At 50.6% G+C, this 139,255-nt stretch overlaps 13 protein-coding genes and 1 long non-coding RNA gene across 15 annotated transcripts; 10 read left to right on the top strand and 4 right to left on the bottom strand.

Moving 5' to 3' along the window:
• Positions 1–3,466: 3,466 nt before the first annotated feature.
• On the bottom strand, positions 3,467–13,341 carry LOC107308605 (olfactory receptor 51E2-like). The gene is made up of 3 exons (XM_015852608.3): positions 13,317–13,341; positions 11,943–12,053; positions 3,467–4,885 (listed from the first exon to the last, which is right to left on the bottom strand). Exon 3 carries the CDS (start codon positions 4,835–4,837, stop codon positions 3,884–3,886), a length of 954 nt encoding a protein of 317 aa, XP_015708094.1. The 5' UTR covers positions 4,838–4,885; positions 11,943–12,053; positions 13,317–13,341; the 3' UTR covers positions 3,467–3,883.
• On the bottom strand, positions 8,009–12,053 carry LOC107308603 (olfactory receptor 51G2-like). Its single transcript, XM_015852607.3, has 2 exons — positions 11,943–12,053; positions 8,009–9,911 (listed from the first exon to the last, which is right to left on the bottom strand). Exon 2 carries the CDS (start codon positions 9,881–9,883, stop codon positions 8,909–8,911), a length of 975 nt encoding a protein of 324 aa, XP_015708093.1. The 5' UTR covers positions 9,884–9,911; positions 11,943–12,053; the 3' UTR covers positions 8,009–8,908.
• A 26,918-nt stretch (positions 13,342–40,259) lies between the features above and the next one.
• LOC146762922 (olfactory receptor 52I2-like) lies at positions 40,260–41,750 on the top strand. The gene has a single exon (XM_085510273.1). It carries the CDS (start codon positions 40,381–40,383, stop codon positions 41,338–41,340), a length of 960 nt encoding a protein of 319 aa, XP_085366399.1. The 5' UTR covers positions 40,260–40,380; the 3' UTR covers positions 41,341–41,750.
• A 4,993-nt stretch (positions 41,751–46,743) lies between these two features.
• Positions 46,744–47,956, top strand: LOC107308555 (olfactory receptor 52I1-like). The gene has a single exon (XM_015852523.3). The coding sequence runs from the start codon at positions 46,822–46,824 to the stop codon at positions 47,854–47,856; it is 1,035 nt and encodes a 344-aa protein (XP_015708009.2). The 5' UTR covers positions 46,744–46,821; the 3' UTR covers positions 47,857–47,956.
• A 10,324-nt stretch (positions 47,957–58,280) lies between these two features.
• On the top strand, positions 58,281–59,315 carry LOC146762921 (olfactory receptor 52I1-like). The gene has a single exon (XM_085510262.1). It carries the CDS (start codon positions 58,281–58,283, stop codon positions 59,313–59,315), a length of 1,035 nt encoding a protein of 344 aa, XP_085366388.1.
• Positions 59,316–67,429: 8,114 nt separating this feature from the next.
• LOC116653148 (olfactory receptor 52R1-like) lies at positions 67,430–68,781 on the top strand. Its single transcript, XM_085510256.1, has one exon. It carries the CDS (start codon positions 67,768–67,770, stop codon positions 68,752–68,754), a length of 987 nt encoding a protein of 328 aa, XP_085366382.1. The 5' UTR covers positions 67,430–67,767; the 3' UTR covers positions 68,755–68,781.
• Positions 68,782–73,624: 4,843 nt separating this feature from the next.
• On the top strand, positions 73,625–74,697 carry LOC107308608 (olfactory receptor 52R1-like). Its single transcript, XM_085541957.1, has one exon. It carries the CDS (start codon positions 73,711–73,713, stop codon positions 74,695–74,697), a length of 987 nt encoding a protein of 328 aa, XP_085398083.1. The 5' UTR covers positions 73,625–73,710.
• A 4,853-nt stretch (positions 74,698–79,550) lies between these two features.
• Positions 79,551–80,623, top strand: LOC146762920 (olfactory receptor 52R1-like). Its single transcript, XM_085541903.1, has one exon. The coding sequence runs from the start codon at positions 79,637–79,639 to the stop codon at positions 80,621–80,623; it is 987 nt and encodes a 328-aa protein (XP_085398029.1). The 5' UTR covers positions 79,551–79,636.
• Positions 80,624–85,571: 4,948 nt separating this feature from the next.
• LOC146762919 (olfactory receptor 52R1-like) lies at positions 85,572–86,859 on the top strand. Its single transcript, XM_085510318.1, has one exon. It carries the CDS (start codon positions 85,572–85,574, stop codon positions 86,517–86,519), a length of 948 nt encoding a protein of 315 aa, XP_085366444.1. The 3' UTR covers positions 86,520–86,859.
• A 7,881-nt stretch (positions 86,860–94,740) lies between these two features.
• Positions 94,741–97,019, top strand: LOC146762918 (olfactory receptor 52R1-like). Its single transcript, XM_085510296.1, has one exon. It carries the CDS (start codon positions 94,741–94,743, stop codon positions 95,725–95,727), a length of 987 nt encoding a protein of 328 aa, XP_085366422.1. The 3' UTR covers positions 95,728–97,019.
• Positions 97,020–98,553: 1,534 nt separating this feature from the next.
• On the top strand, positions 98,554–103,195 carry LOC146762917 (olfactory receptor 52R1-like). Its single transcript, XM_085510309.1, has one exon. The coding sequence runs from the start codon at positions 100,671–100,673 to the stop codon at positions 101,616–101,618; it is 948 nt and encodes a 315-aa protein (XP_085366435.1). The 5' UTR covers positions 98,554–100,670; the 3' UTR covers positions 101,619–103,195.
• Positions 103,196–106,498: 3,303 nt separating this feature from the next.
• Positions 106,499–110,735, top strand: LOC107308607 (olfactory receptor 52K2-like). 2 transcript variants are annotated; one of them, XM_085510303.1, is made up of 3 exons: positions 106,499–106,611; positions 108,163–108,584; positions 108,702–110,735. In XM_085510303.1, the coding sequence occupies exons 2-3, from the start codon at positions 108,187–108,189 to the stop codon at positions 109,150–109,152; spliced, it is 849 nt and encodes a 282-aa protein (XP_085366429.1). In that variant the 5' UTR covers positions 106,499–106,611; positions 108,163–108,186; the 3' UTR covers positions 109,153–110,735. The 2 variants fall into 2 exon arrangements, with proteins under 2 accessions (XP_085366429.1, XP_015708097.2); XM_015852611.3 differs by having other exon boundaries at positions 108,163–110,735.
• LOC146762916 (uncharacterized) lies at positions 109,296–111,727 on the bottom strand. Its single transcript, XR_014932327.1, has 2 exons — positions 110,643–111,727; positions 109,296–109,649 (listed from the first exon to the last, which is right to left on the bottom strand). It is a non-coding gene; the product is annotated as an uncharacterized LOC146762916 (long non-coding RNA).
• A 4,910-nt stretch (positions 111,728–116,637) lies between these two features.
• On the bottom strand, positions 116,638–136,870 carry RRM1 (ribonucleotide reductase catalytic subunit M1). Its single transcript, XM_015852569.3, has 19 exons — positions 136,796–136,870; positions 134,277–134,365; positions 132,145–132,322; positions 131,635–131,735; positions 130,986–131,045; positions 128,500–128,539; positions 127,538–127,700; positions 126,617–126,758; positions 125,958–126,041; positions 125,199–125,360; positions 124,676–124,755; positions 123,988–124,189; positions 122,973–123,122; positions 121,847–122,068; positions 120,871–120,947; positions 120,450–120,585; positions 119,475–119,570; positions 118,459–118,647; positions 116,638–117,850 (listed from the first exon to the last, which is right to left on the bottom strand). Exons 1-19 carry the CDS (start codon positions 136,812–136,814, stop codon positions 117,668–117,670), a joined length of 2,373 nt encoding a protein of 790 aa, XP_015708055.1. The 5' UTR covers positions 136,815–136,870; the 3' UTR covers positions 116,638–117,667.
• Positions 136,871–139,255: the final 2,385 nt, after the last annotated feature.

Here is a 139,255-nt window from a genome sequence, read left to right as displayed (position 1 = left end):
GCCAGCCCAGTCTATGGCTTCACAATCCTGCACGGGATTCTCCCTGAGACCTCCTGACCTGTGTGCCTGATTTTTTCTCTTGGTAACTGCCGCTGAACTCTACAGAATGCAATTCAACGCTATGGAGAACCCTGAAAAGTAGGAAAATGCCTCTGGATCTCATTTAGTTCCTGTGAGAAGCCCAGGGCAGTCACAGTACTCTTTCCATTCTCTGGTCTGACCAAAGTGTTGTCATAGTCCTTGGAGCCGTACCACACTCATCCTTTGTGGTACCTGGGGCTGAATTAAGGCTGAATTAAAGCCTGTCCTTTCCCACCTCTGTCACTTTGACATAGTCATGGTGGAGGGAAGAATTCAGCCCTGTGCTCTGACTGGGGTCCTCTATTACTTCCGGATATTGTTGACATTTTCACTCCTGAATGGACAAGTGTGTCAGGGATCCAAAAGGTCCCTGAGGAAAGAATTTATCATGCCTCCCTTCTCTGTGTCTCTTTTAATAGTCTTTCTTAGAAATCGATTGTTTGAAAAAAAACCTACAGCATTTTCAGTGTGGTTCATCCATTTTCCTTTATTAATTTTTCTCTCAATACAAAGGGAAACAAAATAAGGAACATATGGAGAATGAGCTGGAGCCATTTCTCAACATCACAGCCATCTGATAAGTGTTTGGATCCATAGAGCGCCTCTGAGAAATTTATTCACACTTCTCAAATCACATTTGGCAGGTATGGGTTGTTTCCATTTTTATGAAAATGCATTGCCTGTCAAGCTCTAATAAATCAGATTCTGGTAAAAGTGACAAGGGATGAAATTGCTTTTAAGTCCCATATAGAAATTACTTGTAACTTGCTTAAGTGGAAGTATTTATTTTGAAATAAGATGTGCTTCAGTTAAGGAGAAATACAGCAAAATGTGCTTCGTAGAGTCCAAAAGCTACAGAAATACAGACTACAAAAGGGACACTCCTTTTACTCCAGCGTTAGCTGGCAATCAGAAGAAACCTCACCAGACTCCTGTGTATTATCTGTCACCTGAAGGCCCTGGAGCAAAGCAGCATGTGTTCTGGGTGGGCATCCTCTTTCAGCTCAACTAGGTATTACGGACAGGATGCAGGACATCCTTGGTGCAACACAAGATCTGTGCCGAACAGGAGGACAGACAGCCATAAAGTTCTCTCTGGAATTTAATACCCCACAGATGCAATCCCATAAACATAACATGCATCACAGGAACAGGTGGTGGTGGTGGATGGACAAGGTGCCACAGTGATAAACCAATGTCACACGTCCCAGGCAACCTGATGATGAAAGTTTCAAGGAAGAGCAGGGCTCCCTAGTCGTCTGCTCTGGATAAGAACCACGGCTGCTTCTGCGTGCCCACTCCTGGCAGCAGTGAGGGAGGAGAGCTCTTGAACCTCTGCACTTCTGGGGTGTGTGTTTACTTTTCTTTGCTTCCATTCTCTCTGATGGAAATAGTACATTTTCCTTATGCTGTTCTGAAAAATGCTCATTTTTTTAATAGCTAAGCCTAGTTCTGTGGGCTTAGCAAGTATTCTGATCTATTTAACACTAAATGATAAAGCATGTATGTTGTGAGCCAGTGCAGATGCACCCCTCAGCATTTTTAGTTCAATCTTTTCTCCTTCTCTAGTAGTTCCTTCTAGTGGTCATTGTTTTGGGCTCTGGGCTGACCTTTCCAGACAGTGATAGTCCATGTCCTCGAGGGATTACCCAGCACTTCCTAAACCACATCTAGATAACAAATCTAGTTTTGGGATCCAGCACAAAAGAGGCATCAAAAAGGGGGAGCATATTCATCTGATAGCTAGCAGGGTGGCTGGGGCTGGATCAGTGCTACTTGAGGAAGAAAATAGGCTCCTTCAGCTTCAGAAGAGCAGCTTTGGCTCTTCCCAAGAGCAGAAAAGGAGCCTTTCTCTACCCACGAGGACATCATTGGGAAAATGAAGGCCAAGCTCTCACAGTGTGATGAGAGACACAAGTGTGAGTTGAAAGGAGAGGCTCAAGACAGATAAAAAGAGGGAAAAAAAAATCACAGTAAGGACAGTCAGGCACTGGAGTAAAGGCCCAAAGATGTTGTCCTACGTCGTTCCTTGGAGGCTTTCAGCACCTGAGTGGATGAACAGCTCCGCTACCTTGTCCGACCCTGAGGCTGCCCCTGCCCTGGTCAGGAGTTTGGAGTGGAGATGTTCGGAGCTCCCTTCCAACCCGAATTACCCCGTAGATTCTTTGATAATATTCTGCTGGTAACAGTGTTCAAGAGCTCCTGGACCTCCTAATGGAGTGCAGAACATGAAAGTACCTGGCACCTCTGTTATCTGTGAGATGTCCTGACATGAAGGGTTTTGCACCCAAATGACTTCCTCTCCGTTACTCACCTGTGTAGGGACAGCCAGCTAGAGATCACCCAGCCCTCTCACCATAGGAATTCCAGGGGATGCTCCAGAGTCGATCTGTTGGAACAGCAAACACATTCCTGCCCACAGCAATGCAGCTCAGATGGCTTCTGAAGGTCTCCAAGGAGGGAGACTCCACAGCTACCTCGGGGATGAAGAGCACAGTTTAAAATAGCCAACAAGCAACAAGGTAAGAGCTTTAACCAAGAGGGAAAATAAGGGATTGCTTTGATCTTTTTCAAGTTATGAAGAAGAAATCATTTTTATAAGGATTTCCAATGGATTAGGGAAAGAAAAGGTAATGAGCACATCTTTAAATCAGTATGCTTCATTGTGAAGGCTGATTATACAACATCCCTTCTCGAGATCTTCAGTCTTTTTCCAAATTATGAAACAGTGTCAAGAAAAATGTTTGTTTGTTTTTTTTTGTTTTGTTTTGTTTTGTTTTTTCTTTTCTGTTCCCCAGAAAAAACATTGTTGGTAAGCTACATTTCTAAGTATGTACCTGTGGACTGGTGAAAGCCAGTCAGAACACATGCACTTCAAACCACAAAATCATCTGTGTCATCTTTCACATCTTCATTGGCTTCGAAAGCTTCCATCACATTAAAAGGGTTTTATAGCTTTCCACTGATAGAAGAGTGTGAAAGGAAAGGCTATGAGGTATTCTGATTTAATGCAGAATATCTTGGAATTATAAGAACAATCTGAAAGGTGGAAGTCTTGAGCTCCTTTGGAAATCCAGACACATGTGAAGTCAAAGGTATAAAACACCTTTCACTTGAAAATAGTGATTCCTTCATCTGGGGAATATCCCCCACATTTACAACTTCATAATTTTTCTATTGAGAGACCACTTTTCTAGAATATAATTATTAATGAAAATTATTTTCACAGCCATGAGCTGTGAAGGGTTGGAGTTGTGTTAACTGGACACCCAATAGATCAGAACAAGACTACAGAGGTGGGACACTTTTAAAGTGCATTTCTGCACCTTTACTGTCACCTGTAATTATTTTACTGAGAAATAAATTTTAGCCAAAAACTTTGCTAAAATGTTTCTTGACAGTGGGCACATCACAGACACAAACCACAAATTATCTAAATAATTCAGAAACCACTGTGGCATTCACTCAGTTGTGCAAATGCTAGAGAGGAGATGGGAACGAAGACGTGCAGCGTCAAGACGTTGTTAGTTTGCCAAGACATTTTTCCTTCCCATATCTGCTGAATCAGGGTTGGACTTGTATCATCATAGTAGATTCACTCCAAGTCTGGTGGAATAAGCACTCTTGAAAGGAGTTTACAGCTTACATTACAGTTTACATTTCCTTTTTACCCTGTGATAGCACCTTAGAGTTTCTTATCGTGTGCTAAGTGCTGCACAGAGGACAGCCCCAGCTCCAAGCACTCTGAGTGTAAAACAAGTAGAGACATTAAGAGGAAACAGGACACAACATCCAAACAAAGTCACTGGGCAGTTCTGTTGTTGTGTATGTGAATGAAATTCAGGATCCTCCTCTGTATCTGTTTAGTCCTCACCCCATAGATGATGGGATTGAGCACAGCTGGCACAAGGATGTAGATATTCCCCATGATGATATGGACCAGTGGGGCCAGGTCCTTCCCAAAGCGGTGCACCACGGACAGCCCGATCAGTGGCACATAGAAGGCCAAGACCACACAGATGTGGGCAATGCATGTGCTGAACACCTTGAGCCTCTCCTTCCATGATGCCAGCCGCAAGACAGACTTGAGGATCAGGAGGTAGGAGATGCAGATGAGGAGGGCGTCCAGCCCCATGACCAGCAGGATGGCGGTGAGGCCATACACCACACTAGGGGTGGTGTTGGCGCAGGCCAGGTTCATCACATCCTGGTGCAGGCAGAAGGAGTGTGACAGCACCCGTGAGCTGCAGAAAGGAAGGGGCAGGAGGAGCAAAGGCAAGGGCAGGAAGAAGAGAACTCCCCTGACCATGGCTGCCAGCCCTATTTTTGCTGTTGTGGTATTGGTGAGGATGGCAGCATGTCTCAGTGGGTGGCAGATGGCCACATAGCGGTCCACAGCCATGGCCAGGAGGATGGTGGACTCGATGGCTGAGAGTGTGTGTATAAAGAACATCTGGACAAGGCAGGCGCTGAAGCTGATCTCCCTGGTGTTGAACCAGTAGAAGGAGAGGACACGTGGCACTGTGGAGGTGGACAAGGCCAGGTCGATGGCAGCCAGCATGCAGAGGAAGAAATACATGGGAACGTGCAGGCTGGGCTCCGTCTTGACGATGAACAGCACCGCGCAGTTGCCTGCTACAGCCATGATGTACATGGAGCACAAAGGGATCGCCATCCAGAAATGGGCAGCCTCCAGCCCTGGGATACTGGCCAAGATGAAGGACGGGCTGAGGTCAGAGCTGTTGGGGAAGGGCATGGCATGCAGCGTGAAGAGTGGTCATGCTATGCCGTGGCACGTCCTCCACTGCAAGGGCAAATTCAAATAAAGAAAACAGATTTTTATTGCTCCTGCACAACCCATTCTGCTTGAGCTTTTCCCATAGATACTATACTGCCCTGTCAGAAACATATGCTTTAAGCTGCCCTTCTGTTCACATGGATCAGATTTTTAAAAATACTGGGATTTAAGGTGTTGGGATGAAGCACCAATTGCTGAAACAACAACAGGGTCACCACCACAGAGCTGTACATCTCCAGCTGTCTGGGGCAGTCTGGAAGGGCTTGAACAGAGATGCAGACCCTTCCTGACTCCCATAGCAAGGCTGTTCGCAGCATTGCTGAGCTTTCTGACAACAAATTCCACACCCCACCCATGTAAAACAGGGATGGTGCACGTTTGTACTGCAGGTTATTAGTCCAAATTATTCTAAAAGTAGCATTTGGTCGTAAAAATATAACTGCTTTTATTGCACATCTGTGGTGAAGCACTCGTCCTAAAATAGCAACCATAGCTTATTTCCCTGATGGGAGGTTATTCCATCCTGACAATACGACAAATAAAACTCATATGCTAGCTTTTTATAGACAGTTTACAAACACGGTAGGCAGACTGTTGGTATCAAGTTGTTTGAAAGCTATTCTATCAAGGATGTTTGCAGAAAACCGCTTACACAAAAATGCAAGTGGAACGCACAAAATGCTTCTGTAACTGCCAGCCAGTGTCTGAGTCAACTTACCTGCAGCCCACTGAAGTGCAAGGGCAGTATGGTCCTCACTGCTAAAAATCTGCCATCCTATTCATTTCTTTTGAGAGAATGCAACTGGGAGAGACACAATAAGCCAATGTTCCCTGGACACTTCAGTTGGTTTTCAGTCATTCAGTGCTGAGGAATGCACCAACGTTTTCAGAAGTGACTAAAGACTTTGGACTGCTAGTGTGATGAACGCTGTCCATAGAAGGAGCTTGCTTTATGCAGAGCAGAGAACTGGGTCCATACATTTTATAAAAGACCAGGGAGTGCAGATTTGCTTTTCCTGGCTGATCCTTGCAGCAGCAAGCCCCAGTGGCTGCATTTGGCAAGAGGTGAGCACATGCAGACAGTGAAGCCATCCCAGCCAGAGGACCACTAACAGCAACCAGTGTGTGATCTCAGAAAATACTCATAAAGATTGACCAGGTTTGTCCCATGGAGTGAACTTCCCAGGATAAAGCGGGTGGTGGAATAGTCGTCACCACTGAGCAGTGCTCTCTGCTTCTCCCGTCCCCTGTGGCTGTGAGAAGGGAATGTGTTCCATTTCCTGGAGCTGTTCAGTGTCTCCCAAGGGTTTTGAAGTCTGGATGTGCAGATTTCAAAACCCGGGAACTTCTGAGGAATGGCTGATAATTTCATAGTGCTCACTGCTGTCTTTTCCTGTGACTGGAACTGATCAGAATTTTTCATCTAAATTTTTTTTTCCCCTTTAATTTCTGGAAATCCACACTGACTGTATGTTCCCCCCTCCCTTTCCACTCCTTCTCCCTTTCCATCCTGTTCTCCTGTTCCTCCTCCATCTCCTCTCCTTTCCTCGCTAAGCCATGCCTGTGATGTGTCTCATGCTGCTCTCTTGATTCATAGGAAATAAATCCATCGGTAAGTACTGTATGTGATCCTGTGGTACAAAGTGCAGAGCTCAGAGCATCACAGAATAGAAATTAGCCGGTTTAAATGGCTTGCCTTTTTTTCACTCGCACAGATGTCAAACCACAATTAACTTTCCCATTCCCAGAAGCAGACACTACGATCTGTGACTGTGTGTTCCTAATGGACAGTACCTTATACAGCTTCTCAGATCCTGAATGGCTGCCTGGTGCCCTCCAGATACTCCATTTGGGAAGGAAACGTGGAGGCAAATGAAGCTCTGCTGAACTGGGTGATGGAGGTACATCAAACGCACTGCATCCTCACTGCAGCATGCTTTCCAGCTGCACTAATACATACCCTGTGCATTTCCTCTGTCTCACCACCACCATCCAAATGCATGTGCCCTTGCTGGAGCAAAGGCACCTCTGGCTTCTGTTGCTTCTGAGAACAGCCTGCAAGTTTTCAGTCAAGGAACTGTGCTGTTTGAGGATCCTGCACTCTGAGCATCTCCAAACAAAGCTCTTTTTTTAAGACTTCCATGCCAAAAGATTTACTTGTTCTCCTACTCCTCTGATAGCAGCTGGCTACCAGCACCAGGCTGGACCATAGGCATTCTGAGCAAAGAGCTCCCACCAAGTGCTACTCAGTGTGAGCAGGAGCTGCTGTGCCTACTGGTTGGACAGAAGCTCTTGTGATGTTCTGCTGAACAGTATTTCACCCTCTGTGAGGGCCCACAGGGACAGTCAGCAAAACAACTAGCACAGCACAATGCAAAGAGCGCCTGGAGAGTCCTCCCCTTGGGAATCTTCCCTTCTCCCTTTCTGTTTTCTTATGGAAAAGTATTCTCATTATTCTTCTCTGTCCTTATTAGAAGTGCAGATGCAAATACACCAAAAAAGAAAAAGACACCAATACTGGGTTAGTCTGAAGCTTAGCAACAGCCCAGTTCTGATATGCAATGCTGCCCCAATACTCTGCTACTTCACCCTCACGAGGTAAATGGTAACCATTCCTTCTTTGCATGAAGGCCCAGTCTGCCCCAAATGTGGCTTAAAACCAATAAAATACAACACACAGGAGGTATGAAACACTTGGGGCAGTTTCACTCTTTCTGTGGGATGAAGCAAGCCAAGAGGGTGGTGAAACCCTTCTGCTTGCCTGGCTGAGATCCATCTTGGTGAAGAACAAGAAGATGCTTGGAGACACTGACACCTCAGTATGTGACCTGACCCTGGAGATCTCCATTTCCCATCCCTCTGAGGGGGGCTTCTGGTGCCTGGTGGATCCTAGCTGGAAGGATGTACTACAGTACATGGTCTGTAATGTAAGGAAGATTAACCACTCCTGATTTAGTTTTTAAGCTCTCTTCAGTAAGAGAGATATCCACACCCGACCCCCCAGCACCATCCTGACGCACACCTAAACTCATACAGTGCTGTACCCACGTACAGCCAATCCTGAAGACTTTAAACAACTCCAACCTATTATATCTACATTAGATAAGCAGAAAAAAAAGAGGCTTTGTCTTTTTTTTTTTCTTTTTTTTTCCTTTTCAATGATATGTGTATTTTATTAGAATATATGGTAGGCACACTTTACATTCAATGCAAAAAAACAATAGCTCAAACATTAGACTTGGTAGGATAGTAAGGCTCAATGAAAGCAAGAGGAGGCACAGAAGCAGCACTGTAAATGTCTATGGCAGTTTAGAAATACAGATGAATTATGTATTATGGTTGGACTAGATCTATGGTTGGACTAGATGATTTATGGTTGGACTAGATGATCTTCTAGGTCTTTTGCAACCTTGATAATTCTGTGATTCTGTGAAGGTTAAGGCTGAGCCATTTGTTAGGCAAACCGAGTGTTGTAGGTTCACTTGAAATGATGTGATCTCCCAAACAACAACACTGTGCTCAACCTCTGGAAATGATCTCCATCTTATGGGATGTTTCCAGTTGAACAAAATTACTCACTCTGATATGGAAAGTGAAATCAGACTCTTTTGGCCTCTGTCCTGTCCTGCAGAGCTTGTGGTCCTGATTACTTATGTGGCAACATGCAGTGTGGGAGCCTAGGTGAAGCCTACATATTATCTTGCTGCTGGATGCCATAAAATATATTCCATAGGTTCCTTGCTCCACTCCATTGTGTAACTCAAAAGGAGAAGCTCATTTTCCTGTAATTGCTCCCCCACAAGTGCAGCTTCCACGCCTGGGGTGTGCAGGCTGTTGGAAAGGGCCAAGCATCATGCTAGTATGAAACATGAAAGATCACAGCTCTGGGTTGAGGGATAATGTCTGAACAGATGTGCAGTTCCTTTGCCTGGCAGTGACACCCACAGGTGCAGCACTAAGAAACCAGTCCACCAGTTCTGACCAAGGAAAAAGTCCACCAGCATTTTCTGGCAGAGCTGGTGGAAGATCCTACCACTCAGATTCACACTTCCTCCTCAGTGCCCTGATCAAAGCCTCGCGGATGTGGCTGGATTTTATGCTGTAGATAATGGGGTTGAGAGCAGGGGGGATTATAAGGTAAGTGTAGGCCACCAAAGTGTTAACCAGAGGAGGAAAGCTCTTTCCAAAACGATGAATCATGGACAGTCCAATCATTGGGATGAAGAATATTAGGACAGCACAGATATGGGAGACGCATGTATTCAAAGCCTTGAGACACTCCTCTTTAGTTGCAAGGCTGATAACAGTTTTAATGATCAGGACGTAGGACAGCACAATGCAGATAAAGTCCATCCCTACTGTTGAAAACAAAGCAATCATACCATAGAAGACATTGACTTTTATATCTGCACATGCAAGGTTCATGATATCAGGATGGAAGCAAAAAGAATGAGAAAGCTCAGTCTTCCCACAGTAGGTTAACCTCTTGAGCAAGAAGGGTATTGGAAGAAGAGAGACCATAGCTCTCAGTATGATTGTCAGACCTATCTTTGTGACAGTCGTCTTGGTCAGTATGGATGGATATCTCAGTGGATGGGAGATGGCAATGAAGCGATCAAATGCCATTGCCAGGAGCACAGAGGATTCAATGAAGGACAGTATGTGGATGAAATACATCTGAGTGAGACAAGCATCAAAACCAATCCTTCGGATATTAAACCAAAAAATGCCCAGTGTAGTAGGCAGTGTACATAAAACCAGGCCCAGGTCAGTGACTGCTAGCATGGAGAGAAAGTAGTACATAGGTTCGTGAAGACTTTGGGTCTTCTTTATGATGAATAGGATCATGCAGTTTCCCAAGAGAGCAATAAGGTAGAGTACACAAAAAGGGATGGAGATCCAGTGATGAAAGGTTTCCAGGCCTGGGATGCCCATCATGAGGAAAGCTGAAGGCTGATAGAAGGAGCCATTGAATTCCCACGTGGTATGTGAGTCATGCTCCATTCCAGCTCAGATCTCACATGACCTCTACCTAAAACAAATCAACAACAGAAACTCCGCATAGTTGGACTCTCCACTGCATAGAGAACTGGGTAATGACGAGCCCCACATTATTCCACCTCCCCACTACTCGGAGGCCTCTGCATCACTTAGGACACTGCTCTGTTTACCTTAGTGTTGCACATAACTACACTCTCAGCTGACCATTAAACAATAACATTAAAAAAATTAAAATAAAAATTAAAACTTCACTTTTTTTTTCTTAAAAATAAAAAAAAAAAAAAAAGGACATTTTTACTGAATATTAAAGTTGCAGCATTCCTGGTGAGTGAAACTACCTTTTTTTTGTCCACAAATTCCACAGGCTGAGCTGCTCTTTTGAGCAAATGCACGAAGATGATACAGGGCTTGGAACATCTCCCATAGGAGGAAAGGCTGAGAGACCTGGGTCTGTTCAGCCTGGAGAAAAAACTGAGAGGGGATCTGGTCAGTGCTTATAAATATCTGTAGGGAGGTGGGAGGCAAATGGATGAGGCCAGGCTTCTTGGTGATGTGTAGCAATAGGAAAGGAGTGATGGCCTAAAACTGGGACATAGGAAGTTCTGTACTAACATCTGGAAGAACTTCACAGTAAAGGTAACGGAGCACTGGCACAGGTTGCCAAGAGAGTGGTAGAATCTCTTCTATGGAGATATTCCAGACCTATCTGGATGCACACCTGTGGGACGTTTTGTATGGAACTGCTTTAGCAATGGAGTTGGACTCAGCACTATCTATACTGCACGAGAGACAATGCACCCAAAGATGCTGGAGAGGATAACGGTGCTCCTGAATGACAGAATCACAGAACCACACAATTGCTCAGATTGGAAAAGACTTTCAAGATCATCAAGTCCAACAGCAACCCAACCGTCCTACCCTAACTAACAGCCCTCTGCTAAATCATGGCCCAAATGGTTTTTAAGCACGTCCAGGGATGGTGACTCAACCACACCCCTAGGCAGCCCATCCCACTGCTTAACAACCCTTTCTGTAAAGAAGTTTCTCTTGATATCCAGCCTAAACCTCCCCTGGTGCAACTTGAGACCATTTCCCCTTACCCTGTCAGCAGTGAGAAGAAACCAGCCCCACTCTGCTGCAGTCACCTTTCAGGTATTGGAAGAGAGCAATCAGGTCTCCCCTCAGCCTCCTCCAGACTAAGCAGCCCCAGTTCTTTCAGTCTCTCCTCATAGGCCGTATTCCCCAAGCCCTTCCCCAGCCTTGGACCTGCTCCTGCTCTGAGCTTTCTCTGTGCCTTATGTGACTGGCAGGGTCTTGGTGTGGATGAGGAAAAATAGTGGAGGGGGAAAACAAGAGCTAATTCATGACAATAAGTATTTGTGGCTACAGTCTTGATATACTTTCTGTAGGATGCAAAGCAAGCAGGTCAAAAAGTACCTGAATTATGAGCAAGAGGTTTTCCTGCAACACAGTTCATTTTTGAATAAACACACACATCCTCCATGATGTATCTATTAATGTTCCTAATATGATTTAGCTCCATTAAACTTTCAGCTTGCTTGCAACTGTGGCAATGAAACCCAAAGCTCAGTGAGGATAAACATCTCCAGGCTCCAGGGCCAAGGTGACATGTAACCAACGGCAAGTGAGGAAGAGCCCCAGGGTCATTTCCTTTCGACGTTGGAGCCCAACGTCATTTTCCATGACTTGCCTTTGCCAGCAGGCAGCCCCGTGTTCAGCTGCCAAGGGGAGGAAGAAGGCAGAGCCACACACAGCAGGGGGGATGGAGAGAGATTTGTCTTAAAGCCTCTTCCAACCTACACCACTCTGTGATTCAGGAGGACCCTGGCAGTGTAAGGGGCAGCTTTGATCACATCCAGCAAAGGGCAGCTGGTGCTTTCCCTGTGGCATGGATAGTGGCTGATGTTGGGAAAGGAAGAGGTGTGGAGGGACCTCGGGTCCCAGCTGGCAGCCTGGTGCTCCCTAAGGTGAGAGCCGTCCCTTTCTGCTGATGCCACAGCATTTGATACGTGAGAATTAATCTGCTGTCATCCAGACTCACCTGGAGAATGAGGGTAAGAAGCAACTGTGTGCAGGCGTTGGTGCCTGACTGCCTGTATCCCTTCCAGCAGCCTCTGGCAGATGTCCAGGACTCAGAGATATCGGGGTTCAACTGTTCTCCAGAAATATGGAGGTGGATAAAACAAAAGGCTGTTAGCATCCCCTGGGAAAGGACAGGGCGTGAGCAAACTGTGGTTTGTCACGGATTCTCCTTCTTCATAAAAGCCTTTGTACAAAACTGGCTTTGTCAGACACTGGAAACTCCTGCCATGCTGCACAAAGAAATGGGCTTTCCTGGCTCTGCTGAGCTGTTCTGATTTATGGTGTGCTCCTATGGGTTATGGAGAGGGATCTTCTTCCAGGACATTTTTTCCCTCCATGTTTTATGTGTGTATGTGTGTGTACAAAAGCAACATAAATACGTATATAGAAATGTACAAAATGCCTAGAGTATATCAAATACATAAGCACACATCTCTGTTTTTGTGCATTCATATATAATACTTAAATTATTATACTTACGTATACTTGTATATATGCTACATAACACAGAGGTATACATCCAGGTCCCAGCTGACAATGTAGGGACAGCACTTACACCTCACACTGTAGCTGAGCCCTGATGAGGAAATCAACACCCACTTACAGGGCATGAATTGAAAGAGTAATGGCAGCACCCGAGCAGAGCTCCTGGGCAGCCCATAAGGACGTGGTGCTGCAATAGAGGGCTGTGCTCCTGCTCAGCGCCCTGGGGTGCAGGGTAGGGGCTGGTGGGCATGGAAATGCCTCATGGAGGGCACACACCGGCTGTGCATCCCTCACAGGTCACCCCACTGCCTGTCTCTGACCTCAGTTTTTGCCAGTAGCTTCAGCAGAGTGCTGGTGCTTTAGGGGCACCTCAATATAGGCAAGTGCAGGGGCTGGGGAAGGGTGAGATCAACACATCTGTGGGTTTATTTTTCCCCAAGAGGAGACTTTGTTATTTCCACAACTGCATCCAACTTAAGCATCCAGGTGGAGGCTCAGCCCCTCTGTGGAGTGGTGCAGATTAACTAAGGGGACACAGCACCCATAAAGCCCAAGTCCTGCTGGCTTTCAAGGCAAGAACAGGAATGTGCCATTTCCACCACCCAAGCCAGGCCACAGACAGTGGGAGCACAGCCCGGCTCATGCACAAAGCCCACAGCACAGCAGCACCGCAGCACTGTTGGCCCCACACCCACCCATCCCACCCAGTGCTCCCAGCCCTGAGCAACCCTCACATCCCCAGCAGCACTGGGAAGTGCAACCCCATCCACCCCAAAATGCATCGCTGGGATGAGCAGGAGCACAATGTGTGCCTGGTGGAGAGGTTACTCATTGCTTGGGTACTCACCAGGAGCTGCAGTGCTGGCCTGGGCTCCTTATGAGCCTGGGTTCCTTATGAGCCTGGGCTCCTTATGAGCCTGGGTTCCTTATGAGCCTGGATGCGGAGGGGAACAGCCCAGGTCTCAGCGTGGGGAGGGCAGGGTTTATAAGGCGCCCTGAGGACTGGCCTGTCCTGGCCTTGCAGCCAATCAATCGGAGCTGCTGGAGCCCAGCTCCCCGTGCGTAAACAGCGCGAGGCTGACGAGTGAAAATACTGTGTGAAGTAAATGATCTTTCCCATTTATGATGCTCTCCCAGCAGGCACGGGTGTGGTTTTTTTTTCCTGATGGTCTGTTGGGCGACGTGTTTATAGCTCCCTGTGATTGATGCCTGGCAATGTTGCTGCACACTGGCAATACTCACCATTTTTATTGTGAGAATGGATCTGTAATGCAAATAATAATAAATTTTGCAAGAAGCGTGCTTGCAGCATCTCTCCAGGGGAATAACAGAGGTGAAATGGTGCTGGCTGTCCTCCTTCCATAACCAGCGAGACATGAAATGTTTAATTAAAATCATAATGCGTTGCACAATAAAAGCAAACTCAATATTACAAAGCTAAACACAGACAGATTAGCAGATATCCCCTCTGATGTCCCAGCAGCCTGTTATATCTAAACGTCTCGTGGTAATAAATTTATCTTTATCACCTCAGCTGTAAGGTGGAAATCACTCTTAACCCCTATTTCTGTGCCTGCCAGACCGAGGCTTGTCAGAGCTAATCTAATAGTCCTCCCCCCTGGGCTGCCCCACAGCTGCATGGCAGTGGGTTGGGAGCATGGAATAGATCCCAAAGAAGTGGGATTATTACACAATGGCTCTTCAGCCCTAATAAGTGACGACAAAGCAATACAGGATATATATATATATATATATATATACACAATACTCTGAGAGTGGTGAGGTGCTGGAACAGCTGCCCAGAGAGGCTGTGGATGCCCCGTCCATCCCTGGAAGTGTTCAAGGCCAGCTTGGATGGGGCCCTGGGTCCTTCAGTGTGGAGGTTGGTGGCCCTGCCTGCGGTGGAGGTTTGGAGCTCCATGATCCTGGAGGTCCCTTCCAACTATTCTATGACTCTATGGTTCTATGATTCAATGATGAAAAGGTCCATAAGAGAATGAAAAGGGAAGAAAAGATAAATACAGAATGTTTCTACTCTATAATGATGCAGTGGGAGATGGAAGTACATTTAGCTGTAATGTAGATGTGGTACATGTTAGGAAATTAATGCATGGTTTCTATTGGTTTCTACTGAACACAATGGCCAAGGTGTGGCTTCCTGTTTAGGAAACCTCTGTGTTCATTATTGGCCACAGGGATACACATAGTGGGAAGGACCACCTGTAAATAACCTTCCTGAAGGCCATTAATGGCCATTCTTCAGTACAAGACAGCAGGCTGCAGAGACCTTTACTTCCATCTAGGAGAGTGGTTCTTATGGTTGTCAGTGCCAACCAGCCTCACCCAGGGAACATCTTCACATCAGAAAGTGGAAGAGGAATGTCAGGTGGCCACGAGGAGCACAAAAGTCAGACATTGTGCGGTGGGTTGGGAGCAGCTGAGATGCTGCAGTGGCAGCAGGGAGAGGACAGAGAGTGTCCTGCAGCAGTGCAGAAAGACACTGCAAGGAGATGGGGATAACCACCTGTGGGGCTGGGACACAGCCTTGGGAAGGCAAGCCAAGGTTAGACAAGGGGTGGGTGTAGGAACAGGGGTAACAGTGCACGGACATGGAGTCACCACCACAGGTGGTGAGTATTTCTCAGTAATGGTTTCAGCTGAGACTGTTTTGGGGAAAAGGCACAGAAGAAATATTCCCCCATGGTCCTGCCAGACCTGTTTTTGCTCAGGTGTCTGGAAAAGGCATAAACTGGAGTCTAAAAGGCATAAGCTGGAATCTCTTTGGGCTAATCCAATCTGAAGGAACAATGCGGTTTCTCTTCTCTGCTTTCCTTATAGCCCAAGCTTCATGCACATCCTCTCATTTCATGCACCCTGACACCTCTAGTTGTTTTCCCTTGGGATTCTGACATCATTTACCCTACATTCCAGGCAGCTTCCAGCCTCCTGTGCTGGGAGGATGCAAACACTGCACTGATCTGGTCTGCAAACTTCAGCATCATCCCTGGGAATGGCCAAGGAGAACATTTCTCCTCCTTGCTCACCCTGTGTGCACTGAAACGATGACCCACTTCTGGCATGAAGGGGGAGGTTCCTTCATGGCCATGGGCATGCATGGCAGCATACATTGGCACATGGAAGGGGTTTGTTCTGGAGATGTCCTGGAGATGGAAATGACAGCTCAGGGTTACCCAGCACAACTGAATGAGGAACCAGACTCAGTCTTCCAGTATAGAACACTCAATGCTGAGTGTTTCAGAATCTAATTCACCAGAATGTAAGTAACTAAGTAAATCTAAGTAAATCTAAGTAATCTAAGTATATATATATAATACAGTGTCAGAATGATTTGTCTCATGCCAGATATGGTCAGAATCTTGTATTTCCCTCTGATTTGTGACTTGAGTCACTCATGCACATGGGGCTGCCAGCTGCAGTCTTTGCGTAGTGCATTCTCACAGAGCTGGGCTTTCTGGTTTCCTGCTTAAATCTTTTTCCCAGAAGCACAGAACATGTATATATATATAGGAAAGGATGTGAGGTGTCCATCTGTCTTCCCATTTGAAAAAAGAAACTTTCCCAGAACCACATATGAGGGGGAATGCAGCTGCCACTTGGCACAATATCAGTCTGTTTGCTGGAAATGTTTATGGCTTGAGCCTAAGCCAGTCCTAATCCTATTTACTGCATGGGGCAGAGGTCAGTGCTTGATATCTGATGCACTGTGAGAAAGGATGGTGAGAAGGGGAGGAAGAGGTGGAAGTTTGGTCCTCCCATGAAAAGCCTATAGATGCTGTTCAAAACAATGCTCATTTGAGATAGGCAAAGGAATAAGGAAAGGGCTTAGTAAGATCCAGGAGGGAAGGAACACCACGGCTACCTGAAATCACCCTATTGGCATCACTTTTGGCTTTATTCCTCTCTCCTGGTGAGAGACTCTTCAGAGGAGGGTGATGGACTGACAGTGAGCCAGCCCTGTCCAGTCACAGACCTGAGAGGTGAGGATGCGCTGCTCTGCAGTGTGGGCAGGGCAGGAGCCTGGGGCTGGGAGAGGGGTGGGATGGGGACAGGGATGGGGATGGGGAGGTCAGTGTTTCTGGCTGCTCCCTGCAGTACTGGGCACAGTGCAGCTGGGGAATGGCTCTCAAACCAAGAGCAAACTGTGCTGCTGCCAAGGTTTCATGTGTCTGCAACGCAGCACTGGGTTGAAGATTGCTCAGGACCATGGAGGTTCCCTTGCACAGGGGAAGGAAGGAAAGCAGTGCATGTTCCTCATCCTTCTCTGCTTCAGAAAGCTTCAAATATGCACAGGCAGTTTGATCATGTTTGTTTGATCATGTTTTCTTTGGCCACAGTGGCTGTGCTGAGCTGGAGGGGCTGCAGCACAGAAGGGATGTCCTCTCCTCCTTGGGAGGATCATAGAATGATAGAATGGCCTGGGTTGCAAAGGCCCACAGTGCTCATCCATCCCAACCCCCTGCTGTGTGCAGGGTCACCAACCAGCAGCCCAGGCTGCCCAGAGCCACATCCAGCCTGGCCTTGAATGCCTGCAGGGATGGGGCATCCACAGCCTCCTTGGGCAACCTGTTCCAGTGCGTCACCACCCTCTGGGGGAAAAACTTCCTCCTAAGATCCAACCTAAACCTCCCCTGTCTCAGTTTAAAACCATTCCCTCTTGTCCTATCACTGCCCCCCCCCCCCCTCCCCCTGTAAACAGTTGTTTACAAGGAGGATTTACAGCAGAGGATCTCTGCTTCCACCAGAGGGGCAGCTGACCACATTGGAACCAACAGCTCTGGGCTGTGTTGCACCATTTATCCACATTGTCCATCTGCTGAGGCCCAAAAGCAGCTCTGGGGATGAAAGCTTAGCAGGACTGGGGCTCAGAGCAGCTGCATTGATGTGGGATCCCCCAGAGGAGTGGGCAACCATCCTGCTTTGGGGTCCTCCTGCTTGGCTTGCAGTGCGTGGGGGCAGTACTCGGGTGAGGGGCAGCTGTTAGAGACGGAGTTATATGAGTTCTTGGATCAGGATGTGGAGAAAGGTTTTGCCACAGAAAATCATCTGCACAATGTTGTGTGAATGTCACCTTTTCACACCTGGGGATCATCAGCAAAGGGGGAAAGGAGGTCCCCTCTTCTGATAAGCACCTCATTGCTGTGCCTGGTGCTGACCCCTGAGCAGCACCACATCCCAGCTTCCCCTTCTCTTGTTCCCTTGGCAGTTCAGACCACAGAACTCCAGCCACCATTTGAGATATGCCAGGCATTTCAGTACGGGGCTTCTGGGCAATTTCCAAGCTGCAGAAGCCCTGCTGGCTCCAGCCCTGTGCTGTGTGCCCTGCAGGAAAGCACTGTGCAGTAGCTGTGATTATCCCCCCCCCGCCCCTCCTAGGCTCTGCTGTACAAACGCATTTCTCTGTTTAGTGTTTGTCTTCCTGTTGCTCGGACATTTTTCAGTTTCTGTAAGTTTGCACCCACAGGGACAGCTCAGTTCACTTGGAGTCAGTGGGCACGGTGGGATGAGCTGGGTCAGCTTGTTGAAAGAGGGGATAACAGCAGGACAAGGGAAATGGTTTGGAGTTGAAGGAGGGCAGATTGAGGTTGGATGTCAGGGGATGTTGTTTATAGAGAGTGGTGAGGTGCTGGAACAGCTGCCCAGAGGCTGTGGATGCCCCGTCCATCCCTGGAGGTGTTCAAGGCCAGCTTGGATGGGGCCCTGGGCAGCCTGGGCTGGTATCAATGTGGAGGTTGGTGGCCCTGCCTGTGGTGGGGGGTTGGAGCTTCATGATCCTGGGGGTCCCTTCCAACCCAGCCATTCTGTGATTCTGTGTGTGGCTGGGGTTGGATTTGGGCTTTTCCTACCGTAAGCATTCCACGATTCCATGATTCTGTGATTCTGGGACTCAGTGATGCCTGTGTCTGTGATATCCAGCAGTGTGTGCAAAGAAACTCTTCATTCAGTGCTACTGATAAAAGTCATCTCTCTGATGGAGCTCTGCAGTCTCCAACTCTATTCTCCATTCCAGCCCACCCCATTTTAACTTCCCTGCCTGTTGGACAAGGGGGTGACCTCAGCACAGAGCCTGGGGCACACAGTGCCTTGCAGCACCTTCTGCTGCAGGGAACAAAGAGTTAAAGCCCTACAAAGCTCTTTCAAGCTCGTGCTGCAGGGGGACGAACCATCTGGACTTTTCAGCAGAAAAAAATAGTGTCTCTAATTGAAACCACCACAAAAGCGCTGGGTGAAGCGGAGTTGTGTCAGCCAATTTCCTGTGCTGCCGCGAGTGGCACGGATGAGATCCTCAGCCACAGAGACAGAGCGCCTGCATGGGCAAACATTGACACATTTAATGCCTGGCTGACCACAGCAGGTAAATAATTCAATGAGGGGATTCGGAAAGTGCAGAAGGGACGGGGAGTTCTGTGCAAAGAAAGCAAACTCTCTGCTTTTAGTGTGTGGGGTGGAAAATCAAACAAGATGAGAGAAATCTGCAAACACTGCGAAGCCCTCCATCTTGTTTTCCTATTTAAGAGAAGCTGGTGGGCAGAGGTGACTCAGAGCAGCGGAGAGGTGAATGTGGGTCAGCACGACCTGCAGATGGTTTGGTGAAATGCAGGAGCAGCACCATGTACAGCACGTCCCAAACCTCCACCAGCAGAATGATGCACTCTGAGGGCTGCAAACAGGAGCTGGGATGGAGTGAGTTCACCCTGCTTGGGAACACTGAGGCAGAACTGAGGCACTCGCTGCTCTGGGCAGCACCTCATCACAGTGGGCATGGCCAGCAGCAGGAGGGGGCATTGCATGGGGACGTGGCTGGTGGGAATGGGGGGGATGGGCTGGGGCTGCATTTGGTCACCTTGGATGTCTTTTCCAACCATAACAGTTCTGAAAGCTGTAGAGACCATTCAATTGCCACAACAGCATGGAAAGCACCTACAGCCATTTAGGACAGCGAAACTCAATGAAATAAAGGAAAAATCAGTGTGGGAAGAAAGGATTGTTCCATGTACCAGCATCATCCTGACTAGGAAGGCAGTTTTTGCCTTCCTTTGTGTCTCCAGTAGAGAGGGAAATGTCTCCTGTCATGAGATGTGAGCTGCTTTTTTCTTGCTAGAGGTGACAGAGGGGGGCTCAGGCATCTGTGCTCCTATGGGAAACCTTCACTGAATTCCTAAAATGGGGTCCACTCCAGGTGCTTGTTGGATGCAGGAGCAGACATCACCTGCTCTGCTGGGGTGTTTCCTTCTTAGAAAGAAGTAGAGGTATGGTACAAATCCATTAACACATGCAGTCTCCAGTTCGTCTGGTCCCATCTCAGTCAAGGTGGATGAGAGCAATGGCCTTAAGCTGCACCAGCGCAGGGTCAGGTTGGATATTAGGGAAAATCCCTTTTCCAAAGGATGTCACCAGCTCCAAGGGTCGCCATCCATGGGGACGTTCCAGAGCTGTGGGGATGTGGCACTGGGGAATGTGGGCAGTGGGCTGCGGTTGGGCTGGGGATCCTGGGGGGCTCTTCCAGTCTCAACAACTCTGTGGTTCTCTGGTTCTATGAACCACGGTGCACGTCCGCCTCAGCAGCTTCACATTTGTCTTTGCCAGGTGTAGATAGATAAAAGATTCCAAAACGTCATTCTAAAAAAGTGGGAAAGGCTTTGGGTTTTCATGTCATCAAAGCTTTTCGTACTCTCAAGCTTGAAATCATTTCATTCTGATAAGGTCAAACGTGCTGATTCACATTGATCAGTCTGCTGGCCAGGCGGGTTGGCACGGCCCCTCAGAAAGCAGAGCAGCAGTCGGACTTATGCTGTGGTTTTAAGATATCACCACTGGGAGCAGAGCTATGAGGTGGGAAGTAACGACGTTACTCTGCCAAACTGTTATTGCTTTCCAAAATGAATTACCGTGACATCACCGGGCTGGTGGAAATTCAGGCTGGAGGGTGAGAGATGTTATCAGGAGGCTGCTGCTAAAAGGGAGCACGATAAGAGCTGAGCAGATCTGATAATTGAGATATGAGTTACTGCTGTCGAGTGAAGTCATAATCTCATTGCTGCTAACAGAATTGCTTCTTTTTTCTAGCTCATTAGGATGGACATCTCATGATTGAAGACACTTGTTGCTGGGCAATAGTTTCTGGCACTACAGCCCAGAGTTGTTAATGCAGTGCCCTGCAATGGAAGAAATGAATGCCCACCAGCTGCCCAAGATCATCAAAGCCACAATTCTACAATTCCGTGCTGCCCATCCCGTGCTAAGCACAGAAATCATGGGCAGTTTGGTCAGAAGAGATGTGAAGAGGTGAAGCTGCTCCACGTGGTGATGTGTGAACATGTGGATATGGAGGTGCAAACAGGATGCTGTGATTTAACACCAGGCCAGAAGGGGAATTCACGTCCAGTTCCAAAGGAAAACCAAACTGCGTGGTTTGCTCTTCCAGTAGCAAATCTGCACCGATTACAGTGTAAGATGGGAAAAAAACAGTATTCATAGAATCATAGAATCACAGAATCACCAAGTTTGGAAAAGACCAGAAAGATCATCCAGTCCAACCGTTCACCTATTACCAATAGCTCCCACTAAACCATGTCCCTCAACACAACATCCAGTCGTTCCTCGAACACCCCCAAGGTCGATGACTCCACCACCTCCCTGGGCAGTCCATTCCAGTGCCTGGCCACCCTTTCTGAGAAGTAATACCTTAATATTGATCAGAATAAGGGGCAAGTGAGGCACTGATTGGACGTGATTTATTTCCACATCCCTTCATAGCATCATCAGAGCCGCTGCGCTGGGGTGTAAAGCTGCCAATTAACACTTCTTGCTGGCAAGAGAGGATCTGGTGAACTTGCAAATGTAAAACAGAGGTGGAGGGCTGAGCAAGGGCGGAAAAGAAGAAGGGGTGGACAGCTGGAAAGCACAGAAAATTGCGAATGTGAGTTATTACTTTGGGCACCGCTGACGGAAAGTCAAACACTGGAAAGCAAACAGTGGGTGTCAGGAAGGCGCGTGGTCCTGCTGGTTATGGCAGGGAGGCTGCACAGGGCTGTGACTCAGAGGCAGGGGGGAGCTGCACTGATGCACACTGCAGGGCTGTGCTTCCATTGCAGATCTGCATCCACAGCAGCAAGGTGTGTGGAGACATTAGTCCAGGAAGGGGGGTGAGGTGGTCTTAAAGTAAATGCAGATGTAGAGCAGGAACAAATTAACATCACGGTAGCATCATGCAGAGTGTGAGTGAAGGGTTGGGGTCCTTTTGGAACTGCTGTATGGATGGCAATGGAGAGGTGTGGGCTGGGTGGTGGCTCAGAGCCCTGCTGTCACCCAGCACTGCTGTCTGCAATGAACAGAGCGCATCCCATGGGATCCTTTGTGGATTCTGCCTGTGGGGAAGTGGTTAAATCCGCCACCAGAGCCGCCAGCAGTTGGCTGCCATCAGTTGCATTGATCCCAAAGCAGCCCAGGGAATCGCTTTGCACTCACAGGCTGCAAACAGCAGCCTTCCTCTTCCCCCCAGCACCTGAAGTCTGAATCACTGCAATTAGCAGAACACTCAAACTCCTGTCAAATTGCCTGTCTGCAGTACTGCGTGGGATGCTTGCACAGCATCACACAGCTGGGAGCTCAGGACTCCATAGGAAGGTCAACCCAACCTTGTGCAGGTCAAAGCAGCTTGGGGACCTCATTAGGAGGATGGAAGCAATGGAGAGCACTGTGCAGATTCCCTGCATGAAAATCTCCCCGTCTTCATTATCAGGGACTCGTCAGGACAGACCATAGTGCAAAGAGTGGCAGATAGCAATGAAGCAGGCAGAGACCATGGGCACCAGGACTCTACGGTGGAGATGCAGATGAAGTGCATCCGAACAACACATGTCTCAAAACAGATGGGGGTGGACTTAGACCAGAAAATGGCCAACATGGTGGGCAGGGTGGAGAGAGGCAAGCCCAGGTTTGCCATGGTCAGCATGGAGAGGAAACAGTGCATGGGTGCACGAAGACTGGGGTCAGTCTTCATCACATAGAGTAAGATGCCGTTCCCCAGGAGCATGAGGAGGGACAGGCAGCAAAGAGGCAATGCCATCCAGTGGCTGCTCAGCAGCACACCAGGAATCCCAGTGAGGGTGATGGTCAGGGAACTGGTCTTGGTCCTGTTAGAAGCCAACATCTCATGTGCTGAGGGTCCAGGGGTTGGGAAATAACAGAGCATCAAAGAATGACAGCCCTGCTGTGAAACAACCCACACACCCCACTGCAGCAGTGTGGGGAGGACCAGCTCCTGAGAGCCAAGAGCTGTTGCCCTTAGGCGGCACATCATAGAATCATAATGGTTTGAGTTGGAAGGAACCTTTAAGGGTCGTCTCGTCTAACCCCCCTGTAATGAGCAGGGACACCCACAGCTCCAGCAGTGTTCAGTGCCCCATCCAATCTGACCTTGGGTGTCTCCATGGGGGGGACACCCACCACCTCTCTGGGCAACCCATGCCAGTGCATCACCACCTTTATTATAAAAAACTTTTTTCTTATACCCAATCTAAATCTCCTCTCTTTTAGTCTGCCCACTGACTGCGTCCCTCAGTGCCACATCCCCACAGTTCTGTACATCTCCAGGGACGGTGACCCCCCCCCCAGCTCCCTGTGCAGCTGTTCCACTGCTGAATGCTCTTTGGATAAGAAATACTCCCTAATATCCAGGGAGAGGAAGGCAGAGAAATATCACTGCGTGCCCTGACCCCGGTGCAGTCTGACCATGAGGGGTAACGCCTCACTCTGAGATGAGAAGGATTGTATCTGCACTGATTTCTTCTCTTTTTTGTTTAGGTGTGGCAAAATGTGTAATGTTTTAGGGACCTTTATCAGCAAACCTGCAGGACGTTTAACCAAAGTATGGAAGGAAAATGGAGTCATGCTTTACAGCTGATCAAAAGGGTTAAATGGAAAGGAAAAAATTCAGAGGCTCAGCTATGGCCGAGAGCCTGGAGTGGTGCTTCATCTGCCCGAGGCTGCAATAAAACCTGATGGCAAACACTGCTGTCATGGTTTAATAATTTTGTAATTTTTGCTATCAGTATTCCACATCATAACATCATATTAAGCATGAATAATTTTACTGAATCTGCAACTTACAGAAGAAGACTACATCTCCCAGGGAACAACACGATAGGTCACGGGACCTGGACTCTATATTAACTCTGTCGCAGAACAGACTGACGTCTTTCGAGTTCTGGCGTTCAGGGGAGTGTGTGGGAGCCTTCAGCCGTTCGCCTAGATTTACAGTAGGCCTCTCGGTTACGGGACTCATTCTCTCTCCTATTTTGCTTGATTCGTTAGCTCAATTCTCAATTATATTGTATTATATTGTGTTATCCTGTATTTCGATATAGTATTTAGTAAATAAGTGTGCCTCCTTAGATCGTTGCCGCTGTTTTCTTTTCCTAATTAACTTTTTCTTTTCGGCCTAGGGCCCCTCCGGGGCCCACGGCCCCCTGTCACGGACGCAGGTGGATTTTTAGTTCAAACCGTGACAGATTTTTGGTGGAGAATGCGGGCAAATTGAGTTGCTGTTTTTCTGTGTTTTCTTCTGTTGCTCTTTTAGCTTTTAACAGAGCTACGAGTTTTTTTTCCCTGTTAAGGAGCTATCTCGTGTTTGCGATTCTGCACCTGCGAGCTTGACCTTGAAAGTCCAGGCGGACTGCCAATACTCCGGTATATTTTATAAACACTGCTGAGCTTTGTTTTCTTTTACTTTTTCTCTCTATTGGAGGAAAAAAGATGTTTTCTCTACTAAATTTGTTTTACCAGGGACTGTGTGCCATTGGTTCCTTTTTTGAGACGCTCCGAACATATTGGGCCATGTTTAAGCTAGCCACTTTTTCTTATGGAGCTATACAATTGTATAATGAATTGAAAGCATGGTTAGCAATGCTCACTTCGTATCTGTATACAGCTCCAGAGGGAGCAACTAATGCAACTAATTATACAGAAATGGTGATTTTTAAGCGTGCTCCTCTTTCTTTCTATGAATCCTTTATGCAGTTCTTGAATGATCAGTGGGCCACACTCTTAATCTCCCTGATCTTACTGTTGATTATTGTAATAATCTCACTCAGTATCTGGATTTATAACATCCGGAGGAAGTCTTCCCTAGAACCAGAGAATACTGAGTGGCAGGGAATTGAAGAGATTCTCAAAGGACAGACATCTTCAGTGTTATGGAGCTTCACTCCTGAACACTTGAAGAATCCTGAGAGTTTGATTGCATATTTGAGGCAGGAATGTTGTGGCTCAGGCAGATCTCAGGAGGCACAAATGATTTTGGGCCTAGCTAATGCTTATTGGGCCTTAGTCAATACCATTCCTGAGAGAGAGAGTCTTAGAGCTGAGGCAGAAAAACTTTGGACTGAGAAGGTAGAGAGAGAAAAAGCTTTTGAAGCTGAGAGAAAAGATCTCCTGTACCAACGAGACTCAATCTGGTACGAGAAAGAGAGTCTTAGAGCTGAGGCAGAAAAACTTTGGACTGAGAAGGTAGAGAGAGAAAAAGCTTTTGAAGCTGAGAGAAAAGATCTCCTGTACCAACGAGACTCAATCTGGTACGAGAGAGAGAGTCTTAGAGCTGACGCAGTAAAACTTTGGGATGAGAAGGTAGAGAGAGAAAAAGTTTTTGAAGCTGAGAGAAAAGATCTCCTGTACCAACGAGACTCAATCTGGTACGAGAAAGAGAGTCTTAGAGCTGACGCAGAAAAACTTTGGGATGAGAAAAGCTCCCTGCAATCCCAACTCAACACTCTCCAGTCCGAGTACAGCGCCCTCCGGTCCGAGCACGACGCTCTCCAGTCCGAGCACGGCGCCCTCCGGTCCGAGCACGACGCTCTCCAGTCCGAGCACGGCGCCCTCCGGTCCGAGCATGACACTCTCCAGACTGAGCGCGATGCCCTCCGGTCCGAGCATGACACTCTCCAGACTGAGCATGATGCCTTCCAATCCAACTGCGACACCCTCCAGTCCGAGCACAACACTCTTCAGTCTGTGCATAATGCCCTCCAGTCCGAGCATAACGCTCTTCAGACTGAGCACAATGCCCTCCAGACCGAGCACAACACTCTTCAGTCCGAGCATAATGCCCTCCGGTCCGAGCATAACGCTCTTCAGACTGAGCACAATGCCCTTCGGACCGAGCACAACACTCTTCAGTCCGAGCATAACACTCTTCAGACCGAGCACAATGCCCTCCAGACCAAGCTCAACACTCTCCAGACTGAGCGCGATGCCCTCCGGTCCGAGCATGACACTCTCCAGACTGAGCGCGATGCCCTCCGGTCCGAGCACGACACTCTCCAGTCCGAGCACAGCGCCCTCCTGTGTAAGTGCGTCGATCTCCAGGTCAAACATGACTCTATTGACTCGTTGTACACTGACCTCAAGGCCGACTACAACGCCCTCAAAGCCAGTCGCAGCACCCTCCGGTCTGTGTACGACGAGCTCCTGTCTGACTACGACGCTCTCCAGTCTGAGCACGACGCCCTCCAGTCTAGTTATAACGTCCTCAGGGCGGAATGCGACACCCTCAAGTCTGAACCGTATGTACTCCAACTTAACCAACCACCGGGGGCACCAGATACAATGTTGGTTGCCCCTGTAAGAGGGCGAAAAACAAAACGAGTTTCAACTCAGATAGAGAAAATGCAGAAGGAGTTAGAAGAGCGGAGGGAGTTAGGAGAGCAGGACTCAGGAGAGCAGGGGGACTCAGGAGAGCAGGGGGACTCAGGAGGTCAGGGGGACTCAGGAGAGCAGGAGGAGTCAGAAGACCAGAGGAAGTCGGCGGAGCAGAGGTTGTTAGAGCAGTATAAGAAGATGTTAGAGGAGGAGAAGAAGTCAGAGGAGCAGAGGAAGTTAGGAGAGAGAAAGTTAAGAGAGAGGAAGAAGGAGGAAGGTCGCCTGGAGGAAATAACACAAGCGTCAGAGTCAGGGTCAGAGTCAGACGAGGAGCCAAAAGCTAAATTTTCTTTACGAGAATTTCTCGAGTCCAAACTTATAGATGGGGCAGCCTCATCAACACAGCTGCCAACATTAACACCTGGGACTCCTGATAGAGCAAAAGGTGAGCAAAGTATTACGACCATTATTGATCGATCTTTTAAACTGAGTGAAATTCGAGATCTGAGAAAGGATTTCACACGTCAGCCAAAAGAAAATATGGTCACTTGGTTACTTCGCTGCTGGGACAATGGTGCCAACAGTGCGTGGCTCGATGGCAGTGAAGCTCGCCAACTGGGTAGCATTTCCAGGGACTCACGTGTGGACAGAGGTATAGGCACATGCCAAAATCAGTCCTACACCCTCTGGAAGCGGATGTTGATAGCGGTAAGAGATAGATTCCCCTTTAAACGGGACTTGGAGCCTGAGAAAAAGAAATGGACTGATATGGAGAAAGGTATCCAATTTTTGAGAGAAAGGGCTCTGGTGGAAATGCTCTACAGCCCCCAGTTCAATCGTAACAATCCAAACCAATTACATGATCCTGAAGCAGTCCACGTTCCACGACAAATGTGGCGTGACTTTACAAAGGCAGCTCCAGAAAAGCATGCCAGTGCACTTGCATTGGTATATGGCAAAGGGGAAAGAAAGCCCCTTGTAAATGAGCTAATTAGCAGACTTCAGGAGCTTGAATTATTTATAAGTGCTACAGAAGTTAAGCTTTATACTTCAGCCATTGTCCAAATGGGAAAGAAAATAGTGGAAAGGTTAGACAAAGTGGAGGAAACACAAAGTGATATTATTGACAAATTGGCTAATGTGCCTGATGTAGATGAATCCACGGTGGTACCAGATGATGGAAACCAGGATTTCCACGATCGCCTATTGAGAGAGCTAAACAACATGAGTTCCTCTCGACCTGTATCATCGAAGATCTCAACCATAAAAAAGAGACGTCCTCGTATTCAAGCAAATGACAACGATAAGACACCTCGTATTCAAGCAAACGACAATGATAAGACCATACGTTTTGCTTTGTTGTATTTCTTGAGTAATCATGGGGAGGATATAAAGAAGTGGTATGACTCATCCACTTCTGCACTTCAGGCACGAGTGAAAGAATTACAATCCAAAACAACCACCAAGGTGAACTCTTCCAAACGGGGGAAAGTTCCAGTTGCTGCAAGCCGCCGAGGTAAACAATAGAGGGGCCCTGCCCCCAGCCAGGGGGGGGAAAGGGACAACAGAGTATACTGGACTGTGTGGATTAAGTGGCCTGGCACATCTCAACCACAGAAATATAAAGCCTTGGTGGACACTGGTGCACAATGCACCCTAATGCCCTCAAGTCACCAAGGGACACAACCAATTTATATCCATGGAGTGACTGGGGGCTCCCAAGAATTGACTATGTTGGAGGCCGAAATAAGCCTCACTGGTAAAAACTGGCGAATGCACCCTATTGTGACTGGTCCAGAGGCTCCATGTATACTGGGAATCGATTACCTTAGGATGGGATATTTCAAGGATCCCAAGGGGTATCGATGGGCCTTTGGGATAGCTGCTGTAAACACAAATGGTGTTAAGCAGCTGTCAACTTTACCTGGTCTGTCAGATGATCCTTCTGCTGTGGGGTTGCTCCAGGTAAAAGACCAAGAGGTACCAATTGCCACCAAAGTGGTTCACAGACGGCAGTACCGCACCAATAGGGACTCATTGCTCCCCATTCAAAAGCTAATTCGCCAATTAGAAAATCAGGGAGTGATTAGCAAAACGCACTCGCCTTTTAACAGCCCCATATGGCCAGTGCGTAAAACCAGTGGGGAATGGAGGCTGACGGTAGATTACCGTGGCCTGAATGAAGTTACACCTCCATTAAGTGCTGCTGTACCAGACATGCTAGAACTCCAGTATGAATTGGAGTCAAAAGAAGCTAGGTGGTATGCCACCATTGATATTGCTAATGCCTTCTTTTCCATCCCATTGGCTGCAAAATGTAGGCCACAGTTTGCTTTTACCTGGAGAGGTATTCAGTATACCTGGAACCGTTTACCCCAGGGGTGGAAGCACAGCCCAACAATTTGCCATGGATTGATCCAAGCTGTTTTGGAACAGGGTAATGCTCCTGAGCACTTGCAGTATATTGATGACATTGTGGTGTGGGGCCATACAGCAGCAGAGGTTTTCAAGAAAGGGAAACAGATAATCCAAATTCTTTTGAAAGCTGGTTTTGCCATTAAGAGCAGCAAGGTGAAGGGGCCTGCCCAGGAAATCCAGTTCTTAGGCATAAAATGGCAAGATGGACGTCGTCACATCCCAGCAGATGTGATTGACAAAATCACTGCTATGTCTCCGCCCACAAATAAAACAGAGACCCAATCTTTTCTGGGAGTAGTGGGCTTTTGGAGAATGCATGTCCCAAACTACAGCCACATAGTGAGCCCTCTCTATCAGGTAACACGGAAGAAGAATAATTTCTCATGGGGTCCTGAGCAGCAGCAGGCTTTTGAGCAGATAAAACAAGAAATAGCCCGTGCCGTGGCCTTGGGGCCAGTACGGACGGGACAGGATGTGAAGAACATCCTCTACACTGCTGCTGGAGAGAAAGGTCCCACCTGGAGTTTGTGGCAAAGAGCCTCAGGAGAGACCCGAGGCCGACCCCTAGGATTTTGGAGTCGAGCATATAAAGGGTCTGAGGAGCGCTACACTCCAACTGAGAAGGAGATCTTAGCCGTGTATGAGGGGGTTCGGGCTGCTTCTGAAGTAGTTGGGACAGAGGTTCAGCTTCTTCTAGCACCTCGCTTGCCAGTAATAAACTGGATGTTTAAAGGACAGGTTCCCTCCACCCATCATGCTACTGATGCCACTTGGAGTAAGTGGATTTCATTAATTACTCAACGAGCTCGAATGGGAAAACTCAGCCGTCCTGGAATTCTAGAAGTGATCATGGACTGGCCTGAGAGTAAAAAAATTGAAACACCACCTACAGAAGAGGTATCACGTGCTAAAGAGGCACCACCATACAATGAGCTACCAGAAAACGAAAAGAAATTTGCCCTGTTCACAGACGGATCATGTCGTATTGTAGGGAAGCATCGCAGATGGAAAGCTGCTGTATGGAGCCCCACACGACAAGTTGCAGAAGCCACCGAAGGTAAAGGAGAATCAAGTCAATTCGCAGAGGTAAAGGCTGTTCAGCTGGCTTTAGATGTGGCTGAACGGGAGAGGTGGCCAATGCTTCATCTTTATACTGATTCATGGATGGTGGCAAATGCCTTATGGGGGTGGTTGCAACAGTGGGAAAATGATGATTGGCAACGAAAGGGTAAACCTGTTTGGGCTGCTGAACTGTGGAAAGACATTGCTGCCCGAATAAGGAACATTGTTGTAAAGGTGCGCCATGTAGATGCTCATGTGCCTAAAAGTAAGGCTACTGAAGAACATAAAAATAACCATCAGGTTGATCGAGCTGCCAAAATTGAGGTGGCTCAAATAGACTTGGACTGGCAGAACAAGGGTGAATTATTCCTAGCTCGGTGGGCCCATGAGACTTCAGGTCATCAAGGAAGGGATGCAACATATAAGTGGGCCAGAGACCGAGGGGTGGACTTAACTATGGACGCTATTGCTCAAGTTATTCATGATTGTGAAACATGCGCCATAATTAAACAAGCCAAGAGGATGAAACCTATTTGGGGGGAAGGGCGATGGCAAAAGTATAAATATGGAGAGGCATGGCAGGTTGATTATATCACCTTGCCACGATCTCGCAATGGTAAGCGTTATGTACTCACCATGGTGGAGGCAACCACTGGGTGGCTCGAAACATACGCAGTACCCCATGCTACCGCCCGAAACACCATATTAGGGTTGGAAAAGCAAATCCTGTGGCGGCATGGCACTCCGGAAAGAATTGAATCAGATAATGGGACCCATTTTAAAAATTCCCTTGTAACCACTTGGGCCAAAAATCATGGCATTGAGTGGATTTACCATATTCCCTATCATGCACCAGCTTCTGGTAAGATTGAACGATTCAATGGGTTATTGAAAACTATGTTGAAAGCAATGGGTGGCGGAACGTATAAAAATTGGGAGAACCATTTAGCAGAAGCCACCTGGTTGGTCAACACTCGAGGATCTAGTAATCGTAATGGTCCTAACCAATCCAGCTCCCTACGTACCGTGGAGGGAGATAAGGTTCCTGTAGTACACATAAAGAGTGTGTTGGGAAAAACAGTTTGGGTCCTTCCAGCGTCTGGAAAGGGCAAACCTCTCCGGGGTACTGTCTTTGCCCAGGGACCTGGGTGCACATGGTGGGTGATGGACAAAAATGGGAATGTTCAATGTGTACCACAAGGGAATTTGATGTTGGGGGAGTGCAGCCAATGATTTTCCTGTAGATATATAGGTAGAGTCTCAGAAAATATTTCAATTAGGTACAGAATAGTTCAATTAGGTATAGGACTTAAGATAGAGTGGATTAATGTTAAGGAAACACTTTTTCTCTATATACCTTAATTAGGCATTCTGTAAGCAAGTTTTCCATCTGGACTCTATATCCTGCACTGGCCATGCATGTGTAGAGCACACATGGAAAGAAGTATAAGTCAAAAGGAAATCTGCTGTGGTGGCTGGGAAAGGATGAGTGCACCTTGATGTGGGGGACGCCCTACTAGCGCTGCCTTTCCCCTCTACCGCTGACATGTTTTCCTTTTTCTGGCAGTTTTGCCATTTTCTCAAAATTAATAAATAGTAAATTAGGTTATAGAGTTTTGTTCTCAACTTAGGGATTTGTATGGAATAAATATAGATTGTTGAGAAAAAAATAAGGTTGCTGATTATTCACAATTATACATATAAGTGTGTAAGTATGTATAAATATAATGTAATGATGTAGAATAAGGGGTGGAATGTCATGGTTTAATAATTTTGTAATTTTTGCTATCAGTATTCCACATCATAACATCATATTAAGCATGAATAATTTTACTGAATCTGCAACTTACAGAAGAAGACTACATCTCCCAGGGAACAACACGATAGGTCACGGGACCTGGACTCTATATTAACTCTGTCGCAGAACAGACTGACGTCTTTCGAGTTCTGGCGTTCAGGGGAGTGTGTGGGAGCCTTCAGCCGTTCGCCTAGATTTACAGTAGGCCTCTCGGTTACGGGACTCATTCTCTCTCCTATTTTGCTTGATTCGTTAGCTCAATTCTCAATTATATTGTATTATATTGTGTTATCCTGTATTTCGATATAGTATTTAGTAAATAAGTGTGCCTCCTTAGATCGTTGCCGCTGTTTTCTTTTCCTAATTAACTTTTTCTTTTCGGCCTAGGGCCCCTCCGGGGCCCACGGCCCCCTGTCACGGACGCAGGTGGATTTTTAGTTCAAACCGTGACAACTGCAAAAGCAGACTGTAAACACTGCATCTCCGTTCAGTGCTGTGGGCTGCCTGCGAGCAGCTTTATCCCTCCGTCAGCCACTCAGACACCCACTGTGGGGGGAAATGCAGGGATGAGCATCAGCTCTGACTGCCCATGGGAAGAGGGAGGACATCTCCTCAGAACCCAGCCAAGCAGTGGGGGGAGGGAGATTGGTACCACAAAGGGGCTGAGAGCATAAAGGACCTAAAGCTGAGGATGTTAAGACCCTTCTTGGGTCACTACTGCCCTGTAGGATCACCTCTGCTCTGCCCGCCTGCAGGCACCCACCCGCACTGCCCCAAGCACAGCAGAGGACATTGAGTGCTCCAGGAGCACTGCAGCTGCTGCATGCTCTGGTTGTTGTTCTCCCCATGGGTGCCCCAGCAGTCCCAGCTGGCTGCTGTGCAGGGTCTGTAAGCACCATGGCTCTATCCAGGCAATGCAATGGATGGATCTCCCCATTAAGAGGGAGGATGGATGCTGGGGCTCATAGAATCATACAATGATAGAATGGCCCGGGCTGAAAAGGCCCACAGTGCTCATCCAGCTCCAACCCCTTGCTATGTGCAGGGTCACCAACCAAAGCCCAGGCTGCCCAGAGCCACATCCAGCCTGGCTAAGGCTGCTGTGTGTGTGACTCTCAGGGACATCACCTGGTGGAAGCACTCCCTGCTCATCAGTGAGCACATTGGTCCCCAGGGCTTCATCATCCAGCAGCCTGCACGTCCCCTCCAGCCACCTCCTGGTGTTGTCACTTAGCTCTGGTAACTGATGGTTCCCTTCAGTCCCTAAGTGAAGTCCCCAAAGGGCTCCCAGAAAAGATAGATCAACCCCAAATCCCCAAACAATAGGATCACTGTCTTATTATATCATATTATAATCACAGGCTTCATCTTGAGAAACTTGCAGAGTGTGAATGGTGCAGGGCTACAAACCACCTGGGGACTGTGCAGGGTTGTGGCTTTGCCATGCCTTGTAACCAGAGGCCACCAAATGGAGCTGGTGGTGGGGAGGCTCATACCAAACAAAGCTTAGCAAGGTGGTTGATAGATGAGAGCAGCTCCTTCCTGAAAGCTGATGTAGGTCTGAATTATTTACATTGAGTTCTAAAGGAGAAAGCCTTCAAAAAGGGCTGCCTGAAACAGAGAACCCCCTCCTGAAATGAAAGCAGCAGGAGGCTGGGGGAGTGCTGAGAGCTTTAGAACCACCTCCCCAGTCCTGCAGCACCTGGAGTCCTTACTGCGGTGGTTAAGCAGCGTTACCCCCTGTGCTGACCCTTGGGGTTCTGCAGTGGTGTCACAGAGTGGAGTCTCTGCAACTTTAATTTACGGTCCTTCGTCCTTTCCTGAGATGTCTGTGTTGTGTAAGGTAATGTTTGCTCGCCATGGGACAAAGCCATTTGCTGCCACTTCTTTCATCCTCCAGCACCACTCCTCTGTGTCTGCCCTTTGGGAGTGCAGATGTTTGCAGTTCCTTCAGTGCTCACAGCCCCATCAGTCTGACCCTGGTGTCTCCAGGGATGGGGGCACCACCACCTCTGTGCAATCCGTGCCACTGCTTTACCACCCATATTAACTTCAAGGCTGCATTGATCCCCGACATCTTTCTCAGAGTGAGAACTTCTCACTTCTGCTCCACCTGTTTCACTGTGAACCACATCATCCCTTATGCAATGTGACAGGTTTGAAGCCCATGTGCTTTTTCTTGGCCATGTTGTCCACAACTCCTTGTCTTCAGGGCATATTGTGCTGGACGTATTCTTCTTGGAATAGGTTGCATCACTTGTTTCTCTCATCCCTTCTTCATCCATTTCTGATGGAGATACCTGCTGCTGGCCCTGGGTGGTGGCTTTGTGGCAAAGCAGAGCCTCCTGCAGCAGAACTCAGTTTTAACTGCTTAAATAATGACAGCAGGGTGACTGGTGTTTATGTCCCTCTCTCAGAAGAGAAAGGTGCTCCAAGTCCCAGGCTGGATGCTAACAGCACTGCAAAGAGGCTAAGCTGCAAAAAATGGGAGATTGTTATTTTTAAATCGATGTACAATGATGGACTGTAAAGGGCTGCACTGTGCTGGGTATGGTGCTGGGCACGATCCTGGACATGGTGCCAGATGTGGTGCTGGACACCATCCTCAATACCTCTCTGATCTCCCAGCCCTCAGGGCTGTCACTGTGGGAGGAGAGGCTCAAGGTGTTCAGCACCTGCATTGCCCCCATCTGCGTGGTCTTGGCCTTCTATGTGCCACTGATTGGGCTGTCTGTGCTGTGTTGGTTTGGGAAGGACATGGTCTCGCTGTGCCATAACACCATGGGGGACATTACATCCTGAAGGTTCATCATCCATGGGGTGAGGATAAATAAAGAGGAGGTTCATGGAGTCAAAGTGTTTGGAAGGAGCCTTTGGAGATCCTCAAGCCCAACCCCCTGCTAAAGCAGGATCCTGATCTTATGGACAGCTTCCAGTGACAGAACTGCCCATTGAACCTCACCCAGCTGCTGATTTTCCTTTGCTTGGATGGATACCTTTGGGGACAAGGAATGCAGTTCTCTCCCGTTGCTGTGCAGAACGCTGCCCTGCCCTGGGCTGGCTCTCAGTCACTCTCATAACACAAATAATAATTTATGGCTGGAAAATGTAGAGCAAATATACTTTGTGCAACCAGAGCCGGTGCTGTTAAAGGCTGCACAGCTCTGCAGGAGGAGGGCTGTGGGGCTGCAGTCCTTCAGCAGGTTCCTCTCCATGGAACCTGTTTCTTTCCTTGCAGTGACCTCAGCGCATCCCAGAAAAGCAGCAGCAGAAATGGACGTTACAAACTCCTCTTTGCATGGCCCAGATGTAGAAATATGCCAGACATGCAGCAAAACGCATTTCTTGTTCTGGATTTGGGGGAAACAAATGAAGGATCTACATTCATTCCGTATAAAAATGATGGATTCTGTGGGTTGACGGAAGGCTGTATTTCTGTGTGCAGTGTTTGAAGCTCTGACCTATGAATCAGATCCGTGGCAGCCTCGTGCATCAATAAATAACTCAGGCAACAGAAGTCACGCCTTTGTTTTTGGAGGGGAATCACGAGCAAAATGAGAGTGAAAGACCCCGAAGGTCACCCACTGCCCACCCAGCTGACACAGCCTGATGCTGCTGCCCCTCTTCCCCCTCCAGCAGCACCAGCAGCTCTTTGCAAGGGACCTGCAGACCCTCAGCTCGTTTTCTGAGCACACAGAAAGGAACGAAAAGCAGCCAAAGGAGCTCAAACAAGAACGTTATTTACATCCAGCTCACTATCAGCACCGTGACGTCAAAGCTGAGCGCTCCCAAACTTTTCCAGTCCTCTGGATTTAGCAGCAGGTTCAGTTTGCCAAACAGCTCCACTGCTCGGATGAGGAATTGCTGGATGGCTGCATTCAAGGACCCACAGTTCAGAGAACAGGTGGAGAATGGAGACGAGTGGCAGCGTTAGGAGGAAGTTTTTCACGCAGAGGGTGGTGACGCACTGGAACAGGTTGCCCAAGGAGGCTGTGGATGCCCCATCCCTGCAGGCATTCAAGGCCAGGCTGGATGTGGCTCTGGGCAGCCTGGGCTGCTGGTTGGTGACCCTGCACACAGCAGGGGGTTGGAGCTGGATGAGCACTGTGGGCCTTTGCAACCCAGGCCATTCTATCATTCTGTGATTCTTTAGTACTATGTGACATCCTTGACTGTAAATTGGAGGGAAGTGGATTTGTTAGAGGGACCACTCTGAGGGTGAGGAATTGGCTGATGGTTGCACTCAAAGGATCAAGGTCAGTGGTTCAATGTCCAGATGCAGACCAGTAGTGTCTTCCTCAAGGCTTCAGTGCCCTTGTCAGCAACATGGACAGTGGGGCTGAGTGCACCATCAGCAGGTCTGGGGGCAACATGAAGCCAAGTGAGGCATAGGCTGAAGAGAAGGGGTGCCATCCAGGTGGACCTGGACAGGATGGAGAAGCTGGCCTGTGCAAACAACAAGTGGTTCAGCAAGGTCAGCTGCACAGCCCTGCACCTGGGTAGGGGCAACCCCAAGGATGAATAGGGATCCCTCTCTGCTCTGCTCTGAGACCCCTCAGCAGTGCTGTGATCAGCTCTGGAGCCAGGATGTGGAGCTGCTGGAGTGGGGCCAAAGGGGGTCTTGGGGATGCTCAGGGGCTGCAGCACACAAACAGTCCTTGGAGATGACATGGGCAGAGCCAGCCCAAAGCCCTGCTGTGAGCTGGGTGGAAGGTTGCATTTAACCCAGGGCTATGCCAGTATTTTTAAGCATAGTGCCAAGCTCTGAGCCAGGTTCAACCCTCAGCCAGACTGAGCTGAGCATAAAGCAATCTGCCCTAAAAGCCATCAGATATGCCAATATATATGTGAACTTTGCCTCTTACTGGGTTAATGATCTACTTAATTACTTCCAGACATCATCAGTTAAGTGAATATTGGGGTGGAGAACTGTCAGCTATAGACCCATGACCTCAATTAGCCTTCCTGCGTGGATTCACTGCATCAGTGCTAATTATTTGGACGCAGGCTTTTCCAAGGTTAAACCACCTTCAAACAAGCTGTGGGCATGTAGGTTTAACATCTGGTGATCCACCCATCTAAGATCTGCCATTATCTGATCATAGCTCTGGTCTGCTCCTTTTCACTCGAAGAGAATGGCAAACATCATCATAAAGGTAATGGGTTGTTCTTGTTCCCTATGGACAGGACCAAAGCCATAAGCTTTGGTGAGGAATGGGCTTGGGCAATGGGAAAACGTTCTGGAAGAGGTGCTCTGGGGAAAGGAAGGTGTGAATGATCAGGTTGTACATTTATCTATCGATCAGAGATGAGCTGATCTTACACTGGGGATATGATGGGGGCTGGATGGTTACCAAAGGTCTCTTGAGATCAAAATTCAATATATCTTTGACTCTTGCTGACTCTTGCTGGGTGGCTGTTAGTTGGTTGCAAAAGCAGCCAGCTGTGTGTTTTACATGGCTGATAGACAGACCATGTCTGAGAACTGCACAGAAATGTGAAGCCCATCAAATCTGGGTGATGCAGTGATCACTGTTTGGCAGCAGAGAAATATCTATACAAAAAAAGGGGTGGGGAGAGAGTTAATATCTCAGCTTCACATCCAGGGGCCTATGGATCTATTCAGTCCTCGTAAGGGCAGGAGAGCTTTGCCGATCTGCAAGCAACCAAATGTGGCAGCTCCTGTGGTGCTTTGTGTGATCCCAAGCACCTCATTTAAGGTTTGCTCTTTAATGTTTGCAACCAGTCTGATGGAGCACAGCAGGCCATGCAAGGCAGGCTGCTAATGTTCCTCATTTCTACAAAATTTGCAGGATTTTGACCACTGCAACGATTGAAGCTCGTCACTTCATACATTACTGAGCCGATACATTGCATGAAGTGTAACCCTATGGGCTTTTCAAAACAATGAATTACAAAGAAAATGCTCTGAAGTGTGTCAGTGGAGCCTGGAGTGCTGCTCCACCCAAAGCCTCAAAGTGCTGCTCCCATGGTTGGTGTTGGATATACAACTCAAAAGTCACCCAAATTACTGCAGTATCTCCCTAACATGGTGCTCCCAAATGGGCTGCAACTGCAGCTGTCCTTGGGGTCTGCTGGTGGGAGCGAAGGACTCCATGCAGGGCTGGGCTGGGGCTGAGGATCTGGGGGCACCTCCTCTGTGTGTGTGGCTCTGAGCTGGGCTGGGGCATGACCCCAGAGTGCTGCCCCCATTGCCTGGGCCCTGAGGCACTGTGTGAGGCTGGTGGGCAAATAGGAGAGCGCATGAAGCATAAGGCAGCTGTAAGATGGGTGAAACTGGAGGGCAGTGGGGAGAGCTCCCAAGAGGGGGCAGGTTGGAAGGACTGAGCTGAGGGTGGGGGGCTGCTGTACATCAGATCTACACTGTGAATATACCAGAAAAGGGCAAATCAAGGCAGCACGTCCCAGGAAAAACTGTTCTTGATGCTCATCAAAGAGCATCTTTGAATAACCTGGATGGGTTGGTAATACAGGGTAAGTAACAAGTAACACTGACCAGAACAGCACGCGGGATTTGCAAATTACCTCTGAATGAGAGGAGGGAAAAGCACCTGCTGCTTGCAGCAAAGGATTTTAGGATCTGGGACATATTTGCCCTCCCCAGACCTGCAGTTCCAGCAGGAGGCATGTTTCCTGCCGAGCTGGCTCATGCCATGTATGGCTCTGCATCCCTGGATCGATGGCCGAGGTGTCTGACGGCACAACAAGGAGAGGCCTCTGCAATGAGCTCTTATGGCCAGCAGTGCCTTGGCAGAGCTCCCATAGTATTGGCTTCATGGTATTGGCGTTACACTGCAAAAAGCAGTGACTGGAAACAGCCCGATGTGCCTGTTGGCTTGTGTCATGTGGACGGATCAAAGCACTTCGGCAGAGATTGTGTCGAGGTCAGGAAAGTCAAATGTTTGGAACACCAGGGAGATCAAATCTGTCCCTTTGGTACAACGGGGGAAACGGTGCCTGAATAAAACATGTACCTCTTCCCATTCAGGCTAATTTCACCTTCTGTGCATCTGCTTTCCCTGACAGTGCCATTAAATTGTGAAACTCCCTGATTGGCAGCATAAATGATACAACTTGATCCACAGTCCTAGATGGATTTTGGGATGGGGTGGATAAAAATGGAGAAACCACATCCAGAACTGAAGTCCCGGAGCTTCAAATTGCTGGAATATGGGCAGGAATATGAGGGAAGCACGAGAGGAATCAGTTCTTGCCTCCTTCCCTCAGGTCGGCTGCTGGTGCTGGAAACAGGACGAATATGGAGCAGAATCACAGAATCACTGAAGTTGGATAAAACAAAGTTGGAACTTCACTGGACCGTCGTGATCTTCCCAGAACGAGGGATAAAGAGAGGGCAACCCATCAATGATCTCCTGGGGATCCCAGCAGACTGAGGAGGCGGCTGTTGTGGTTCTGAGCTCTCAGAAGAATGGAAACGCGTTGTCCCAACCCGCCGCGCTCTCTCCCCATCAAAGAGCTCTTCGTTTCCTTTTGCTGCATCGGTCCCGCGAGCCCCATGCAGGCACTGGGGACTGCCGTGCCCCCCGGCACCCAACGGCGCAGCACCGCGAGGCAGAGCCAATGGCAGGAGCTGCAGCAGCCCCGAGCATCCCCTCCTCCTGCAGCGCACAGCCCGGCCTCACCCGGGGGCTCCCAGGGGCTCTGCGGAGCGCACATAGCGCACATCATAGCGCACATCATAGCGCACATCATAGCGCACATCATAGCGCACATCATAGCGCACATCATAGCGCACATAGCGCACATCATAGCGCACATCATAGCGCACATAGCGCACATCATAGCGCACATCATAGCGCACATAGCGCACATCATAGCGCACATAGCGCACACAGCGCCCGGCCGTTCCGCACCGCTCTGCCGTGCACACGCACCGCTCTGCCTTCCAGCCGGCCGCCCCACCGACAGCGCAGCCTCTGCTCGGGCTGCGGGGCTGTGCCGGCTGCTTTCCCCCAGCCGGGACGGGCAGCCCCGCGCCTCGGGCCCTGCGCTACCAACGTGAGACCAGCGCAGCACGGCGGCGGCTTCCAGGCACCGGCAGAGAGGAGAGAGCTGCTGGCAGCGCATCTGTTTGCTGCCATGGCTGCACCCGGGGACCCAGCTCCGGGCTCAGACGCACGGCAGGACACAGCTTGGTGTCCATCACCGCTCCGTGTCTGAGCGCTGCCTGCAGTCCCCGCTCAGCCCAGGGCACTGCCCTGCACGGAGGGGCGGACGGCGCTGCGCTCTGTGCCCCTCGTTGCAGCTCCTCTCTGCACCCGGAGCTCAGACCCGCGGGCTGTTCTCCCACTGCCCCTTCCTGGGGGGCCGCAGCCCGGGACCCGCAGCATCCCTGGCTTCGCTGCAGGGTTTGTGCTGCCTTCAAGCTTCTCCTGACACAACAACACCCGACTGTGCAGGCTCCACGTGTGAGTGACCGAAAGAAGGAAGACGGAGCAGGGAATGGCATTGACACGGCTGTGCTGAATGTCCCACAGCTCCTCCTGACGCCGGATCTTGCACGTCTGCAGGAGCCCCGTGTGGTGCGCGGTGCAGGGAAGCCGGGGCCGCTCGGCAGCAGAGCCCGAGGGCAGCTGAGTGCTGAGCATCCCCTCCTCCTGCAGCTGACTCCAAGATCTCAGCCCAGCGGTGAGCAGCCAACAAAGAAACGTGTCCGCGAGCAATGGAGTGAAGGAGACTTTTGGTCAGCCCCGCTGGCACGGTCTGAAACGTGAGCAGCACCTGAAGTTCCTTTCCATCCAGCAGCCCCATAACAGCAGCGGTTTTGCTCCGTTCCCTCCTCCCAGTCACGTTATGCCATCCAGGTCCCATCTCACACGGATCACTTACAGTCTGGGTTCCCTATTTGGCACGTGCATCCACGCATTGCCCACCTCAGGGATCCCACTCTGGCACCTCCTTCCCATTCTTAAGCACAGAAGCAAGATCCTCCTGCATGGCTTCTGGCCCCTCCAGCCACCCCAACAGCAGCTCCTCCTTCATCCTGGCGGGTGTCCCCACCCTGGAAGCTTTCCCCATCTGCCTGGGCATCCTTTTCTGCTCAGCATACATCCTGGCCCTGCTGGCAAACAGCTCGGTTCTGCTCACTCTTGTGCTGGACAAGTCCCTGCGGGACCCCATGCATTGCTTCCTGGCCATGCTGGCCGCCATCGACGTGGTGATGGTGACGTCCGTCGTCCCCAAGCTGCTGGGCATCTTCTGGTTCCATTCCAACCAGATCGGCTTCACCGCCTGTTTTGTTCAGATGTTCTTTGTTCATTCCTCAACAGCGGAGGAGTCGGGAGTGCTCCTGGCCATGGCTTTTGACCGCTACGTCGCCATCTGTCACCCCCTCAGGTACAGAATGATCCTCAATCGACAAACAATTGCCCGGATATGTCTGGCCATCGTGGTGAGAGGGTTCCTCGCCATGCTCCCATTTACAGGGATGGTGACAAAGCTCCCCTACTGCCATTCCCTCGTGGTTCCCCATTCATACTGTGAGCACATGGCTGTCTCCGGTCTGGCCTGTGCAGACCCCAACCCCAGCAGACTCTACAGCGTGTCTCTGTCCTCTCTCATAGTAGGGATGGACACGGCTTTCATTGCTGTGTCCTACCTGATGATCCTTAAAGCCGTCCTGGGCAAGGACTCGTGCAGGAGGGCCTTCAGCACCTGCGGGTGCCACATGGCTGTGATGCTGCTGTTCTACATCCCCGGCCTGGTCTCCATCTACGTGCAGCAGTTCAGCCGCGCTGTGTCCGTGCGCGCACAGGTTCTGCTGGCCGACCTCTACCTCACCCTGCCCGCCGTGCTCAACCCCATCATCTACAGCATGAGGAACAGGCGGATCCGGAAGGCGATGCTCAACCTGCTGCTCCCCAGGAAGGCTCATTTCTGTCGCAGCACTCAGTGACCTTCCCGGTCTGTTCATCCACAATCACAGCACCATCCCATTCCCATTGGGTGAACACAGAGATCGGAAGCCAGGAGGGGCTGGGGGGGACATGTTGGTTTTAATGACTGTGTGAGACCCTACAGTGCGACAGGAGGAGTTTGGGTCTGTGAGCAAATGCTGCTGTTGCCCTTCCTGCTCACCAGGAGACAGAGGGGCAGCCGCCAGCTTTGGGTTTTGAGATGTTCTCAGTGCTGTGGGTGTCCCTGTGATCATTTAACATTCACAACTGCATGTCTTTTTGTGTCAGTAAAGGGATTCTATTCAAAATGGAGAAATTTCTTCTATGGTGTCTTTTTGACTCAATGCACTGTGGTGTTACTGCTTCAAGGTGTCCGTATTTTGGGAATAATAAATGAAAATAAACACTGGATCTGCTTGCTGTTACCTACTAAGCCACCGTCTGCTCATTGCAGTGTACATGAGCTGGTGAATTGCTACATCTAGTTTGAACTTGAGGCACAAAGGGCAGCATGCTGTAGATGGAAGTGTTCTGAGCCCTGCTAGCTATTGCTGCTGGTAAAACAGTGTCTTTCCAGACATTTCTGAGCCCTGCTAGCTATTGCTGCTGGTAAAACAGTGTCTTTCCAGGTATTTCTGAAACCCCCTGACAAGCCAGCAATGTCCAAGCTGGTGACAGCGCCGTCCAGATATCACAGCACACAGCACAGGGAGGTTTGCCTGGGTTTCCTCCTGTCCTGGAAGCCAGGATCCAGCCAGGGATGGTCCCCCAGGTGAGGTCCCCCAGCAGTGACCAGATGTATCTGCGTGCTGCCAACACAGGGAGCAGCTCTGAGGCTTTGCACCCCAGGTCGGCAGATGGAAGGTCCAGCTCTGAGCTGGGATGAGGAGATGCCCTGCAGGCGTTGCTTTCAGCTGACACTGGAGGCTTCCTGCGGGAGCCACAGTGAACCAGAACATACATGTCCACAGAAACTGCCCAACATTCCAGCGCCAATGCATGTCCCTGTATCAGACCATCCCTCAGTACTGAGAGCTTCATCAGGGACACCCACAGGGGTTTCTGCCCCTCAGAAAAGGAGGGGGCTCTAATAGCAGAGCATCTCTAACCTGACTCCTGTGCCCTGACTGCATTCTTCTGAGGCTCAGCAGCACTCAGCCAACAGGAATGGCCAAAGTCTGGGGACAAAAGCAGCACTGTGGCAAGGCTTTACCACGGAGAAATGTCAGTTCCCATTGGCATGTTAATGCCATGTCAGTAAGAAATCACCATAGAATCATAGAACAGTTTCGGTTGGAAGGGACCTTTTATCCAGTTCCAGTCCCTGCTGTAGGCAGGGACACCTCCCATAGCCCAGGCTGCTCACAGCCCCATCCAGCCTGGCCTTGAGTGCTTCCAGGCAGGGGGCATCCACAGTCTCAATGGGAAACATGTGCCAGCATCTCACCACCCTCACAGAAAATAATTTCTTCCTGATATCTGCTCTAAATCCACCCTCTTCCAGTTTAAAACCATTTCCCTTCATCCTGTTGCTACGTTCCCTCATAAAAAGTCCCTCCCCCGCTTTCCTGAAGGCCTCTTCATATCTTGGAAGGCCTCTCCCTAGAAAGTCCCTTGTGAGCCTTCACTTCTCTGGGCTGAAGAGCCCCATATCTCTCAGCCTGCCCCCGTAGTGCAGGTGCTCCAGCCCTCTGATCATCTTTGTGGCCCTCCTCTGGACCTGCTCCAACAGCTCCCTGCCCTTCTTGTGTTGGGGGCTGCAGAACTGCATGCTGTACTCCAGGTGGGGTCTCAGGAGAGCAGAGCAGATGGGCAGAATCACCTGAAGCCACGTTGGTTGCCATCAATCACCTCATCTCTATTTTCCATGTACTCTAGTAGGGCCTCCAGGAGAATCTGCTCCATGATCTTGCCAAGCAGAGAGGTGAGACCAACTGTCCTGTAGTTCCCTGGAACTTCTTCTATTCCTTACTTGAAAATAAGGACTATTTTTCCCCTTTTCCAATCAGTGGGAAAGTGACCAGGCTGCCGTGACCTTTCAAGTGAGGTGGATGGCAACGTGGCAACTTAATCTGCCAGTTCCCTCAGAACACGGGGATGGATCTCATCAGGTCCCATGGAATTAGTGGCCTTTTATGATGGTATCATTGCAACAGTGGAGAAGGAAAGAGCCCCCGATGGCATCCATCTGAACTTTGGTAAGGCCTTTCACATGGTACATCACAACATCCTTCTCTCCAAATTGGGAAGAGAAGATTGGATGGGTGGACTCTTCAATGGACAAAGGGCTGGCTGCAGAATCGAGTGCAGAGAGCGATGGTCAATGGATCCATGTCCGGATGGAGATCAGTGATGAGTGGTGTCCCACAGGGGTTGGTGCTTTGGCTGATACTCATTAATATCTTCATCAGTGATATCAACAGTGGGGTCAGGTGGCTGACTGCAGTTTGCTGATGTTCCCAGTCTGTGGGATGCGGTGACACAGCAGAGGGATGGGATGCCATCCAGAGGGACATGGCTGACATGACATGACAGTCAGGCTGAGCAGTGTGGCCAGGTGTGCCTTGTGAGGTACAACAGAGACAAATGCAAGGTCTGTGCCTGGGTTGAGGCAACCCTCTCAACCAATACAAACCTGAGGATGTAAGGATTAAGTGCAGCCCTACAGGAAAAGACCTGGGGGTACAGGTGGATGGAAGACAAAACAAGGGGAAATGGCTTCAGTCTCAGAGAGGGGAGATTCAGGTTGGATGGAAGGAAAAAGTCCGTACCAGTGAGGGTGGTGAGGCACTGAACGGGCTGCCCAGAGATGTGGGGGATGCTCCATCTCTGGAGACTTTGTAGGTGAGGCTGAATCAGGCCCTGGGCAACCGGATCTACCTGTGGTGTCCCTGTGTATTGCAGGGCAGTTGGACTACATGGCCATTATAGGACTCTTCCAACTCTAAGGTTTCAGTGATTCTAAGCAGTATGACTCAATGAGTCACTGAGATCTCACAGATCACACGATCACAGAACTGCAGCAGCTAGAACAGACCTTAAGTGATCAGGTCCAGCCCCACTGCTAAAGCAGGTTGGCTGCAATAGGTCACACAGGTGTGCGTGCATCCATATGGGTCTGAAATATCTCCATAGAAGAGACTACACCACACTGCAGGGCAACCTGTGCCAGTGCTCCATCACCCTTACCATAAAGATCTTCCACATGTCAGTACAGAACTTCCTATGCCCCAGTTTTAGGCCATCACTCCTTGTCCTATCGCTACACACCACCGAGAAGGAGACTGGCCTCATCCATTTGCCTTCCACCTCCCTACAGATATTTATAAGCACTGATCAGATCCCCTTTCCCCAGGCTGAACAGACCCAGGTCTCTCAGCCTTTCCTCCTATGGGAGATGTTCCAGGCACTGTATCATCTTTGTGGCCTCTGCTGGACTCCTTCCAGGACATCCCTGCCTTCAGAATGAACTGGGGAGCCCAGCAGTGGACACAGGATTCTGAATGCGACCTCAGTTGGACAGAGTAGAGGAGGAAGATTGCCCCCATTACTTGCTGGTAATGCTGTTTTGAATGTACACCAGGATCCCGTTGGCCTTCTTGCCCTGAGGACACACTGCTGGCTCACGGTTACCTGTCCTCCACCAGGACCCCCAGGTCCTCCTCTATGGAGCTTCTCTCCGTCAGCTCACTATTGACCTGTACTGATGCTGTGGTTGTTCCTCCCCAGGTGCAGGACTCTACATTTGCTCTTGTTCAATCTCATTGGGTTCAGCCCTGCTCAACTCTCCAGCCTGTCCAGGTCCTGTTGAATGTCAGCACAGCCTTCACGTGTGATAGTCACTGCTCCCAGCTCTGCACCATTAGCAAACAGGCTGAGGGTGAAATCCATCCCTTCATCCAGGTCATTGGTGGAGATGTTTAACAAGGCCAGACCCAGCACAGATACCAGGGCAATACCACTAGTGTTCTGGCACAGCATCGCCTGGGGATCCCAGCAGACTGAGGAGGCGGCTGTTGTGGTTCTGAGCTCTCAGAAGAATGGAAACGCGTTGTCCCAACCCGCCGCGCTCTCTCCCCATCAAAGAGCTCTTCGTTTCCTTTTGCTGCATCGGTCCCGCGAGCCCCATGCAGGCACTGGGGACTGCCGTGCCCCCCGGCACCCAACGGCGCAGCACCGCGAGGCAGAGCCAATGGCAGGAGCTGCAGCAGCCCCGAGCATCCCCTCCTCCTGCAGCGCACAGCCCGGCCTCACCCGGGGGCTCCCAGGGGCTCTGCGGAGCGCACATAGCGCACATCATAGCGCACATCATAGCGCACATAGCGCACATCATAGCGCACATAGCGCACATCATAGCGCACATCATAGCGCACATCATAGCGCACATAGCGCACATCATAGCGCACATCATAGCGCACATCATAGCGCACATCATAGCGCACATAGCGCACACAGCGCCCGGCCGTTCCGCACCGCTCTGCCGTGCACACGCACCGCTCTGCCTTCCAGCCGGCCGCCCCACCGACAGCGCAGCCTCTGCTCGGGCTGCGGGGCTGTGCCGGCTGCTTTCCCCCAGCCGGGACGGGCAGCCCCGCGCCTCGGGCCCTGCGCTACCAACGTGAGACCAGCGCAGCACGGCGGCGGCTTCCAGGCACCGGCAGAGAGGAGAGAGCTGCTGGCAGCGCATCTGTTTGCTGCCATGGCTGCACCCGGGGACCCAGCTCCGGGCTCAGACGCACGGCAGGACACAGCTTGGTGTCCATCACCGCTCCGTGTCTGAGCGCTGCCTGCAGTCCCCGCTCAGCCCAGGGCACTGCCCTGCACGGAGGGGCGGACGGCGCTGCGCTCTGTGCCCCTCGGTGCAGCTCCTCTCTGCACCCGGAGCTCAGACCCGCGGGCTGTTCTCCCACTGCCCCTTCCTGGGGGGCCGCAGCCCGGGACCCGCAGCATCCCTGGCTTCGCTGCAGGGTTTGTGCTGCCTTCAAGCTTCTCCTGACACAACAACACCCGACTGTGCAGGCTCCACGTGTGAGTGACCGAAAGAAGGAAGACGGAGCAGGGAATGGCATTGACACGGCTGTGCTGAATGTCCCACAGCTCCTCCTGACGCCGGATCTTGCACGTCTGCAGGAGCCCCGTGTGGTGCGCGGTGCAGGGAAGCCGGGGCCGCTCGGCAGCAGAGCCCGAGGGCAGCTGAGTGCTGAGCATCCCCTCCTCCTGCAGCTGACTCCAAGATCTCAGCCCAGCGGTGAGCAGCCAACAAAGAAACGCGTCCGCGAGCAATGGAGTGAAGGAGACTTTTGGTCAGCCCCGCTGGCACGGTCTGAAACGTGAACAGCACCTGAAGTTCCTTTCCATCCAGCAGCCCCATTCCAGCAGCGGTTTAGCTCCGTTCCCTCCTCCCAGTCACGTTATGCCATCCAGGTCCCATCTCACACGGATCACTTACACTCTGGGTTCCCTATTTGGCACGTGCATCCATGCGTTGCCCACCTCAGGGATCCCACTCTGGGGCCTCCTTCCCCTTCCTAAGCACAGAAGCAAGATCCTCCTGCATGGCTTCTGGCCCCTCCAGCCACCCCAACAGCAGCTCCTCCTTCATCCTGGTGGGTGTCCCCACCCTGGAAGCTTTCCCCATCTGCCTGGGCATCCTTTTCTGCTCAGCATACATCCTGGCCCTGCTGGCAAACAGCACGGTTCTGCTCACTCTTGTGCTGGACAAGTCCCTGCGGGACCCCATGCACTGCTTCCTGGCCATGCTGGCTGCCATCGACGTGGTGATGGTGACGTCCGTCGTCCCCAAGCTGCTGGGCATCTTCTGGTTCCATTCCAACCAGATCGGCTTCACCGCCTGTTTTGTTCAGATGTTCTTTGTTCACTCCTCAACAGTGGAGGAGTCGGGAGTGCTCCTGGCCATGGCTTTTGACCGCTACGTCGCCATCTGTCACCCCCTCAGGTACAGAATGATCCTCAATCGACAAACAATTGCCTGGATATGTCTGGCTATCGTGGTGAGAGGGTTCCTCGTCATGCTCCCATTGACAGGGATGGTGACAAAGCTCCCCTACTGCCATTCCCTCGTGGTTCCCCATTCATACTGTGAGCACATGGCTGTCTCCGGTCTGGCCTGTGCAGACCCCAACCCCAGCAGACTCTACAGCGTGTCTCTGTCCTCTCTCATAGTAGGGATGGACACGGCTTTCATTGCTGTGTCCTACCTGATGATCCTGAAAGCCGTCCTGGGCAAGGACTCGTGCAGGAGGGCCTTCAGCACCTGCGGGTGCCACATGGCTGTGATGCTGCTGTTCTACATCCCCGGCCTGGTCTCCATCTACGTGCAGCAGTTCAGCCGCGCTGTGTCCGTGCGCGCACAGGTTCTGCTGGCCGACCTCTACCTCACCTTGCCCACCGTGCTCAACCCCATCATCTACAGCATGAGGAACAGGCGGATCCGGAATGCGATGTTCAACCTGCTGCTCCCCAGGAAGGCTCATTTCTGTCGCAGCACTCATTGACCTGCCTTGTCTGTTCATCCACCATCAGAGCACCCATCCCATTCCCAGTGGGTGAACACAGAGATCAGAAGCCAGGAGGGGCTGGGGGGGACATGTTGGTTTTAATGACTGTGTGAGACCCTACAGTGCGACAGGAGGAGTTTGGGTCTGTGAGCAAATGCTGCTGTTGCCCTTCCTGCTCACCAGGAGACAGAGGGGCAGCCGCCAGCTTTGGGTTTTGAGATGTTCTCAGTGCTTTGGGTGTCCCTGTGATCATTTAACATTCACAACTGCATGTCTTTTTGTGTCAGTAAAGGGATTCTATTCAAAATGGAGAAATTTCTTCTATGGTGTCTTTTTGACTCAATGCACTGTGGTGTTACTGCTTCAAGGTGTCCGTATTTTGGGAATAATAAATGAAAATAAACACTGGATCTGCTTGCTGTTACCTACTAAGCCACCGTCTGCTCATTGCAGTGTACATGAGCTGGTGAATTGCTACATCTAGTTTGAACTTGAGGCACAAAGGGCAGCATGCTGTAGATGCAAGTGTTCTGAGCCCTGCTAGCTATTGCTGCTGGTAAAACAGTGTCTTTCCAGGTATTTCTGAAACCCCCTGACAAGCCAGCAATGTCCAAGCTGGTGACAGCGCCGTCCAGATATCACAGCACACAGCACAGGGAGGTTTGCCTGGGTTTCCTCCTGTCCTGGAAGCCGGGATTCAGCCAGGGATGGTCCCCCAGGTGAGGTCCCCCAGCAGTGACCAGCTGTATCTGCGTGCTGCCAACACAGGGAGCAGCTCTGAGGCTTTGCACCCCAGGTTGGCAGATGGAAGGTCCAGCTCTAAGCTGGGATGAGGAGATGCCCTGCAGGCGTTGCTTTCAGCTGACACTGGAGGCTTCCTGCGGGAGCCACAGTGAACCAGAAAACACATGTCCACAGAAACTGCCCAACATTCCAGCGCCAACGCATGTCCCTGTATCAGACCATCCCTCAGTACTGAGAGCTTCATCAGGGACTCCCACAGGGGTTTCTGCCCGTCAGAAAAGGAGGGTGCTCTAATAGCAGAGCATCTCTAACCTGACTCCTGTGCCCTGACTGCATTCTTCTGTGGCTCGTCAGCACTCAGCCACCAGGAATGGTCAAAGTCTGGGGACAAAAGCAGCACTGTGGCAAGGCTTTATCTTGGAGAAATGTCATTTCCCATTGGCATGTTAATGCCATGTCAGTAAGAAATCACCATAGAATCATAGAACAGTTTCGGTTGGAAGGGACCTTTTACCCAGTTCCAGTCCCTGCTGTAGGCAGGGACACCTCCCATAGCCCAGGCTGCTCACAGCCCCATCCAGCCTGGCCATGAGTGCTTCCAGGCAGGGGGCATCCACAGCCTCAATGGGCAACCACTGCCAGCATCTCACCACCCTCACAGGAAATAATTTCTTCCTGATATCTGCTCTAAATCCACCCTCTTCCAGTTTAAAACCATTTCCCTTCATCCTGTTGCTACGTTCCCTCATAAAAAGTGCCTCCCCATCTTTCCTGAAGGCCTGTTCATGTCCTGGAAGGCCTCTCCCTAGAAAGTCCCTTGTGAGCCTTCTCTTCTCTGGGCTGAAGAGCCCCATATCTCTCAGCCTGCCCCCGTAGTGCAGGTGTTCCAGCCCTCTGATCATCTTTGTGGCCCTCCTCTGGACCTGCTCCAACAGCTCCCTGCCCTTCTTGTGTTGGGGGCTGCAGAACTGCGTGCTGTACTCCAGGTGGGGTCTCAGGAGAGCAGAGCAGATAGGCAGAATCACCTGAAGCCACGTGGTTGCCATCAATCACCTCATCTCTATTTTCCATGTACTCTAGTAGGGCCTCCAGGAGAATCTGCTCCATGATCTTGCCAAGCAGAGAGGTGAGACCAACTGTCCTGTAGTTCCCTGGAACTTCTTCTATTCCTTACTTGAAAATAAGGACTATTTTTCCTCTTTTCCAATCAGTGGGAACTTGACCAGGCTGCCATGACCTTTCAAGTGAGGTGGATGGCAACGTGGTAACTTAATCTGCCAGTTCCCTCAGAACATGGGGATGGATCTCATCAGGTCCCATGGAATTAGTGGCCTTTTATGATGGTATCATTGCAACAATGGAGAAGGAAAGAGCCACCGATGGCATCCATCTGAACTTTGGTAAGGCCTTTCACATGGTACATCACAACATCCTTCTCTCCAAATTGGGAAGAGAAGATTGGATGGGTGGACTGTTGGATGGACAAAGAGCTGGCTGCAGAATCGAGTGCAGAGAGCGATGGTCAATGGCTCCATGTCCGGATGGAGATCAGAGATGAGTGGTGTCCCACAGGGGTCGGTGCTTTGGCTGATACTCATTAATATCTTCATCAGTGACATCAACAGTGGGGTCAGGTGGCTGATTGCAGTTTGCTGATGTTCCCAGTCTGTGGTATGCGGTGACACAGCGGAGGGTTGGGATGCCATCCAGAGGGACATGGCTGACATGACATGACAGACAGGCTGAGCATTGGGCCAGGTGTGCCTTGTGAGGTACAACAGAGACAAATGCAAGGTCTGTGCCTGAGCTGAGGCAACCCTCTCAACCAATACAAACTTGAGGATGTAAGGATTGAGTGCAGCCCTACAGAAAAAGACCTGGGGGTACAGGTGGATGGAAGACAAAACAAGGGGAAATGGCTTCAAGCTCAGAGAGGGGAGATTCAGGTTGGATGGAAGGAAAAAGTCCGTACCAGTGAGGGTGGTGAGGCACTGAACGGGCTGCCCAGAGATGTGGGGGATGCTCCATCACTGGAGACTTTGTAGGTGAGGCTGGAACAGGCCCCGGGCAACCGGATCTACCTGTGGTGTTCCTGTGTATTGCAGGGCAGTTGGACTACATGGCCATTATAGGACTCTTCCAACTCTAAGGTTTCATTGATTCTAAGCTGTGTAACTTATTGAGTCACTGAGATCTCACAGATCACACGATCACAGAACTGCAGCAGCTAGAACAGACCTTAAGTGATCAGGTCCAGCCCCACTGCTAAAGCAGGTTGGCTGCAATAGGTTGCACAGGTGTGCGTCCAGATGGGTCTGAAATATCTCCATAGAAGAGACTCCACCACACTGCAGGGCAACCTGTGCCAGTGCTCCATCACCCTTACCATAAAGATCTTCCACATGTCAGTACAGAACTTCCTATGCCCCAGTTTTAGGCCATCACTCCTTGTCCTATCGCTACACACCACCGAGAAGGAGACTGGCCTCATCCATTTGCCGCCCACCTCCCTACAGATATTTATAAGCACTGATCAGATCCCCTTTCCCCAGGCTGAACAGATCCAGGTCTCTCAGCCTTTCCTCCTATGGGAGATGTTCCAGGCACTGTATCGTCTTTGTGGCCTCTGCTGGACTCCTTCCAGGAGATCCCTGCCTTCAGAATGAACTGGGGAGCCTAGCACTGGACACAGGATTCTGAATGTGACCTCAGTTGGACAGAGTAGAGGAGGAAGATTGCCCCCATTACTTGCTGGTAATGTTGTTTTGAATGTACACCAGGATCCTGTTGGCCTTCTTGCCCTGAGGACACACTGCTGGCTCATGGTTACCTGTTCTCCACCAGGACCCCCAGGTCCTCCTCCATGGAGCTCCTCTCCGTCAGCTCACTATTGACCTGTACCGATGCTGTGGTTGTTCCTCCCCAGGTGCAGGACTCTACATTTCCTCTTGTTCAACCTCATTGGGTTCAGCCCTGCTCAACTCTTGTCATGGTTTAATAATTTTGTAATTTTGCTATCAGTATTCCACATCATAACATCATATAAAGCATGAATAATTTTACTGAATCTGCTACTTACAGAAGAAAACTACATCTCCCAGAGAACAACACGATGGGTCACGGGACCTGGACTCTATATTAACTCGGTCACAGACTAGACTGATCTCTCTTTCGAGTTCTGGCGTTCAGGGGAGTGTGTGGGAGCCTTCACCGTCTCGCCTAAATTTCACAGTAGGCCTCTTGGTTACGGGACTCATTCTCTCTCCTATTTTGCCTGATTCGTTAGCTCAATTTTCAATTATATTATATTATATTATATTTTATTATCCTGTATTTCAATATAGTATTTAGTAAATAAGTGTGCCTCCTTAGATCGTTGCCGCTGTTTTCTTTTCCTAATTAACTCTTTCCTTTCGGCCTTGGGCCCCCGCTGGGCCCACGACCCCCTGTCACGGGCGCAAGTGGATTTGTCGTTCAAACCGTGACAGATTTTGGTGGAGAATGCGGGCAGCAATGTCTTTCCACAGTTCAGCAGCCCAAACAGGTTTACCCTTTCGTTGCCAATTATCATCTTCCCAAAAAAAAAAACAAAAACCACCTATAAAGTTTTTGTACTATTCATAGTATCACAGTCTCGTGCGGGTTGGAAGGGACCTTAGAGATCATCGAGTCCAGCCCCCGGGAGATTCGAGCCTCTGTGTAGCAGAGCGGCACTTCTACCACTTGCACCACATGGGGGATTCGAACTCCGAGCCCCAGTGTTGCAAGGCGGCGTCCTTAACCACTGCGCCACCGGGTCACAGTTTAGCTATTAGTTCATTAACAAGGGGTTTCCTTTCCCCTTGGCCATATACTAATGCAAGTGCACTGGCATGCTTTTCTGAAGCAGCCCTTGTAAAGTCACGCCACATTTGTCGTGGTACACGGACTATCTCAGGATCATGTAATTGGTTCGGTCATTGCGGTTGAAGTGGGAGCTGTATAGCATTTCCACCAGAGCATTTTCTTTCAAAGTTTGGATGCCTTTCTCTATATCAGTCCATTTCCTTTTCTCAGGCTCCAAGTCCCGTTTAAAGGGGAATCTATCTCTTACCGCTATCAACATCCGCTTCCAGAGGGTGTAGGACTGATCTTGGCATGTGCCAATACCTCTGTCCACACGTGCATCTCTGGAAATGCTACCCAGTTGGCGAGCTTCATTGCCATCAAGCCACACACTGCTGGCACCATTGTCCCAGCATCGAAGTAACCAAGTGACCATATGTTCTTTTGGTTGACGTGTGTAATCCTTTCTTAGATCCCGAATTTCACTCAGTTTTAAAGATCTATCAATAATGGTCGTAATACTTTGCTCACCTTTTGCTCTATCAAGAGTCCCAGGTGTTGATGGTGGCAACTGTGTTGATGTGGCTGCCCCATCTAGAAGTCTGGACTCGAGAAATTCTCGTAAAGAAAATCTAACTTTTGGCTCCTCTTCTTCATCTGACTCTGACTCTTGTATTATTTCCTCCAGGTAACCCTCCTTCTTTTTTCTCTCTCCTAACTTCCTCTGCTCCTTATACTTCTGCTCCTCTATCATCTTCTTATACCCCTCTAACATTCTCTGCTCCTCCAACTTCTTCTGGACTTCTGACTCCCCCTGCTCTCCTGAGTCCCCCTGCTCTCCTGAGTCCTGCTCTCCTAACTCCCTCCGCTCTTCTAACTCCTTCTGCATTTTCTCTAACTGAGTTGAAAATTGTTTTATTTTTCGCCCTCTTACAGGGGCAACCAACATTGTATCTGGTGCCCCTGGTAGTTGGTCAAGGTGTGGTACATACGGTTCAGACTTGGGGATGTTCCCCTTGGACTGGAGGGTGCATAGCTTGGATCGGAGGAGATCGCGCTCGAACTCCAGGGTGTCGAACTCAGCCCTGAGGGCGTTGTACTTGGACTGAATTGTGTCGAACCCGGACTGGAGCGCGTCGTGTTTGAACTGGAGAGTGTTGCGCTCAGATTGGACGGCATCGTACATGGTCTGGAGGTTGTTACGATTGGTCTTGATAGCATCGAACTGAACCTTGAGGTCACTGTACATGGACCGGAGGACGTCTCGCTCAGATCGGAGGGTGTTACACTCGGACTGGAGGATGTGCTCAGACTGGAGGGCGTTGTAATCAGGAAAGGGACAACAGAGTATATTGGTTGTGTCCCTTGGTGACTTGAGGGCATTAGGGTGCATTGTGCACCAGTGTCCACCAAGGCTTTATATTTCTGTGGTTGAGATGTGCCAGGCCACTTAATCCACACAGTCCAGTATACTCTGTTGTCCCTTTCCCCCCCCCTGGCTGGGGGCAGGGCCCCTCTATTGTTTACCTCGGTGGCTTGCAGCAACTGGAACTTTCCCCCTTTTGGAAGAGTTCACCTTGGTGGTTGTTTTGCACTGTAATTCTTTCACTTGTGCCTGAAGTGCAGAAGTGGATGAATTATACCACCTCTTTATATCCACCCCATGATTACTCAAGAAATACAACAAAGCAAAACGTATGGTCTTATCGTTGTCATTTGCTTGAATACGAGGTGTCTTATTGTTGTCATTTGCTTGAATATGAGGACCTCTCTTTTTTATGGTTGAGATTTTCGATGATACGGGTCGAGAGGAACTCATGTTGTTTAGCTTTTTCAATAGGCAATCGTGGGAATCCTGGTCCCCATTATCTGATTCAATTCTTTCTGGAGTGCCATGCCGCCACAGGATTTGCTTTTCCAACCCTAATATGGTGTTTCGGGCGGTAGCATGGGGTACTGCATATGTTTTGAGCCACCCAGTGGTTGCCTCCACCATGGTGAGTACATACCGCTTACCATTGCGAGATCGTGGCAAGGTGATATAATCAACCTGCCATGCTTCTCCATATTTATACTTTTGCCATCGCCCTTCCCCCCAAAAAGGTTTCATCCTCTTGGCTTGTTTAATTATGGCGCATGTTTCACAGTCATGAATAATCTGAGCAATAGCGTCCATAGTTAAGTCCACCCCTCGGTCTCTGGCCCACTTATATGTTGCATCCCTTCCTTGATGACCTGAAGTCTTGTGGGCCCACCGAGCTAGGAATAATTCACCCTTGTTCTGCCAGTCCAAGTCTATTTGAGCCACCTCAATTTTGGCAGCTCGATCAACCTGATGGTTATTTTTATGTTCTTCAGTAGCCTTACTTTTTTAGGCACATGAGCATCTACATGGCGCACCTTTACAACAATGTTCCTTATTCGGGCAGCAATGTCTTTCCACAGTTCAGCAGCCCAAACAGGTTTACCCTTTTGTTGCCAATTATCATCTTCCCACTGTTGCAACCACCCCCATAAGGCATTTGCTACCATTCATGAATCAGTATAAAGATGAAGCATTGGCCACCTCTCCCGTTCAGCCACATCTAAAGCCAGCTGAACAGCCTTTACCTCTGCGAATTGACTTGATTCTCCTTTACCTTCAGTGGCCTCTGCAACTTGTCGTGTGGGGCTCCATACAGCAGCTTTCCATCTGTGATGCTTCCCTACAATACGACACGATCCATCTGTGAATAGGGCAAATTTTAAAAATTCTCTTGTAACCACTTGGGCCAAAAATCATGGCATTGAGTGGATTTACCATATTCCCTATCATGCACCAGCTTCTGGTAAGATTGAACGATTCAATGGGTTGTTGAAAACTATGTTGAAAGCAATGGGTGGTGGAACGTACAAAAACTGGGAGAACCATTTAGCAGAAGCCACCTGGTTGGTCAACACTCGAGGATCTAGTAATCGTAATGGTCCTAACCAATCCAGCTCCCTACGTACCGTGGAGGGAGATAAGGTTCCTGTAGTACACATAAAGAGCGTGTTGGGAAAGACAGTTTGGGTCCTTCCAGCGTCTGGAAAGGGCAAATCTCTCCGGGGTACTGTCTTTGCCCAGGGACCTGGGTGCACGTGGTGGGTGATGGACAAAAATGGGAATGTCCAATATGTACCACAAGGGAATTTGATGTTGGGGGAGTGCAGCCAATGATTTCTTGTAGATATATAGGTAGAATCTCAGAAAATATTTGACGAATGTCCAGTTAGGTACAGGGCTTAAGATAGAGTGGATTAATGTAAACACTTTTTTCTCTATATACCTTAATTAGGCATTCTGTAAGCAAGTTTTCCATCTGGACTCTATATCGTGCACTGGCCATGCATGTGTAGAGCACACATGGAAAGAAGTATAAGTCAAAAGGAAATCTGCTGTGGTGGCTGGGAAAGGATGAGTGCACCTTGATGTGGGGGACGACCCACTAGCGCTGCTTTTCTCCTCCACCGCTGACATGTTTTCCTTTTAATGGCAGTTTTGCCATTTTTCTCAAAATTAATAAATAGTAGGTTAGGTTACAGAGTTTTGTTCTCAACTTAGGGATTTGTATGGAATAAATATAAATTGTTGAGACAATAAGGTTGCTGATTATTCACAACTATATGTATGAGTGTGTATGTATGTATAAACATAATGTAATGATGTAGAATAAGGGGTGGAATGTCATGGTTTAATAATTTTGTAATTTTGCTATCAGTATTCCACATCATAACATCATATAAAGCATGAATAATTTTACTGAATCTGCTACTTACAGAAGAAAACTACATCTCCCAGAGAACAACACAATAGGTCACGGGACCTGGACTCTATATTAACTCGGTCGCAGACTAGACTGATCTCTCTTTCGAGTTCTTGCGTTCAGGGGAGTGTGTGGGAGCCTTCACCGTCTCGCCTAAATTTCACAGTAGGCCTCTTGGTTACGGGACTCATTCTCTCTCCTATTTTGCCTGATTTGTTAGCTCAATTTTCAATTATATTATATTATATTTTATTATCCTGTATTTCGATATAGTATTTAGTAAATAAGTGTGCCTCCTTAGATCGTTGCCGCTGTTTTCTTTTCCTAATTAACTTTTTCCTTTCGGCCTAGGGCCCCGCGGGGCCCACGGCCCCCTGTCACGGGCGCAAGTGGATTTTTCGTTCAAACCGTGACAACTCTCCAGCCTGTCCAGGTCTTGTCAAATGGCAGCACAGCCTTCACGTGTGTCAGTCACTGCTCCCAGCTCTGCACCATCAGCAAACAAGCTGAGGGTGAAATCCATCCCTTCATCCAGGTCATTGGTGGAGATGTTTAACAAGGCCAGACCCAGCACTGATACCAGGGCAATACCACTAGTGTTCTGGCACAGCATCGCCTGGGGATCCCAGCAGACTGAGGAGGCGGCTGTTGTGGTTCTGAGCTCTCAGAAGAATGGAAACGCGTTGTCCCAACCCGCCGCGCTCTCTCCCCATCAAAGAGCTCTTCGTTTCCTTTTGCTGCATCGGTCCCGCGAGCCCCATGCAGGCACTGGGGACTGCCGTGCCCCCCGGCACCCAACGGCGCAGCACCGCGAGGCAGAGCCAATGGCAGGAGCTGCAGCAGCCCCGAGCATCCCCTCCTCCTGCAGCGCACAGCCCGGCCTCACCCGGGGGCTCCCAGGGGCTCTGCGGAGCGCACATAGCGCACATCATAGCGCACATAGCGCACATCATAGCGCACATCATAGCGCACATCATAGCGCACATCATAGCGCACATAGCGCACATCATAGCGCACATAGCGCACATCATAGCGCACACAGCGCCCGGCCGTTCCGCACCGCTCTGCCGTGCACACGCACCGCTCTGCCTTCCAGCCGGCCGCCCCACCGACAGCGCAGCCTCTGCTCGGGCTGCGGGGCTGTGCCGGCTGCTTTCCCCCAGCCGGGACGGGCAGCCCCGCGCCTCGGGCCCTGCGCTACCAACGTGAGACCAGCGCAGCACGGCGGCGGCTTCCAGGCACCGGCAGAGAGGAGAGAGCTGCTGGCAGCGCATCTGTTTGCTGCCATGGCTGCACCCGGGGACCCAGCTCCGGGCTCAGACGCACGGCAGGACACAGCTTGGTGTCCATCACCGCTCCGTGTCTGAGCGCTGCCTGCAGTCCCCGCTCAGCCCAGGGCACTGCCCTGCACGGAGGGGCGGACGGCGCTGCGCTCTGTGCCCCTCGTTGCAGCTCCTCTCTGCACCCGGAGCTCAGACCCGCGGGCTGTTCTCCCACTGCCCCTTCCTGGGGGGCCGCAGCCCGGGACCCGCAGCATCCCTGGCTTCGCTGCAGGGTTTGTGCTGCCTTCAAGCTTCTCCTGACACAACAACACCCGACTGTGCAGGCTCCACGTGTGAGTGACCGAAAGAAGGAAGACGGAGCAGGGAATGGCATTGACACGGCTGTGCTGAATGTCCCACAGCTCCTCCTGACGCCGCATCTTGCACGTCTGCAGGAGCCCCGTGTGGTGCGCGGTGCAGGGAAGCCGGGGCCGCTCGGCAGCAGAGCCCGAGGGCAGCTGAGTGCTAAGCATCCCCTCCTCCTGCAGCTGACTCCAAGATCTCAGCCCAGCGGTGAGCAGCCAACAAAGAAACGCGTCCACGAGCAATGGAGTGAAGGAGACTGTTGGTCAGCCCCGCTGGCACGGTCTGAAACGTGAGCAGCACCTGAAGTTCCTTTCCATCCAGCAGCCCCATTCCAGCAGCGGTTTTGCTCCGTTCCCTCCTCCCAGTCACGTTATGCCATCCAGGTCCCATCTCACACGGATCACTTACACTCTGGGTTCCCTATTTGGCACGTGCATCCATGCGTTGCCCACCTCAGGGATCCCACTCTGGGGCCTCCTTCCCCTTCCTAAGCACAGAAGCAAGATCCTCCTGCATGGCTTCTGGCCCCTCCAGCCACCCCAACAGCAGCTCCTCCTTCATCCTGGCGGGTGTCCCCACCCTGGAAGCTTTCCCCATCTGCCTGGGCATCCTTTTCTGCTCAGCATACATCCTGGCCCTGCTGGCAAACAGCACGGTTCTGCTCACTCTTGTGCTGGACAAGTCCCTGCAGGACCCCATGCACTGCTTCCTGGCCATGCTGGCCGCCATCGACGTGGTGATGGTGACGTCCGTCGTCCCCAAGCTGCTGGGCATCTTCTGGTTCCATTCCAACCAGATCGGCTTCACCGCCTGTTTTGTTCAGATGTTCTTTGTTCACTTCTCAACAGCGGAGGAGTCGGGAGTGCTCCTGGCCATGGCTTTTGACCGCTACGTCGCCATCTGTCATCCCCTCAGGTACAGAATGATCCTCAGTCGACAAACAATTGCCCAGATATGTCTGTCCATCGTGGTGAGAGCACTGCTTTTCATGGTCCCATTGACAGGGATGGTGACAAAGCTCCCCTACTGCCATTCCCTTGTGGTTCCCCATTCATACTGCGAGCACATGGCTGTCACCAGTCTGGCCTGTGCAGACCCCAACCCCAGCAGACTCTACAGCGTGTCTCTGTCCTCTCTCATAGTAGGGATGGACACGGCTTTCATTGCTGTGTCCTACCTGATGATCCTGAAAGCCGTCCTGGGCAAGGACTCGTGCAGGAGGGCCTTCAGCACCTGCGGGTGCCACATGGCTGTGATTCTGCTGTACTACATCCCCGGCCTGGTCTCCATCTACGTGCAGCAGTTCAGCCGCGCTGTGTCCGTGCGCGCACAGGTTCTGCTGGCCGACCTCTACCTCACTCTGCCCGCCGTGCTCAACCCCATCATCTACAGCATGAGGAACAGGCAGATCCGGAAGGCGATGCTCAACCTGCTGCTCCCCAGGAAGGCTTATTTCTGTCGCAGCACTCAGTGATCTTCCTGGTCTGTTCATCCACAATCACAGCATCATCCCATTCCCAGTGGATGAACACTGAGATCGGAAGCCATGAGGGGCTGGGGGGGACATGTTGGTTTTAATGACTGTGAGAGACCCTACAGTGCGACAGGAGGAGTTTGGGTCTGTGGGCAAATGCTGCTGTTGCCCTTCCTGCTCACCAGGAGACAGAGGGGCAGCTGCCAGCTTTAGGTTTTGAGATGTTCTCAGTGCTGTGGGTGTCCCTGTGATCATTTAACATTCACAACTGCATGTCTTTTTGTGTCAGTAAAGAGATTCTATTCAAAATGGAGAAATTTCTTCTATGGTGTCTTTTTTACTCAATGCACTGTGGTGTTTCTGCTTCAAGGTGTCCATATTTTGGGAATAATAAATGAAAATAAACACTGGATCTGCTTGCTGTTACCTACTAAGCCACTGTCTGCTCATTGCAGTGTACATGAGCTGGTAAATTACTACATCTAGTTTGAACTTGAGGCACAAAGGGCAGCATGCTGTAGATGCAAGTGTTCTGAGCCCTGCTAGCTATTGCTGCTGGTAAAACAGTGTCTTTCCAGACATTTCTGAGCCCTCCTGACAAGCCAGCAATGTCCAAGCAGGTGACAGCGCCGTCCAGATATCACAGCACACAGCACAGGGAGGTTTGCCTGGGTTTCCTCCTGTCCTGGAAGCCAGGATCCAGCCAGGAACAGTCCCCCAGGTGAGGTCCCCCAGCAGTGACCAGCTGTATCTGCGTGCTGCCAACACAGGGAGAAGCTCAATGGAAACCTATTAGCGCTGTCAGCAGGAGACTGTCAAACACTGCAGGGACTGTAGTGTCAGTTCCCATTAGGATGTGTAAGATCAATGAGTGAGAAATCATCATCTAATCATTGAGATCAAAAAAGACCTCCAAGATCCCAACCCAAACCTTAACCCAATCTCACCCCACCATACCCACTGACCACAGTGCCACAGGAACAAGGACTCCTTCATATTGGATCATAGAATCGTATATAATGGAATCATAGAACATCCTGATAGCCAATTTCAGGCTCCTCTGATGTTGCTTCATGCCATTCCCTCTGTTTCTATTGCTGGACAGTTGTCCTTCCTGCTGCCTGGGCACAATGCTGGCTCATATTCAGTTTGCTGCAGAGACCCCCAGACCTCTTTCCATGGGGCTGCTCTCCATCCCCTCGTTCCCCTCTGGCAGAGCTGAGTGCTGTGGTCAGCAGTCTGGCTGGAGGATGTAACTAGTGGTGTTCCACAGGGGTCTGTGCTGGGTCTGGCCATGTTCAGTGTCTCCATTAGTGACCTGGATGAAGGGATAGGGTTCCCTCTCAGCACATTTGGTGATGGAACAAAACAGGGAGCAGCATCTGACAGCCCAGAGGCCGTGCTGCCATTCAGTGAGAGCTGGGCAGGATGAGAGCTGGGCAGGGAGGAACCCAGTGAGGCTCAGCAAGGACAAGTGTGGTGTCCTGCACATGGGGAGGAACAACTGCAGTGTCAGTACAGGTTGGGGCTGAGCTGGTGGAGAGGAGCTCTGCGGACAAGGACCTGGGGGTCCTGGAATCGTAATCATACAGATTACAGAATCACAAGGTTGGAAAGGACCAACAAGGTCAGCCAGTACAACCATCCGCCCATTACTGTTGTTACTACAGGCTGCTGAACCATATCTTGTAGCTCCTCATCCAGACACTTCATGAACACTGCCAGGGACAGCGACTCCACCACCTCCCTGGGCAGCCATTCCAGTGCCTGACCACTCTCTGAGAGAAAAAGTTCCTTCTTATGTCCAGTCTAAACCTCATCTGATACAACTCGTGGCCATTTCCTCGGGTCCTGTTTGTTGCCTGGCAGAAGAGGCCAAGCCCCTCCTCATCACAGCCTCCCTTCAGGACATTGTAGAGTGCAGTGAGGTCTCCCCTGAGCCTCCTCTTCTCCAGTCTGAAGAATCCCAGCTTCCTGAACCGCTCCTCATAAGACCTGTGCTCCAGACCCCTCACCAGTTTTGTTGCCCTTCTCTGGACACGTTCCAGGGCCTCAGTGTCTTTTTTGTAGTAAGGAGCCCAAAACAGAACACAGTACTCGAGATGCGGCCTCACCAGAGCTGAGTACAGAGGGATGATCACCTCTCTGCTCCTGCTGGCCACACTATTTCTTATACAGGCCAGGAACTGTTGGCCTTTTTGGCCACCTGGGCACACTGTCGGCTCATGTTCAGCCAAGCATCGACCAACACCCTCAGGTCCCTTTCCTCTTCACAGTCATCCAGCCACTCAGCCCCAATCCTACAGCGCTGCATGGGGTTATTGTGGCCAAAGTGCAGGACCCAGCACTTGGCCTTGTTGAACCTCATCCCATTAACCTCAGCACAGCAATTCAGCCTATCCAGATCCCTCTGGAGGGCTTCCCTATGCTCAGGTAGATCAACACCACCTCTTAACTTGGTGTCATTTGCAAACTTACTTAGCTTGCACTCAATTCCCTCATCTAGGTTGTCAATGGAGATTTTACACAAGATGGGCCCTAGAACTGACCCCTTGGGGACACCGCTTGTAACGGGTCACCAGCTGGACTTAACTCCATTAACCACTACCCTCTGGGTACGGCCCACTGGCCAGTTCCTTACCCAACGGAGGGTTCACCTGTCTAGGCCACGGGCAGCCAGTTTCCTCAGGAGAATACCGTAAGAGACCATGCCGAAGGCTTTGCTGAAGTCCAGGTAGACTACATCAACTGCCTTACCCTCATCTACCAGCCTGGTCACCCAGTCATAGAAGGAGATGAGGCTGGTCAAGTACAACCTGCCTTTCATGAATCCATGCTGGCTGGGCCTGATCCCCTGGATGCCACACACATGCTGTGTGATCTCACCCAAGATGATTTGCTCCATTACTTTACCTGATACCGAGGTCAGGCTGACAGGCCTGTAGTTCCTCAAATCCTCCTTATGGCCCTTCTTGTAGATGGGAATCACATGAGCAAGCCTCCAATCCCCTGGGTCCTCTCCAGTTAACCAGGAGCACTGGCAGATGGTGGAGAGCGGCTCAGCAATCACCCCCACCAGCTCCATCAGCACCCGAGGGTGGAGCCCGTCTGGTCCCATGGACTTGTGACAGTCCAGGTGGAGGAGGAGCTCTTTAACTGTCTCCACCTGAATCACTGCGGGTGTATTACGCATTCCATCCCAGACTTTCAGATCGAGGCATGAAGTGCCCTGAGGACAACTGTTCTGCCCATTAAAGGCAGATGTAAAGAAGGCGTTGAGGACCTCAGCCTTCCCCTTATCCTCAGTGGTCACATTCCCCACTGCCTCAAGTAAGGGGTGGACACTTCTTTGGTTCTTCTCTTACCACTGATATATTTGTAAAAAGATTTCTTATTCTCTTTTACTGTCGTGGCCAATCTAAATTCAAGCTGGGCTTTCGCCTTCCTAACTTCCTCCCTGCATACCCAAGCAACCTCCTTGTAGGTTCCCCAAGTAGCTTGTCCCTGCTTCCAGAGGACATAGACTCTCTTTTTCTTCCAGAGTCTCAACAGTAGATCCACACCAGTCGTCCACACCGGTCTTCTTCCCCTGCATCTCACCTTGCAGCATTCAGGGACAGCCTGTTCTTGTGCCTTTAAAATTTCCACCTTAAGAAGCATCCAGGCTCCTTGGACCCCTTTACCCTTAAAGAGCAACTCTCCAGAAACCCCTGCAACAATTGTCCTGAACAGGTCAAAGTCCGCCCTCTGGAAGTTCAGGATAGCAGTTTTGTGCTCACCCTTCTGACATCTCCAAGAACAGAAACCTCTACCATTTCATGGTCACTCTGCCCAAGACAGTCCCCTGTCTTCACATCACCCACCAGTCCTTCACTGTTAGTGAAGAGCAGGTCTAGCATGGCATCACCCCTGGTAGACTCAAGTACCAGCTGTGTAAGGAAGCATCTTCCACACACTCCAGAAACCTCTTGGACTGCTTCCTCTGCGCCATATTATTTTCCCCACATATATCAAGGAAGTTGAAGTCTCCCAGGAGAATGAGTGCTGGTGAACGTGCAACTTCTGCGAGCCGCTCGTAGAACGCCTCATCCATCTCTTCATCCTGATTAGGCTGTCTGTAACAGACCCCCACCAACATGTCACCCCTGCAGGTCTTTCCCCTGATCCTTACCCACAAACACTCAACTTTATAATTTGCATCCACAAACTCTCCAGTTTCAAAACAGTCTTTAACATAAAGGGCCACACCACCACCCTTCCTTTCTCGTCCATCCCTTCTGAAGCGCTTGTACTCACCCATCACAGCACTCCAGTCATGGGAGCTGTCCTACCACGTTTCAGTGATAGCAACCAGGTCATAGTTCGCCTGACACTCAGTCGCTTCCAGCTCCTTCGGCTTGTTGCCCATGCTGCGTGCGTTGGTGTACATGCACTTCAGCCGTGTCGCCTGCCTCACCCCCAGCTCAAGCTCTGTTCCCCTACACTCGTTTCTTGTAAGCCCAGTTTCGTCCCCTCCCCCCGTTGTAGCCAGTTTAAAGTTCTTTTCATAAGCCTTGCTAGCTCCCGAGCTAGAATTCATTGCCCCCTTTGAGATAGGTGGGTTCCATGGCCAGGAGCTGGGTAAACTGTCCTATGGTCAAAGAACCCAAAGTTTCTGGTATGACACCAGCATCTGAACCATTTATTCAATGCGTGTACTTTCCAGGCCTGTTCCACGTCCCGCACTTTCCCCTGAAGGTATGGACCAAATAATGACTTGAGGTCCTGCTCCTTCAAGTAAACGTCCTAAACCCCTAAAATCTCTTTTCATATTTCTCAGGCTTCTCTGAACAATTTCATCACTACCCGCCTGAACTATTAGTAATGGAAAGTAATCAGTGGGCCTAATCAGCTTAGGGAGTTTCCTGGTCATGTCCCTGACCCGGCCCCAGGAAGGCAGCACACGTCCCAATGACACGGGTCTGGTCTGCATATGGGGCCCTCTATTCCTCTAAGAAGGGAATCACCCACCACAACCACCCTTCTTACTTTCCTGGCAGATGAACTCCTCAGGCATGGGGGTGGCCGCCTTGCCTTAGGTTCCCGTTTAGACAGTTCCTCCATCCTCTCTCCACTCCCCTGCTCTTCCATTTCCAATGCCTGATACCTGTTGCTCAGGGGGAGCGATGGACACGAGGCAGGCAGGCAGGGGGAGCATCCAAGATGGCGAGCAGGGATTCTCTGCCAGCCCCCCTCATCAGTCAGGACTGTCCTCCTGTGACAGGGCAGGGGGTCGCTGCTTTTCGGGGGTTTCTCTGTGGTCCTCCCCCTTCTGGGATGCCAGAGAGTGACTCCACCAGTCGAACGCCCCCTCACATTCCCTGATGGTCCTCAGCCTCTGCACTTCCTCCCTGAGCTCCACCACCAGGCTTAGCAGCTCGTCCACCTGCTCACATCTCGCACAGATGGAATCCCTGCCACCCTCCCCAGGCAGCAGCAAGCCCAGGCACTCCGAACAGCAGGAAACCTGAACTGACACATTTCTGGGCTGGCCCTCTGTCCGGGCTGCCATAATTTTTGTGGAGTAGGACTCCTGTCTGGTAGAGACCATAATTAGGCTGCAGTCTCAGAGACCACCAAGAGGAGAGCTGGAAAGCCAAGCAAGGAAGGCCAATACCTACAGCCATCACCACTTGAGCCACCTCCTACAAGCACATCTGTATCACCCTATGGGCTATGCTCACACACTGAACAACTCGGCTCACTATGAGCAAAACCAGTGGCCACCAACCTGGGATGAGCTGTGGGCAGAAGCTGGCTCCGAGCTCCTTAAGGCCTTTTAAAGCCTGTGGTCAGGTGCTGACCTTGATGGCAAGTAACAGCACGTTCTCAGGCTGTTTAAACTGCCTCGACTGTGTCAGCTCCACCCCTGATGACCAGGAGCCTGCCCACAAGCTGACAGCTCGCCAGCACAGGCAAAGCACTGTTACTGCCTTGAGAAAAGCCTTAAAAACAGCTTTTCTTTTGGCTTTTTCTACTCCACATCCCTTGCCCAGCACAGTCTTACCTGCTCTGTAGCTAGTCACAACAGTAAAATAACCCTCTTATCCTTGATATACCTGGGGACAGTGCCAAGGATAATTTGTTCCATCACCTTTCCAGGGATGGAGGAGAGGCTGACCGGTCTGTAGTTACCCGGGTCCTCCTTCCTGCCCTTTCTGAAGGCTGGAGTGACAATTGCTTTCCTCCAGTCCTCAGGCACCTCTCCCATTCCCCACAGCTTACCAAAGATGATGGGCAGTGGCTTAGCAATGACTTCCCCCAGCACCCTCAGCACCCGTGGATGCATCCCATCAGGACCAGTGGATTTATGGATGTCCATATTGCTTGACTGGTCCTTAACGCAGAACTCATAAACCGAGGCAAACTCCTCCTTTATTCCCACTTCCTCTGGGGCTTCAGGGCTATGGGGCTGCTCAGGACAGCCTCCAGCACTATGGACAAAGAAGGCATTCAATAACTCTGCCTTCTCTGCACCTTCTGTCACCAGGGCACCCACCTCATTCGTCAGGGGGCCTACATTGCCTCTAGTGCTAGTTTTATTTACAATATCTTTGAAGAAGCCCTTTCTGTTCTCCTTGACTTCTCTCATAAGGTTGAATTCTAAGGAGGCCTTGACTTTTTGACTTCCCTCCCTACACCCTCTGACAACAGTCTTGTTTTCCTCCCAGGTGGCCAGCCCCTCCTTCCAAGATCTGGACGCTCTCTTCTTCCACTTGAGCTTGCCCAGCGGTTCCCTGTTTAACCATGCAAGTCTCCTGGCTCCTTTTCTTGACTTCCTACCTGTTGGGATGCTCTGATCTTGTGCTTGGAAGAAGCAGTCCTTCAATGCTAACCAACTGTCTTGGGGCCCTCTACCTCCAAGTACTCTGTCCCATGGGATTTCCCTTAGCAATTGCTGGAAAGGATCAAAGTTGGCCCTACTGAAGTCCAGTCAGCTGAGTGAGCTGATTTCATCCTAGGGGGATGGGAGGCCTCCTGGTCTTCATCAGTACCACAGCGCTGCCCCACCAGTGCAAGCCCAGTTACAGCCACATTCCCATTCAAATCCAGTTCAAAGCTCTCCAGAGGAGTCCCGTTAATTCCCGTCCCGAACCCTTTTGCCCTGGGAGATAAACCGCTCCCATGTATTACTGTCAGACTGGTGTCTTAGAGAACCAGCCGTTATCAAAGAATCCATAGCCCTGCCTGCAGCACCAGTCTCAGACGACAAAGAGTCACAGGAAGCCCAGCATGGCATCCACGGGGCATGACCCTGATGACCTGAATGAGTCCCTTCCAACCCAAACCATTCCATGATCCCATACTGTGTGGACAGCACAAAAACAGCACAGGGAGGCACAATGAGCCCCAACACAGAGCAAGTAACTCAACACACTATGGAAGTGACTGCAAGAAAACAGCCATAAAACTGACCAAAGTTTTAGGCCAAAACTGTACTACAGACAATGAGCTCATCAGCACTGGGGTGATTAAAAGTTGACTTTTGTTTCTTTTTGCTCTCCCTAATTACATGTTAATTGGCGGGGGAAATTCAGAACTCTCTGCTAAGATTTACCTGGCAGCTTATAAATATCTCCTGGTCCCCACAGTGCCCAGTCCCTGTCTGGAAACCTGCAGAAGGTGGGTGAGTATTGAGGGTTGGGGCAGAACTTGACTGGTCCTGAGGCTCTCTCTCCCCTGGTCATGCCTTGCCCTCCCTTCTTTCTGCTTCCTGCACTCTGCCATTGAAGTGGCCACGGCCCCAGGATGATTTCTGAAGGCTCTTGCCAGGTCACCAGCACTGCCCTGTCTGTGCTGCAGGGCTTCTCAAGCAACCCCTTTTCCCCACCTATGGGGAGAAAGCCAGGAGCTGAGCCGTGTTCAGGGGCTGAGTGAGCTGCAGTGTTTGCAGGAGAGGAATGGGCTCTGCTGGAGCACTGCCTTTGAGGGGGGTTCTCCAAATCCCATAGCACTGCCTCAGCGCTTTGCTCTCAAACTGGGTGTTTCTCAGCCACAGCAAACACCCAGTGCCTGTGCTTACAGAAGCAGGCAGTGCTTCAGAACAAAGCTTCTGCAGAGCTGAGGGTTGCTGCTAATGACTTTGCATCCCCTCTGTGCCCATTTCCAGGTGTACTTTGGCCTGCTGTGTATTTGCATCAGTGACAATCCGTTTTGCTTGCTCCAAGAGCACTCAGTACAGTGGGACAGACAGGGACACTTGTAGGTGGGAACGGACAGGATGCTTGTGGGAGAAGTGCTGTCCTGGACCAGTGCGAGCAGCTGTCCCAGGGCTGGCTCTCTTGCACTTCTGAAACCACCGCATCTCCCCACAGTCTGTGCTTGCTGCTGACCACATCATCTCGAGGGCAGCTGGGTGATTTATTACAGGCTGTAAGAGCCCTCGGGGTAGGCAAGAGACAAGAAGGGCTCCATGTCTTCTGTGAACTCCACCGGCTCCTCCCAACCCCCCACCTTCTTCCTGCTTGGCATTCCTGGGCTGGAGAAGGAGCAGTTCTGGATTGCCTTCCCCTTCTGCATCATGTACGTCATAGCTGTGCTGGGGAACATCATCCTTCTCATCGTCATCAAGACAGAGTCAAGCCTGCATGAGCCCATGTACCTCTTCCTGGCCATGCTGGCCTTCACTGACCTGGTCCTCTCTACATCCATGTTGCCCAAAATGCTCGCCATCTTCTGGTGGGGCTCTGGGGAGATTGGCTTTATTTCCTGCCTTGTTCAGTTGTTCTTTGTCCACAGCTTCACCGCAGTGGAGTCAGGTGTGCTCATGGCCATGGCCTTGGATCGCTACTTTGCCATTTGCCATCCCCTGCGGCACTCCAGCATCCTCTCCATGCCGGTGGTGGCAGCTCTGGGGAGCCTGGTGCTGCTGCGTGCAGTCCTCATGGTGAGTCCTGCCTGTTTCCTGCTACGTAGGAAGGACTTCTGCCATCATCGTGTCATCTCCCATTCCTACTGTGAACACATGGCCGTGGTGAAGCTGGTATGTGAGGACACCAGAGTCAATGCTGCTTATGGCCTCTTTGTGGCTTTTGCAGTGATGGGATTTGACCTTGCAGTGATCGCTGTGTCCTACACTATGATCTTGAGGGTGGTACTGAAGCTGTCAGCCTCCAACACACAGCTGAAGGCCTTTAATACATGTGTATCCCACGTCTGTGTCATCCTTACATTTTATGTCTCTGGCCTCTTCACTTTCCTCGCCCACCGCATTGGACACAACATCCCTCAGCAGATCCATATATTGGTGGCCAACCTCTACCTTCTGTTGCCCTCCGTGTTAAACCCCATCATTTTTGGGCTGAGAACCAGGCAACTCAGGGACATAATTGTTGTCTTCTTCCAGCAGAGGGGAATCAGATTTGTGTCTGTGTCTCAAATGGTTCTCATTATCTACTGATGACTTTCATATATTTGAACAGTTCGTGCTGTGTCTCTTTGTTCCAGGAAATACCCTTCCTCAGTTCATGGAGTACATGGAGAGCATTCTTGCTCGATTTTCTTTTCCTTTCACTGTGAAATTAAAGATGGTGGAAAGGCTTTCAATCTGGCTTTTACACTGTTGGGAATTTTCGCTCTGTCTGCATCACCAGGTACAGAGGACATCTCCAATGTGGCCTTGCACTGATCAGAGCTCTCTGAGTCCACGGCAGCCTTGACAATGGGAGCTGCCCATGGGGTGTCTCTGCTCCCTGCTCTCTCTCCCTCAGCTTTAAACCAATGAGAGGCAGGAATATCATTGCAGATGGTCATCAAATTCACCCGCCATTTGTTCCTTTACATCTGGCAAGTCTATCCTGTAGCCTGCAGACTGCATTTGTCCTGTATGATGTAGTGGTTATGTTTATCCTCTGCCACCATCCATCATGACAACAGCTCTTTCCTGTCAAGTAGCTCTGGGTGCACATCCATCCCTCAGCAACAACCCAAACATCAGCCCAAGACCATTCCTCTTCACTCAATACAGACCCAGCAAAGAAGTTGAACACCTCTGCTCTGCAACTTTCCACATCGTGACTTGCACTGGGATGGCATATGCCAAGAGTCCAAGAGTGCACTCTGCAAACTTGTACCACAATGAACACGTGCACACGGTGCTCTCTGTATTTTGAGGTAAGTGCTCCTTTTCCAGGTCATTATATTCAAACACCATTACAGCTCGTTCCCCAGGTACCATTCTCCATGGTGGTTCATGGTCCAAAGGTGTATCTGGACCTTCTTCTTTCCAGCAGAGTTGAGCTTGCTAGTTATGTGAAGGTTGGGGGCACCTTGGGATTTAGCGATCACGAGACAGTCGAGTTCAGGATCTTGTGTGGAAGAAATAAGGCAAAAAGTAGAACTGCTATCCTGGAATTTCGGAGAGCCAACTTTGACAGTTTACAGGACCTAATTGGAGGTGTCATAGGCTAGAGTGCTATAATGTATAGGGGCTCATGAGAGCTTGGCAACATTTAAACAGCACTTCTTCCAAGCTCAAGATTTGTGCATCCATGAGAGAAGGAAATTGGGGAATGGAGGCAGAAGACATGGGTGGATGAGCAAGGAGCTCATGGATAAGATTACAGGGAAGAAGAAGGTTTATGAGAGAAGGTTTAGAGTGGTCAGGAACTGGAATAGCCTGCCCAGGGAAGTGGTGGAGTTGCCATCACTGGAAGTGTTCAAGAAGCTTCTGGATAGAGAGCTAGGAGATATGGGTTAGTGGATTTCTGTAGGTATGATAAAGGGAGGACGGTTGGACTAGATGATCTTATAGGTCCTTTCCAACCTTGTGATTCCACAATCCTATGAAATGTAGAAAAAGTGCCCGTCCTTTTGGGATAAGTACGGGAGTGTTGTCAGGGTCTGTAGGAAGTGAGAAGGAAGGCTAAAGTTCAACTGGAGCTGAAGCTTGTGAAGATGATATAGGATAATAAGAAGGGATTTTTTTTTTCTTTTTTTTTCTTTCTTTTTTTTTTTTTTTTTTATGTATGTTAACAATAAAAGGAAGAAAAGGGACAATGAGGGTCCCCTGCTTAACAAGGGAGATTTCCTGGTAACAGGGGATGCTGTAACAGGTGGAGATGCTGAACGCATTATTTGCTTTGGCCTTCACTTCAAAGACGGCCCCTCAGGATTCCTGGACACTGGAGGGGAGAGAGAGAGTCTGGGAAACTGAGAGCTTCCCTGGGGTTGAGGAGGGGGTGGTCCCAGAGAGTCTGGGTTGGGTCACTGTGCACAAATCCATGGGACCCGATGGGGTGCATCCACGTATGCTGAGGGAGCTGGCAGAGGTGACTGCTGAACTGCTCTCTATCATCTCTGACAGGTCATGGAGAACTGGAGAGCTGCCTGAAGATGGAGGATAGCCTGTGTCACTGTGGTCTCCAAAATGGGCAAGAAGGAAGATCCAGGAAACTACAGTCTAGTCATCCCCACCTCTGCCCCTGGAAAAGTGATGGAACAGCCTGTTCTAGATGACATCTGCAAGCAACTGGAAGAGAACAAGGTCATCAGGAATAGTCAGCATGGACTCACGAAGGAAAGATCCTGCTCAACCAACCTCATAGACTTTTGTGTTGGCATCATTGCCTGGGTATATGGAGGGAGATTAGTCGATATCATCTACCTTGACTTCATCAAAGCTTTTGATACCTACTTTGAGCTTTTGAGCTTTTGAGCCTACTACAACATCCTGGTACTGAAGCTGATAAAGTGTGGGATAGATGAGTGGGTGTCAAGGTGGGCTGAGAGCAGGTTGACTGGCCGAGCTCAGAGGGTGGTGACTGGCGGTGCAGAGTGTGGTTGGAGCAGAGTTGCTCACTGGGGGTCGGTGATGGGTCCAGTGCAGCAGAAGGCCACAAAGATGATGAAGGGCCTGGACCATCTCCCCTGTGAGGAAATGCTGAGCGAACTGGGTCTTTTTAGCCTTCAGAAACTAAGATTCAGAGGTGATCTTATTAATGTTTGTAAATATCTGAAGTGTGGGAGACAAAAGGACATGATGAACCTATTTTCAGTGGTCTGTGGGGACAGGACAAGGGGAAGTGGCTGTAAATTGAGGCACCAGATGTTCTGCACCAAAATGCAAAGGAACTTCTTCACAGTGGGGATGATGGATCACTGGACCAAGCTTCCCAGGGAGGCTGTGGGTTCTACTTCTCTGGAGATACTCTAGACCAGTCTGGACACCCACCTGCGCACCCCACAGCATGGAGCCTGCTTTGCAGCAGGTTTGGACTAAATGAGCTCCAGACCTCCCATCCAACCCCTACAATTCTGTGATCCTGTGATTCAATCATTTTCTGGCTGGCACAGACTTTCCTGTGGGGATGCCTCTCCTTCCGCTCGGACAGGAATTACATGAAGCGAGGGAATGACGGCCCCTTTTTACAATGATGTGGACAATATTCCTATTCTTAATGAGGGATCCCTGCTCACTGGCCATTCTGCTCCCTCAATCCACTCCGTTGGCCACATATTCCCAACAGTGGAGCATCCAGCAGATAAAGGGTTCAACTGGACACCGCCTGAAAAGCTTTCACAGAACTTGCAGCTCAGTCAGGGAAACATTTTGGGTGGTTACTGACACTTCTGTGATGTTTACCTCTTCTTGTGGATCTCTTCCTTTACCTTGAGGATGGCCATGCAATGAAGTAGCCTTCCTCATCCTCTTCCTCCTTGCTATCTGAAGGTTCTACCCCAATTAAGCAAGACTACATTTGCATCCTTCGTTTCATTTGGAGAGCAGGGTGATAGCTTGTCTTGGAACTATGGTACGGCTCCATGGCCTATGACAGCACTTAGTTGAGAAGTGAGCCTGGAATGTGTACTGTGACAGCTCTGGGCTTTTCACGGGAACTAAATGAGATCCAGATGCATTTTCCTACTTTTCACGGTTTTCCGTATCATTGTATTGCATTCTGTAGAGTACAGCGGCAGTTACCAGGAGAAAAAATCAGGCGCACAGGTCAGGAGATCTCAGGGAGAATCCCGTGCAGGATTGTGAAGCCATAGACTGGGCTGGCTGAGCTGTCTGTGGGCCCCAGCTGACTCCAGGAGGGGGAGAAAAGACCTCAATTCACAAGCAAAAGGCAGGAAAATAGGGAAGGGGTGGGATAGGGAGAGAGATGGAGGGGAGGGTGGGAGCATGGCTTGCACAATGATGGAGAGAAGACAAGGAGTCACTGGAGCCCAAGCATGGCATCCACGGGGCATGACCCTGATGATCTGTACGAGTCCCATCCAACCCAAACCATTCCATGATTCCATACTGTGTGGACAGCACAAAAACAGCACAGGGAGGCACAATGAGCCCCAACACAGAGCAAGTAACTCAACACACTATGGAAGTGACTGCAAGAAAACAGCCATAAAACTGAACAAAGTTTTAGACCAAAACTGTACCACAGACTATGAGCTCATCAGCACTGGGGTGATTAAAAGTTGACTTTTGTTTCTTTTGCTCTCCCTAATTACATGTTAATTGGCGGGGGAAATTCAGAACTCTCTGCTAAGATTTACCTGGCAGCTTATAAATATCTCCTGGTCCCCACAGTGCCCAGTCCCTGCCTGGAAACCTGCAGAAGGCGGGTGAGTATTGAGGGTTGGGGCAGAACTTGACTGGTCCTGAGGCTCTCACTCCCCCTGGTCATGCCTTGCCCTCCCTTCTTTCTGCAGCCTGCACTCTCCCATTGAAGTGGCCACGGCCCCAGGATGATTTCTGAAGGCTCTTGTCAGGTCACCAGCACTGCCCTGTCTGTGCTGAAGGGCTTCTCAAGCAACCCCTTTTCCCCACCTATGGGGAGAAAGCCAGGAGCTGAGCCGTGTTCAGGGGCTGAGTGAGCTGCAGTGTTTGCAGGAGAGGAATGGGCTCTGCTGGAGCACTGCCTTTGAGGGGGGTTCTCCAAATCCCATAGCACTGCCTCAGGGCTTTGCTATCCTACTGGGTGTTTCTCACTCGTGGCAAACACCCAGTGCCTGTGCTTACAGAAGCAGGCAGTGCTTCAGAACAAAGCTTCTGCAGAGCTGAGGGTTGCTGCTAATGACTTTGCATCCACTCTGTGCCCATTTCCAGGTTTACTTTGGCCTGCTGTGTATCTGCATCATTGACAATCCGTTTTGCTTGCTCCAAGAGCACTCAGTACAGTGGGACAGACAGGGACACTTGTAGGTGGGAACGGACAGGATGCTTGTGGAAGGAGTGCTGTCCTGGACCAGTGCGAGCAGCTGTCCCAGGGCTGACTCTCTTGCACTTCTAAAACCACCGCATCTCCCCACAGTCTGTGCTTGCTGCTGACCACATCATCTCGAGGGCAGCTGGGTGATTTATTACAGGCTGTAAGAGCCCTCGGGGTAGGCAAGAGACAAGAAGGGCTCCATGTCTTCTGTGAACTCCACCGGCTCCTCCCAACCTCCCACCTTCTACCTGCTTGGCATTCCTGGGCTGGAGAAGGAGCAGTTCTGGATTGCCTTCCCCTTCTGCATCATGTACGTTATAGCTGTGCTGGGGAACATCATCCTTCTCATCGTCATCAAGACAGAGTCAAGCCTGCATGAGCCCATGTACCTCTTCCTGGCCATGCTGGCCTTCACTGACCTGGTCCTCTCTACATCCATGTTGCCCAAAATGCTCGCCATCTTCTGGCGGGGCTCTGGGGAGATTGGCTTTATTTCCTGCCTTGTTCAGTTGTTCTTTGTCCACAACTTCACCGCAGTGGAGTCAGGTGTGCTCATGGCCATGGCCTTGGATCGCTACTTTGCCATTTGCCATCCCCTGCGGCACTCCAGCATCCTCTCCATGCCGGTGGTGGCAGCTCTGGGGAGCCTGGTGCTGCTGCGTGCAGTCCTCATGGTGAGTCCTCTCTGTTTCCTGCTCCATAGGAAGGACTTCTGCCATCATCGTGTCATCTCCCATTCCTACTGTGAACACATGGCCGTGGTGAAGCTGGTATGTGAGGACACCAGAGTCAATGCTGCTTATGGCCTCTTTGTGGCTTTTGCAGTGATGGGATTTGACCTTGCAGTGATCGCTGTGTCCTACACTATGATCTTGAGGGTGGTACTGAAGCTGTCCGCCTCCAACACACAGCTGAAGGCCCTTAATACATGTGTATCCCACGTCTGTGTCATCCTTACATTTTATGTCTCTGGCCTCTTCACTTTCCTCGCCCACCGCATTGGACACAACATCCCTCAGCAGATCCATATATTGGTGGCCAACCTCTACCTTCTGTTGCCCTCCGTGTTAAACCCCATCATTTATGGGCTGAGAACCAGGCAACTCAGGGACAAAATTGTTGTCTTCTTCCAGCAGAGGGGAATCAGATTTGTGTCTGTGTCTCAAATGGTTCTCATTATCTACTGATGACTTTCATATATTTGAACAGTTCGTGCTGTGTCTCTTTGTTCCAGGAAATACCCTTCCTCAGTTCATGGAGTACATGGAGAGCATTCTTGCTCGATTTTCTTTTCCTTTCACTGTGAAATTAAAGATGGTGGAAAGGCTTTCAATCTGGCTTTTACACTGTTGGGAATTTTCGCTCTGTCTGCATCACCAGGTACAGAGGACATCTCCAATGTGGCCTTGCACTGATCAGAGCTCTCTGAGTCCACGGCAGCCTTGACAATGGGAGCTGCCCATGGGGTGGCTCTGCTCCCTGCTCTCTCTCCCTCAGCTTTAAACCAATGAGAGGCAGGAATATCATTGCAGATGGTCATCAAATTCACCCGCCATTTGTTCCTTTACATCTGGCAAGTCCATCCTGTAGCCTGCAGACTGCATTTGTCCTGTATGATGTAGTGGTTATGTTTATCCTCTGCCACCATCCACCATGACAACAGCTCTTTCCTGTCAAGTAGCTCTGGGTGCACATCCATCCCTCAGCAACAACCCAAACATCAGCCCAAGACCATTCCTCTTCACTCAATACAAACCCAGCAAAGAAGTTGAACACCTCTGCTCTGCAACTTTCCACATCGTGACTTGCACTGGGATGGCATATGCCAAGAGTCCAAAGGTGCACTCTGCAAACTTGTACCACAATGAACACGTGCACACGTTGCTCTCTGTATTTTGAGGTAAGTGCTCCTTTTCCAGGTCATTATATTTAAACACCATTACAGCTCGTTCCCCAGGTACCATTCTCCCTGGTGGTTCATGATCCAAAGGTGTATCTGGACCTTCTTCTTTCCAGCAGAGTTGAGCTTGCTAGTTATGTGACGGTTGGGGGCACCTTGGGATTTAGTGATCACGAGACAGTCGAGTTCAGGATCTTGTGTGGAAGAAATAAGGCAAAAAGTAGAACTGCTATCCTGGAATTTCGGAGAGCCAACTTTGACAGTTTACAGGACCTAATTGGAGGTGTCATAGGCTAGAGTGCTATAATGTATAGGGGCTAATGAGAGCTTGGCAACATTTAAACAGCACTTCTTCCAAGCTCAAGATTTGTGCATCCATGAGAGAAGGAAATTGGGGAATGGAGGCAGAAGACATGGGTGGATGAGCAAGGAGCTCATGGATAAGATTACAGGGAAGAAGAAGGTTTATGAGAGAAGGTTTAGAGTGGTCAGGAACTGGAATAGCCTGCCCAGGGAAGTGGTGGAGTTGCCATCACTGGAAGTGTTCAAGAAGCTTCTGGATAGAGAGCTAGGAGATATGGGTTAGTGGATTTCTGTAGGTATGATAAAGGGAGGACGGTTGGACGAGATGATCTTATAGGTCCTTTCCAACCTTGTGATTCCACAATCCTATGAAATGTAGAAAAAGTGCCCGTCCTTTTGGGATAAGTACGGGAGTGTTGTCAGGGTCTGTAGGAAGTGAGAAGGAAGGCTAAAGTTCAACTGGAGCTGAAGCTGGTGAAGATGATATAGGATAATAAGAAGGGATCTTTTTTTTCTTTTTTTTTCTTTCTTTTTTTTTTTTTTTTTTATGTATGTTAACAATAAAAGGAAGAAAAGGGACAATGAGGGTCCCCTGTTTAACAAGGGAGATTTCCTGGTAACAGGGGATGCTGTAACAGGTGGATATGCTGAATGCATTATTTGCTTTGGTCTTCACTTCAAAGACGGCCCCTCAGGATTCCTGGACACTGGAGGGGAGAGAGAGAGTCTGGGAAACTGAGAGCTTCCCTGGGGTTGAGGAGGGGGTGGTCCCAGAGAGTCTGGGTTGGGTCACTGTGCACAAATCCATGGGACCCGATGGGGTGCATCCACGTATGCTGAGGGAGCTGGCAGAGGTGACTGCTGAACTGCTCTCTATCATCTCTGACAGGTCATGGAGAACTGGAGAGCTGCCTGAAGATGGAGGATAGCCTGTGTCACTGTGGTCTCCAAAATGGGCAAGAAGGAAGATCCAGGAAACTACAGTCTAGTCATCCCCACCTCTGCCCCTGGAAAAGTGATGGAACAGCCTGTTCTAGATGACATCTGCAAGCAACTGGAAGAGAACAAGGTCATCAGGAATAGTCAGCATGGACTCACGAAGGAAAGATCCTGCTCAACCAACCTCATAGACTTTTGTGTTGGCATCATTGCCTGGGTATATGGAGGGAGATTAGTCGATATCATCTACCTTGACTTCATCAAAGCTTTTGATACAGCCTCCTACAACATCCTGGTACTGAAGCCGATAAAGTGTGGGATAGATGAGTGGGTGTCAAGGTGGGCTGAGAGCAGGTTGACTGGCCGAGCTCAGAGGGTGGTGACTGGCGGTGCAGAGTGTGGTTGGAGAGCTGTGAGCAGAGTTGCTCACTGGGGGTCGGTGATGGGTCCAGTGCAGCAGAAGGCCACAAAGATGATGAAGGGCCTGGAGCATCTCCCCTGTGAGGAAATGCTGAGCGAACTGGGTCTTTTTAGCCTTCAGAAACTAAGATTCAGAGGTGATCTTATTAATGTTTGTAAATATCTGAAGTGTGGGAGACAAAAGGACATGATGAACCTATTTTCAGTGGTCTGTGGGGACAGGACAAGGGGAAGTGGCTGTAAATTTGAGCACCAGATGTTCTGCACCAAAATGCAAAGGAACTTCTTCACAGTGGGGATGATGGATCACTGGACCAAGCTTCCCAGGGAGGCTGTGGGTTCTACTTCTCTGGAGATACTCTAGACCAGTCTGGACACCCACCTGCGCACCCCACAGCATGGAGCCTGCTTTGCAGCGGGTTTGGACTAAATGAGCTCCAGACCTCCCATCCAACCCCTACAATTCTGTGATCCTGTGATTCAATCATTTTCTGGCTGGCACAGACTTTCCTGTGGGGATGCCTCTCCTTCCGCTCGGACAGGAATTACATGAAGCGAGGGAATGACGGCCCCTTTTTACAATGATGTGGACAATATTCCTATTCTTAATGAGGGATCCCTGCTCACTGGCCATTCTGCTCCCTCAATCCACTCCGTTGGCCACATATTCCCAACAGTGGAGCATCCAGCAGATAAAGGGTTCAACTGGACACCGCCTGAAAAGCTTTCACAGAACTTGCAGCTCAGTCAGGGAAACATTTTGGGTGGTTACTGACACTTCTGTGATGTTTACCTCTTCTTGTGGATCTCTTCCTTTACCTTGAGGATGGCCATGCAATGAAGTAGCCTTCCTCATCCTCTTCCTCCTTGCTATCTGAAGGTTCTACCCCAATTAAGCAAGACTACATTTGCATCCTTCGTTTCATTTGGAGAGCAGGGTGATAGCTTGTCTTGGAACTATGGTACGGCTCCATGGCCTATGACAGCACTTAGTTGAGAAGTGAGCCTGGAATGTGTACTGTGACAGCTCTGGGCTTTTCACGGGAACTAAATGAGATCCAGATGCATTTTCCTACTTTTCACGGTTTTCCGTATCATTGTATTGCATTCTGTAGAGTACAGCGGCAGTTACCAGGAGAAAAAATCAGGCGCACAGGTCAGGAGATCTCAGGGAGAATCCCGTGCAGGATTGTGAAGCCATAGACTGGGCTGGCTGAGCTGTCTGTGGGCCCCAGCTGACTCCAGGAGGGGGAGAAAAGACCTCAATTCACAAGCAAAAGGCAGGAAAATAGGGAAGGGGTGGGATAGGGAGAGAGATGGAGGGGAGGGTGGGAGCATGGCTTGCACAATGATGGAGAGAAGACAAGGAGTCACTGGAGCCCAAGCATGGCATCCACGGGGCATGACCCTGATGATCTGTACGAGTCCCGTCCAACCCAAACCATTCCATTATCCAATACTGTGTGGACAGCACAAAAACAGCACAGGGAGGCACAATGAGCCCCAACACAGAGCAAGTAACTCAACACACTATGGAAGTGACTGCAAGAAAACAGCCATAAAACTGAACAAAGTTTTAGACCAAAACTGTACCACAGACTATGAGCTCATCAGCACTGGGGTGATTAAAAGTTGACTTTTGTTTCTTTTGCTCTCCCTAATTGCATGTTAATTGGCGGGGGAAATTCAGAACTCTCTGCTAAGATTTACCTGGCAGCTTATAAATATCTCCTGGTCCCCACAGTGCCCAGTCCCTGCCTGGAAACCTGCAGAAGGCGGGTGAGTATTGAGGGTTGGGGCAGAACTTGACTGGTCCTGAGGCTCTCACTCCCCCTGGTCATGCCTTGCCCTCCCTTCTTTCTGCAGCCTGCACTCTCCCATTGAAGTGGCCACGGCCCCAGGATGATTTCTGAAGGCTCTTGTCAGGTCACCAGCACTGCCCTGTCTGTGCTGCAGGGCTTCTCAAGCAACCCCTTTTCCCCACCTATGGGGAGAAAGCCAGGAGCTGAGCCGTGTTCAGGGGCTGAGTGAGCTGCAGTGTTTGCAGGAGAGGAATGGGCTCTGCTGGAGCACTGCCTTTGAGGGGGGTTCTCCAAATCCCATAGCACTGCCTCAGGGCTTTGCTATCCTACTGGGTGTTTCTCACTCGTGGCAAACACCCAGTGCCTGTGCTTACAGAAGCAGGCAGTGCTTCAGAACAGCTTCTGCAGAGCTGAGGGTTGCTGCTAATGACTTTGCATCCACTCTGTGCCCATTTCCAGGTTTACTTTGGCCTGCTGTGTATCTGCATCATTGACAATCCGTTTTGCTATCTCCAAGAGCACTCAGTACAGTGGGACAGACAGGGACACTTGTAGGTGGGAACGGACAGGATGCTTGTGGAAGGAGTGCTGTCCTGGACCAGTGCGAGCAGCTGTCCCAGGGCTGACTCTCTTGCACTTCTAAAACCACCGCATCTCCCCACAGTCTGTGCTTGCTGCTGACCACATCATCTCGAGGGCAGCTGGGTGATTTATTACAGGCTGTAAGAGCCCTCGGGGTAGGCAAGAGACAAGAAGGGCTCCATGTCTTCTGTGAACTCCACCGGCTCCTCCCAACCTCCCACCTTCTACCTGCTTGGCATTCCTGGGCTGGAGAAGGAGCAGTTCTGGATTGCCTTCCCCTTCTGCATCATGTACGTCATAGCTGTGCTGGGGAACATCATCCTTCTCATCGTCATCAAGACAGAGTCAAGCCTGCATGAGCCCATGTACCTCTTCCTGGCCATGCTGGCCTTCACTGACCTGGTCCTCTCTACATCCATGTTGCCCAAAATGCTCGCCATCTTCTGGCGGGGCTCTGGGGAGATTGGCTTTATTTCCTGCCTTGTTCAGTTGTTCTTTGTCCACAACTTCACCGCAGTGGAGTCAGGTGTGCTCATGGCCATGGCCTTGGATCGCTACTTTGCCATTTGCCATCCCCTGCGGCACTCCAGCATCCTCTCCATGCCGGTGGTGGCAGCTCTGGGGAGCCTGGTGCTGCTGCGTGGAGTCCTCATGGTGAGTCCTCTCTGTTTCCTGCTCCATAGGAAGGACTTCTGCCATCATCGTGTCATCTCCCATTCCTACTGTGAACACATGGCCGTGGTGAAGCTGGTATGTGAGGACACCAGAGTCAATGCTGCTTATGGCCTCTTTGTGGCTTTTGCAGTGATGGGATTTGACCTTGCAGTGATCGCTGTGTCCTACACTATGATCTTGAGGGTGGTACTGAAGCTGTCCGCCTCCAACACACAGCTGAAGGCCCTTAATACATGTGTATCCCACGTCTGTGTCATCCTTACATTTTATGTCTCTGGCCTCTTCACTTTCCTTGCCCACCGCATTGGACACAACATCCCTCAGCAGATCCATATATTGGTGGCCAACCTCTACCTTCTGTTGCCCTCCGTGTTAAACCCCATCATTTATGGGCTGAGAACCAGGCAACTCAGGGACAAAATTGTTGTCTTCTTCCAGCAGAGGGGAATCGGATTTGTGTCTGTGTCTCAAATGGTTCTCATTATCTACTGATGACTTTCATATATTTGAACAGTTCGTGCTGTGTCTCTTTGTTCCAGGAAATACCCTTCCTCAGTTCATGGAGTACATTGAGAGCATTCTTGCTCGATTTTCTTTTCCTTTCACTGTGAAATTAAAGATGGTGGAAAGGCTTTCAATCTGGCTTTTACACTGTTGGGAATTTTTGCTCTGTCTGCATCACCAGGTATAGAGGACATCTCCAATGTGGCCCGGCACAGCTCGGAGCTCTCTGAGTCCACGGCAGCCTTGACAACAGGGGCTGCCCATGGGGTGGCTCTGCTCCCTGCTCTCTCTCCCTCAGCTTTAAACCAGTGAAGAGGCAGGAATATCATTGCAGATGGTCATCAAATTCACGCGCCATTTGTTCCTTTACATCTGGCAAGTCTATCCTGTAGCCTGCAGACTGCATTTGGCCTCTATGATGTAGTGGTTAAGTTTATCCTCTTCCACCATCCATCATGACAACAGCTCTTTCCTGTCAAGTAGCTCTGGGTGCACATCCATCCCTCAGCAACAACCGAAACATCAGCCCATGACCATTCCTCTTCACTCAATACAGACCCAGCAAAGAAGTTGAACACCTCTGCTCTGCAACTTTCCACATCGTGACTTGCACTGGGATGGCATATGCCAAGAGTCCAAAGGTGCACTCTGCAAACTTGTACCACAATGAACACGTGCACACAGTGCTCTCTGTATTTTGAGGTAAGTGCTCCTTTTCCAGGTCATTATATTCAAACACCATTACAGCTCGTTCCCCAGGTACCATTCTCCCTGGTGGTTCATGATCCAAAGGTGTATCTGGACCTTCTTCTTTCCAGCAGAGTTGAGCTTGCTAGTTATGTGAAGGTTGGGGGCACCTTGGGATTTAGTGATCACGAGACAGTCGAGTTCAGGATCTTGTGTGGAAGAAATAAGACAAAAAGTAGAACTGCTATCCTGGAATTTCGGAGAGCCAACTTTGACAGTTTACAGGACCTAATTGGAGGTGTCATAGGCTAGAGTGCTATAATGTAAAGGGGCTCATGAGAGCTTGGCAACATTTAAACAGCACTTCTTCCAAGCTCAAGATTTGTGCATCCATGAGAGAAGGAAATTGGGGAATGGAGGCAGAAGACATGGGTGGATGAGCAAGGAGCTCATGGATAAGATTACAGGGAAGAAGAAGGTTTATGAGAGAAGGTTTAGAGTGGTCAGGAACTGGAATAGCCTGCCCAGGGAAGTGGTGGAGTTGCCATCACTGGAAGAGTTCAAGAAGCTTCTGGATAGGGAGCTAGGAGATATGGGTTAATGGTTTTTTGTAGGTATGGTAAAGGGAGGACGGTTATACTAGATGATCTTATAGGTCCTTTCCAACCTTGTGATTCCACAATCCTATGAAATGTAGAAAAAGTGCCTGTCCTTCTGGGATGAGTACGGGAGTGTTGTCAGGGTCTGTAGGAAGTGAGAAGGAAGGCTAAAGTTTAACTGGAGCTAAAGTTGGTGAAGAAGATATAGGATAATAAGAAGGGATTTTTTTTCTTTTTTTTTCTTTTTTTTTTTTTTTTTCTTTTTAATGTATGTTAACAGTAAAAGGAAGAAAAGGGACAATGAGGGTCCGCTGCTTAACAAGGGAGGTGTCCTGGTAACAGGGGATGCTGTAACAGGTGGAGACGGTGAACGCATTATTTGCTTTGGTCTTCACTTCAAAGACGGCCCCTCAGGATTCCTGGACACTGGAGGGGAGGGGAGAGAGTCTGGGAAACTGAGAGCTTCTCTCAGGTTGAGGAGGGGGTGGTCCCAGAGAGTCTGGGTTGGGTCATTGTGCACAAATCCATGGGACCCGATGGGATGCATCCACGTGTGCTGAGGGAGCTGGCAGAGATGACTGCTGAACTGCTCTCTATCATCTCTGACAGGTCATAGAGAACTGGAGAGCTGCCTGAAGATGGAGGATAGCCTATGTCACTGTGGTCTCCAAAATGGGCAAGAAGGAAGATCCAGGAAACTACAGTCTAGTCAGTCCCATCTCTGCCCCTGGCAAAGTGATGGAACAGCCTGTTCTAGATGACATCTGCAAGCAACTGGAAGAGAACAAGGCCATCAGGAATAGTCAGCATGGACTCACGAAGGGAAGATCCTGCTCAACCAACCTCAAAGACTTTTGTGTTGGCATCATGGCCTGGGTATATGGGGGGAGAATAGTGGACATCATCTACCTTGACTTCATCAAGGCTTTTGATACAGCCTCCTACAGCATCCTGGTACTGAAGCCGATAAAGTGTGGGATAGATGAGTGGGCAACGAGGTGGGCTGAGAGCAGGCTGACAGGATGAGCTCAGAGGGTGGTGACTGGCGGTGCAAAGTGTGGTTGGAGAGCTGTGAGCGGAGTTGCTCACTGGGGGTCGGTGATGGGTCCAGTGCAGCAGAAGGCCTCAAAGATGATGAAGGGCCTGGAGCATCTCCCCTGTGAGGAAAGGCTGAGTGAACTGCGTCTTTTTAGCCTTCAGAAACTAAGATTCAGAGGTGATCTTATTAATGTTTGTAAATATCTGAAGTGTGGGAGACAAAAGGACATGATGAACCTATTTTCAGTGGTCTGTGGGGACAGGACAAAGGGAAGTGGCTGTAAATTGGAGCACCAGATGTTCTGCACCAGAATGCAAAGGAACTTCTTCACAGTGGGGATGACGGATCACTGGACCAAGCTTCCCAGGGAGGCTGTGGGTTCTACTTCTCTGGAGATACTCTAGACCAGTCTGGACACCAACCTGTGCACCCCACAGCATGGAGCCTGCTTTGCAGCGGGTTTGGACTAAATGAGCTTCGGAGGTCCCATCCAACCCCTACAGTTCTGTGGTCCTGCGATTCAATCATTTCCTGGCTGGCACAGACTTTCCTGTGCAGATGCCTCTCCTTCCGCTTGGACAATAATTACATCCAGCGAGGGAAGGACGGCCCCTTTTTACAATGATGTGGACAATATTCCTATTCTTAATGAGGGATCCCTGCTCACTGGCCATTCTGTTCCCTCAGTCCACTCTGTTGGCCACATATTCCCAACAGTGGAGCATCCAGCAGATAAAGGGTTCAACTGGATACCGCCTGAAAAGCTTTCACAGAACTTGCAGCTCAGTCAGGGAAACATTTTGGGTGGTTACTGACACTTCTGTGATGTTTACCTCTTCTTGTTGATCTCTTCCTTTACCTTGAGGATGGCCATGCAATGAAGTAGCCTTCCTCATCCTCTTCCTCCTTGCTATCTGAAGGTTCTATCCCAATTAAGCAAGACTACATTTGCATCCTTTGTTTCATTTGAAGAGCAGGGTGATAGCTTGTCTTGGAACTATGGTACGGCTCCATGGCCTATGACAGCACTTTGGTCAGACCAGAGAATGGAACGTGCACTGTGACAGCCCTGGGCTTCTCATGGGAACTCATTTTAAATGAGATCCAGAGGCATTTTCCTACTTTTCAGGGTTCTCCATTTCGTTGAATTGCATTCTGTAGAGTTCAGCAGCAGTTACCAAGAGAAAAAATCAGGCATACAGGTCAGGAGATCTCAGGAGAATACCGTGCAGGATTGTGAAGCCATAGACTGGGCTGTCTGAGCTGTCTGTGGGCCCCAGCTGTCTCCAGGAGTAGGAGAAAAGACCTCAATTCACAAACAAAAGGCAGGAAAATAGGGAAGGGTTGGGATAAGGAGAGAGATGGAGCGGAGGGTGGGAGCATGGTTTGCACACGGATGGAGGGAGGACAAGGAGTCACAGGAGCCCAAGCATGGCACCCAGTGGGCATGACCCAGATGACATGAATGACTCCCATCCAACCCAAACCATTCCATGATTCCATACTGTGTGGACAGCACAAAAACAGCATAGGGAGGCACAATGAGCCCCAACACAGAGCAAGTAACTCAACACACTATGGAAGTGACTGCAAGAAAACAGCCATAAAACTGACCAAAGTTTTAGACCAAAACTGTACCACAGACAATGAGCTCATCAGCACTGGGGTGATTAAAAGTTGACTTTTGTTTCTTTTGCTCTCCCTAATTACATGTTAATTGGCAGGGGAAATTCAGAACTCTCTGCTAAGATTTACCTGGCAGCTTATAAATATCTCCTGGTCCCCACAGTGCCCAGTCCCTGCCTGGAAACCTGCAGAAGGCGGGTGAGTATTGAGGGTTGGGGCAGAACTTGACTGGTCCTGAGGCTCTCACTCCCCCTGGTCATGCCTTGCCCTCCCTTCTTTCTGCTGCCTGCACTCTCCCATTGAAGTGGCCACAGCCCCAGGATGATTTCTGAAGGCTCTTGTCAGGTCACCAGCACTGCCCTGTCTGTGCTGCAGGGCTTCTCAAGCAACCCCTTTTCCCCGCCTATGGGGAGAAAGCCAGGAGCTGAGCCGTGTTCTGGGGCTGAGTGAGCTGCAGTGTTTGCAGGAGAGGAATGGGCTCTGCTGGAGCACTGCCTTTGAGGGGGGTTCTCCAAATCCCATAGCACTGCCTCAGCGCTTTGCTCTCTAACTGGGTGTTTCTCAGCCACAGCAAACACCCAGCGCCTGTGCTTACAGGAGCAGGCAGTGCTTCAGAACAAAGCTTCTGCAGAGCTGAGGGTTGCTGCTAATGACTTTGCATCCCCTCTGTGCCCATTTCCAGGTGTACTTTGGTCTGCTGTGCATCTGCATCAGTGACAATCCGTTTTGCTTGCTCCAAGAGCACTCAGTACAGTGGGACAGACAGGGACACTTGTAGGTGGGAACTGACAGGATGCTTGTGGGAGAAGTGCTGTCCTGGACCAGTGCGAGCAGCTGTCCCAGGGCTGACTCTCTTGCACTTCTAAAACCACCGCGTCTCCCCCCAGTCTGTGCTTGCTGCTGACCACATCATCTCGAGGGCAGCTGGGTGATTTATTACAGGCTGTAAGAGCCCTCGGGGTAGGCAAGAGACAAGAAGGGCTCCATGTCTTCTGTGAACTCCACCGGCTCCTCCCAACCCCCCACCTTCTTCCTGCTTGGCATTCCTGGGATGGAGAAGGAGCAGTTCTGGATTGCCTTCCCCTTCTGCATCATGTACGTCATAGCTGTGCTGGGGAACATCATCCTTCTCATCGTCATCAAGACAGAGTCAAGCCTGCATGAGCCCATGTACCTCTTCCTGGCCATGCTGGCCTTCACTGACCTGGTCCTCTCTACATCCATGTTGCCCAAAATGCTCGCCATCTTCTGGCGGGGCTCTGGGGAGATTGGCTTTATTTCCTGCCTTGTTCAGTTGTTCTTTGTCCACAACTTCACCGCAGTGGAGTCAGGTGTGCTCATGGCCATGGCCTTGGATCGCTACTTTGCCATTTGCCATCCCCTGCGGCACTCCAGCATCCTCTCCATGCCGGTGGTGGCAGCTCTGGGGAGCCTGGTGCTGCTACGTGGAGTCCTCATGGTGAGTCCTGGCTGTTTCCTGCTACGTAGGAAGGACTTCTGCCATCATCGTGTCATCTCCCATTCCTACTGCGAACACATGGCCGTGGTGAAGCTGGTATGTGAGGACACCAGAGCCAATGCCACATATGGAATTCTGGTGGTTTTTATAGTGACAGGATTTGACCTTACGGTGATCACTGCTTCGTACACTATGATCCTGCGGGCGGTACTGAAGCTGTCAGCCTCAGATGCACAGCTGAAGGCCTTTAATACATGTGTATCCCACATCTTTGTCATGCTTACATTTTACGTCCCTGCCATATTCTCCTCTCTCACCCACCGTTTTGGACACAGCATCCCTCAGCAGATCCATACATTGGTGGCCCACCTCTACATGCTGGTGCCCCCCACGTTAAACCCCATCATTTATGGGGTCAGAACCAAGCAACTCAGGGACAAGATATCTGTCCTTTTACAGCAGAAGGGAATCTGACCCGTGTCTACGTGCCATTCACTGAGCGTGTAAGTATTAGCAAATTCTAGTAAATTTATGGAGTGATCTCCCAGACCCCTTATTTTGAGAAATACCCCTTTTGAATGCATGGTGTGCATGCAAAGCATTCCTGCGGAAATCATAGAATTACCCAGGTTGGAAAAGACCTTGAAGATCATCAAGTCCGACCGCAGCCTAACCATAGTACCCTAACTCTAACAACCCTACACTAAATCATATCCCTCAGTACCCCATCCAAACTGGTCTTAAACATATCAAGTGATTCAGCCACCTCCCTGCAGAGCCTATTCCAGAACTTAACTACCCTTTCTCTAAAGATGTTCTTCCTAATATACAACCTAAACTTGCCCTGGCGCAACTTGAGGCCATTTCCCCTTGTCCTGTCACTTGTCACTAGTGAGAGGAGACCTGCCCCACTCACACCGTAAGAACCTTTCAGGTACTGGAAGAGGGCAATGGAATCACTGGAGTTTCTTTTCCTTTCACTGCGTGATAAAAGACAACATAAAGACATTCAGTCTGACTTTTACATTACACCTCCCAGAATTCAGATTCCTGGATGTTAAAATGCTTTCACTATTGGCAAATAAATATTCTTCATATGCAAACAGTTCCAGTCTGACTCCTAGACATGAGTGTCTCCAAAAGACCTGCCTGTTGCAGCCCTCCTTGTTGGAGGCTGGTGACACTGGATGTCACTCAGAAGGGCCTGGCTCCATCCTCATGACATTCACCCTTTACACAGTTAGAAACATCAGTGAGTTCACCTCTCAGTCTCCTCCTTCTCCAAGCTAAAGAGACCCATCTACCTCAGCCTCTCCTTGTAAGGGAGATGCTCCACTCCCTTCATCATATCTGTGGCTATGTGCTGGTTTCTCTCAAGTAGTTCCTGGTCCTTCTTGAACTGAGGGGCCCAGAACTGGTAACACTATTTCAGATGTGCTCTCACCAGGGCAAAGTAGAGGGACAGGAGAACCTCTCTCGCCCTACTAACCACTGCCCTGCCAACACACCCCAGGATACCATTCTTGGCCACAAGGGCTCACTGCTGGCTCATGATCCCTTTCCCAAGTGTTGCTCCCCAACAGATCACTCCCCAACCCATGCTGTTACCTGGAGCTGTTCTTGCCCAGATGCAGGATTCTATAGTTGCCCTTGTTGTATTTCATTACATTTCAAAACTACGCATTCAAAGGAGGGCAACAAAGCTGGTGAGGAGTCTGGAGCACAGGCCATATGAGGCTGAAAGAGCTGGGAATGGTCAGCCTGGAGAAGAGGAGGCTCATGGGAAACCTTATTGCTCTCTATAACTTCCTGAAGGGAGAATCATAGAATCATACAATCATAGATTCACAAGGTTGGGAAGGACCTTTAAGATCAATTAGTCCAGCCATCCTCCCTTTACCATACCTACAGAAAACTCCTAACCCATATCTCCTAGCTCCCTATCCAGACACTTCTTGAACACAGGCCGAGATGGCTACTCCAACCACCTCCCTGGGCAGCCATTCCAGTGCCTGACCACTCTCTGAGGGAGAAATTTCCTTCTTAGGTCCAGTCTAAACCTCATCTGATACAACTCATGGCCATTTCCTCGGGTCCTGTTTGTTGCCTGGCAGAAGAGGCCAAGCCCCTCCTCATCACAGCCTCCCTTCAGGACATTGTAGAGTGCAGTGAGGTCTCCCCTGAGCCTCCTCCAGGCTGAACAATCCCAGCTCCCTGAGCCGCTCCTCATAAGACTTGTGCTCCAGACCCATCACCAGTTTATTTGCCCTTCTCTGGACACGTTCCAGGGCCTCCATGTCTTTCTTGTAGTGAGGGGCCCAAAACTGAACACAGTACTCGAGATGTGACCTCACCAGAGCTGAGTACAGAGGGATGATCACCTCTCTGCTCCTGCTGGCCACACTATTTCTTATACAGGCCAGGAACTTTTGGCCTTCTTGGCCACCTGGGCACATTGTCCCATGTTCAGCCAAGCATCCACCAACACCCTAGGTCCCCTTCCTCTGCAAAGTCATCCAACACTCTGCCCCAATCCTATAGCACTGCATGGGGTTATTGTTACCCAAGTGCAGGACCCAGCACTTGGCCTTGTTGAACCTCATCCCATTATCCTCAGCCCAGTGATCCAGCCTATCCTGATCCCTCTGGAGGGCTTCCCTACCCTCAGGTAGATCAACACCACCTCTCAACTTGGTGTCATCTGCACACGTACTTAGCTTGCACTCAACTCCCTCATCTAGGTTGTCAATGGAGATGTTACACAAGATGGTCCCTAGAACTGACCCCTTGAGGACACCAGTTGTAACGGGTCACCAGCTGGACTTAACTCCATTAACCACTACCCTCTGGGTATGACCCTCCAGCCAGTTTCTTACCCAAAGGAGGGTTCACCTGTCTAGGCCACGGGCAGCCAGTTTCCTCAGGAGAATACTGTAAGAGACCGTGCCAAAGGCTTTGCTGAAGTCCAGGTAGACTACATCAACTGCCTTACCCTCATCTACCACTCTGGTCACCCAATTGCAGAAGGAGATGACATTGGTCAAGTACAACCTGCCTTTCATGAATCCATGCTGGCTGGGCCTGATCCCCTGGATGCCACGCACATGCCATGTGATATCACCCAAGATGATTTGCTCCATAACTTTACCTGATACCGAGGTCAGGCTGACAGGCCTGTAGTTCCTCAAATCCTCCTTATGGGGCTTCTTGTAGATGGGAATCACATGAGCAAGCCTCCAATCTTCTAGGTCCTCTCCAGTTAACCAGGAGCGCTGGCAGATGGTGGAGAGCGGCTCAGCAATCACCCCCACCAGCTCCATCAGCACCCGAGGGTGGAGCCCGTCTGGTCCCATGGACTTGTGACAGTCCAGGTGGAGGAGGAGCTCTTTAACTGTCTCCACCTGAATCACTGTGGGTGTATTCCGCGTTCCATCCCAGACTTTCAGATTGGTGTATGGAGTGCCCTGAGGACAACTGTGCTGCCCATTAAAGGCCGATGTAAAGAACGCGTTGAGGACTTCAGCCTTCCCCTTATCCTAAGTGGTCACATTCCCCACTGCATCAAGTAAGGGGTAGACACTTCCCTTGGTTCTTCTCTTACCACTGATATATTTGTAAAAAGATTTCATATTCTCTTTTACAGCCATGGCCAATCTAAATTCAAGCTGGGCTTTAGCCTTCCTAACTTCCTCCCTGCATACCCAAGCAACCTCCTTGTAGGTTCCCCAAGTAGCTTGTCCCTGCTTCCAGAGGACATAGACTCTCTTTTTCTTCCAGAGTCTCAACAATAGATCCACACCAGTCGTCCACACCGGTCTTCTTCCCCTGCATCTCACCTTGCAGCATTCAGGGACAGCCTGTTCTTGTGCCTTTAAAATTTCCACCTTAAGGAGCATCCAGGCTCCTTGGACCCCTTTACCCTTAAGGAGGAACTCTCCAGAAACCCCTGCAACAATTGTCCTGAACAGGTCAAAGTCCGCCCTCTGGAAGTTCAGGACAGCAGTTTTGTGCTCACCCTTCTGACATCTCCAAGAACAGAAACCTCTACCATTTCATGGTCACTCTGCCCAAGACAGTCCCCTGCCTTCACATCACCCACCAGTCCTTCACTGTTAGTGAAGAGCAGGTCTAGCATGGCATCACCCCTGGTAGGCTCACGTACCAGCTGTGTAAGGAAGCATCTTCCACACACTCCAGAAACCTCTTGGACAGATTCCTTTGTGCCATATTATTTTCCCCACATATATCAGGGAAGTTGAAGTCTCCCATGAGAATGAGTGCTGGTGAACATGCAGTTTCTGCGAGCCGCTCGTAGAACGCCTCATCCATCTCTTCATCCTGATTAGGCTGTCTGTAACAGACCCCCACCAACATGTCACCCCTGCAGGTCTTTCCCCTGATCCTTACCCACAAACACTCAACTTTATAATTTGCATCCCCAAACTCTTCAACTTCAAAACAGTCTTTAACATAAAGGGCCACACCACCACCCTTCCTTTCACGTCCATCCCTTCTGAAGAGCTTGTACCCATCCATCACAGCACTCCAGTCATGGGAGCTGTTCCACCAAGTTTCAGTGATAGCAACCAGGTCATAGTCCGCCTGACAAACAGTCGCTTCCATCTCCTCCAGCTTCTTGCCCATGCTGCGTGCGTTGGTGTACATGCACTTCAGCTGTGTCACCTGCCTCACCCCCAGTTCAAGCTCTGTTCCTTTACACTCGTTTCTTGTAAGCCCTGTTTTGTCCCCTCCCCCCTGTCGTAGCTAATATAAAGTTCTTTTGATAAGCCCCGATTGATCCCAAGCTAGGATTCATTGCCCCCTTTGAGATAGGTGGGTTCCATGGCCAGGAGCTGGGTAAACTCTCCTATGGTCAAAGAACCCAAAGTTTCTGGTATGACACCAGCATCTGAGCCATTTATTCAATACATGTACTTTCCAGGCCTGTTCCACGTCCCGCACTTTCCCCTGAAGGTATGGACCAAATAATGACTTGAGCTCTTGCTCCTTCAAGTAAACGCCCTTAACCCCTAAAATCTCTTTTCATATTTCTCAGGCTCCTCTGAACAATTTCATCACTACCCGCCTGAACTATTAGTAATGGAAAGTAATCAGTGGGCCTAATCAGCTTAGGGAGTTTCCTGGTCATGTCCCTGACCTGGGCCCCAGGAAGGCAGCACACCTCCCGATGGCACAGCTCTGGTCTGCATATGGGGCCCTCTATTCCTCTAAGAAGGGAATCACCCACCACAACCACCCTTCTTACTTTCCTGGCAGATGAACTCCTCAGGCATGGGGGTGGCCGCCTTGCCTTAGGTTCCCGTTTAGGCAGTTCCTCCATCCTCTCTCCACTCATCTCCTCTTCCATTTCCAATGCCTGATACCTGTTGCTCAGGGGGAGCGATGGACACGAGGCAGGCAGGCAGGGGGAGCACCCACGATGGCGAGTTGGGATTCTCTGCCAGCCCCCCTCATCAGTCAGGACTGTCCTCCTGTGACAGGGCAGGGGGTCGCCGCTTTTCGGGGGTTTCTCTGTTGTCCTCCTCCTTCTGGGATGCCAGAGAGTGACTCCACCAGTCGAACGCCCCCTCACATTCCCTGATGGTCCTCAGCCTCTGCACTTCCTCCCTGAGCTCCACCACCAGGCTTAGCAGCTCGTCCACCTGCTCATATCTCGCACAGATGGAATCCCTGCCACCCTCCCCAGGCAGCAGCAAGCCCAGGCACTCCGAACAGCAGGAAACCTGAACTGACACATTTCTGGGCTGGCCCCTGTCCGGGCTGCCATAATTTTTGTGGAGTAGGACCCCTGTCTGGTAGAGACCATAATTAGGCTGCAGTCTCAGAGACCACCAAGAGGAGAGCTGGAAAGCCAAGCAAGGAAGGCCAATACCTACAGCCATCACCACTTGAGCCACCTCCTATAAGCACATCTGTATCACCCTACGGGCAATGCTCACTCACTCACTGAACAACTCGGCTCACTATGAGCAAAACCAGTGGCCACCAACCTGGGACGAGCTGTGGGCAGAAGCTGGCTCCGAGCTCCTTAAGGCCTTTTAAAGCCTGTGGTCAGGTGCTGACCTTGATGGCAAGTAACAGCACGTTCTCAGGCTGTTTAAACTGCCTCGACTGTGTCAGCTCCACCCCTGATGACCAGGAGCCTGCCCACAAGCTGACAACTCCCCAGCACAGGCAAAGCACTGTTACTGCCTTGAGAAAAGCCTTAAAAACAGCTTTTCTTTTGGCTTTTTCTACTCCACATCCCTTGCCCAGCACAGTCTTACCCGCTCTGTAGCTAGTCTCCACAGTAAAATAACCCTCTTATCCTTTATATACCTGGGGACAGTACCAAGGATAATTTGTTCCATCACCTTTCCAGGGATGGAGGAGAGGCTGACCGGTCTGTAGTTACCCAAGTCCTCCTTCCTGCCCTTTCTGAAGGCTGGAGTGACAATTGCTTTCCTCCAGTCCTCAGGCACCTCTCCCATTCCCCACAACTTACCAAAGATGATGGACAGTGGCTTAGCAGTGACTTCCCCCAGCACCCTCAGCACCCGTGGGTGCATCCCATCAGGACCGGTGGATTTATGGATGTCCATATTGCTTGACTGGTCCTTAATGCTGAACTTATCAACCGAGGCAAACTCCTCCTTTATTCCCACTTCCTCTGGGGCTTCAGGGCTATGGGGCTCCTCAGGACAGCCTCCAGCACTATGGACAAAGAAGGCATTCAATAACTCTGCCTTCTCTGCACCTTCTGTCACCAGGGCACCCACCTCATTCGTCAGGGGGCCTACATTGCCTCTAGTGCTAGTTTTATTTACAATATCTCTGAAGAAGCCCTTTCTGTTCTCCTTGACTTCTCTCATAAGGTTGAATTCTAAGGAGGCCTTGACTTTTTGACTTCCCTCCCTACACCCTCTGACAACAGTCTTGTTTTCCTCCCAGGTGGCCAGCCCTTCCTTCCAAGATCTGGACGCTCTCTTCTTCCACTTGAGCTTGCCCAGCGGTTCCCTGTTTATCCATGCAAGTCTCCTGGCTCCTTTTCTTGACTTCCTACCTGTTGGGATGCTCTGATCTTGAGCTTGGAAGAAGCAGTCCTTCAATGCTAACCAACTGTCTTGGGGCCCTCTACCTCCAAGTACTCTGTCTCACGGGATTTCCCGTAGCAATTGCTGGAAAGGATCAAAGTTGGCCCTACTGAAGTCCAGTCAGCTGAGCGTGCTGATTTCATCCTAGGGGGATGGGATGCCTCCTGGTCTTCATCAGTACCACAGCGCTGCCCCACCAGTGCAAGCCCAGTTACAGCCACATTCCCATTCAAATCCAGTTCAAAGCTCTCCAGAGGAGTCCCGTTAATTCCCGTCCCAGAACACTTTTGCCCTGGGAGATAAACCTCTCCCATGTATTACTGTCAGGACTGGTGTCTTAGAGAACCAGCCGTTACCAAAGAATCCATAGCCCTGCCTGCAGCACCAGTCTCAGATGACAAAGAGTCACAGGAAGCCCAGCATGGCACCCAGGGGACATGACCCTGATGACCTGAATGAGTCCCTTCCAACCCAAACCATTCCATTATCCAATACTGTGTGGACAGCACAAAAACAGCACAGGGAGGCACAATGAGCCCCAATACAGAGCAAGTAACTCAACACACTATGGAAGTGACTGCAAGAAAACAGCCATAAAACTGACCAGAGTTTTAGACCAAAACTGTACCACAGACTATGAGCTCATCAGCACTGGGGTGATTAAAAGTTGACTTTTGTTTCTTTTGCTCTCCCTAATTACATGTTAATTGGCGGGGGAAATTCAGAACTCTCTGCTAAGATTTACCTGGCAGCTTATAAATATCTCCTGGTCCCCACAGTGCCCAGTCCCTGCCTGGAAACCTGCAGAAGGCGGGTGAGTATTGAGGGTTGGGGCAGAACTTGACTGGTCCTGAGGCTCTCACTCCCCCTGGTAATGCCTTGCCCTCCCTTCTTTCTGCTGCCTGCACTCTGCCATTGAAGTGGCCACGGCCCCAGGATGAATTCTGAAGGCTCTTGCCAGGTCACCAGCACTGCCCTGTCTGTGCTGCAGGGCTTCTCAAGCAACCCCTTTTCCCCACCTATGGGGAGAAAGCCAGGAGCTGAGCCGTGTTCAGGGGCTGAGTGAGCTGCAGTGTTTGCAAGAGAGGAATGGGCTCTGCTGGAGCACTGCCTTTGAGGGGGGTTCTCCAAATCCCATAGCACTGCCTCAGCGTTTTGCTCTCTAACTGGGTGTTTCTCACCCACTGCAAACACCCAGTGCCTGTGCTTACAGAAGCAGGCAGTGCTTCAGAACAAAGCTTCTGCAGAGCTGTGGGTTGTTGCTAATGACTTCGCATCCTCTCTGTGCCCATTTCCAGGTGTACTTTGGTATGCTGTGTATCTGCATCAGTGACAATCCGTTTTGCTTGCTCCAAGAGCACTCAGTACAGTGGGACAGACAAGGACACTTGTAGGTGGGAACTGACAGGATGTTTGTGGGAGAAGTGCTGTCCTGGACCAGTGCGAGCAGCTGTCCCAGGGCTGGCTCTCTTGCACTTCTGAAACCACCGCATCTCCCCACAGTCTCTGCTTGCTGCTGACCACATCATCTCGAGGGCAGCTGGGTGATTTATTACAGGCTGTAAGAGCCCTCGGGGTAGGCAAGAGACAAGAAGGGCTCCATGTCTTCTGTGAACTCCACCGGCTCCTCCCAACCCCCCACCTTCTTCCTGCTTGGCATTCCTGGGCTGGAGAAGGAGCAGTTCTGGATTGCCTTCCCCTTCTGCATCATGTACGTCATAGCTGTGCTGGGGAACATCATCCTTCTCATTGTCATCAAGACAGAGTCAAACCTGCATGAGCCCATGTACCTCTTCCTGGCCATGCTGGCCTTCACTGACCTGGTCCTCTCTACATCCATGTTGCCCAAAATGCTCGCCATCTTCTGGTGGGGCTCCAGGGAGATTGGTTTTATTTCCTGCCTTGTTCAGTTGTTCTTTGTCCACAGCTTCACCGCAGTGGAGTCAGGTGTGCTCATGGCCATGGCCTTGGATCGCTACTTTGCCATTTGCCATCCCCTGCGGCACTCCAGCATCCTCTCCATGCCAGTGGTGGCAGCTCTGGGGAGCCTGGTGCTGCTGCGTGGAGTCCTCATGGTGAGTCCTGTCTGTTTCCTGCTACGTAGGAAGGACTTCTGCCATCATCGTGTCATCTCCCATTCCTACTGCGAACACATGGCCGTGGTGAAGCTGGTATGTGAGGACACCAGAGTCAATGCTGCTTATGGACTCTTTGTGGCTTTTGCAGTGATGGGATTTGACCTTGCAGTGATCGCTGTGTCCTACACTATGATCTTGAGGGTGGTACTGAAGCTGTCAGCCTCCAACACACAGCTGAAGGCCTTTAATACATGTGTATCCCATGTCTGTGTCATCCTTACATTTTATGTCTCTGGCCTCTTCACTTTCCTCGCCCACCAAATTGGACACAACGTCCCTCAGCAGATCCATATATTGGTGGCCAACCTCTACCTTCTGTTGCCTTCCGTGTTAAACCCCATCATTTATGGGCTGAGAACCAGGCAACTCAGGGACAAAATCGTTGTCTTCTTCCAGCAGAGGGGAATCGGATTTGTGTCTGTGTCACAAATGGTTCTCATTATCTACTGATGACTTTCATATATTTGAACAGTTCGTGCTGTGTCTCTTTGTTCCAGGAAATACCCTTCCTCAGTTCATGGAGTACATGGAGAGCATTCTTGCTCGATTTTCTTTTCCTTTCACTGTGAAATTAAAGATGGTGGAAAGGCTTTCAAATTGGCTTTTACACTGTTGGGAATTTTCACTCTGTTTGCATCACCAGGTGCAGAGGAGATCTCCAATGTGGCCCGGCACTGCTCGAAGCTCTCTGTGTCCACGGCAGCCTTGACAACGGGAGCTGCCCATGGGGTGGCTCTGCTCCCTGCTCTCTCTCCCTCAGCTTTAAACCAGTGAAGAGCCAGGAATATCATTGCAGATGGTCATCAAATTCACCCGCCATTTGTTCCTTTACATCTGTCAAGTCCATCCTGTAGCCTGCAGACTGCATTTGGCCTGTATGATGTAGTGGTTAGGTTTATCCTCTGCCACCATCCATCATGACAACAGCTCTTTCCTGTCAAGTAGCTCTGGGTGCACATCCATCCCTCAGCAACAACCCAAACTTCAGCCCAAGACCATTCCTCTTCACTCAATACAGACCCAGCAAAGAAGTTGAACACCTCTGCTCTGCAACTTTCCACATCATGACTTGCACTGGGATGGCATATGCCAAGAGTCCAAGAGTGCACTCTGCAAACTTGTACCACAATGAACACGTGCACACAGTGCTCTCTGTATTTTGAGGTAAGTGCTCCTTTTCCAGGTCATTATATTCAAACACCATGACAGCTCGTTCTCCCAGGTACCTTTCTACATGGTGTTCCATGGTCCAAAGATGTTTCTTGACCTTCTTCTTTCCAGCAGAGATGGGCTTGCTAGTTATGTGAAGGTTGGGGGCACCTTGGGATTTAGCGATCACGAGACAGTCGAGTTCAGGATCTTGTGTGGAAGAAATAAGGCAAAAAGTAGAACTGCTGTCCTGGACTTTCGTAGATCCAACTTTGACAGTTTACAGGACCTAATTGGAGGTGTCATAGGCTAGAGTGCTATAATGTAAAGAGGCTCATGAGAGCTTGGAACATTTAAACAGCACTTCTTCCAAGCTCAAGATTTGTGCATCCATGAGAGAAGGAAATTGGGGAATGGAGGCAGAAGACATGGGTGGATGAGCAAGGAGCTCATGGAAAAGATTACAGGAAAGAAGAAGGTTTATGAGAGAAGGTTTAGAGTGGTCAGGAACTGGAATAGCCTGCCCAGGGAAGTGGTGGAGTCGCCATCACTGGAAGTGTTCAAGAAGCTTCTGGATAGGGAGCTAGGAGATATGGGTTAATGGATTTCTGTAGGTATGGTAAAGGGAGGACAGTTGGACTAGATGATCTTATAGGTCCTTTCCAACCTTGTGATTCCACAATCCTATGAAATGTAGAAAAAGTGCCCGTCCTTTTGGGATGAGTACGGGAGTGTTGTCAGGGTCTGTAGGAAGTGAGAAGGAAGGCTAAAGTTTAACTGGAGCTAAAGCTGGTGGAGAAGATATAGGATAATAAGAAGGGATTTTTTTTCTTTTTTTTTTCTTTTTTTTTTTTTTCCTTTTTAATGTATGTTAACAGTAAAAGGAAGAAAAGGGACAATGAGGGTCCCCTGCTTAACAAGGGAGATTTCCTGGTAACCGTCGATGCTGTAACAGGTGGAGATGCTGAACGCGTTACTTGCTTTGGTCTTCACTTCAAAGACGGCCCCTCAGCATTCCTGGACACTGGAGGGGAGAGAGAGAGTCTGGGAAACTGAGAGCTTCTCTCAGGTTGAGGAGGGGGTGGTCCCAGAGAGTCTGGGTGGGGTCACTGTGCACAAATTCATGGGACCCGATGGGATGCATCCACGTGTGCTGAGGGAGCTGGCAGAGGTGACTGCTGAACTGCTCTCTATCATTTCTGACAGGTCATAGAGAACTGGAGAGCTGCCTGAAGATGGAGGATAGCCTGTGTCACTGTGGTCTCCAAAATGGGCAAGAAGGAAGATCCAGGAAGCTACAGTCTAGTCAGTCCCACCTCTGCCCCTGGAAAAGTGATGGAACAGCCTGTTCTAGATGACATCTGCAAGCAACTGGAAGAGAACAAGGTCATCAGGAATAGTCAGGATGGACTCACGAAGGGAAGATCCTGCTCGACCAACCTCATAGCCTTTTGTGTTGGCATCATTGCCTGGTTATATGGAGGGAGAATAGTGGACATCATCTACCTTGACTTCATCAAAGCTTTTGATACAGCCTCCTACAACATCCTGGTACTGAAGCCGATAAAGTGTGGGATAGATGAGTGGGCAACGAGGTGGGCTGAGAGCAGGCTGACAGGATGAGCTCAGAGGGTGGTGACTGGCGGTGCAAAGTGTGGTTGGAGAGCTGTGAGCAGAGTTGCTCACTGGGGGTCGGTGATGGGTCCAGTGCAGCAGAAGGCCTCAAAGATGATGAAGGGCCTGGAGCATCTCCCCTGTGAGGAAAGGCTGAGTGAACTGCGTCTTTTTAGCCTTCAGAAACTAAGATTCAGAGGTGTTCTTATTCATGTTTGTAAAAATCTGAAGTGTGGGAGACAAAAGGACATGATGAACCTATTTTCAGTGGTCTGTGGGGACAGGACAAAGGGAAGTGGCTGTAAATTGGAGCACCAGATGTTCTGCACCAGAATGCAAAGGAACTTCTTCACAGTGGGGATGACGGATCACTGGACCAAGCTTCCCAGGGAGGCTGTGGGTTCTACTTCTCTGGAGATACTCTAGACCAGTCTGGACACCCACCTGTGCACCCCACAGCATGGAGCCTGCTTTGCAGCAGGTTTGGACTAAATGAGCTCCGGAGGTCCCATCCAACCCCTACAGTTCTGTGGTCCTGCGATTCAATCATTTCCTGGCTGGCACAGACTTTCCTGTGCAGATGCCTCTCCTTCCGCTCGGACAATAATTACATCCAGCGAGGGAAGGACGGCCCCTTTTTACAATGATGTCGACAATATTCCTATTCTTAATGAGGGGTCCCTGCTCACTGGCCATTCTGCTCCCTCAGTCCACTCTGTTGGCCACATATTCCCAACAGTGGAGCATCCAGCAGATAAAGGGTTCAACTGGACACCGCCTGAAAAGCTTTCACAGAACTTGCAGCTCAGTCAGGGAAACATTTTGGGTGGTTACTGACACTTCTGTGATATTTGCCTCTTCTTGTTGATCTCTTCCTTTACCTTGAGGATGGCCATGCAATGAAGTAGCCTTCCTCATCCTCTTCCTCCTTGCTATCTGAAGGTTCTACCCCAATTAAGCAAGACTACATTTGCATCCTTTGTTTCATTTGAAGAGCAGGGTGATAGCTTGTCTTGGAACTATGGTACGGCTCCATGGCCTGTGACAGCACTTTGGTCAGACCAGAGAATGGAACGTGTACTGTGACAGCCCTGGGCTTCTCATGGGAACTCATTTTAAATGAGATCCAGAGGCATTTTCCTACTTTTCAGGGTTCTCCATTTCGTTGAATTGCATTCTGTAGAGTTCAGCAGCAGTTACCAAGAGAAAAAATCAGGCATACAGGTCAGGAGATCTCAGGAGAATACCGTGCAGGATTGTGAAGCCATAGACTGGGCTGTCTGAGCTGTCTGTGGGCCCCAGCTGTCTCCAGGAGTAGGAGAAAAGACCTCAATTCACAAACAAAAGGCAGGAAAATAGGGAAGGGTTGGGATAAGGAGAGAGATGGAGCGGAGGGTGGGAGCATGGTTTGCACACGGATGGAGGGAGGACAAGGAGTCACAGGAGCCCAAGCATGGCACCCAGTGGGCATGACCCAGATGACCTGAATGACTCCCATCCAACCCAAACCATTCCATGATTCCATACTGTGTGGACAGCACAAAAACAGCACAGGGAGGCACAATGAGCCCCAACACAGAGCAAGTAACTCAACACACTATGGAAGTGACTGCAAGAAAACAGCCATAAAACTGACCAAAGTTTTAGACCAAAACTGTACCACAGACTATGAGCTCATCGGCACTGGGGTGATTAAAAGTTGACTTTTGTTTCTTTTGCTCTCCCTAATTACATGTTAATTGGCAGGGGAAATTCAGAACTCTCTGCTAAGATTTACCTGGCAGCTTATAAATATCTCCTGGTCCCCACAGTGCCCAGTCCCTGCCTGGAAACCTGCAGAAGGCGGGTGAGTATTGAGGGTTGGGGCAGAACTTGACTGGTCCTGAGGCTCTCACTCCCCCTGGTCATGCCTTGCCCTCCCTTCTTTCTGCTGCCTGCACTCTCCCATTGAAGTGGCCACAGCCCCAGGATGATTTCTGAAGGCTCTTGCCAGGTCACCAGCACTGCCCTGTCTGTGCTGCAGGGCTTCTCAAGCAACCTCTTTTCCCCACCTATGGGGAGAAAGCCAGGAGCTGAGCCGTGTTCAGGGGCTGAGTGAGCTGCAGTGTTTGCAGGAGAGGAATGGGCTCTGCTGGAGCACTGCCTTTGAGGGGGGTTCTCCAAATCCCATAGCACTGCCTCAGGGCTTTGCTCTCAAACTGGGTGTTTCTCAGCCACAGCAAACACCCAGCGCCTGTGCTTACAGGAGCAGGCAGTGCTTCAGAACAAAGCTGCAGAGCTGAGGGTTGCTGCTAATGACTTTGCATCCCCTCTGTGCCCATTTCCAGGTGTACTTTGGTCTGCTGTGCATCTGCATCAGTGACAATCCGTTTTGCTTGCTCCAAGAGCACTCAGTATAGTGGGACAGACAGGGACACTTGTAGGTGGGAACTGACAGGATGCTTGTGGAAGGAGTGCTGTCCTGGACCAGTGCGAGCAGCTGTCCCAGGGCTGACTCTCTTGCACTTCTAAAACCACCGCGTCTCCCCACAGTCTGTGCTTGCTGCTGACCACATCATCTCGAGGGCAGCTGGGTGATTTATTACAGGCTGTAAGAGCCCTCGGGGTAGGCAAGAGACAAGAACGGCTCCATGTCTTCTGTGAACTCCACCGGCTCCTCCCAACCCCCCACCTTCTTCCTGCTTGGCATTCCTGGGATGGAGAAGGAGCAGTTCTGGATTGCCTTCCCCTTCTGCATCATGTATGTCATAGCTGTGCTGGGGAACATCATCCTTCTCATCGTCATCAAGACAGAGTCAAGCCTGCATGAGCCCATGTACCTCTTCCTGGCCATGCTGGCCTTCACTGACCTGGTCCTCTCTACATCCATGTTGCCCAAAATGCTCGCCATCTTCTGGCGGGGCTCTGGGGAGATTGGCTTTATTTCCTGCCTTGTTCAGTTGTTCTTTGTCCACAACTTCACCGCAGTGGAGTCAGGTGTGCTCATGGCCATGGCCTTGGATCGCTACTTTGCCATTTGCCATCCCCTGCGGCACTCCAGCATCCTCTCCATGCCGGTGGTGGCAGCTCTGGGGAGCCTGGTGCTGCTGCGTGGAGTCCTCATGGTGAGTCCTGCCTGTTTCCTGCTACGTAGGAAGGACTTCTGCCATCATCGTGTCATCTCCCATTCCTACTGCGAACACATGGCCGTGGTGAAGCTGGTATGTGAGGACACCAGAGTCAATGCTGCTTATGGCCTCTTTGTGGCTTTTGCAGTGATAGGAGTAGACCTTACAGTGATTGTTGTGTCCTACATTATGATCCTGCGGGTGGTAATGAAGCTATCATCCTCAGATGCACAGCTGAAGGCCTTTAATACATGTGTATCCCACATCTTTGTCATGCTAACATTTTACGTCCCTGCCATATTCTCCTCTCTCACCCACCGTTTTGGACACAGCATCCCTCAGCAGATCCATACATTGGTGGCCCACCTCTACATGCTGGTGCCCCCCACGTTAAACCCCATCATTTACGGGGTCAGAACCAAGCAACTCAGGGACAAGATATCTGTCCTTTTACAGCAGAAGGGAATCTGACCCATGTCTACGTGCCATTCACTGAGCGTGTAAGTATTAGCAAATTCTGGTAAATTTATGGAGTGAACTCTCTGACACCTTATTTTGAGAAATACCCCTTTTGAATGCATGGTGTGCATGCAAAGCATTCCTGTGGAAATCATAGAATTACCCAGGTTGGAAATGACCTTGAAGATCATCAAGTCCAACCGCAGCCTAACCAGTACCCTAACTCTAACAACCCTCCACTAAATCATATCCCTCAGTACCACATCCAAACTGGTCTTAAACACATCAAGTGATTCAGCCACCTCCCTGCAGAGCCTATTCCAGAACTTAACTACCCTTTCTGTAAAGATGTTCTTCTAATATCCAACCTAAACTTGCCCTGGCGCAACTTGAGGCCATTTCCCCTTGTCCTGTCACTTGTCACTAGTGAGAGGAGAACTGCCCCACTCACACCATAAGAACCTTTCAGGTACTGAAAGAGGGCAATGGAATCACTGGAGTTTCTTTTCCTTTCACTGCGTGATAAAAGACAACATAAAGACATTCAGTCTGACTTTTGTGTTACACCTCCCAAAATTCAGATTCCTGGATGTTAAAATGCTTTCACTATTGGCAAATAAATATTCTTCATATGCAAATAGTTCCAGTCTGACTCCTAGACATGAGTGTCTCCAAAAGACCTGCCTGTTGCAGCCCTCCTTATTGGAGGCTGGTGACACTGGATGTCACTCAGCAGGGCCTGGCTCCATCCTCATGACATTCACCCTTTACACAGTTAAAAACATCAGTTAGTTCACCCCTCAGTCTCCTCCTTCTCCAAGCTAAAGAGACCCATCTACCTCAGCCTCTCCTTGTAAGGGAGATGCTCCACTCCCTTCATCATATCTGTGGCTATGTGCTGGTCTCTCTCAAGCAGTTCCTGGTCCTTCCTGAACTGAGGGGCCCAGAACTGGTAACACTATTTCAGATGTGCTCTCACCAGGGCAAAGTAGAGGGACAGGAGAACCTCTCTCGCCCTACTAACCACTGCCCTGCCAACACACCCCAGGATACCATTCTTGGCCACAAGGGCTCACTGCTGGCTCATGATCCCTTTCCCAAGTGTTGCTCCCCAACAGATCACTCCCCAACCCATGCTGTTACCTGGAGCTGTTCTTGCCCAGATGCAGGATTCAATAGTTGCTCTTGTTGTATTTCATTACATTTCAAAATTAAGCATTCAAAGGAGGGCAACAAAGCTGGTGAGGAGTCTGGAGCACAGGCCATATGAGGCTGAAAGAGCTGGGAATGGTCAGCCTGGAGAAGAGGAGGCTCATGGGAAACCTTATTGCTCTCTATAACTTCCTGAAGGGAGAATCATAGAATCATACAATCATAGATTCACAAGGTTGGGAAGGACCTTTAAGATCAATTAGTCCAGCCATCCTCCCTTTACCATACCTACAGAAAACTCCTAACCCATATCTCCTAGCTCCCTATCCAGACACTTCTTGAACACAGGCCGAGATGGCTACTCCAACCACCTCCCTGGGCAGCCATTCCAGTGCCTGACCACTCTCTGAGAGAGAAATTTCCTTCTTAGGTCCAGTCTAAACCTCATCTGATACAACTCGTGGCCATTTCCTCGGGTCCTGTTTGTTGCCTGCCAGAAGAGACCAAGCCCCTCCTCATCACAGCCTCCCTTCAGGACATTGTAGAGTGCAGTGAGGTCTCCCCTGAGCCTCCTCTTCTCCAGGCTGAACAATCCCAGCTCCCTGAGCCGCTCCTCATAAGACTTGTGCTCCAGACCCCTCACCAGTTTATTTGCCCTTCTCTGGACACGTTCCAGGGCCTCCATGTCTTTCTTGCAGTGAGGGGCCCAAAACTGAACACAGTACTCGAGATGTGACCTCACCAGAGCTGAGTACAGAGGGATGATCAACTCTCTGCTCCTGCTGGTCATACTATTTCTTATACAGGCCAGGAACTTTTGGCCTTCTTGGCCACCTGGGCACACTGTCGGCTCGTGTTCAGATGAGCATCAACCAACACCCCCAGGTCCCTTTCCTCTTCACAGTCATCCAGCCACTCTGCCCCAATCCTATAGCACTGCATGGGGTTATTGTGGCCAAAGTGCAGGACCCAGCACTTGGCCTTGTTGAACCTCATCCCATTAACCTCAGCCCAGTGATCCAGCCCATCCTGATCCCTCTGGAGGGCTTCCCTACCCTCAGGTAGATCAACACCACCTCCCAACTTGGTGTCATCTGCACACGTACTTAGCTTGCACTCAACTCCCTCATCTAGGTTGTCAATGAAGATATTAAACAAGATGGGCCCTAGAACTGACCCCTTGGGAACACCACTTGTAACGGGTCACCAGCTGGACTTAACTCCATTAACCACTACCCTCTGGGTATGACCCTCCAGCCAGTTCCTTACCCAAAGGAGGGTTCACCTGTCTAGGCCACGGGCAGCCAGTTTCCTCAGGAGAATACTGTAAGAGACCGTGCCAAAGGCTTTGCTGAAGTCCAGGTAGACTACATCAACTGCCTTACCCTCATCTACCAGTCTGGTCACCCAATCGTAGAAGGAGATGAGGCTGGTCAAGTACAACCTGCCTTCCATGAATCCATGCTGGCTGGGCCTGATCCCCTGGATGCCACGCACATGCCGTGTGATCGCACCCAAGATGATTTGCTCCATTACTTTACCTGATACCAAGGCCAGGCTGACAGGCCTGTAGTTCCTGGAATCCTCCTTACGGCCCTTCCTGTAGATGGGAGTCACATCAGCAAGCCTCCAATCCCCTGGGTCCTCTCCAGTTAACCAGGAGCGCTGGCAGATGGTGGAGAGCGACTCAGCAATCACCCCCACCAGCTCCATCAGCACCCGAGGGTGGAGCCCATCTGGTCCCATGGACTTGTGACAGTCCAGGTGGAGGAGGAGCTCTTTAACTGTCTCCACCTGAATCACTGCGGGTGTATTACGCATTCCATCCCAGACTTTCAGATCGAGGCATGAAGTGCCCTGAGGACAACTGTTCTGCCCATTAAAGGCAGATGTAAAGAAGGCGTTGAGGACCTCAGCCTTCCCCTTATCCTCAGTGGTCACATTCCCCACTGCCTCAAGTAAGGGGTGGACACTTCTTTGGTTCTTCTCTTACCACTGATATATTTGTAAAAAGATTTCTTATTCTCTTTTACAGCCATGGCCAATCTAAATTCAAGCTGGGCTTTTGCCTTCCTAACTTCCTCCCTGCATACCCAAGCAACCTCCTTGTAGGTTCCCCAAGTAGCCTGTCCCTGCTTCCAGAGGACATAGACTTTTTCTCCTGGAGTCTCAACAATAGATCCCAGTTCATCCACACTGGTCTTCTTCCCCTATGGTTCGCCCTATAGCATTCAGGGACAGCCTGTTCTTGTGCCTTTAAAATTTCCACCTTAAGGAGCATCCAGGCTTCTTGGACCCCTTTACCCTTAAGGAGCAACTCTCCAGAAACCCCTGCAACAATCGTCCTGAACAGGTCAAAGTCCGCCCTCTGGAAGTTCAGGACAGCAGTTTTGTGCTCACCCTTCTGACATCTCCAAGAACAGAAACCTCTACCATTTCATGGTCACTCTGCCCAAGACAGTCCCCTGCCTTCACATCACCCACCAGTCCTTCACTGTTAGTGAAGAGCAGGTCTAGCATGGCATCACCCCTGGTAGGCTCACGTACCAGCTGTGTAAGGAAGCATCTTCCACCTACACCACAACCCTCCTGGACTTCTTCCTCTGTGCTGTGTTCCATTTCCAACATACATCAGGGAAGCTGAAGTCTCCCAACACAACAAGTGCTGGCGATGGCACATCTTCAGCAAGCTGTTTGTAGAATGTGTCATCCATCCATCCATCCTGATGGGGCGGTCTAGAACAGTCCCCACCAAGGTGTCACCCCTGCGGGCTTTTCCCCTGATCCTTCTGAAGAGCTTGTACCCATCCATCACAGCACTCCAGTCATGGGAGCTGTCCCACCACATCTCAGTGATAGCAACCAGGTCATAGCTTGCCTAACACACAGTCCCTTCCAGCTCACATTGCATTGGTGTACATGCACTTCAGCTGTCTGCCTCACCCCTAGCTCAACACTGTTCCCCTGGGCTCATCTCTTGTAAGCCCTGTTTCATCCCCTTTCCCCAGTTTAAAGCTCTTTCGATAAGCCCCACCAGCTCCTGCGCTAGGATCCATTGGCCTATTTGAGAAGGGTGGGTTCTATGGACAGACAGCAGTCCAGGGGCTGAGTAAACTGCCCCATGGTCAGAGAACCCAAAGTTCCTGGTTTGACAGCATCCTCTGAGACATTTATTCATCACTTCTGCTTTCCAGGCCTGCTCCATGTCCAAATCCACCTGGGTGCCGTGCTGTGCAGCAGCCATAGGGATCTGCTTCAGAGGTTGGACTGGGGGATCTCCAGAGGTCCCTTCCCACCGCTGTGGGTCTGGGCTCTGTGACTCATGCTGCTGCCTCACTTTCCCATCTCCTTCAACCAGCTGAAAAACAAGCGAGATGGGAGGGAAGAAGGTGGGCTTGTGCTGTGTCCCCCTGGCACTAAGCAGAGCTCACTGCGGACCCCCAGGAGGACTCGTGCCCTTGCAGGACTCTCTGGGCACACACACAGGAGCTGAGCCAGCAAGGGAAATGGCAGCCGTTGGGGACTGCCTATGAGAAATCAGTTCAGCCTCTCAATTAGAGAGAAGACACAGATCAGGAGTTCAACTAAAAGCAGAAACTGTTCACTGAAAAAAAAATAATAAAGAAGTTTGTTTCTGTTTCTATAATGAGCTGAACACAGCGCACACTGCCCCAGGGGGCTGGGGTAGGGAGGGAGAGCCGGCGTGCGGAGGGCTGTGTCTGGAAGGTGTGATAAAGTGTCACAGGAGGGCACGGGGCCCGTCTTATCAATGTGAGGGCTCTGCATCCAGCAGCGATGGAACGGCAGAAGGGGCTCCGCTGTGATGGGGAAGAGCTGAACTACAGGAAAGGAGGTTGGTGGTGCCCAGGGGCTGCAGGCAGCGATCTCAGTGTATTGCAGATGCAGCACTGATTTTTTGTGAAGTTCTGCTTTCCAAAACTGACAAAACTTAAAGGGAGAGGGAAATTAGGACAGGGAACCGCAGGGAGCACCGAGAGCTGCTGTGAGCAGTTTGGCTGCCGGGAAGCACTGCGCCCTGCATGGCCGGGATGGGGACACGGCTGGGACAGGAGCTGCAGCCACAACACTGAATGGGGCAGAAGAGGAGTGGGGCACAGGCTGGGACCTCCTGCATATTGGGAGCCTTTCAGTAGGGAAACCAGATGAAAGCAGATGGAGCCATTCACCCTCTGCACGAGGAACAGACAAGAGCAGCAGCAGGTCTGTGTACACCGCACGTGTGTCCCCATCCTGCCCTAATCTGGCTCACGCAGGCACTGCCCCAAGGAGACATCAGACAGTGCTGTTATCTGCATAAAGCCCAGCCTGACGTCAGCGCCCGCGCGCTGCCCGAGCGGCCAACAGGAGATAGGGCCAAAAGAGAATTACAGAACTGGAATCGAGTTAAGCCTAATTCAATTAACAGCAATCAGAGGGAAATAGCTCTTGTCAAACAAACCTGATTTGGTTTTCTGATGAGATGGGAAGCTTGGTTAACCTGTGTGTGTAGGGTCCAGCTGGGATGGCACTGAGCTGAGAGGCAGCAGGGGAATGAGGGCAGAATGGGACGAGCGAGGGGCATCAAATGAAGCTGCCAGCCCCAGCACCAGCACAGGTGGTGATTCTGCAGGTGCTGCAGTGCCTGGCTCTGGGCTGGGAGCTGCTCTGTGCTGCTCTCATTGGGTTCCATATGAACAGTGCAAACTGTGTTTCAGATGGCGAGGGGAAAGGCAAAGTCACGCAGAGCAGACCTAGAGATGGACAGACCTGAGAGCAGTGGGCAGCACCTCAGGGACCCCAAAGGCAGTGCAATGTTGGATGCACAGGGGGGAAATAGAGGTTATATTTAAAAGAAATAAATGGCCATCTTGTAGCTGTGTGGATAGCACACAGCAAGCTAAGCCATGCTGTGATTCAGTTCCCTGGGTCCATCCCTGCAAGACACCCGAGGGCAGGGCATGGGGCTGTGAGCACCGATGGAGCTGTGAGTGTCTGTGCACTGCAGGGGGTGGAACATGGTGGCCTTCAGGGGTCCCTTCCAACTCAACCCATTCTATGAACTTACTATGATGGGAAGTGCCCCTGTGGCCAAAGGCAGGACAGGGGGCTCCAACTGGAGGGAGCAGACAGGTGAGGGAAGAGTGTGGTGATAACGATGGGGATAGGAGCACCTGGGGCACATGGCACCGGCTGCTGCTCCAGACGTTGTTCCTCTGGCTGCAGTTCCTCTCTCAGCTCATGGACACTGCAGGAAGCACCGACCACAACGTTGGTTTAAAACCTGCCTGTGGGTAACAGGTTCTGAAGGGTTTTCCCCACACGGGGTGATGCTGAGCATATGAGTGGTCATTTCTGACCAAAGAAATGGCAGCAAAAGCCCAAATTTTCTGTCTGTGTGTTGCAGGGAACTAAAGCCAGGAGCTGTGCCATGTCAGTCCCCAGCCAACCCAACACCACTTCTTTGCCTTTCCTCCTGACGGGAATCCCTGGCTTGGAAGATGTCCACATGTGGATTTCCATCCCGTTCTGCTTTATGTACATCATGGCCTTGCTGGGGAATGGCACGATCCTGCTTGCTGTGAGGCTGAACAAAGCTCTCCACGAGCCCATGTACTATTTCATTTCCATGCTGGCTGTCATTGACCTCATCTTCACAACTGCTGTCGTTCCCAAGATGCTGGGTGTATTCTGGCTGGGCTCCAGAGAGATTGCGTTTCAAGCTTGCTTCACCCAGATGTTTTTCATCCACACCTTCACTGCCGTGGAGTCGGGTGTGCTGCTGGCGATGTCCTTCGATCGATACGTGGCCATCTGCAACCCCCTGAGGTACGTCAGCATCCTGACCAGCGCACGGACCACGCGGATAGGGCTGCTCTCTCTGGCCCGGGGAGCTGCCGTCATGACGCCTTTAATGTGCCTCCTCACCAGCTTACCCTACTGCAGGGACAGGGTCATCCCGCACTCCTACTGCGAGCACATGGCCGTGGTGGAGCTGGCATGTGCCGACCCATCTCTCAGCCATCTCTACAGCATCGTGGTGGCAACGCTGCTGGTGGGGATGGACTCGGTGTTCATCAGCTTCTCCTATGGGATGATCCTCAGGTCGGTGCTGAGGCTGCCATCCCGCGCAGCACGTTTCAAGTCCCTCAGCACCTGCGGGTCCCACGTGTCCGTCATCCTCCTGTTCTACATGGGCGGGCTCCTCTCCATGTACCTGCAGATGTTCTCTTTTGGTTTGGCACCTTACGCCCAAGTCCTGGTGGCTGATCTCTATCTGACACTCCCTCCCATGCTCAACCCGCTCATTTATGGCATGAAGGTGAAGCAGATCCGGGATGGGATTTTCCGGCTGCTGGAGCGGTTGCCAGGACTCAGGTTCTCAGATGCTCACTGAGGTGGTGCAGATGCTGAACCAGCCCAGCAAACTGCTGCCCCTGCCTTGTGCTCCGTATGTCAGTGTGTGCAATGAACTGACCCCAGCACTGCCCATCTTTTGGCAGTGACTGTAAAGGGAACCTGGGCCAGGAGACAGGAATGGGATATACAGGAATATTTCATTTCAGGAAATAGCACTGCTTGCTAATTCTGCAAAGAATTAGCCTGTGAGTTAAACCTGCTCTGGAGAGAGGGCAGGCTAGGCAAGAAACGAGGAAAAGAAAACAGCTCCTGTAAAACATAGTACTTCCATCCATCTCTGCTCGCTGCAGTGCCTGCCCCTGGTTCCTCTGGACTCACCCAGCTCTGCAGAGCCCTGGCCACGCTCTGATAGCAGCAAACAGACCTGAGCCTTGCGGACCAGAGGAGCGCTGTGCAGTGCTGGGCTGCTCCTCCCTGGGGGTTCTGCACCGCTCCTGGTTGAGCTGCACAAGGTTCCTGCTGCCCATCTCTGTGCTGCAAGGGGGAACCAGGCAGAGAACCATGGAATCATTAAGGCTGGAAAAGCTGCCCAAGTCCCACCCTAACCCATCCCCCTGGCCATGCCCCATTACTCCCAGCTCCCCCAGCCCCGGGGCTGAAGACTCCCAAGGACTGAGCCCCTTCTTCATTCACAGCCTGCAGGATGAGCTCAGTCACCGCCAGCAGCAATTGATAGACACATCATGGCACCAATTACCCTCGTGACACCTCCAACTATTAATTACACGTCACACATTCATTTGTCATTTCTCCTTTGCGTGCAACATCCAAAGCCAACAACAGCTTAACCTCATGGCTGCTGGACCTGGTTGGATCCCCATTGGGTTCTGCTGCTCACAGTCGGCCCCTGAACCAGCCCTGTGCTCTGCTGTCCCTTTGAATCAGTGTGTTTTAACCCCAGCCAAGTCAGCACTTCCCAGCAGCACATCTCACATCACACGCAGCCCTGGGTGGGAGGTGAAGCACTTTGGAGGTGCTGTCCAGGCTGGGGCTGCAGGGTTTGGACACCAAAGAGGTTTTCTCCTTTCACCTCTGCATTTTCAGCCCCTGGCACTGGGGATACAGGAAGGTACCTTTAATCTTCACAGACTTCTGAGAAGTTTGGGCTCAGCTGTTGTTTGTCACACATCACAGCCAGGTGCCAGGGGACACACAGCCCCAAAACACACAGAGGGGACAAACTGCTGCAGGGAATGGAGGCATCCCAGAGCCACCAACGTGCCCTGCAGAGCTGGGCTTAAGGAGGAGGGGTGAGGATGGGGGCTGGCAGCACAGAGCGGGACCTGCAGGCCGGGGCTCCCATCGCAGTGCAGTGGGGATGTGGGCTCCCCCCACACGCAACCACCAACTCTCAGCTCCCCCCAATAAAGCAATGCAGGATCCCCAGCACAACGGCAGCGCCGCTAATTGGCCCCACCAGCAGCAGCCACCAGTAATCAGCCCTCCTGTGACCCGTGCTGTAATTACCATCCAGCTCGTTAGCGCTAATTGGGCCTCTCCCAGAGAAAGAAACCTAGCGGAAAAAATATATATAAATAAACAAAGTTTAGTTGTGTTTAATTTTGACTTGTTCAAAAGCTCGGAACGAAAACAATTAAGCCCCAAAGCACAACAATGGATGCTGGTGTCCCCAGGGCGAGGGGACAGCACGGGGCTGATGATGGCACGCAGGCAGATCCAGCCTGGTCCCTCAGCAGGCTGTGCTCATCTCACATCATCACAGCGTTCTGATGCTCCATAGCAAAACCATGTTCCTGGCTGATAGTGGGGTCAGAACACGCTTCCCCCCAGGGGAGCTCCCACTGTGGGGCTGTGGGGACACAAAGGGGGTGGCATGGGGGCAGCCCCAAAGGCTCGTGCTGAACATGGACCATTTCATGGCTCTTCCAGACAGCAGCACCACAGCCAGCTCTTATCCTTCTGCATCCCCAGCACTGCTGTGCTGAGCATCCCCAAGCTCCCAGACCCGCTGGCTCCCGACCCTCCTGGCCGGACGGCAGCGCTGCCATCAGCCTGCATTATAACAGCCCTGCACTGCCATCAGCCTGCATTGTAACAGCCCTGCACTGCCATCAGCCTGCATTATAACAGCCCTGCACTGCCATCAGCCTGCATTGTAACAGCCCTGCACTGCCATCAGCCTGCATTATAACAGCCCTGCACTGCTATCAGCCCGCATTATAACAGCCCTGCACTGCCATCAGCCTGCATTGTAACAGCCCTGCACTGCCATCAGCCTGCATTATAACAGCCCTGCACTGCCATCAGCCTGCACTGTAACAGCCCTGCACCGCCATCTGCCTGCAGTGCCATTGCCCTGCAGTGTCCCCTGCCTTGCAGTGCCATTGCCTTGCACTGCCATCTGCCTGCAGAGCCGCAGCCCTGCACGGCCACCTCCGCATCGCTCCATCCTTCCAGCTCTGCCTCCTCCCATCGCTGTGACGGGGAGCTGACACTCCGGATCGGTGGCGTTGCAGGGAGATCGCAGCGCAGAAAGCAGCACCGCAAGGAGGTGCCACTGCGGGAGGATGGCAGTGATGAAGTTGTGCTGCAGGGAGGCAGCAGTACAGGTGATGTGTAGGAAAGCTGCAGGGGGTGGCAGTACAATGGGACCCCCCCCCACAGGATCCACGGGACCCCCCTCTGTGTGGGTGCTGCCCTATGGGGCCGTGAGACTGCAGCACCCAGAGCTGGAAGCAAAGCAATGGGGAGCTGTCAGGGCTGGGGTTGGTGGTTTCAGAGAGCAACGGGAGGCGTTTGTTCATCTTAAATCCTCAGAGGAGAATTAATGAGCGCCTGCCTGGCACTGAGCAGCAGCAGGAAAAGGAGCACTGATGGCTTCTTCCAGCCACGCAGCTCTGGGGCTGTGTGTAGGAAGGGTCGGGCTCAGGCCTCTCTCCTCCTTCCCTCCTGACTGTGCAATGGAGGGAGGGGGTGCTTACAAACCCCTGCCCAACCAGGACCTGTTTTTTGCCCAGGCTGTTCTCAGATGTGACTCATCCAATAAATGACAGCTGGCACATAGAGTGGAATGGGGTATAACCCACCGAGGGTTGATCCTAATGACTCCTGGCCATGGGAATGGGCCCAGCCCAGCAGCCACAAGGCAACTCAGGAGGAGCCTGGGCCTGCCAAGGAGCAAGGAGCAGAGTGGTGGCATCAGGCAGCACCAGTGAGGGGCACACGGGTGGGTGCTGAGGCTCAGGAGCAGCCAGGTTTGCTGTGCACATTAAGGGCCTCATCTCACCCTGCAGGGGCTGATAAGATCAGCCAACAGCCCACGGCTGGGAGGTGTCAGCAGGATGGAGGGACATCCAGACCTCCTCCTGACGGCCAGATTGTCAGTGACAGCCTTATTTGTACCAGGGCAGGAGCTGCAGCCCTTGCTGTGAACAGCCTCGAGGTGTCCTAATTAATAAGGCTGCCTGGAGCATCCCCAGTGACTCACAGGCTCTGAGTCCTGTGCTGCTCCATCCATCCCTCGCAGAGCAGGGCTGTCACCACGGCAGCGCTGTCAGGAACCCCAAAGAGACCCTCGTGGGGCCCAGCCCACACGTGGCCATGGGGGAACATGTAATCCTGCAGGAAACACGGCTGCTTTCCCTTCCAAAACCCTACATGTGATGCTGTGAAACCCAGCTGTATTTTTAGCCTCCAGCACCGTGCTGGAAGAGTCCTCAGATAACTCCTTCCCTGCCCCTGGGGCACAGCAGGGCTCTGGGTACAGCTGCACACAGAGATCCCAAGCTCAGGATGGGCTTTGATTGTTGGCCATTGCCAAAGCACCGCAGGGAGCACAGCAGCAGCCCCATGCTGCAGACAGCCCACCTGGAACACTGCAGACAGCCCACCTGTAATAATACTGCAGACAGCCCACCTGGAACACTGCAGACAGCCCACCTGTAATACTGCAGACAGCCCACCTGGAACACCCAGGGCCTTGTCAAGTTCACTGTCAGTCTGTTCCGAGCCAGCAGCCACGAGCAAGTGCAGAGGAGCCCTGTGTGAAGATGTAACAGCTCTGTGCAGATAGCAGCCACTCGTCACCATGGAAATGGAGCCCTGAACGCATCCTAGCAAAGGAGGAGAGCAGGCTTTGATGGCGTGAAGTTAATTGTAAAGGCAGGTCAAAGGAAAGGAAAGCATTAAGAGGAGACTGTATGTACCCAAACACACAACTCCCAGCTGCTCTGGACCAGCTGAACACTGTCGAGCTCTGTGATTTCCTCTCCGTGCTCAAACCGCCCCTACAAGCATCCAACAGCCACACAGATTGAGAGGAAGGATTCAGGCTGCCCAAACAGCCTCCCTGCACAGGAGGGAACAGCACACAGCCTGTGCCCAGCAGGGCAGAGCAGCACAGAGGCTGGGAGCTGTGGCTGTTGGGTGCTGCATCTCACAGCTTTCCCTATCCCAGCCCTCAGCATTAATAGCCCAAGTCAGACGGAGATAACCTGCATTTACAATGGCAGTGCCTGCCAAAACCTGCAGTGAACAAAGGACAAAACACACAGAGCTGCTCGTCCCAAGCTCTACTTATTCACCAAAGGCACCTGCGCTTGTATAGCACACAGCTACTGAGTGTGCTTCAGAGCCACAAGCAGATACTTCTGCTCCAACACAGAGCAACCTGAGATCTCTGCTCCTTTCCTGGGTCAGACATGGATCTGCGTTTAGAAGTGGGCTCAGGGGCTGCAATACTCACCCATGGCCAGGATGCTGCAGGCATCACGCAGAGCTCAGTGGGCTGCTCCAAGCCTTCCGATTCGAGTGGGTGGAAAGCAGCAGTGGGATCTGGGCAGAGACACACACAGCTTTCTGGCTGCGGCTTCAAAGGCTTTGGGTTCTTGCTGTGTATTGTTTTTCCTTTTGAAAGAAATGTTTTGGTCACAGAATCCACTCAAAGAATCACACAGGCTGGATAAAGACCATCAAGATCATACGTGAATCACTCAGGTCTTGATAACCACAACCAACCAAGGGGAGGTGGGAAGGAGTGGGACCACACAGCAGAGATCTCGAGCAGGGAAAACATTGTCCTCAGGCATGAGGAAAACACTGCTGGGGTGAAGAAGGGAATAAGCAGTGGGGTGGACAAGAAGTCAGAGACTTAAATAACCCAGGCAGGTCCAGCTCAGGCTTTGGAAGATGAATGCTGGGCAGAGATGTAGGCACTGGTCTGTGTTTTCCATCTGATATTTCTCGACAGCATCAACAAGAAGTTCATTGGGTACTTTCTTTAGCAAGAATGCAATACATTCCAAAACACCTATTTTAAAATAGGAACATCAGACAAGGAGAGCCCTGAGGGGGAACCGCGAGCTCCGTGCTTTCCCACTGCATTGCAGCTGCAGTCGAGAATCACGGTTACACTTGGCTGCCTTAAATGAAGACACATCAGCTCAAACACACGTAGAGGCAATGAAGAAAGGCTGGGAGGTGAGAGCTGCAGCAGCTCGGTGTGGCTGAGCCCCAGCACGAGGGCTGCACTCACCCCAGGGCTGGAGCAGAATTCAGATCAGTCTCATTGGGAAGTGGAAGTGAAGCACTGCACACAGACCTGGTGATCCTCAGCTCTGCACGATGCAGCTGTGGGCTCAGCACCAGGTTTGGGCACTAATAGAAATGGAGAGAACCCAGATGAAATCAATAAGAAAATAGATACAATCGAGATCGATAAGAAAATAATGGTGCACAGAATGAATGGATGAGACTGGGTTGGCTTCTCAGAGCAAGGAGGGAGCTGGAAGGTGTAACAACCCCCTGCTGGTGGGGGGCAAGGAGGGATCTGTGTCTCTCCATGACTGCCAAGGGAAGGTTGCAGAGCTGAGCTTGCAGCACCAATAACTCAGCTGGGAATCTGGGGAAGCTCTGAGTGACAGCAATGAAACATCCCTACCCCTGAAGTAGCTCCCTTCAGTCTTTGCACTGGACGTTATCCAGATGGGTTTGGATGCCTCCAGGAAGGAGACCCCCACCTCTCAGGGCAGCAGTGCTGGAGCTCTGCCTCCCTCACAGCACAGATGGAACCCCCTGGGCTGCAGGCTGTGCTGGTGCCCCTTGTCCTGGCCCCATTCCCCCACCCTTCAGACACAGGGCTCACTGCTGGCTCATGGTCACCTACTGTCCACCAGAACCCCCAGGTCCTTCACCACAGAGCTCCTCTCCATCAGCTCAGCCCTGACCTGTACTGATGCTGCAGTTGCTCCTTCCCATGTGCAGGACCCCACACTTGTCCTTGTTGAGCCTCACTGGGTTCCTCTCAGCCCAACTCTCAGCCTCTGACAAAGAAGTAAACCTGGACATTGTTTCTGGCAGAAAACAAAACATATATAAGCATGCTGGGAATAAATCCTTCTCCTTCAGGCTCCAGGCTGCCTGCTGGACACTGCATCACCCAGCAGTGAAAGCAGGAAGGACAGGAGCCCAAATAAGTGACTGCAGAGGATGGAACTTCCCAGACCCATCAAGTTGTGCACCACAAAACCTCCTCAAGGTCCCTAAACACCACGAGTGCCAACAGAGCACCTTGTGGAAGAATTATATGGGGTTAGGTGGGATCTGCACTTCAGGTTCCCTCGAGATGAACATCATTTAACTGTAAAGTGAACCTGGGGAAATGAAACCCTCTCAGCAGCAGCGCTCCTGGGTTCTGCAAGGGCTCTGTTTCCTAGAGCTCATCAAGTGGGGAGATGCTGAAGAGGGAAGGAGCTTCCTAAAGTGCTGTTTCAATTCAACTGCAGCTGAGTTAACAGAAACCTGTGTCAAAAAAAGAACTGAGTAAAACTAACCCTGCTGAAGCAGTGACAGATTGCTTTCCTGGCTACTGACAGCAGGTGGGAGATGAAGCTCTCTTCCCCCAGGAAATCAGGTCAGGCGTAAGTAAGTGCTGACTTCAACAGCTCTCACTTTTGGAAGCACCTCGGAGAAGTGGCAGCAAAAGCAAACTCCAAGAACAGGGGAAGCGTAGACTGCAGGGCCAACTGGGAGCTACTCCTGTTTCCATGTGGACTCTTCAGTGCTGTGCTGTCCAGCTACAGGCCACCCCAAACCTTTCCTTGGAGTGCTCAGGAAGCAAAGGCTGAAGCATTTCCCAACATATTTTCACTGGTGCCTCATAAATGGGAGCAGAAGAAACGGAACAAGTGCTGGAGAAACAAGACACAAGGGTCCAAGCCTTTCCTCTGGCACAGCCACAGCTTTGCTCCATGAACTCAGTCCACCTCCCATGTTACTGAAACATGGACGTGGTATTACACAGCCTTACTGTCAGCCCAAACATTATGAAGGACAGACACCACACTGAGCTCAGCAGGGTACCCAAACACAGGGGTACCCAAACAGCAGCCCTCAGACACGGAACTGTGTGCAGTAGGTGCAGGGCTCACCAAAAAAGGCTCCTGTCTGCAGCTGCAACAGTACAAGTTTAATCACAATACCCTTCCCAAGATGCCGCCCTTCATTCCTTTGACATACCACATTTTATTGAGTTTTGTGGATTCGAGAGTTAGTTGTATGGTACAATCATTCAATAAATATTTAAGAACTGGGTGATGAGGCCCCATGGCATTAAAGCAGGGAATTAAGTACATAGAGAAGTAAAAAATAGGTTTCTAAAACTTCAAGTAACCAGCTGGGGTTGGGTGAATGAATGCAGCGCTTCAGAAAAGATGGCGTGTGCACTTTCAAGGCTCTCTGCTCAAGGACAGCAAGAATTCTATTACCAGCAAACTGATAGAAACTCAAGTGGGTTTTCAATGCAGAATGGAATGCACTGCAGCAATTCTGCCATTTCCTGTTCAGGGCTGAAACACAGAACTGAGTGCAGTGCCCTCCATGCAGGCTGAGCAGCAATGGAAGCCTCTAAGCTGCAAGGTACCCAGCACCGTTCTGCATCCTGGCAGAGGGAAGAGTTGGAGACAGGGATAACTGGTGGGAGAAGGGCCTCACAGCTTGATGTGCACACAACATCTTTTCAAGCTTATCTTTAACTACTGCTTTGCCAAGGCAGGCTGCATATCAGGCACACCACACACCCAGCCTACGGTTCTTTCCCTGGTGTTCTATGACAGCATTGGAGGACACAGGTCAGCCAGGTTCAATGCTGTCTCTGGACACAGAATATGAGTCTTTAGTCAGTGAAAAGAAGTGTCTCCAGTCCCAAGGACAGACCTGTAAGTGGCGTCAGCACTTTCCCTATATGTTCAGGAAAAGCCCTTCCCATAGGGTTCAACCCAAGACCAGGCAAGAGCACTTAGGTTTCCAGGAAGCCCAGCTACAAAAGCAATATACAAACTTCTTATGCACTCTACCCATACATGTGCGCCAACCCCTAATTCTCAGATGGGGAAGCTACCATACTCTGCAGCCATCACCCTCCTGCCACAGGTCCAGCAAGCTCCTCCGCCCTGAAGTTACACTAAATGCACCTATCTATCTCAGATGGGATCCACGGGGTGGAGCAGCTCTGCTGGCGCTGCAGGGCCGGCCCGTTAGGAGCCGCACATCATGCACTCATCGCGGTTCTCCAGGGAGCACACCATGGCTGCTTTATTCCTCTCCTTCTCTTCCTCAGAGGCCTTCTCCCGCTCTCTGAGCTTCTCTTTGTTCAAGGTGAACTGGATGGGGTTAGCAGCTGGCTTTGTCCTTAGGTAATACATGCCAGTCTTCAGACCCTGCAAAGGAAAAGCACAAATCAATACCTGAAGGGAGCTTACACCCAGGAGGGGAGTAAACTCTTCGAAAGGGCTGACAATAGTAGGACAGGGGGAAATAGTTTTAAGTTAAAAGAGGGAAGATCTAGGTTGGATGTTAGGGGGAAGTTCTTCACTAGGAGAGTGGTTAGGCCCTGGAACAGGCTGCCCAGGGAGGTTGTGGATGCCCCGTCCTTGGAGGTGTTCAAGACCAGGTTGGACGGGGCCCTGGGCAACCTGACCTAGTAAATGTGTATGTTTGGTGGCCCTGCTTCCAACCTGGGTCATTCTGTGAAATCCAGGAGCTGGAACAGGCTGGCAAGTGATACAGCCAAAAGGAGCTGCTGAATCTGCCCTCCTGCAGGCCACACCTCTGCAATTGGTCACAGTGATGTCTTGTGGGCACAACTAATGGGAGCAATGCCACAGAATCTGCAGCTTTATTGCCCAAGAGAGACATTCCACTGGTAACACTGGATTCTTGGGAGGTCATTTCCCCTTCTAAGAGTCAGCAAGGCCAATTTTCCCATGAAAGTACCCATTTGCTCTCTTGTTCTGAACAAACCTCCCAGCCAGCCCCCACCTCATACCTGCTTCCACCCATAGAAATGCATGCTGGTGAGTTTGCCATAGTTGGGTTCTGCGATGTGGATGTTGAGAGATTGGCTCTGGTCGATGAAAGCTCCTCTGTCTGCTGCCATCTTGAGGACAGTTTTCTGGGAGATCTCCCACACCGTCTTATAGAGCTGCTTCAAGTCAGCGGGGATCTCAGATATATTCTGAAAGGAAGAGTTTTTCAACGCAGGATAAGCCATGACTGCTTAAACGTTCATATTCATGCCTACAAACCCTTCACAAACCACTGATGTCACCACAGTATTATTCTTGCAGCTGCAGCTCCCTCACTGAACCCAAACACTGGGGATCTGAAAGCACTTGAGCACAAAGAAACCTCGCTTGCTCTCAGAAGGTGGCCTATGTTGGAGAATTTAAGAGGAAAAAAGCTGTTTTCAAATAGGATGTTCATGTTTCGTCCTAAATAGTCGTGAGGCTCTTCAAGCACTCCAGCACTCCCACTCATGTCCAACTGCATGAGTAGGATGCACCTTTTTTTAGCGTGTGACTCCAAACACAGCAGCACTTCAATCCCCAGAGCACAAATAATCCATCCCATGCAGACTCTCCTACACACACCTTCCAGATCTGGATGCCATGGACTCAGCTTCTGTCTCAAGCCCACTCACTGCTACAAAATTACCCCTCCCCAGTCTCTGTGATAAAGGGGAACCCAAATAGTTGTGGAATCTGCATAAAGCAAAGCAGCTCAGCTCTCCATTTGTCCAAGTAATAATTAGCTGCATATTTCCATTGGAATTCTCTGTTTCGTGGGCAAGCTCCAGCAGGAACAAATTACGGCTCAGGCACATTCCCTCAACTTTCTGAAGGAAATGTTCCAGACCGAGGCTTCTCCTCCCAGGCTGGTTGAGTCATTCATGCGCAGCAGACCTTAAAATCACTGCATAGCAAACCTGCTCCCAGCTGTCCCACCAGCATTCCTCTGGAGGGAGTCCCAGCCATCTCCCCCCCCTCTCGTTTCCCTGAATACCTGGATGGAGCCATTGTGGGCAATGATTTGGTTCTTCATCTCCTCATTCCACAGACCCCTCTCCGTCAGATCTTTCAACAAATGTGGGTTCACAACCTGTGAGCAGCAAAGGCCAAGGAATGAGAGCACTGTATACTCTAAGCTACGTGCCCTGACTTACAGCACAGATGCACCTCCTAGAGGAGGTTTTTCACCTAGAGGACAAAAATCCACACCAACATGCAGAGAGATTTTCCAACGCCTACACAAGACCTTGTGCAGCACTGCCAAACTTTCATTCTCCAGTTAACACTAAGCAAACTTCTGCTTGCTGGGACTGTTGGAGTATCTCTCCAGAAGCCCTGCACCTGACCCATGAAGCAGAGGCTGTCAAGGTCTAATGAAGTGGATTATTTTTTCCAGTCACACTGGTCACAGGTTCTCCTCAGCATTTTTGGCTTTTGACATAAATATCAGACTGAACTGAGTACCATACAAAGGCCTGGGTTGCAAAGGCCCACAGTGCGCATCCAGCTCCAACCCCCTGCTGTGTGCAGGGTCACCAACCAGCAGCCCAGGCTGCCCAGAGCCACATCCAGCCTGGCCTTGAATGCCTGCAGGGACGGGGCATCCACAGCCTCCTTGGGCAACCTGTTCCAGTGCGTCACCACCCTCTGGGGGAAAAACTTCCTCCTAAGATCCAACCTGAACCTCCCCTGTCTCACTTTAAAACCATTCCCCCTTGTCCTATCACTGCCCACCCTCACAAACAGCCGTTCCCCCTCCTGTTTATTTGCTCCCTTCAAGTACCGGATGCCCACAATGAGGTCTCCCCGCAGCCTTCTCTTCTCCAAGCTAAACCAGCCCAGTTCCCTCAACCTTTCTTCACAGTAGCACAGTCAATCAGTAGGCTCCATTTTGTCTTTTCCAATGATGAAAGTTATTGAATCCACAACTACAGAAAAGCTCTTTGGCAAAGCTGCCTCAAGCGCTTACCTGGAACTCTCCTGAAAGGACTCTGCGTGTGTAGATGTTACTGGTGTAGGGCTCAATGGATTCGTTGTTGCCCAGGATCTGAGCAGTGGAAGCAGTTGGCATGGGGGAAAGGAGAAGGCTGTTTCTGACGCCATACCTGGCAACGAAAGCCATGAGTTAAAAAGCTTCAACCAAGGGAGAAAGGAAAGACCCAGGAACAAATCAGAGATTCTCAGCTCACACATGCAGAAATCTCAGCTAGAACAGAGCCCATGGGGTGGGCACACCCTGCGTGTAGCCATCCACAAAGAAAAACCTATGAGGGGAAGGAAATTACAGGGAAATATATAGAGCCAATTGAGTTCTTGCAGTCAGCCTTTTGTCTTCAGTCATAACATACCCGATGCAGTTTGCATTTAAATCTAACCATGCAGTTACTCACTTTGCAATCTTCTCCTTTAAAGCCTTCCAGTCCCACAGATCGGACGGGGTGACATTCCACATGTCATACTGGAGAATCTGCAGGACACAAATTGTTTTCTCTGTACTTCATTAAACATGCTGTAAATCGACCTGCTATTCTTATTAACTGTCTCTAAGGTTCAGTCTCAGCCAAGCTCCTGTATCATAATCTTCTAATGGCATGGAAGGGCCCCCAGCAGAGGCTGAAGCTTTTCTCTTTTGTCTTCCTCTTCACCCTGATTTACCTTATGCATTTCTTAATGCACTTTAATAGTCAAATGATGGAAGAAATACAGCACACTTTGCACTGATGTATCCCTGTACTCGGCACTGGTGAGGCCTCACCTCAAGTGCTGTGTGCAATCTGGGGCACCTCAGTACAGAAAGGAGATGGAGGTGCTGGAGCAGGTCCAGAGAAGGACCCGGAGAATACGGCCTACGAGGAGAGACTGAAGGAACTGGGGCTGCTTAGTCTGGGCAAGAGGAGGCTGAGGGGAGACCTGATTGCTCTCTTCCAATACCTGAAAGGTGACTGCAGCAGAGTGGGGTTGGTCTCTTCTCACTGCTGACAGGTGACAGGACGAGGGGAAATGCCCTCAAGGTGCACCAGGGTAAGTTTAGGTTGAACTTCAGGAGAAACTTCTTTACAGGAAGGGCTGTTAAGCACTGGAATGGGCTGCCCAGGGAGGTGGTTGAGTCACCATCCCTGTTGTGTTTAAAAACAATCTGGATGTGGTGCTCGGGACCATGATTTAGCAGAGGGCTGTTAGTTAGGGCAGGATGGTTGGGCTGCTGTTGGACTGGATGATCTGGTCTTTTCCAACCTGAGCAATTCTGTGATTCTAGGATTACAAAGTTTCAGTCACACTTTTCCTTCTGTATCGAAGCCCACAGCCAACCACCCAACCTGTATTTCAAAGCCTTGGCCCTGACACAGGACACATCCTGGCACTTACCCCTTTGCTGACAGGAGAACCCTCATACGTTTCGTAAGGCCCTTGCTCCTTAGCCAGCTCACAGCTCGCTTCCAGAGCACCATAATAAATGGTCTCAAAGATCTGCTGGTTCAGGCGCTGCGCCTCAGGACTTTCAAAGGGGAACCTCATCAGGATGAAGGCATCAGCCAGGCCCTGCACACCAATGCCGATGGGACGGTGGCGTCTGTTGGAGCGCTCCGCCTGCAGGGGATTCAAGCAGAGGGAATCATTCCTTGAGCTACATGGAAACAAAGTAAGTTGGACAGAACCTCTGGAGGGAAGCCTGACCTCCTCCTATCGCTGCCCTCATTTTTATTGGCAGCCCATCCTGCTGCAGTGACCCAACTTCGAGTTCCACCCAGCTCCCCACTGCTCAGTGTTTGGTAAGGCAGGAATTGGAGGGTCCAGATTAAGTTTGTTTGAAGTGATCACTAATTCTGTTTGTTCAATCTGACACAATAAAGGTGTGATTAGAAATGAACCCTCTTTGAAAAACAGATCCACAAAGATAATTGAATTCAAGTACTCTAATTGTACTTGTGATCTTCCTCAGGTTTGGCCTCCAACTTGGAATATTTGCTTATTCCCTTCCCCAACACCCAGCCCTGCTGCTTGCCTTTCTGTGTCCTTGTAGCACATATAACTGCACCCCCTCCCCCTCCAAGAACTCCCAACCCTCTGTCTTCCCCTCCACAGAACTATCCACACACTCTTCCAAACATGTATGAAACCTGCAGCTCAAGGCTGAGTTCCAGGCTCATCCCCTCTGTTCTGCAGCTCACTTCATGCCTCGTGGTGCTCGTTGCTTTATGGAAGTCCACACACATGTATACAATCCCAAACTGCAGAACCAACTCAAGGCGAAGCTTTTACTACAGGTGCTTCACTAAGGAAGCAGTCTGGAGGCTGAAGATGCCACGAACAAGAGGTCACAGCTGCAAACAGGCAGCTATGGGAACCCCCAGCTCTGTGCCACCACAGCTCTACAGAATCCCTCACTGATTCCATCTACCCAAGACCAAACTGGGACTGCAGAGAGCAGCAGGGCCTCTGTCACAGCTCCTGGGTTGCTGTCAGCTCCATAGCAGTGCAGCACAGCACTCACCTCTGGCACAGGGTAGTAGTTGATGTCAATGATTTTGTTGAGGTTTCGAACGATCACCTTAGTGACTTCAGCTAATTTCTTGAAATCATACGTGTGCTCTGAAGTGACGTACATGTTGAGGGCTATGGAGGCCAAATTACAAACTGCCACCTGTGGAGAGGAAAACATTGAAAACAACGTGTCAGCCAACACCCCGTGCAAAAGACACACTGCCTCAATTCCAGAGCATGCTCTCTATCCAAACAAAGCAGCAAGCAAGTTAAAAGGCTGCAAAGACACAGTTCTCACTTGTATGCTTTTTACAGGCTGGAAAAGGATAATAAAAATTCACAAAGACTTAGTTGATATCAGTACCTCCACAAAAATCCTAGCCTGTAAGCTTTCCTTCCACAAACTAAGTCCAACTGCTTCTAATTAGAATCAGTAGATGATCTCCATGAGATCCAGAGTATATCAGAGCACCGTCCTTGTTCTTTTTTAACAACCACTTCATTTCCAACCCCAGGATAATTGGAACAGCTCGGCTCAGCTCAGGGAGCAGCAGCTGATGCTTTCAGTTTTAACAGCCTCAAGAGCTTAACTGCACTAGAAACATCCCATGTTGCATTAGCACTAACTCATCTCTGCATCCTCTCTGTACTTCTGTTAACAATGCTGCAGTCCAAGCACAGCAACTCCACAGAGCACCTAAATGAGACGGAGAACTCGGAGGTGATTACTACTGAAATCCAGGTCTAGAGGTAAGACATGCTCACACCACACCTGCCTGCATGGCACAAAGCTCATTTCTCTCTCAAGCTGACAGAGGCTCGATTTGATGGGTACTTTGTTTTTATACCAAATCCTCAGCAGGAGTTGGAAAGGAGGGGACACCTCCCCTCCCCTCCAACACACACAGATGCAATGGAAGAGCTGTGCACACTCGAGTCAAAACGTCCCCATGATTTCCCCTTAGTTACCTGCTCCCTTCCCCAGCCAAAAGTTGGTTTTATTCTAAAATACGCTCTCCACTTACCTCATCTTTGCTGGTATATTCCACTATTTCTGTGCAGAGGTTGCTGCATTTGATGGTCCCCAAGTTCTGCTGATTGCTCTTCCTGTTGCAAGAGTCTTTGTACAGCATGTAAGGTGTGCCAGTCTCTGTCTGTGATTCAATGATTGCGTACCAGAGCTGCTGGGCCTTCACCACTCTGCGGACACGACCTTGCTTCTCATAGCTGCAAAGGGCACACGGTGCTTGGTGACTCCCAGACTCTCCAGAAACAGCACAGGAATCAATTCTGTGATTCTATGATCAATCTACTCATTGGGTTCCCAAGAAGACACAACCCCACTCCATTTCAAATTAGCCAGCAGAGACTGAACAGCACTGAGACTGTTCTGGATCAAGGAAATAGGAAGCTTTCCCTAAAGCACCCTACACAACTCGCTCAAAACAGAGCCACCTACTGCTTTTAGTAGGAGCCATTTCAGAACTTCACTCTAAAATAACCTTTCATACACACCCTACACTGAGCAGCTCACACTTGGAAGGAGCAGTAACTGGATATCTCCATCTGTGCCATTGCTATCACTGTGATAACTGAATCAAGCAGCCTCCTCTAAGCCAGAGTGACAGCCCTGTGCTTTGGCTCCCAGATACCACACAAGGGCAGCTCTGCAATCAGATGGCCATTGTATAAAAGCCTGCTCACTTTCCTTACCTCTCATATAGTTTCTCAAATTCCTCTCCCCAGACCTCATCTAGGCCAGGACACTCATTTGGGCACATTAAGGACCAGTCCTGTAAGAAGGAAAAAATACTTAAAATCTGTAGATGCCTCATTAATTAACAGCATTCAACTTCATTTCCCACCCTGAAAAAGCAGGAGCCAGCTTTTCTAGCAAGCACAGGGAAGGAGTTTACTGGAGTAGTCTGATCTATTTAAAAATCAATTGTATGAACCCTTACAACAAACTTTTAATCCTGAATCAAGGAATAACAAGCAGTCGTATGAGGATCTAATTACTGAGAAGATTTTGATGCTATATGAAAACCACAGAGTAAAAATGAGGCATGTAAATATGTAAGTGATTAAGCCCTGAAGCAGAGTATCCCATTGGAGCTCTCCACTTGCACAACCTAGTGCTCAGCTGGGGTACAGCAACTTCCTCATCAAGAGCTCTGCTGCCAGGACAGCTCTGCACCACTTTGTGAACCTACTCTGCACTCAACAAGCTCCACACCTGGTTGGTTTCAACTCTCTTCATGAAGAGATCAGGAATCCAGAGGGCAAAGAAAAGGTCTCTGGCACGCTGCTCTTCTTTCCCAGTGTTCTTCTTTAAGTCAAGAAACTCAAAGATGTCCAGGTGCCACGGCTCCAGGTAGATGGCAAAAGCCCCGGGTCTCTGATACAGACAACAGTCAAGATCAGAACAAACCATCCTGAAAATGAAGCCTCCCACACTGCTGCCATGTGCACACAATACCTTAAACAAACTAAAGTCAGACCGATAGCCTCATCAAGGCAATTTCAATGCACCATTTTGTATTACTGTTGCTCTCATTGGAGCCAGGCCATGCTACCAGTTTCAGGTTCTTAATGAAAATAATTTCCTCTGTGTCAACAGAGGAGCTTGATAATTCCTAGATTTACCCACTGAGCCATCCCTCCATTGGCTTCTGGACTACCTGAATGCAAAGGATGCAGAACAAGAAACTTTCTGCAGCCTTACAGCTTGATTCAATCCAAGCAGTGATCGATAACCACTACAAGAGATAACCTTAAGTGCACGTATCACACAGCAGACATATACCAGAAGATAAATCTGCATAATAGAACGCACAGAGAACAACAGACTATCAACAAGGAGGGGAAGAAGTCCTTTTACTAATAACACATCAACTACCACCGCATTACTGATGTCACCATTTCACCTTCACAGGTGCACCCTCCCCCTGGTGTGGATTCCCTCTTTCCTCCCAGCTTAATGGAAGGCCATTACCTTGTTACCACCTTGATCCACGTAGCGAGCAGTGTTGTTGTACACCCTCAGCATAGGAACAAGTCCATTGGAATTCCCATTTGTCTGTAGAAGCACAGGAAAAACACTGTTAGCAAATAAGCAATTTTCAGCCATCAGCAGAACTCCTGTCTTGAAAGCTGGAAAACCATCACTGCAGTCTGAGCTTTGGTGGCACCACCAGCCACCCCTGGACCCTCCACACTTTTTCAAACTAAAGAAATCCAGCATTAACTAATTGACTCAACGTGAGGCGACCTGGAGTATTGCAGAGGTTACACAGACAGTGACCAAAAGAAACAACCCACATTTGTCCACTGGATGCCTTAAGTACTTGAACTATAGATGGGAAAAGGGCCAATGCATTGGCTTCCAGGCATATTCCTAGGCTGCTGACACTCAAATAAGTTGGAATTGTCTGTTCAGGCAGCAGAATGAGATCTGCTTGTTGCATGGACTTCCCTAAGGAAACCCACGCACTAAGGAAAACCAACCTTTCTGTCCTAGTGCATATTGAAAGGAAGGACGATGGAGCTGGATGAGCTGCCGTGCTCAATAGGAGCAGTGCTGGTTTGGCAGCTGGAGTACAGGCATTTCCCCACAGCAGGTTACTCTGCTGCATTCACCATCTGCACACTCACCCCAGCAATATAGCTGCCTGTGGCGCGGATGCAGCTCACAGCCAGCCCAATCCCACCAGCAGACTTGGAGATCAGGGCACACTGCTTCAGGGTGTCATAGATTCCCTCAATGCTGTCATCCTTCATGCACAGCAGGAAACAACTAATGAGAACAAAACAGCTTTAGTGTAGAAGGGTTAAAATAAAACCAACAAAAATCTGTAAGTACTTCATTAGGGTCACAGAAAAATGATGGCAGACACTGTAACCTTAACATAATATGCAAAAAACTTTTCTCAGGCCTTCATAACAGAATCCCAGAAACACAGCTCCTCAATTCAGAAGCTGTGACAGCATTTCATTGGAACAGACCCAGCCTCCAGAACTTGGTCTTCCTCCAGTTACGCACTAAGAAAGCTTGAAATCACAGACTGGTTTGGTTTGGAAGGGACCTCAAGGATCACAAAGCTCCAACCCCCCACCGCATGCAGGGCCACCAACCTCCACATTGACACCAGCCCAGGCTGCCCAGGGCCCCATCCAAGCTGGCCTTGAACACCTCCAGGGATGGACGGGGCATCCACAGCCTCTCTGGGCAGCTGTTCCAGCACCTCACCACTCTCTGTAAACAACTTCCCCCTGACATCCAACCTCAATCTGCCCTTTAACTCCAAACCATTTCCCCTTGTCCTGCTGTTATCTGCCCTTTCACAGAGTTGACTCCCCTCCTGTCTGTAGGCTCCCTTCAGGTCCTGGCAGGCTGCAATGAGGTCACCCCGCAGCCTTCTCTTCTCCATGCTGAACAAGCCCAGCTCCCTCAGCCTGTCTTTGTATGGGAGGTGCTGCAGCCCTCTGAGCATCTCTGTGGCCTCCTCTGCACCCTCTCCAACAGCTCCCTGTCTTTCTTGTATCGAGGGCCCCAGACATGGAAGCCAAAGGTACCTGGAGAGCTGCGGCCGGTTGGTGCCTGCGTTGAACAACGTGGGTGAGGCGTGGGTAAACCACCTTTCAGACAGAAGATTGTAAGTCTCAATTGCAGCATCGATGTCGTTTTTGTGGATTCCCACTGCCACCCTCATCAGCATGTGTTGAGGACGCTCAGCAACTGGACACAAAGCAGCAAAAGGGAGAAAAGAACGCCACAGTTACATTACAATTAGTACAGGCTAAGGGAACAAGCTGTGATGTGCAATGGAACACTGAAGAGCTGTATTTTTCACAGACCCACAGAATAGCTCAGATTGGAAGGAGCCTCAGCAGGGCTATGGCTCAGGAGTCAGCTCAGAGGATCAGAGCAGTATGCTCAGCCTTGGAGAACTCCAGGGCTGAGACCACACAGCTCCTCTCCACAACCTGTTCCACTGCTCTCATGAGCAATCCAATATCCAAAGCCAGCATCTAATTGCTCTCTATATTCATTGTATTACAATTAACATCTCCATCTCTGGTGTCCTGGGATTGGCAGGCTAAGGGCCTGCAGTGACTGGCAGTGATAAGCACAGCAGCCCTTTCAAGTTACACTCATTTAAAAGCACATAAGCATTATGGAAGAGGTTCATCCTACATAACCAGAGCTTTCAAAGCCCTGGGGTCTATCTAACAGGTGAAGCTGTCCAGGCCACAGTGCCATTCTTTGGAACACCCCTGTACACTTGGGACAGTGCTGCTTTTCAGCGATCAGCTGTTTTGCTTGCAAGCACAGCACAGCCACCATAAGGATGTTAGATTCCTAGCCAAGAAGAGATGCTGCATGTGCTCAGAGAGCCTGGTTAAAGTCAGTACTCAGTGCTTTTACTGGGTTTCTGTATGGAAAGCCATCAGATAGCCTGCCTACCTCCCCACCCCCCTCTGTGCTATGGCTTTGATCTGAAATTATGCACTGAGCTGATGCTGCTGGTTCTTACCTTTTGAGTTGATTTTCAACAAGTAGGAGCGCTCTAAAGTCTAAGAAAGAAGAACATAGTGGTCATTCACATTTTCAGCTTAAAAAACATCCCATTAATACAGAGAGCTCCAACCCCAAGCACCGTCATGCTCTTCATCCCAGGTTTCAAGAGGCACCAGCCTTGTGCTGCACTGCTCCTTTCATTAATGGCACAGCACGTTGGGTGGCCAATGACTGCAAAAGAAACCCACATGGAGATTCCAGCCCTGAGGACTCTGCTTTGGATGCTGGGAGTGGCAGGGGAGCACAGAGCAGCAAAGTTCATCATTGCCTTTTAACACACAGTGAATTCACACTAAATAACATGAGTGTGTTTGTCCTCCATATTGTCATCTCTCAGCACTGTTAATTACACTGTGTTAATGCTTTCTGGACAGCCTGTATCACAATCTGCTGCGCTGGGTGCTGAACACACAAGCCAACAAATATGGTAATCTTACACTCTGAGCAGATGGCTATTGGAATTGTGGCTAATGAATTACAGCAGTAATTACAGGAGGGAAGGTCAGAAACTCTGTGTCTGTGTCCACACAGAAACACACAAACACCCCTTGAAGGTCCCTTCCTTCCACCTGTGGCCATTCAGCAGCTGCTCTGATCCACACACCCCAGCGGTTTCCTCACTGCAGCCCACTCCCCCCATATTGAGTGCACATCACACACAATGGTGGAAGAAGCTCCCAGACACAAGTGGACACAAAGATCACCAGTTCTGGAGACCCACTGTGGTCAATGAGCCACCAGAAGCACTAAATGCTATGGAAAGACACAGAACTCTTGGAATGAGTCCAGAGGAGGCCACTAAGATGCTCAGAGGGCTGGAGCAGCTCTGCTATGAGGAAAGGTTAAGGGAACCTTTTGACCATGAGCCAGCAGTGTGCCCTTGTAGCCAAAAAAGCCAATGGCATACTGGGGTGTATTAAAAAGAGCGTGTCCAGCAGGTCAAAGGAGGTGATCCTCCCCCTCTACTCTGCCCTGGTGAGGCCTCATCTGGAATATTGTGTCCAGTTCTGGGCTCCCCAGTACAAAAACGACAGGGATCTCTTGGAAAGAGTCCAGCGGAGGGCCACTAAGATGGTGAAGGGCCTGGAGCATCTCCCCTATGAGGAGAGACTTAGGGAGCTGGGTCTGTTGAGCCTTGAGAAAAGAAGGCTGAGAGGGGACTTGATCCAGGTTTATAAATACCTGAGGTGTGGGGGCCATAGTGGTGAGTCTGGTCTCTTTTCAGTAGTGCGTGGGGATAGGACTAGGGGTAATGGGATGAAAGTACAGCATAGGAAGTTCCGCACGAATGTGAGGAAGAACTTCTTTACAGTGAGGGTGACGGAGCACTGGAACAGGCTGCACAGGGAGGTGGTGGAGTCTCCTTCTCTGGAGATATTTAAGACCCGCCTGGACGCCGAGCTGTGTGACGTGGTGTAGGGAGCCTGCTTTGGCAGGGGGGTTGGGCTCGATGATCTCCAGAGGTCCCTTCCAACCCCTATAACTCTGTGATTCTGTGAACTGGGCTGGTTTAGTTTGGAGAAGAGAAGGTTGCAGGGAGACCTCATTGCAGGCATCCAGTACTTGAAGGGAGCAAATAAACAGGAGGGGGAACGGCTGTTTGTGAGGGTGGGCAGTGATAGGACAAGGGGGAATGGTTTTAAAGTGAGACAGGGGAGGTTCAGGTTGGATCTTAGGAGGAAGTTTTTCCCCCAGAGGGTGGTGACGCACTGGAACAGGTTGCCCAAGGAGGCTGTGGATGCCCCATCCCTGCAGGCATTCAAGGCCAGGCTGGATGTGGCTCTGGGCAGCCTGGGCTGCTGGTTGGGGACCCTGCACACAGCAGGGGGTTGGAGCTGGGTGAGCACTGTGGGCCTTTGCAACCCAGGCCATTCTGTGATTCCATGATTCTATAATGAAAAGCCAAGTGTTCCCCATCTAACCCTGCAGAGCCCACTGCATCACACCCCAAAGCCATTCAGCACAGAACAGCATGCAGGGAGGGCAGCAGAAGCAGATGGCAGGGGCACAGCACACGGGTCTGGCTGTGGGGGAGATGTTCCAGCAGCATGGAAGGAGACAACGCGTAGGTTGGCACACTGAGAACCGTTACACAAAACAATGGCAAAAAGCAAAAATCCCCTTTTCTGGGTTATTAGGAATTAGATGATTTCCCTGAGGAACAGCATGAGCTGGGAAGCTTCCAGCCACATTCAGCGCTGTTTGCTGCAGAATGTGATACAGCCATGGGTACACTGCAAAGCCAAGAAGAAAGCACGTGAGTCATGAAGTTGGGCAACTCCTTGGTGCAGGTGCTCCTTGTTTTCACCAACCTCCTGATGCCTTTCTTGCTCAAACCTAATGATTCTGTAAGGATTCCCATCCCTCCCAGGTGACTCAGCTCCAGAAAAGCATCAACACAGCAGGCTTGGTTATCTCGAGTAAAGTGAGTAATGCTCTTACCTTAAAGCCAAAATAGTTGTAGGAGAAGTCTCTGTCGTAGATAATCGCAGAATTCAGGCGCTGAGGGGAAATAACAGATTAAAATTGACCTTCTGCTTTTGGTGGCCTCGTGTTCAGGTATAACAATGCTGTCATTGTTTGAGATTTTCAGCCCCAAAAATCCAATGGAACAGAAACTACATCAGAGGGAAGGAAGGAGGGAGCAACAGGCAGGTTCAAACAAACACACAGTGTTCACAATTCCTCTCAAGTACAGCACACAGCTGTTGGCTACACCAAGAAATACAAGATATCATCAAAACTGGAATGCAACTTCCCCATAAAAACACGAGGCTGGAACAGCTTGAAATGAGACACCGAGGCTCACCTCTCCCTCCTCGGTGCATGAACACATTGCTGCATCACAAAGTACTTTCTCCCAATTGAAGTAACTGTGCTGTCATGACAAAGAGAACCTCCAGGACAACAGCACTACATGAAGGGAAGTCCCACACCCTCTTTTAAAACCTCCAGAGCAGTTATCATCTGGACTCGTTTCTATATTGTCTTTGGCCCCAAACAAATGGCTTACTTAAAAATAAAGGAAAGAAATCATCTGAATTGGTTCAACCCTATTTCCAAAACTTGGGGCTGGGGAGGTGTTACTTACATCTTTGTTGGCCAGAACTATGTCGAGTGTTTCCTTGGAGATCATTGGTGAGTGCTTCCCGTTGTGAGGGTTTACGTAGTTGTAAAGATCGTCCATTACATCTACAATAGAAACATATTTAATAAGAAATGCATCTGCAGAGCTATCTGAACATACATCTGTCATTTGTTCTCAAGGCGTTAGCAGACAGCAGTACCCATCCTCAGAAGTAAACCCTTCCAGATCCGCACACACAACTTCTCTTCCACCTGGTCAGTGTTAGCACTAAGCTGGCAACCTCAGCACTTGCCTTGCCTAGAATGTGTAATGTGGAACAAATGGGAAGGACAGTGGATGCATCCCAGTTTCTATCACTTACATTCCTCACTCATCTGCTTTCACCTCCATGGCATTTTTAGTTACCCTGAGTGCTCTAACTTCTGTTGAAGAAACGTTTGCATATTTACACCCTCTAAAACCTCTCCTCCCTTTGTGACTAATTGCTATCTCAATGCCCCCAGGCACACTTACCACTGAATACTTTCTTAGTTTCTTTGTGCAGGTTGGACACCGCAATCCTCGCTGCCAGGATCGCATAGTCAGGGTGTTTGGTGGTCAGGGTTGCAGCTGTCTCAGCAGCCAGGGTATCCAGCTCCACGGTTGTGACTCCACTGTACAGCCCCTGGATCACTTTCATGGTGATCTGGGCCTGGAAAAGGAAAATAGTGCAGATCAGCTACATGTTAAAACATCCCTTCTTTCAGGGTACAAGACGTTCTCCACTCTAAGCAATACCTTTTACACCCCTTAATTAGAAAAGCAAATCAAAACCTGTGAAACACTGGCTCCTAAAAGTTTAAACCAAGAGACAGAGGGGCAGGAGAGAGAGCAAAGAGAGCAGAAACCATTAACCCAGAACAGAACCACACAGAATCACAGAATGACCCGGGTTGGAAGGGACCTCAAGGATCATGTAGTTCCAACCCCCCTGCCTAGCAGGGCCATCAAACGTACACATTTACAAGATCAGGTTGCCCAGGAGACCCCATAGATCCCCATAGAGACCCCATAGATCCCCACAGAGACCCCATAGATCAGGTTGCCCAGGGCCCCGTCCAACCTGGCCTTGAACACCTCCAAGGACGGGGCATCCACAACCTCCCTGGGCAGCCTGTTCCAGGGCCTCACCACTCTCCTAGTGAAGAACTTCCCCCTAACATCCAACCTAAATCTTCCCTCTTTTAACTTAAAACCATTTCCCCGTGTCCTGCTATTGTCAGCCCTTTCGAAGAGTTAATTCCCCTCCTGGGTGTAAGCTCCCTTCAGGTATTGAAAGGCTGCAATGAGGCTGCAAACCATTAACAAGCTTTTCTATGCAGACACTTTCCTGAAGGCTGGAATGAAGCTTTGAAACTCCAGATGAAGCTTGTCTGTAAAATGAGACGTGGAAGTGCTACAGTGATACAGCAAGAGAGAAACAACCCAGCCCTGCTGGGATATGCTGCCTTTTGCACTGTGCTGTAGCCCAACCTCCACCTGCCAGCTGGGACCCCTCCTGGGAAAAGCCCACACATTACTGCAGGGTCCATAGGAGTGCAGTACTTTGTGTTAAATTAGCTTCAGCCTGAAGGTGGGAGCGCTGGGGAGGCACAGGAATCTTGTTTTCGTCCTCAGCACCAAATCCTTCCCACTGAGATCAAAGCAGCATGAACACAAGTGACCATTGCTCCTCCTCTCCATCTACAACTGAAGAGCACTGCACTTGTTGGTCAAGAATGCTGATTATTATACAGGTGCAAATGAAGACGTGAAAACAGAGCAGTAGATCTAAGAGGTGGGAAGAGCCCAAGATGGCAACTCCAAATGTACATCTGCATAAAACATCTCATAGCCATAAATGAGGAGTCACCCTTTGCACAAGGGGAGAGGATCTTACACACCCCAAATCCTGCACAGCTCAAAAGAAAGAGAGATATTACAGTGACAGGGGGGTTCTGACAGACAGGGTGCCCTGTTTTAAGAGAGGGTCAAGGTCTAATTTCCACATAGCATTGCTCAAGCTTTGCAGGTTGAAAGGACCCATCTGCAGTGTTGTATCCAGGCCTGGGGCCTCCAGCACAGGAAGGACATGGAGCTCTTGGAGTGGGTCCAGAGGTGGGCACTGAGATGGACAGAGGGCTGGAGCAGCTCTGCTATGAGGAAAGGATGAGGGAACTGGGCTGGTTTGGGTTGGAGAAGAGAAGGCTGCGGGGAGACCTCATTGTGGGCATCCAGTACTTGAAGGGAGCGAATAAACAGTATGGGGAACGGCTGTTTGTGAGGGTGGGCAGTGATAGGACAAGGGGGAATGGTTTGAAAGTGAGACAGGGGAGGTTTAGGTTGGATCTTAGAGGAAGTTTTTCCCACAGAGGGTGGTGACGCACTGGAACAGGTTGCCCAAGGAGGCTGTGGATGCCCCATCCCTGCAGGCATTCAAGGCCAGGCTGGATGTGGCTCTGGGCAGCCTGGGCTGCTGGTTGGTGACCCTGCACACAGCAGGGGGTTGGAGCTGGGTGAGCACTGTGGGCCTGTGCAACTCAGGCCATTCTATCCCTCTATTCTTTTCACCTGGAAAATATTACATGCAGGACAGAGAATGGGCCAGCAGGAAAAAAAGCACTCACTGGATCCACAAAGTCAGCGTTGAGCCCATAGCACAGCTTCTGGATGCGCGACGTGATCTTGTCGAACATGACACGCTCCTGGCGTCCATCTGTTGGGAAGAGGTTACAAACAGCTGAGTCACTGAAGACAACACATTTGGGTTCAGGGTTAGAAAAGCCATTTAGAATCACAGAACGGCCTGGGTTACAAAGGCCCACAGTGCTCATCCAGCTCCAACCCCCTGCTGTGTGCAGGGTCACCAACCAGCAGCCCAGGCTGCCCAGAGCCACATCCAGCCTGGCCTTGAATGCCTGTAAACCCCCACATCCAACCCCAACCCATCCCATTGTACCTACTGGCCATATGGGCTCAAGAAACACTCAGTGCTGACAAAACACTGTGTAGCAGCACTAAGGGCTTACTGGGGTTATATTAGTGATAGGTAAATGGTTGGGCTGGATGATCTGGGAGGTCTTTCCCAACCTTGGTGGTTCTATGTGATTCAGTGCCACCTCTCCTCGGCTCTGGGACACCTCTATTCTAATTCTATGATATATAATTCTATGGACAGGGGCTCCCTCATCTCCTGTCCCATTGACAAGCGCAGAACTGAAGGCCATCAGCTCCTATGGACAAGAGCAGAACTGAAGGCCATCAGCTCCCATTGAGGAGAGCTGGGAGGAGTGGTCCTTGAGAGCAGCTCTGCAGAGAAAGACCTAGGGGTCCTGATAGATGAGAAACTTAACATGAACCAGCAGTGTGCTCTGGCAGCCCGGAAAGCAAATGGGATCCTGGGCTCCATCAGGAGAGGGGTGGTCAGCAGGGATAGGGAGGTGATCGTCCCTCTCTACTCTGCTCTTGTGAGGCCCCATCTGTTGTACTGTGTCCAGGTGTGGAGCCCTCAGTACAAGAAAGATATGGAGATTATGGAAAGGGTCCAGAGGAGGGCCACAAAGATGATCAGGGGGCTGGAGCACCTCCCCTATGAGGACAGGCTGAGGGAGTTGGGTTTGTTCAGCCTGGAGAAGAGAAGGTTGCGGGGTGACCTCATTGCAGCCTTTCAATACCTGAAGGGAACTTACTGCCAGGAGGGGAGAAAACTCTTGGAAAGGGCTGACAATAGCAGGACACGGGGAAATGGTTTTAAGTTAAAAGAGGGAAGATTTAGGTTGGATGTTGGGGGGAAGTTCTTCACTAGGAGAATGGTGAGGCCCTGGAACAGGCTGCCCAGGGAGGTTGTGGATGCCCCGTCCTTGGAGGTGTTCAAGGCCAGGTTGGACAGGGCCATGGGCAACCTGATCTATGGGGTCTCTATGGGGATCTATGGGGTCTCTATTGGGATCTATGGGGTCTCTGTGGGGATCTATGGGGTCTCTGTGGGGATCTATGGGGTCTCTGTGGGGATCTATGGGGTCTATGGCATCTCTATGGGGATATATGGGGTCTCTATGGGGGTCTATGGGGTCTCTATTGGTCTCTATGGGGATCTATGGGGTCTCTATGGGGTCTCTATGGGGTCTATGGGGATCTACGGGGTCTGTGGGGTCTCTATGGGGATCTATGGGTTCTCTATGGGGTCTCTATGGGGATCTACGGGGTCTGTGGGGTCTCTATGGGGATCTATGGGGTCTATGGGGTCTCTATGGGGTCTATGGGGATCTACGGGGTCTGTGGGGTCTGTGTGGGGATCTATGGGGTCTATGGGGTCTCTATGGGGTCTATGGGGATCTACGGGGTCTGTGGGGTCTCTATGGGGATCTATGGGGTCTCTATGGGTCTCTGTGGGGTATATGGGGATCTATGGGGATCTATGGGGTCTCTATGGGGATCTACGGGGTCTGTGGGGTCTCTATGGGGATCTATGGGGTCTCTATGGGTCTCTATGGGGTCTATGGGGTCTCTATGGGGATCTATGGAGTCTCTGTGGGGATCTATGGGGTCTCTGTGGGGTCTCTATGGGGATCTATGGGGTCTATGGGGTCTCTATGGGGATATATGGGGTCTCTATGGGGTCTATGGGGATCTACGGGGTCTGTGGGGTCTCTGTGGGGATCTATGGGGTCTCTATGGGGATCTATGGGTTCTCTATGGGGTCTCTATGGGGATCTATGGGGTCTCTTTGGGGATCTATGGGGTCTCTATGGGGATATATGGGGTCTCTACGGGGATATATGGGGTCTATGGGGTCTCTATTGGGATATATGGGGTCTCTATGGGGGTCTATGGGGATCTATGGGGTCTCTCTGGGGTATATGGGGATCTATGGGGTCTGTGTGGGGTCTATGGGGTCTCTATTGGGATCTATGGGGTCTCCTGTGCAACCTGATCTAGTAACTGTGTATGTTTGGTGGCCCTGCCAGGCAGGGGGTTGGAACTACATGATCCTTGAGGTCCCTTCCAACCCGGCTCATTGTGTGATTCTGTGAAGTCCATCAGCTCCCATTGAGGAGAGCAGAGCTCGACCCCCCCCTCACCACGACCCCCCTAAAGGAGGCCAAAGCCGTGTTGGATGTCAGAGCAGCTCCCGGTCCCTTCTCACCTCGCTTCACGACGTGCATGTTGATGTTGCTATTGCTGTTAATGGCTGTGTCTGTGGTGGCCGCTCCCGAGCTCCGATTCCCGCTCCCGCCAACCGCGCTGACCCCTCCGAGCCGCCGTAGGCTCCGCCCCCTCCGCCTGAAGCCGCGGCCGCCATCTTGGATCTGGGCAGAGGTTCTGTTCTTTCCTCTCCGCGGTCACTTCAGCGCTGTCTTTCGCCCTCACCCCCCTCTAAACCCCCTCTGAACCCTCTCTGAACCCCCACGTTCCCCTCATACCCTCCCAGAGAGCAGCAACCCCCGAAGGCAGAGCGGGCTGCGTTCCCGCTTCCAAGATGGCGGCGGTACCTTCCTCCCCCCTCAAGGGCGGTTCGCGGCCTCTCGAGGGCGCGCCGTACGGCGGCCGCGAAGGGCCAAAAACCACTCGTTTCTCTATATTCATAACCGCAACGAAGCGCTGATTGCACTAAATAGTATTTAAACGTCGTATTTAATGCGACTCTCCGCACGATTCTCTCACAGCCCTCCCACACAACACCAAAACCCTGAGGCACACAGCAGCTTATTGTGCTATCACGGAGGCCTGAGTGCTGTCATGGCCTGCTGTGAGGGGCTGGGAGACCTTGAGAAAGGAGAGTCCTTTGGGGACAGGCAGCCCCACAGTGCTATGGAGCCGAGGGGACACTGCAGCCAGGAACAGCATCATGGCAGAGGGACATCTGGGGTCTGAGAAGGACCTTGGGGGTCTCAGGAGGCTCTTTGGGGTCTGAGAAGGCCCTTTAGCGTCTCAGGAGGCCTTTTGGGGTCTGAGAAGGCCCTTTGGGGTGTCAGGTGGCCCTTTGGGATCTCAGAAGGCCCCTTGTGGTCTCAGGAGGATTTTTGGGGTCCCAGAAGGTCCTTTGGGGTCTGAGAAGACCCTTTGGGGTCTCAGGAGGCCTTCTGGGGTCTGAGAAGGCCCCTTAGGATCTCAGAAGGCTCTTTGGGGTCTGTGAAGGCCCTTTGGAGTGTCAGGTGGCCCCTTGGAATCTCAGAAGTCCCTTTGGGAACTGCAAAGGCCCTTTGGGATCTCAGAAGGCCCTCTGGGGTCTCAAGAGGCCTTTTGGGGTCTGAGAAGACCCTTTGGGGTGTCAGGTGGCCCTTTGGGATCTCAGAAGGCCCTTTGGGGTCTGTGAAGGCCCTTTGGGGACTCAGGAGGCCTCCTGGGGTCTGAGAGGGCCCCTTAGGTTCTCAGAAGGCTCTTTGGGGTCTGAGAAGGGCCCTTGGGATCTCAGAAGGCTCTTTGGGGTCTGAGAAGGCCCTTTGGGGTGTCAGGTGGCCCTTTGGGGTCTCAGGAGGCCTCTTGGAATCTCAGAAGGCTCTTTGAGGTCTGAGAATTCCCTCTGGGGTTTCAGAAGACCCCTTGGGATCTCAGGAGGCCTCCTGGGGTCTGAGAAGGCCCCTTGGGATCTCAGAAGGCCCTCTGGGGTCTCAAGAGGCCTTTTGGGGTCTGAGAAGGCCCTTTGGGGTGTCAGGTGGCCCTTTGGGAGCTCAGAAGGCCATTTTGGGTCTGAGAAGTCCCTCTGGGGTTTCAGGAGGCCTCCTGGGGTCTGAGATGGCCCTTTCGGGTCTCAGAAGGCCTCTTGGAGTCTGAGAAGGGCCCTTGGGATCTGAGAAGGCCCTCTGGGGTCTCAGAAGGCCTCTTGGATTTCAGAATGGCCTCTGGGGTCTCAGAAGGCCCTTTGAGATCTCAGGAGGTCTTTTGGGGTCTGAGAAGGCCCCTTAGGATCTCAGAAGGCTCTTTGGGGTCTGAGAAGGCCCTTTGGGGTCTCAGGTGGCCCCTTGGGATCTGAAAAGGCCCTCTGGGGTCTTAGGAGGCCTCTTGGGGTCTCAGAAGGCCCTCTGGGGTCTGAGAAGACCCTTTCGGGTCTCAGGAGGCCTCCTGGGGTCTGTGAAGGCCCCTTAGGATCTCAGAAGGCCCTTTCGGGTCTCAGGTGGCCTCTTGGCATCTGAGAAGGCCCTTTCAAATCTCAGAAGGCCCTTTGGGGTCTGTGAAGGCCCCTTAGGATCTCAGAAGGCTCTCTGGGGTCTGAGAAGGCCCTTTGGGGTCTCAGAAGGCCTCTTAGAATCTCAGAAGGCCCTTTGGGGTCTCAGGTGGCCTTTTGGGATCTCAGAAGGCCCTTTGGGGTCTCAGGAGGCTGTGGCCACCCTTCAAACAGTGGGAGAGGCAGCGCTGTGTGTCTGACTGCTGCCCCTGTGCTGTATGACAGTTCCATGTACTTCTGCACAAGTCCCCCCCAGGGTCCAGGCAGTGCTTGAGGACAGCAGCACCCAAAGCACTGCTGGGGTTTGTACACATAACACAACCCTAACATCAGGCCTTCCTCTGCTAACATACACCAGGTGCTGTGTGTGCCAGCAGCCACCTGAGGTGCTGTGATAACGGGAGCCCCTAATGACCAGGTAGACATAGCCCCACTTCATAG

Source organism: Coturnix japonica, chromosome 1 (assembly GCF_054131305.1).
Source record: "Coturnix japonica strain WE chromosome 1, WE-NBRP24, whole genome shotgun sequence".
Taxonomy (NCBI): Eukaryota; Metazoa; Chordata; class Aves; order Galliformes; family Phasianidae; genus Coturnix; species Coturnix japonica.
This window is presented reverse-complemented; position numbering and strand designations above follow the sequence as displayed.

Excerpts from the sequence above, each read along its gene's own strand:
- LOC107308605 (XM_015852608.3), bottom strand. The coding sequence starts at position 4,837 with ATGCCCTTCCCCAACAGCTCTGACCTCAGCCCGTCCTTCATCTTGGCC.
- LOC107308603 (XM_015852607.3), bottom strand. The coding sequence starts at position 9,883 with ATGGAGCATGACTCACATACCACGTGGGAATTCAATGGCTCCTTCTAT.
- LOC146762922 (XM_085510273.1), top strand. The coding sequence starts at position 40,381 with ATGGCTTCTGGCCCCTCCAGCCACCCCAACAGCAGCTCCTCCTTCATC.
- LOC107308555 (XM_015852523.3), top strand. The coding sequence starts at position 46,822 with ATGCGTTGCCCACCTCAGGGATCCCACTCTGGGGCCTCCTTCCCCTTC.
- LOC146762921 (XM_085510262.1), top strand. The coding sequence starts at position 58,281 with ATGCGTTGCCCACCTCAGGGATCCCACTCTGGGGCCTCCTTCCCCTTC.
- LOC116653148 (XM_085510256.1), top strand. The coding sequence starts at position 67,768 with ATGTCTTCTGTGAACTCCACCGGCTCCTCCCAACCCCCCACCTTCTTC.
- LOC107308608 (XM_085541957.1), top strand. The coding sequence starts at position 73,711 with ATGTCTTCTGTGAACTCCACCGGCTCCTCCCAACCTCCCACCTTCTAC.
- LOC146762920 (XM_085541903.1), top strand. The coding sequence starts at position 79,637 with ATGTCTTCTGTGAACTCCACCGGCTCCTCCCAACCTCCCACCTTCTAC.
- LOC146762919 (XM_085510318.1), top strand. The coding sequence starts at position 85,572 with ATGTCTTCTGTGAACTCCACCGGCTCCTCCCAACCCCCCACCTTCTTC.
- LOC146762918 (XM_085510296.1), top strand. The coding sequence starts at position 94,741 with ATGTCTTCTGTGAACTCCACCGGCTCCTCCCAACCCCCCACCTTCTTC.
- LOC146762917 (XM_085510309.1), top strand. The coding sequence starts at position 100,671 with ATGTCTTCTGTGAACTCCACCGGCTCCTCCCAACCCCCCACCTTCTTC.
- LOC107308607 (XM_015852611.3), top strand. The coding sequence starts at position 108,187 with ATGTCAGTCCCCAGCCAACCCAACACCACTTCTTTGCCTTTCCTCCTG.
- RRM1 (XM_015852569.3), bottom strand. Across the intron at positions 132,323-134,276 it reads ACGCTGACTTTGTGGATCCA|GCCCAGATCACCATGAAAGT; the intron begins GTGAGTGCTTTT and ends TTCCTTTTCCAG. Across the intron at positions 125,361-125,957 it reads TGGATCAAGGTGGTAACAAG|AGACCCGGGGCTTTTGCCAT; the intron begins GTAATGGCCTTC and ends TGTCTGTATCAG.